General features: G+C 40.6%; 4 protein-coding genes across 25 annotated transcripts in view; 1 reads left to right on the forward strand and 3 right to left on the reverse strand.

Moving 5' to 3' along the window:
• The window catches only part of LOC125903308 (NACHT, LRR and PYD domains-containing protein 12-like), a 38,694-nt gene extending 28,250 nt beyond the window's left edge, over positions 1 to 10,444 (reverse strand). For 11 of the 19 annotated variants that reach the window (XM_049600164.1, XM_049600165.1, XM_049600147.1 and 8 more), the window contains exons 1-9: positions 10,287 to 10,444; positions 6,842 to 6,897; positions 6,659 to 6,688; positions 6,009 to 6,134; positions 5,450 to 5,563; positions 4,469 to 4,582; positions 1,671 to 1,784; positions 1,352 to 1,430; positions 980 to 1,208 (exon numbers count right to left, since the gene is read on the reverse strand). In XM_049600164.1, coding sequence (XP_049456121.1) covers positions 980 to 1,208; positions 1,352 to 1,430; positions 1,671 to 1,784; positions 4,469 to 4,582; positions 5,450 to 5,563; positions 6,009 to 6,134; positions 6,659 to 6,666 — 784 coding nt within the window. In that variant the 5' untranslated portion in view covers positions 6,667 to 6,688; positions 6,842 to 6,897; positions 10,287 to 10,444. The remainder of the gene's footprint in view (positions 1 to 979; positions 1,209 to 1,351; positions 1,431 to 1,670; positions 1,785 to 4,468; positions 4,583 to 5,449; positions 5,564 to 6,008; positions 6,135 to 6,658; positions 6,689 to 6,841; positions 6,898 to 10,286) is intronic. The other 8 variants (XM_049600162.1, XM_049600163.1, XM_049600154.1 and 5 more) reach the window with 1 other exon arrangement.
• An 8,988-nt stretch (positions 10,445 to 19,432) lies between these two features.
• On the forward strand, positions 19,433 to 38,045 carry atl2 (atlastin GTPase 2). Of its 2 annotated transcripts, XM_049600167.1 has the most exons (15): positions 19,433 to 19,549; positions 24,959 to 25,125; positions 25,513 to 25,725; positions 29,073 to 29,204; positions 29,332 to 29,436; positions 29,527 to 29,577; positions 29,675 to 29,731; positions 29,948 to 30,040; positions 30,304 to 30,442; positions 30,539 to 30,666; positions 31,817 to 31,873; positions 31,998 to 32,069; positions 32,329 to 32,760; positions 34,394 to 34,408; positions 34,722 to 35,289. In XM_049600167.1, exons 1-15 carry the CDS (start codon positions 19,477 to 19,479, stop codon positions 34,857 to 34,859), a joined length of 1,872 nt encoding a protein of 623 aa, XP_049456124.1. In that variant the 5' UTR covers positions 19,433 to 19,476; the 3' UTR covers positions 34,860 to 35,289. The 2 variants fall into 2 exon arrangements, with proteins under 2 accessions (XP_049456124.1, XP_049456123.1); XM_049600166.1 differs by lacking the exons at positions 34,394 to 34,408; positions 34,722 to 35,289 and adding an exon at positions 35,337 to 38,045.
• Positions 38,046 to 40,399: 2,354 nt separating this feature from the next.
• LOC125903315 (equilibrative nucleoside transporter 1-like) lies at positions 40,400 to 91,794 on the reverse strand. Of its 3 annotated transcripts, none has more exons than XM_049600174.1 (13): positions 91,661 to 91,794; positions 58,823 to 58,913; positions 58,552 to 58,633; positions 56,227 to 56,405; positions 55,143 to 55,282; positions 52,688 to 52,822; positions 51,000 to 51,097; positions 50,591 to 50,672; positions 48,320 to 48,405; positions 48,004 to 48,112; positions 44,893 to 44,978; positions 43,485 to 43,684; positions 40,400 to 42,180 (listed from the first exon to the last, which is right to left on the reverse strand). In XM_049600174.1, exons 2-13 carry the CDS (start codon positions 58,849 to 58,851, stop codon positions 42,069 to 42,071), a joined length of 1,338 nt encoding a protein of 445 aa, XP_049456131.1. In that variant the 5' UTR covers positions 58,852 to 58,913; positions 91,661 to 91,794; the 3' UTR covers positions 40,400 to 42,068. The 3 variants fall into 3 exon arrangements, with proteins under 3 accessions (XP_049456131.1, XP_049456128.1, XP_049456129.1); XM_049600171.1 differs by lacking the exon at positions 91,661 to 91,794 and adding an exon at positions 68,077 to 68,203; XM_049600172.1 differs by lacking the exon at positions 91,661 to 91,794 and adding an exon at positions 59,497 to 59,615.
• A 3,879-nt stretch (positions 91,795 to 95,673) lies between these two features.
• LOC125903316 (zinc finger protein 135-like) lies at positions 95,674 to 103,313 on the reverse strand. The gene is made up of 2 exons (XM_049600175.1): positions 103,055 to 103,313; positions 95,674 to 100,929 (listed from the first exon to the last, which is right to left on the reverse strand). Exons 1-2 carry the CDS (start codon positions 103,233 to 103,235, stop codon positions 99,923 to 99,925), a joined length of 1,188 nt encoding a protein of 395 aa, XP_049456132.1. The 5' UTR covers positions 103,236 to 103,313; the 3' UTR covers positions 95,674 to 99,922.
• Positions 103,314 to 107,903: the final 4,590 nt, after the last annotated feature.

The raw sequence follows: 107,903 nt of genomic DNA on the forward strand, positions 1-107,903 counted from the left end.
TACGGTCCGGGAGGCAGACACCGTCTCCACATTTAAAACTAGACTTAAGACTTTCCTCTTTGATAAAGCTTATAGTTAGGGCCGGCTCAGGCTTGCCCTGTACCAGCCCCTAGTTAGGCTGACTTAGGCCTAGTCTGCCGGGGGGACCCCCTATAATACACCAGGCACCTTCTCTCCTTCTCTCTCTCTCTCATGTCCTATAACTCCATCTTGCTAACTCGGCCATTCTGGATGTCACTAACTCGGCTTCTTCTCCGGAGCCTTTGTGCTCCACTGTCTCTCAGGTTAACTCATATCGCAGCGGTGCCTGGACAGTGTGACGTGTGTGGTTGTGCTGCTGCCGTGGTCCTGCCAGATGCCTCCTGCTGCTGCTGCCATCATTAGTCATTAGTCATACCTCTACTGTTATTATACACATATGACTATTGTCACATATGTACACTATCAGTTATTAATATATACTTTCAACATATTGTACCACAATAGTCATAATTATAATTATAATATTATTACTTTCATTAATGTTGTTGTAAGCTACTGTCATTACTGTCTGTCCTGCATCTCTCTGTCTCTCTCTCTCTCTCTCTCTTTCTGTCTCATTGTGACATACGGATTACCGTTAATTTATCATGCTGATCTGTTCTGTACGACATCTATTGCACGTCTGTCCGTCCTGGAAGAGGGATCCCTCCTCTGTTGCTCTTTCTGAGGTTTCTACCGTTTTTTTCCCCCGTTAAGGGTTTTTTTGGGGAGTTTTTCCTTATCTGCTGCGAGGGTCCAAAGGACAGAGGGATGTCGTATGCTGTAAAGCCCTGTGAGGCAAATTGTGATTTGTGATATTGGGCTTTATGAATAAAATTGATTGATTGATTGATTTCCTCAAAGAATGAGTATATGAATATATTTTGGTCCGTCTCTTGAGACATTAGTAAACGTGCCGTTTATCCATCATGTTAAATCTTTATAGAAATCCTCTTACTGCTCTGCAGACAGTCAGCCAGCTCCTCCTGCTTCATTCTCCTCAGGAAGTTCAGTGTGATCTTCAGAAATGCCTCTCTGCTCATCCTCCTCTGCTCTTCATCCTCACCATCCAACACCTCCTCATCCTCCCTCTGACTCTCTGAGCATTCTGGGTAATCTGAACTCAGAACCTTCTGGATCTTCTTCAGCTCGTTCTTCACAAAAGTGACGATGTTCTCCTCCAGCAGCTGGAACAGAATATTATATGAATGACACAATCAAACATCAAATCCATGTTGGACACACTGACAATCCACTGGTGTAAAAAGTGCAGCATGGAGATGATTGTGAACAGAATAGATGTTAAAGTAGTTGTTGTACATGTACAGACCATAAATATGGAGTCCAGGTGTGTTTGATGCTGCTGGGCAGACTGACCACTGGGAACCTCTGAGCTCTCCTGGTCCACTCTGTGGAGGAATCATCAACAATGAGCTCACGTGATGTTTGCACCAGGAGACTGTAGAACTTAAATGATTTACAAAAACACACACACACTAGTTAGTTAAAGACGTGTTCTGTCATGATTGATCAGAATGAAAACCAGATGTAAACAACACTGTAAATGATGGACACCTGATTCTGTGTCTCATGACTGAGGATCAGAACAGTTAGTTCATCTGTTTCAATCAACAGTTTTATTTACTTACAGCAGGTCAGAAGAAGGGAGTGCATCTTTGAAGTCAATCCAACGGCCCATAGATCGATCACTCTTCATGGACACACAGCTGGGTACAGGGGACTTTTCTCTCTGCTGCTGGAAACTGATAGAAACACTGAAATTAACTGAACATACAAGATTTCTGCCTCTGATTTCACTGGTTTTATTTGGCAGTGAAAGTTATTTTATTACAGTTGAAGCATGTGTTTGAAACATGTTTTTTACGGTGCTTGTTGGTTGCTTCTTCACCCATCTAAGCAACATCAGCATTTTAAAAAAAGATGTCACAATGAGAAGTAATAACTTAAACCATTAGAGTCACATTTTAGCAGTTTGACTTGGAGCCCAGGTACCAGTCAGAGTTCAGGTCAGACAAAGATAATGTTTCTTAGTTAGGTACCAATCACCTCCAGAAAGGACCCATGTCTTTCAGTATATGACCCTTGGAATAAGAATCAACCAAACAAGGCACCAGCCGACAACAAAAAATAAAACACACACAAGAATTTGAAGTTCACCACAGTGTATTACACATTCAGTGCCCAATATAAAACCTACAGGTCAACTATGGGGTGCCGTTTGTAAAGTGTCTCACGCTGAAAATAACATCAACATTTTGCCACATTTAGCTTCAAACAATGTTTAAAAAAGTATTGTGATTTTTTTAACGTCACCTTTTACCACATTTACAGCAATATTTGTTAACTTAGAAATATATTAAATAGTTAAATCTAAATATTAAATGTGGCACCTAAATGTTAAATGTTAAATCTAAATGTTAAATCTAAATCTAAATCTAAATGTTAAATCTAAATGCTAAATATAAATATAAATATAAATGTTAAATCTAAATATTAAATCTAAATCTAAATCTAAATGTTAAATCTAAATGTTCTGGGTGAAACTAAATATTTAGCTAATATGCAAATTCACACTGCCGGTCACCGGAAGTACCAAAATAAAAGCTTGAGATGGTCAGACTGTTTATAGAATCAAATAACGAATTAAAACCAACGTATCGGGGGAAATGGACACTTGAACATACATTAGCGTGATAATAACTACCTAAAATAACAAGAAACGTGTTTGGAGAAATTTTATTTGATGTGTACTTTGAGCTGTTAGCGTCCCTTCTGAGGGAATCACCTTGTTGTTTACAAATACTTCCGGGTAGAAAACCAGCGGAGTTTAGCAACATATATATATGCACATCTCACGTTTTTCACGTCACTGTATCACCGTTTAGACTAATCTGGTGTTTGTAAAGCCTATAAACACTATGACTGAACAAACATTACTATCACGGTCTGAAATTAATAACATGGTTATCGTAGATTAGCGGGGCTAACTGTTTGCTGTTAGCCCCGTTAGCGGTGTCTGTAATGACTCACTAACTCTAAACGGTCCGTGAAAAAAATATTTTTTCCAGCGGATGTCTTAGTTACAACATGATTGAGCTAACTGGAGTAGTTTAATGTCGTATCCGACAACGGGAGACATTTAACAGATGACGTCCTGATAGCTTTGCTGCTGCTGCAGCCGCTGATGCTTTCTAGACATCGTGATTTCCCAAAACTGAATAAATACCACACATCGCAACACAAAACTGCTTTGCTAGCTCAATCATGTTGTAACTAAGACATCCGCTGGAAAAAATATTTTTTTCACGGACCGTTTAAGAGTTAATGAGTCATTACAGACACTGCTAACGGGGCTAAGAGCTGACGGTTGTTAGCTTAGCTTAGGTTGTTAATCCCTCCGAAGGGACACTGACAACTCAAAGTACACGTCAAATAAAATTTCTCCAAACACGTTTCTTGTTATTTTAGGTAGTTATTATCACGCTAATGTATGTTCAAGTGTCCATTTCCCCCGATAAGTTGGTTTTAATTCGTTATTTGATTCTATAAACAGTCTGACCATCTCGAGCTTTTATTTTGGTACTTCCGGTGACCGGCAGTGTGAATTTGCATATTAGCTAAATATTTAGTTTCACCCAGAACATTTAGATTTAACATTTAGATTTAGATTTAGATTTAATATTTAGATTTAACATTTATATTTATATTTATATTTAGCATTTAGATTTAACATTTAGATTTAGATTTAGATTTAATATTTAGATTTAGATTTAATATTTAGATTTAACATTTAGATTTAGATTTAGATTTAGCATTTAGATTTAACATTTAACATTTAGGTGCCACATTTAATATTTAGATTTAACTATTTAATATATTTCTAAGTTAACAAATATTGCTGTAAATGTGGTAAAAGGTGACGTTAAAAAAATCACAATACTTTTTTAAACATTGTTTGAAGCTAAATGTGGCAAAATGTTGATGTTATTTTCAGCGTGAGACACTTTACAAACGGCACCCCATAGTCAACCACCAACAAAATAAGTCTTTATCTCCATTCAAATCTCAGCAAGAGTCCACGTCTCAACAAAAAATCTCTTCAGGATCCCAACAAGCCAAAATGAAAAACAAACAAACAAGCAAAAAAACAACTCAGTTTTAGGCTTCAAACAAAAGCTGGCCAATGAAAACAAAACCAATTATGACCAGTTATGACTCAAGCTCAGTGATTCTCTATAAACACCAGAATGACCTCCTGTAGTCCAGCCAGTGTGCTGCAGTCAGCTGCAGGGGATGGACATCCTTGGAGACGGGCAGTTGGATGGTAAATATCCAGAGTTAATGATGGACACCTGATTCTGTGTCTCATGACTGAGGATCAGAACAGTTAGTTCATCTGTTTCAATCAACAGTTTTATTTACTTACAGCAGGTCAGAAGAAGGGAGTCCATCTTTGAAGTCAATCCAACGACCCATAGATCGATCACTCTTCATGGACACACAGCTGGGTACAGGGGACTTTTCTCTCTGCTGCTGGAAACTGATAGAAACACTGAAATTAACTGAACATACAAGATTTCTGTCTCTGATTTCACTGGTTTTATTTGGCAGTGAAAGTTATTTTATTACAGTTAAAGCATGTTTTTAACAGCAAAGAAGACTCTGCATTTTTATGGTGCTTGTTGGTTGCTTCTTCACCCATCTAAGCAACATCAGCATTTTAAAAAAAGACGTCACAATGAGAAGTAATAACTTAAACCATTAGAGTCACATTTTAGCAGTTTGACTTGGAGCCCAGGTACCAGTCAGAGTTCAGGTCAGACAAAGATAATGTTTCTTAGGTACCAATCACCTCCAGAAAGGACCCATGTCTTTCAGTATATGACCCTTGGAATAAGAATCAACCAAACAAGACACCAGCCGACAACATAAAATAAAACACACACAAGAATGTGAAGTTCACCACAGTGTATTACACATTCAGTGCCCAATATAAAACCTACAGGTCAACCACCAACAAAATAAGTCTTTATCTCCATTCAAATCTCAGCAAGAGTCCACGTCTCAACAAAAAATCTCTTCAGGATCCCAACAAGCCAAAATGAAAAACAAACAAATAAGCAAAAAAACAACTCAGTTTTAGGCTTCAAACAAAAGTTGGCCAATGAAAACAAAACCAATTATGACCAGTTATGACTCAAGCTCAGTGATTCTCTATAAACACCAGAATGACCTCCTGTAGTCCAGCCAGTGTGCTGCAGTCAGCTGCAGGGGATGGACATCCTTGGAGATGGGCAGTTGGATGGTAAATATCCAGAGTTAATGATGGACACCTGATTCTGTGTCTCATGACTGAGGATCAGAACAGTTAGTTCATCTGTTTCAATCAACAGTTTTATTTACTTACAGCAGGTCAGAAGAAGGGAGTCCATCTTTGAAGTCAATCCAACGACCCATAGACCGATCACTCTTCATGGACACACAGCTGGGTACAGGGGACTTTTCTCTCTGCTGCTGGAAACTGATAGAAACACTGAAATTAACTGAACATACAAGATTTCTGTCTCTGATTTCACTGGTTTTATTTGGCACTGGAAGTTATTTTATTACAGTTAAAGCATGTGTTTGAAACACGTCTTGTTTATAATGCTTATTTAACCAACATTACAATGGGATACAATAACTAAACAACTTGAGTCACAGCTGATGTGATACTTGTTTGTATTTGGTGTATGATTGTTTAAGCAGTGTGTTGTTAGTCTGATGTGTTCAGACTTTACACTGTTGACCTGCCACATCACTTCAAACTGAGGTTTGGTTTAGGCCACAGCACACCTGAGGAGACCTCCTCAACTAGTCCCCAGAGAGTTGGGGTTAGATTCAGAAGGAGAACTTAAATATCAGCAGCAGAAGACCAGTTATACTGGGAAGCTGTCAGCTTCATTTGACATTTAATGTCAGCTTACTGTGCAGCAGAGACTTTTTGTCCTTTAACATCGATGCCATGTTCATGTGACTGGTCGGTCTCAGGAGACACACAGCTGGGCTCAGGTTCAGGTTCAGGTCCAGGTGAGTCTGGTCTCTGATGGATCCTAGCACACAGAGAGGAAGACCAGCAGGGAGGGAAATTCAGTATTTAGTCTTCGGCCTCAGCAGCTGCTGGAGAAACTATCAGCTATCAACAGGAAAAGGATCAACACAGCAACGTTTAACTAGAACTGAATTTACTGAAGAAAATGTGTGTGAGTGCTGACAGCTGAAGATTATGGTTTAACAAGATGTAGTTATGTGTCACATAAGGGGAACTCAACACTTTATATGTTCTTGTACAGCTGGGATTTAAATTGATGACATTTAATCAAAGAGGTGCACACTGCAACAAGGAAGTTAATGTCTGACATACACATACATGTATACATGCCTTTATGCTGCAGCAAATGATTATTTCATTGTCAATGAATCATCTGTTTATATTCTCCAATAACAGTTTAATGTACAAATGCCCCAAAAAACGTCTTCAAACTGTCCAAAACAAAAAGATATTCAGTTAAAGAGTTGATGAACATGTTGAAGGTGAAACAGGATCAAATGTGATGTCAAGTGTTGAGTGTGATACCTTTTCATGTTGGTGATAACCTGCAGCCTCCTGATGAAGACAGACAGACAGACAGACAGACAGACAGGTTCATCATTAGACTTAAAGTATTTGTTGTCAGATAAACTCTATCAAAGACAGGAGGTGAACACATGAACCAACAGGGACACATTAGAGACTGGAATCAATCAAAGGTCCACTTACTCAGTTTCTTCTCGTGGACTTCATCACTCTGCAGCTCTCTGCTGTCTGGACCAGGTCTGTGGACACAAAGAGTTTTGTGTTGACCTGAGTGGGACCATGTGCTCCATCAGGACTCAGACTGGAGCCAGACTGGGTCTTCTTCAGACAGTAAATATGTGACACTGCTGCCGTCATGGATTTGTTAAAGTGATATTTGCTCATTGAGACAGAGGAGACTGTTATGTTGATGTTTCTTACAGCTTCATTCAGACATGACAGCACATTTATGGACAGACTCCATGAGAGAGAGAGAACAACAGTGAGTTCAATGATCTGAAGGAAGAAGAAGGTTTTCTCAGCCTCTGTTAGAGTTCATAATGTGTCCTCTTCTACACCAGAGAAACACACTTCATGTTGTTTTGTCTTTGCCTTCCTTTGGGGATGACGTCACTTTTCACTTCTGTTTGACTGACTCTGAAAAGCTCTTCAACATTTCAAATGTTCCAATGTGCTCGTCACATCATCCAAAATGAATCATTCACATCTACACCAGCTCCCAGAGACTTTCTACCTTCATCTGTAGAGGAAACGCTGAGAGCATCAGTCCAACCATTGATCAGCACGCCATCACTCATTCATCCTTTACATCATTTCTTCTGGACTCAAACTCCTGATTATCACTGATGGACTCTGAGTCACGTGATGTCCACCACTAATGTCTCCTCTCAGTCAGGCTGTTGGTGGATTTGTCGCCCTCTGGTGGCACAAAGGGAAACTGCACCATGTCACTTTGAGCTGACACACTCAGTTCACCCAGAATAATAACAGCCATCATTACTTCTGGGCTGATTGAATATGGCTGATGTGCTTTGAACTCTCCATTTGTATTATTTCTATTTATTTATTTAATTATTTGGGACTACGGATGCAAATTAGCAGCTTTGCTACAATCAGGCATGTTTACAGAGATGTTTGATCAATGTTCATTAATGTGCACTGTCCCTATCCAAATAAAGTAAACTAACTAACTAACTAACTAACACCTTCTTTATGCAGACGGTCACTTACAAACATAAAACCAGTTTCTCTCTAAATGTCATCGACCAGTAAAAACTTTCATGTGTTGATGGATCATCACCAGGATCACGTTTCTGTCTCAACATGAAGATTAAAGAGGAAAATTATTTATTTTAAAACTGAACTCAAATTAAAAATAAAGTCAGAAACACCAACATGATAAAAACTAGATCACATATTAAATTCTTCTGTCGGATGTTCAACGGGTCCAGAAAAGTGAGTTGAAGTTAAAAAGAGTGGTCATGTGATCAGTGCAGGATGTTTGTGTTCACATGTGAAACTCTGCAGACAACAAACTGTGTGTTCCAGTCCCCATACTACCATACTGTTTAGTACGCCAGAAAAAGATTTAGTGTGTCCCAATACACAGTATGTCATAAATACCAGGATGTTCTACTACATCTGGTCGTATTGTACAGTTTACAATCCAGCACGCTTTTCTGTTTATTCTGACCCACAATCCTCTGCACAGCGGACGATACGTCACATCGACTGAGCCGCAGACAGATGACAGCTTTACAGCTATAAGGGAAGTGTCCTTTAAAATGACACACAGATATTACCCAGCTGATCATTATCTTGTCAAGTTGATAAAGGACATCAGTGTAAACTGATCATTCTGTGCAGAACTCCCACAAACACTTCTTCACCTGTTTTGGCACTGTGCCCATACTAAAACGCTGTGGAAGGACGTGAGTAGATTTGTTATTGATAATATTGACTCTGATGTCACTTTATGCCTGGAGAATGGCAGTAAAATCAAAGAAGATTATATCATTAGCTGAATCAATATTTTGGCTAAATATCATATCCACAAAGATAAAAATCAACGACTGTCCAGCTCACTCAGTGTAAAAGTCATGGTACAGGCAGGCAGTCCAAAAATGCATCCGAGGCTCTCTGACTGTAGTTAAAAATCCTTTATTAATAATACATGGATAAACCAACACATTTCCACAAGAGTCTTCATCAGGGGGTAAAATGCACTGGAAAGAGGTGTGCAGTTTAAGAGCTCATGTAGGGGTCATATGACACAGGTCACATGATATACTGGTGTAGCCCTACTAGACAAAAACAACACTGAAAGAAAGTGCAACTGAAAATGAAGTAAATCTACTGTATACTATGAGTAATTTACATATCTAGTAACAAGAAAAAAGGTTCAATGCCAAATAAAAAGAAACAACAGTGAGATGAAGTAAGAATTGTTCTATATTGTGACAAACCTGCACATTAAGTGACAGAAAATGAAAAATATGCATTTTTGGACTGCCTGCCTGTACCATGGACTTTTACACTGAGTGAGCTGGACAGACTTTGCTTTTTATCTGTATGTGACTTTGTTTTTGTTGACGTGTTTCATTGTGTGTTTTGTATTCGACTGTTTAATAAAGAACTTCACAGCTCATTGACAGAAGTCGCACTGACGGATGACAGCACATTCAAATGACTGATGACCAGTCGAATAGTAATAACAGGAATATTAATTGTTAAAATGAACAAAAGAATCATAAAGATAACCAACAACAAAAGGACAGAACTATGAAAATAACAATGGCAGAGAAATGTAAATGTCATTTTACTGTGGTGAATATAATATGTTAGAATCTACAGTGTTTGCAGTTATAACTTTAAACATGGCAAAGTAACAACAGCAGAGCTCTCCGGGTTGACCTCCGTCTCTAGTGAGCCGCGTGAACGGCGTTTTGCTTTGTCTCCATGGGAACGAGTATAAAAGCAGGAGGGTCAAAGTTCAGGGCGTCATGTTATGAGACAGTAGTCTGTCCTGATTGTCCTGATCGGAACGCTCCCAAAGTTTCCTCTGAACAAAAATGATCCAAAGTGTCCGTGCGTCATGACGCGGAGAGCTGTGAGTGTAAAGGGGATGAAAAGACTGAATGTGATTGGCCATGATCGTCTCAGCCTCAATAATAGAATCTTTCGGATGCCAGCACGCGCCCAAGTGCGCCACAGGTGCGTAAAACGAAGCGAATGAACCTGAAGTGCGTTTTGCGCGCTCCCGACAAACAAGAAAATATCTTACTGCGACATGCGCGCGCTCTCATCGGTTGATCAAAACAAACACTAAAACGCGCGTGCATAACCAGCCCAGCCCTTCTCACTGTCGAGAAAACGTGAACCTCTAACTTTTTATAGAGTTTAAATTCTTGGTTACAAACTGTGAGAGGAGAAAGTGAAGAGTGATTAAGTCCGGACTGAAGAGTCTCTGTTCCTCTTCAGAGGGTCTAGAGGGACGTGTCTGTCCGGTCCTCACTGATCCTCCTCTCATGGTGGAAACTGAACTGCACTTCAACAAGTTTCTACAGGAACTGAACTAACAAAGAGTCATTCAAGAGTCACACAGTGAAAAGTGTCAAAGCTTACAAACCTTTAGATGGAGAGAAGAAACTGCGACACGACGACGAGCACACAAAGTGAAACTAAAGATTTTTGTTGTTGTTGTTGTTTTAAAGTGAAACGAAAGTTCCAACAGGAAGGGGCGGTGACGGTCAGCTGCTCTCAGATCAGTCTCATTCTTCACCTCCACCTAGTGCCGCCTCCACACTGCAGGTGGCGCCCTCGGCCCAAATATACAGCAGCTCCAATATGAATGGACAGCAGCAGAATCTTCATATAGTCAATGAGACTTATTCAAACACAGCTGGCCAAATGTCTCTTACAGCCCATCTGTCAGTTAGTTCAGATAGACTAAAGCCAGATGTCAGGTGTTAGTATACTGACTGCTGCTGGTAAACAGCGGTTTGTTAGGCATGAGAAGTGACACCAAAAAGTTAGCTCTGAATATAATACAGAGCTGGACCACAGACCAACATCACAAAACACAAACATGTTTGGAAGTGTTGTGCGCCACCCCACAAAGGCTCTGTAGGCCACAGTGTCGATCAGTAAGATCTGCCTCTAACTGACACAAACTCAACCAGCCCTACACTACCACCGTGTGGTAGCAGTGGAAAATGGAAATCTTTTTAAATGTTTTTATTTCGTTCCAGAAGAAAGAAGACAAAACAGAAAGTAACTGGCAAAATTTGACTTGCGTTCTTGATAGTGATTGATAGCACCCCCTGTATAGCTCATTGTTGATGTCTGCACCTCAGCAGTGGTAGAACAGATATTCATATTCTTTACTTCTCATAGTTTGACTCAATGTAAAAGTGACATTCAGACAAATTGATTGCAGGTAAAAGTCCTGTATTTAATAGTACATTTGAGTAAAGGTATTTTAGTATTATCAGCAAAATTCACTTTAAGTAGCCTATCAAAAGTAAAAGACAAAGAAGAATGGTTAAAAAGTGGAGTTGAAGTGTCTTAAGTGCAGTGCTTGCGAGAATCTTACTACTTTCCGTCACTGCAACTGAACTTCGAAAACATTAAATTTTGGACTTTTGGACAATGCAAAATCAGGGACACTATTTCTAAAATAGCTATCTGAAATACATATATAAAACAGATAACCAAATAACATGTAACTATAGACATAGATCAATATTTGCAAAATATTTTTGTGGGTTCATTTTTTTTTTAATTTGTGGACGGTGTTATTAATAATGTTGATACAAATCTATCGCCATAAAAGTTCATATAACACAAAAAAATACTCCAGTTACATCAAAAACTAATCTATAAAGACTCATGGCCTGGTCATGAAATATTAAAATAGATAATGTTGAAGTCGTGGCTTAAGTCAACCAATTTCTCATCTGGTGTCCTTAAATATAATATAATACAGCCTCGGCCTTGCTGATCAAAAAGAGATGTCTAAAAGGTTTTACTTGGTTGTAAATATTCCTCCAAAGCCTTTTATTTGTTGAATCAGTCATTTTTGTCATATCTGTAATTGCTGCTTTCTTACTCTATTCTTACCCTTACTATATTATATTATATTATATTATATTATGTTAGATAAAAAATCAACACACTGACACACCACTATGCTGGTGGAGAAGGTCCGATAGGTACGGTGGAGCGAGGTTGTGGAGCGATTTGTATGCAAGCAGACGAAGTTTGTAGGTTATGCGGAACTTAACTGGAAGCCAGTGCAGGTGAACGACGGTGGGAGTGATGTGCTGCCAAGGCTCAGCCACACAATCTGAGAGTGAAAGGCGGAGTCTGTAAATGTTTTTAAGGTGAAAAAAGGCAGATTTGGTGACAGATTTGATGTGTGACTCGAATGAGAGAGTAGAGTCCAGGATGATACCCAGGTTGCGTGCTTCTGGCACAGGAGAGACGGAGCAGCCGTCCACATGGAGGAGAAGATCTCCAACCTTCCGGAACAGTGCTTTGGGAGCCACGACCATGAGCTCTGTTTTTTTGCTGTTGAGTTTGAGGAGGTTAGTGATCATCTGGGTTTTTATTTCTTGGAGGCAGCTGACAAGGGAGGGAGCTGGGTGGATGGTGATGTGCTTAAGTACAGTCGGGTGTCATCGGCATAACAGTGCAATTCTAAACCATGGCGGCGGATGATTGAACCAAGGCGGAGCATGTAGATGGTGAAGCCTATATGGGGAACATGTTATTATTGTTGAACTGTTTTATTTTCAGTTTGATTTTTAGATGTATTTCTTTTGTTTGCCTCTTTTTGTCCTCAATTGTTGTGAGGGAAATGCTTTACCAATTAAAATATAAAATCTCACATGACCGGCCCACTAGAGCATTGTATTTTATGTTGCAGGCACTAGAGGGAGCCCTTTACTTAGTCTATACCATCTCCTGAGCCCAAATAAACATCCAGTAGATTCCATCTAAACTGACCGCAACATGAGGCCAGGGAACCAGTGTCCTAAAATGACATTACTTTTGATGGGAGAGGGGAAATGTGAAGTATAATATAGAATGCAGAGGAATTACAATCCCTTAGAAGATTTCCTAGACAGCTCCTCCATATCAGACACCCATACTGTATGGTCCACACATCTGGAGTTCAGTACTGGTCTGTTGGTTCTGTCACTGTTCTCTGACCCTCTCTCTAAATTTATCAGACTTGTGTCATCGCATGTGTCTCTCATATTTCGGCTGGCCGGTGGGACCGGCTAAGAATAGAAGAGCACTGACACAGATTAACACGGCTGGTCTCTCTCACTCTTTCTCAAAACCAATTATTTTCCATCCCCTCTTTCTATGTGTGTCTTAACTTCTGCATATGTTTTGAACACTGACCTCATCAATTGCAGTGTATGGAAGACGGGGGAACCTGTAGTAAAGATAAACAGTCAGAAGACAGGCCGAGATTTGATCTGTATTAGGAGGATATTGTTGTGTTGGCAGGTGAATAACTCCTCTCAATTTGGACTGCTGGACCCAGATTCTGTTGTCTTGGTTTCCCACCAAGACTTTAAAATATAGTTTACAACTGCCTGCAAAATATCAAGTTTACAGTCAGGAAATTTCCTTGACAAGAAGTTGTATCTATGACTCTGGAAGTGAAGCAGAACAGGAGAGACCAGAGAGTCCTTTTCTGACTCCTAAATGTCATCTTTAATCCTGGGATGGAGCAGGATCTCCGGGATATGTGGGGTTGTCCCTCAGAGAGAGAGTGTGTTGATCCAGCATTCATCAGGCATCCAATCACAGTTAGTCAACTAAAATCTGATTGGCTCATGTGCAGGGTTACTTAAGGTGAGCTTCAAATGCATCTTCAGTGTGCCTGTCCCTTTCCTCTTCCTGTCTTTGTCTCGTTAGCTGTATGTAAATGACATTAACTGATCCTGTTAATGTGTGTGTGTCCAGGTCATATCAGTTAGAGTTTAGAGCTGGAAAGTTGCAACAGTACCTTTGATAACTTTCTCCAAACAGCAGCTTTGTTAGGTAGCTTGGTGCAAATGAAAACACACCTCACTGCTGCAGCTAATGCAAACAGATCAAACCAAGGCTGCAGACTGAGGCCCTGTTTACGCCTGGTGTCAACATGCATCTGTGGTGATCGGGTCATAAGTGGATAGCTTTTAGTCTGTCTGTTCATACCCAGCATTAAAATGCATCTCCATATGCGTCTCGCATGACCACCTGTCATCAGATCTCACTTCGCCGCTCTATATGCAAAAAAAGACGTTCATCATTTCCGTATGCAAAGACCTAACGTGTTGTTGTTTCCAACAGGCTGGAGGCAGCAATGCACTTTCCAAACTTTGTCTGCCAGAAAGATAAAGAGGAAGACGTTTGCAAAGACCTTGGCGTGTGGGCAAAATCAAAATACAGACAGGGTCTGTTTCTTGGTATGTTCCAGGCAAAACAAATCGTCCAAGATGTGAGGCATTCATATAATAAAATGACGCTATTGGCTATGCAGAGGATGTCAGCTTAGTAGGCGGTTCTTCAGTGTGGTCCAATATGCAAGATTTTTTGCCTAGGATGGAGAAGGCATAACCTGTCTTATTGCCGTAACCTAACCCAACCAACAAAGGCAACAAGTACAGCCAATCAAAGGAGCGGTGGAGCGGGTCATGCCTACACATTAGTGTAAACACTGCTGAAGGAGTGTGGCCATTCAGACCACCTCTAAATGTGGTCTGAACGATCGAATCTCACCTGTACTTAGAGCTGTCCACTCGTGATCCAATCACCCAAGACACATGTTAATACCAGGTGTAAACAGGGCCTAAAACACTCCTATTAAAGACAGTCATTGAGAAACTAGTTGAGTCAAAACCATCTCACTGCAGGGTCCATTTAGAAGCTGTTACGAAGTTTTTGTTTGTATTGCATGATCGCAGAGCAATGGACTGTGTACACATGTCTGGAATTGTAGACGTTGAAATTTATACTTTTTATGATGACTTTCAGGTAGGTAAAAGAATAAATAATTGTTTCCCAAAATGTTAAAATAGTCCTCATTATAGTTACGTGTTGGGTCAAAAAAAGTGACACAGATCAACTCTGTAAAATAAAGTACTGAACATGAAAGAGAATCGAAACATTTATCCCCCATTAAAGGGTTTTTTGGGGGGAGTTTTTCCTTATCCGCTGTGAGGGTCCAAAGGACAGAGGGATGTCGTATGCTGTAAAGCCCTGTGAGGCAAATTGTGATTTGTGATATTGGGCTTTATAAATAAAATTGAATTGAACTGAAACATTTCTGATAAAAAGGAAAAAAGATTATTAAAAACAGAAGAAAAATAAATAGAATAGAATAAAATAAAATAAAATTCAGTTAAAACTTCAGGTTAAGGCAACATACAACAACCGGCTATCAGTTAAAAACACATTTCAGGGGAAAGCAATAGTAAAATGATGTGTCTTAAGAGTCCGTTTGAAAGTTTCAACATAGAGCCCCAATACCTTCAGGCAGACTATTCCTGAGTTTCCAGAGACTCTTAAGTTTTCACTTAGCAAATAACAAAGCATAAAAGCTGTTCATACTACATAGATAGGCTACTGAGTAGGGTTGGCTCTCAAAAACAATATTTGATGGACTGCCATTAAATTAGTATACAGACATTTGTGCTCCCCAGAGGATAAAGTCTACTGATTTAATGATTACCTGACTTTTCCTCTCGTGTCACAAATAGGTTCATATTTGTCTCAACTGTCTGAAAACTGTTACAGACAATTTAGTTCGCCAAGGCTACCCAGTAGCTCTGTGGGTGGAGTGGGCATCCCATGTGTAAGGGCGGTGTCCTCGCTGCAGCGGCCATGGGTTTGATTCCAGCCTTTGCCAATACATTTACGACGAAAACATCTGCAAAACGATTATCCTCAATTGCGCTTTAAGTTTAGCTCTATAGAGCTAATTAGCAAATGTTAACATGCAAACACGGCAAACTAAGATGATGAACATTATGTCTGCTAAACATCAGCATTGCATCATAGCATGCAATTGTTAGCATTTAGCTCAAAGCACAACTGTGCCTTTGGCAGGGAGACTATTGTTTATTTTAAATTAAAATCTACAGCCACATACTTGATTTTAATTAGTCTATGAAAACAAATCTATTGGTTTTAGACCCCTATCTTTCCCTGCAGCAAACTGAGAGTGGGCCTCCACAGCCAACTGTATCTGACAGGATTACAAGGCTTGAAGAAAAGCTGCCCTCCTATTTATGCATCTCTGTCAGCAGATAGTCTTTCCACAATGTCAGAACATAGTGCTGGACGTGAACAGCTGTGTAAATACATAGAGCCAGTTTACTCTCTGAGGTGAAGAGCTTCTATGACTTTTTGTTCAGCAGTAATCATCACTGAGGGCAGTTAAAACACCATGAAGTTAAAAAGCGGAGAACAATATATCTGCACAGTGTCAGAGATATCTGGCTAAACACAGGAGATAAGTCTTATCTTTACTGTAGGCAGTCTGCCTGTGAAAGCAAAATCAACAATTATAAAGGTACACAGAGGGAGGAAGCATAGTTCAGTGTGCAAACATTATACCATGCCTGCTAGTGGCCACAAGAGGTAGATAGGGTAACAGTGAGTGATGGAATAATCAGGTTTTATGTGTCAAATTTAAACAAACTAGCCTAGCGGATCTGTGAGAATAGACACAGCGGTGCTTTGAGCCTCTGTAGTTTAGCGTGTTAGCATGTCAGTATTAGGTAACTAGTGCACTAAACAAAGTACAGCCAGGGCTGATGGGAGTGCCATTAGTTTTGCAGGTATTTAATTATACACCAAAGTAGCCTATTACAGCTCATCCTGATGAGGACATCATGTCTGTCTCTAATTTCATAATAATCTATGCTAGTTGAGATATCTCACTCAAAATCACAAATGTCAACCTCATGATGGCGCCAGAAAAGTCTGAGTCATTAGGTATCACCCTCAGAAGAACATTTCTGTATAAAATGTCATGATTTGAAATGCATGCTGGCGTTGCTTGTGCCAGAACCCAAACAAGACCGAGCAAAGTGAGTGTGGGCAGTCCGAGATATGCTGAGGAAATGAATCTAATTTCCTCCAAGATCCCTGTCTCACATTCTTGGGATGGAAAACAATGTTGCTGATGACAATGACACGAGTGTATGGGGTACTATGAAGACAAAATGAACTATTAACATGATCTTATGGCCCAGTGGTATCAACAAAAGGACAAAATGGTGATGCTGTTGTCATAAAATGTAAAGTTGAAGCTACTGTGAATGAGTATCAGATTGTCAGTTATCTTCCAGCACTCAATAGAAAGGATGGTACACAATGACCTGTATTAGGTGGTCATTAAACAACACCAAAACCACATAAAAATAAACTCACCAAATACATCAAATGATACTGACAATGTTTTCTTATGCAAACTGGATCAAACCACATACACACAACCCTTATAATGACACAAACATGGATTCATTTATTTATTCTGAGTACAGGTTTGTATTGATGGATCAACAAGGCCTGTAAGGTGTAGGTGTAAGGTTTCTGTAAATTGTAAACAGTGATATCATAGTGCAAAGTGTGCTGGGATATTGATTACTTAATATGTTAGAGGCAGTGGTTGAGAGTAAGCACTTATATATAGTTCCTTGGCCATAATTAGTTACATGTAGTTGCGTGTAATTAAATTACAAAAAAAATGTAAATGTAATCAGTTACAATTACTGAAAAAAATGAAATTCAATCACTGTTACTGATCAAAAGTTGGTGATTACAAAGGGACGGTTGTGTAGCAGTTGTGTCGTAGCACTCCTAATGTCATTGTGTCTTTTAATGATATAGTGAAAGGTACGGAAGCACATTTCATTCACTGACTAAATAAAAAAAACAAAAAACGACACCTTCTATATAATTACTATTTCATTATTACAAGAAAAGATCTCGTAATTACCAGATAATATTTCGTAATTATGAGATATTTGCTCGTAATTCCGAAATATTATCTCATAATTACTTACATAATTATTATATTCAGTGAATGCAATGCGCTTCCGTAAAGTGAGTCCACCGAGAAACACAGGGACGGTACTTCCAGTTAACGTTTATCAGAATAAAAGCATTATATCTGTAGACTACGGAAGCACATTGCATTCATGGAATAAAATGCAAAATTACAAGATAATGTGTCAGTTTTTTTATTTATTCATTGAATGCAATTTGCTTCCGTAGAAATGCATTCTGAATCTGATATATTATTTGCATTAAAATAAATAAATAAATAATAATAAAAAAAAATGTATTCTGTTGCTTTACTTTATTTTGCCATGCAGGAATGCATTCTTCTGGCATAGCCTATTTCTGTCCGTTCTTAAAAAACTTTTTGCGTAGGTTAAAACATAAATGTACGGAAGCGTATTGCTGCCACACCTGGAAAAAATAATGGGTCAGTATTACATTATAATGTGAAAAGTTTATTGTTCTAAAAAGAAGTTTTTCACGTTCTAACAGTATATTTTCACGTTATAACGTGAAAATTTATATTGTAAGAACGCGAAAAGTTTCTTAAGTTTCATTATCGTTATAACTAGGACCCCACAATACCAGAGTGACAACACTTCCATTGACTCCTGTGGTATGCTGAAGTTAAGCCTCACCGCCCTCTAGTGGGGTATGAGGGCATTACCTTTCCGACCAGAGGACCCATTCACTTACAGTATGTCTGACGCGCACTTGCTTGTAAATGAATGAAAACGGCCTTGTTTTTACTTTTAGGTGTCTTGGTCATGTTAAGTCATGCTTGGAATTTGTTTATTTCAAAATGTAGAGAGTAACATAATGGCAGACAATTGTTTTTTTAACTTGTAAACGGGACACTGATGCTCCTATTACGGTAGATTATGGTTGATCATGCTTTTAGGTTTGCTTGACTTTGGAAACGCACAAGAATTCCTGGTCGGCAGCAATGCAGCAATACTGAAGTTCAGTCATTTCTTGGTTGGATATGCGCTATCCCGTCACTAGAGGGCACGTGACCAACTTTCCGCTTGACCAATGTGTGTCGCTACTCTGGTATTGTAGGGTCCTAGAAACTTTTCATGTTCTTACAATATAAATTATCATGTTACAACATGAAACTTCACGGTTTTACATCATAAGTTATCACGTTTAACATGAAACAATATTGTTTTAACATGAAAAGCTTCTCGTTAGAGCAATAAACTTCTCACGTTGTAACATAATATAACTTAGTACTGATCCATTGTTTTTTTCCTGATGTGGCAGCAATAGGCCTCCGTATAAACGTAATCAAATGTAATAAATTACTTTACTTTGATGAAGTCATTTTAAAAAGTTAGATTATTTATTACATTTTTAACAGGGTAACTGGTAATCTGCAACCTATCAGATTTTAAAGTTACATTCCCAACACTGGTAGCAGGTTACTTTATACTCCTGAGGTAGGTGGATATTAAAAACAGCGCAACTGTGCAACTAATGCATCACTTATGGTCTGTAGGTAAGATAGCCTGTGTTATTTCAGTGCACATGAAAGAATATGTGCTCTCGATACTTTAAAAAAAAAAACCTGAAAAGAGATGGTGTTTAGCTTCATGATATTTGCATTGAGGTGCGGTGTGGATGACCGGGTTGCAGCAGCAGCAGCCTCGGGGCGGTACCGTAGCATGAACTTCAGCAGACTGCGCGAGAAGAAAAAAAAAAGCTCCTTTGACGTCAGCCACGTTAGGTTTCAGTTGTCCAAGATGGCGGAGGTGAGCGGGTTGAGGAGCAGAAATCACTTCGAGCCCAACTGTAAAAGCCGAGTCGTTGACGAAGGTAAACTGTTGTTGTTTGTGTCGAGTAGATTTATGACAGTGAACCGATGAAGGAGTACAAAGCTGGGGAGCGGGAGGATTTAAATTTAAAGTGTTTTCGCTCCTGTCGTCTTTGTCTGTGAGAGTGAGTGAGTGAGTGGCAAACTCGCTTTTCCGTTAGCTTCTGTTTTCAGTTAGACACCAGCGGTGTCCTGAAAAATGTGGCACCCCCTGCCAGAGTGTGTCTGCTCTTACGTTAGCTCGCAAACATAATGTCCAAACTGTGAGGAAAATAAGCTAAAGGGAGGATCGTGTTGTCTGTGTGTGTTTTCTCTCCGTCAAAACATGTTTTCTCTGTAACTTAAGTTGAGAAGCTGCCGTGTGAAACTGATTCTGACCCGGATACAAAATTTAACCGCGACACCTGTCGGCTCGTCTGTCCGGCTCGTCACTTTCACCTGGCCCCACAGAGGACCAGTGAAGCCGCCTGTAGCTGAACAGTTTGGCTTCATCATTGCTGAAGTTTAAAACAGTCCGCTTTGTGCTTCACCAGTTTTCTGTAAGGGGGGTTTCAGCCTAACTACACACAACAAATAACAGTTAGGTTAATCTCCTCATCCCACTAATGACTGGGATATTTTTAAATGCCCTATTATTAGTCCGTTCACTTCGCCAGCAGACTTATCCACGTAATTGCGGGGCTAATTTTGTCCCCTGAATGCAAACCGATACCTGAGTGTGAGCGCATTTTACAAGTAATTATTAGCTTAATCACAACAAATGGAAATAAAGTAGAGTCATTAACACACTGTTGACTGATGCTGAAATGAAGACATGGCACACCTGATGCTGATGTGTTTTTTTTCTGGCATTGACATTGACTGACATTCACTCAGTGTGGTGTTAATGTTGGATATCATGATGGGTGTAAGTTACTCACAAATGTGGCAGCTATTAATGTCTATTGTAAACAGGTTACCCACTTCTTTGGCAAGGGTTTAGTGTTGAGATTGTTTCTTGAAATCAGGATCAAGGGTTTTTTTGTTACTAAACTGCATACAGTATTTACGGGTAAGTCTGCAAGGATTATTCTCTCCATCTGTGACAATGACGCTATTTTGAAAGTGGATTTAAAGCAGAATATGTGTCTGTTTTGGCAAGTTGGAGACAGAATGCTACAGCCAGTGCTCTGTTTATAATCGATCGTGTGGTTGATTGACAGAAAATTTGCAGCATCTTAAAATAACTTTGATAATCCAACAGTTATGTGAAGGAAAAATGGCAATGGTATGTAAATTCAAATTCTTTGGGGTTTTGGAGAGTTTTTAAAAAAGGTCAGTTTGGGCTCTCAAAACTTGTGACATGTATTTTTAACAGTAAGCATTTTGTTGATATTTTATACACCATAATTGAGAGATAAAAACAAAAAATAAACAGAGAGATTATGTTGTTTTACCATCTGTAAAGAGAAATACAATCTGATATTTTCCCCAGCAGAAAAAAAAAGATCAAAACAAGATTACTACAGCACATTCGCTGTTATTATAACCTTCCCCTGAACCTTGTAAAGACTGGTAAGCAAACCATAAACTGTCACTGTCCAAGGCTCATCACTGAGACATGGTCAGGAGGACGCCTTCATCTTGATAACCCTTATGTCTACTTTCAGACAGGCCAGCTGACTCTGTGGCAACAACACTCACTCACTGCGGCTGTTCTCAATCTGCACTTTGTCCTCACAGACTCCTGATAGGTCTGCTTGCTGCAATTGAACATTTGCCCTTCTTGACTCTTGTCCAGGGAGGCCGTGTCAGGTTGTCTGTTGGCGCTGGTGTGCAGGGAAGTCAGTGTACCGGCATCTTAATAGGCTACGGTGAATCCCTCCTCCTCTCTCATAAACTCAGTGTCTGCATTGTTAGTGTCTTGACACATAATGCCTGGTCACTCAAACAGTCATTTCCAAATAATTAAAAATGCATAGCCTGGATGTAGAAAGTGTTGAAACCTTGCTTGGGAAGCACAGACATTAATAATCAGTGTTGCAACAGTAGAGAGTTTTGCATGAATTTTCTACTTAAAATCCCAATGTTCTCTCTTAAAACTCAAACATTAAATGTTGGAACAAAGGTCATCAGCAAATAATTAACATAGTCTTGATAGCAGACCAGAGTATTTGTCGCTGCCTAAGTTGCAGTTGTTCGTATTCCTTGCATGTCTTACTCCCAGAGGTTTGGTTTCCTACACTAAAAGCCAGGGAAATTGCCTCTTTATGAAAGTATGAAAGCTCCCATATTTAGACGGCTGGTTAAGCTAAGTGGACCATGGCCTTATCAAAGTCTGCCTCAGATATAGTGCAGGAGTCCAGGGAAGGGAGAGCTGCTTTGGGAACGCAGGGCTGAGATGTAGGCTAGCTTGCGTAGACACACTATTCTTGCCGTACATAGTTAAAGATAGACCCCCACTTGTGTGCTCATGTGCAACGCTTTATGCTGCGATGTACTGTACAAACTTATCTCATCCCCTGATAACTTTGTGTGTGAGTGTTCCCTGTGCAAGGAACATGTAGGTCAGTTAACATCTGCTCAGTTCTTCCATAAGATAAGAAGTAATGTAGCTAATTTTAGTTCTGCCCTCGTTTTCTGCAAGCGGAGGACAGTGCATTTGCCTCTTTATCATGAAGTGTGAGTGCAGCTGTGTACGCACATATCAGCAGAGCTATTGGTTTTTCACTGGCCTTGCATGCTTATTGTGTTTTGTCTCTGACACACATTCTGCTGCAACACAGACTCCTTGCAGTCCCAGCAGAATAGTGTCTTTGTGTGGGTCCCCTCTGTGGCTGCAGCCTGTGCCACTTCATCCTGCTGAGTGCTGCTCTGGACTAGATGGGAACCTGCACTGCCACAGACTGATGAAATCTGCAGGGCTAATTTGTGTGCGGAGCAGATTACTGTAACTGCTCTGTGCTTACAGCAGCTCTTCCAACACTAGCACAGCATTGCTGCTGCCCCTTGGGAATTTGCTGCAACTTCAGGTTGATCTTTGAATGCCCCATTTACAGTTGTCCTATTGGGCAAGAATATAACCTAGTGTTCCCACTACTGCCCTCCCACAGTCCTGAAATGGTCTTAAGTCTGGGCTAGGGAGTCAAATGAGCCTGCATTCCCTGGCTTAAAAAGTACGTAAAAAACACACAGCACAACAACTAAGATGTGTAATGCACTTTGTGGTGTGCGGGAAAATCACACAGAGTTCAAAAAAGTTGCCCCAGTCTTGAACATCTCCCAGATCTTGGTTTCATAGTTGCAGCAGTCTTGTTAAGGATCCCATTTGACATTGACTGGTTCCTTTGCTAAGCCCATCAGATACAATAAACTAGTGTTGATCTTTCTGATAGAGGACCATTTACTTTCATTGGAAATGCTCATTGGAAATATATTATGTACTTAAGGAAAAGGTGTGTTCTCTGTCTGTCTAGGTACTGTGAAATCTAATTTGTGTGTTCCCTGCTAATGTAACTACCAGTCCCTCACTACCCGAGGCCATGCATGGGAGACACGTTTGTAATAAACTTGTTTGCATAGCATAAACTCTCTTCCTGTGTCAACCACATAAGACTCCTCTGTCACTGCTCCCTCCCTCAATTAAACACAGACTTGGAGACATTTGGTTTGGATGTCTAAACCAGCAGATTCAAGCTGCATGAAAAACAACAACAAAAGAGCCTAACTTATGACTTTCACTTGTAGTGTCGTCCTTAGACAGTTATCAACATTAGAGCTGAAATGAGTAGTTGATTTCTAAATTGTGCTGATGCTGCTGCCCTGGGTTTTAGGATGTGAATCAGTTAATCAAGAAAATAATCAGCAGTTTTATTGGTCATGAAAAGCAACATTCGTGTAGTGACAGCTTGATCATTGTCATGTGCTCATATGCCACCTGACAAGTAACACCTGTGTTCATGGCGGTTATTGTGTGCTGTCTTGATTTGCCTTCAGCATTTTACCTGCTTGATGTGAATAACATTACAGCAAAGTTGACTTCATGCTGTCTTAGTTTTCTTATTGTTGGATTCAGGTGTGTCTGTGAAGCTATAACAGGAGCTCTTTTGTACGCTCTTCAAATATTTTGGCTTCCTGATGACAATAGTGACTTTGCTGATGGTCCTGTGGTGATCAAGGGTGGCAATCAACTTGAAAGGGATGAGTCATGTTGGCTAGACAAAACCTAATTTTTATGTGGTGAGAGACATTTTGGTGCTACAGCTTGGTGCAGGAGAATGCCAAATCATTTGAAATATTGAATGAGCAATGCTTGATACTTGTTGTCCTACCTGTTGAGTGGACTGTGGCAAAGGGATTGCCACTTTCAATGTGTACTTCAGGGTGTGTCATCTTAATCCTGCACCAGGGATTATTTCTCTATCTGGCAAGATGGTGAAAAAAACTATTTACCTTTATGTCTGGAAAGCAAGTACAAAAATAAACAGTGATAATGTAATGCGCAACAGATTCTTTTTAAAGCAGCTTTGTGTGTACTAAAACTACTTAATTTAGAAAATGGGTTCAGTCATAAAAGGTCAGCAGCACTTTAAAGGTGTTTTACAGTATTTATCACTCCTTAAATCTTTTAAGTGCAGTTTAGTCAAAGAAAGTAGTGCTGCATCAATAGCTGATTAATTGATTGACGATTGACAGACAATAATAAGACAGTGATCGCATTACCAAATAATTGTTTTTTGTCTTTTTTTAAGAATAAGTCTTGTAAACATTTTGTGACAGTTTCACAAGATCAGACGTTTACAGGCCTGACAATAAATTGATTAAAAAATAAAACAATATGCAGATCAATCCATGATAAAAAGCCTAAACATAATGCTACCAAGACATGCTACTTGTCTCTGTGCATTACAGTTTGTGGGGCAGCACAGTTTGCTTATGCTGCAGTTGTGGTGCTGTGACAAGAGGAACCCTGCAGTTTTAGATTTAAAGGAAAGACGTTGTCAGAAACAACAAAACGGCTGAGAAAGAGAAAATGAAAACGCTGTCCTCCTAACTTCCTTTCCTTGTGTCCTTTTCACTGGCCCTTTGTGATTTTCAGCACAAGGCTATTTTTGAGCTTGACCTAGATGGGTAGACCAGAGTGGATAGCAGTATTTAGCCCAGCACAGAATGCTGGAAAGATATACAACTTGACCAGATATAGGGCATAGCGATCTCTCTTACGCTTCTCAGAACAATAGGCTCAGAAGTAAACAAACTTGACAATGAAACCTATTCCTTTTAGAAAAGTGGGTTTTGGTCTTGCTGCAACACCCGGCCTCCACTTTCTTCTTCCTCTCACTTTACAGCCATTGTCCACTAACATGCAGCATGATGTTATCTAACCAGTGTAATTTAATCTTTCGCTCTCTGCTTTGTGTGGTTATCTACAGGCTTGAGTGGAGTGGAAGATGTCCCTATTTTTCGGCATAAACCGAGGCCTCCTTTAGCCAGGCCTGAAGACCTGGAGGATGAATTTCTCCCCAGGACCACAGCCTCAAACTCGGGCAAAAATGCCAGCCTCACCCCCTCTACAGATGAAGAGACTCTGGAAGAAGAGGTAAGGTGTTGCTGTATTTCCTGACCTATTCCTCTCTGTTCACAAGCATGTTTTCCATATCAAACTTAGATTTGTTCAGGAGAAAAAGTTTTTTATTTGTGAGTACATGCTGTACATTTAAAGGAAGGGAAGAGGCAAGAATATGACACAAATCTTCTGCAGTTTTTTGCATTGTACATTTAATATTCTAGCCATGTCTTTGCTGTACATCAGGCTCCTGAATGTGTTCATCTTATTTTCCCCCAGGCGCTTTGTTCGCTGATCTCAGCTCTGTCATTTTCAGTTCCCTGTCTCCTCCAGAAACTTGCCTCATCATCAGTGTAATCACTTAAATGCTCTCTCGATGCCACACAAAGCCCCTGATTGATTGCAAACTCATGTCTTCAGGCTGCGGTAGAGGAGGAGAAGGCCAGACCCATCCAGGTTGTCCTGGCAAACGAGGATGAGCACAGCTTCGAGCTGGACGCCGCAGCGCTGGAGAGGATTCTGCTGCAGGATCACATTAAGGACCTGAATGTGGTGGTCGTGTCCGTGGCCGGGGCCTTCCGCAAGGGCAAGTCCTTCCTGCTGGACTTTATGCTGCGATACATGCACAGTCAGGTGAGATAAATGATGCGTGACTTTCTTTTTGCTTGTTGAAACACAAGAGTACATTATCCAGTGGAGATGGAAAGAGAAAGTTATTCATTCAAGTACTTAATACATGATGTCAGGTGTTGCCTGTGTGATGCTGCATATTGATTAGACACCATTTATGCGCTGATGCCAAGAGATATTTGTCTGTAATTTGTTTGTGTCTTTGCACAGGCTGGAACTGGGGGAGTGTGTGTTTCTCGTTTCACAGTGCACAATGTATTGTTTGGTTGTGAATAACTTGTGCAGGAAGGAAGGAGTGAAGGAGTTGCATTGTTGATATATATCATGTAAAATAGGGTCAAACAATATTAAAAAAGTCAGATACCATGGTCATTTTGGTAGAAATAAAACTGACTGCCACACAGCTCCATGTATAGTAGGGCTATAACAATTGATTTTCATTCATGATTGATCTTTAAGCTTTCATAATTATTTTCTTGATTAATAATTCAGTGAATAAAAGGACACAAAATAGTAAAAAATGAAAGATGTATTTAATTTTCAATCACAGAAGACTATATATTAAAATATTCACATTGGAGACGCAGTGAATTTTGGCATTTTGTTTTCTTAAAAAGTGACTCGACACAACTAATTAATTATCGAAATAGTTGCTGACTAATTTTCTGTCAGTTGACTAATCAGTTCATTGACCAGTCGTTGCACATCCAGTACATAGTTTCCTATTATACTGTTACTGTGATGCTTGGTGTGAATGCAGACGTCTTTAAAAAGCACTCATTTATTCACACTTGTTCTGATTTTATTACTAAATCCTTCGCTGTTTCTGAGTAGATAAGTTAATGTCGATGGAATATTTACTTCGGCATAACATTGTTGGTTTGGCATTTGTTGTGTAGCCAGTGAATCCTTTTTGAATTGATATTAAAAAAGAGTTATCTTGTTTGTTGAAGAATCACAGAAGTGTTTACAAAGGCACAGCATTTATATTTATATCTCATTTACACTGAGATGACAAAATAAGTTGTTCACACTTGTAGTAATTGTGAAAGGCCCCTGCTGACGGTGTGTTTACATGAGCTAAGTAAACGTTTAACAGCTCATCCGTCCTCTGGGGCTTAAATATTGTGTAACATTCGCAGTCAGTAGAGGTTGTGAAAACAGGTGGGCTCAATGAATATGTACAGCAGATGAGATTACAACCAGTACTGGCATGTGTACCAGAATGTGACAAGTAAAGACGAGTGCTTCCTGTTTGCTCTCATACTGAGATACTTACTCAACCAGGTGACGAAGACAAGCAGCATGGAACATGAATAAGACAGAGTTGTTGGACTGGTCTCAGACGTCTGGGAAAATCAATTTGATCATGATTAAGTTTCACTGTAAGAGTTTGGGAACTTATATATAATAATAAATCAGGTTTATCAATGGTTTTGGGTTAATACACAATTTGCTTGTGAGGTTACTGACCTTTTGAAATATTTCCTATAAATATGAATAACATAACGTGGTACATTACATACCCACACACACTTCTTCAGGCATGTCCATCCAACAACTGTGTGACTCACTCTGACACAAGTTTCAACAACTAGTCCTTCAGAAGCAGCCAGGATCACCTTACACACACACACACACACACACACACACTTTAACTCACACCAGGAGAGACGGAGGAATGTTTTTCCCACAGCTGTTGGGCAGCATGAACATGGGCATTCATGCAAGTCTGACCAGATCTGCACGTGTTCACATTTTTCCCCCAAACACTGACACTTATTGTTCAGACTGTGGTTCTTTATATAAAATTATATTCAGATATTAATGTCACAAAAAGTAACTTTTACAGTTGTGTATTTATTTATTGTCGCTGAACAGCACGTATTTGTTGTTGTCAAATAACAAATTATCATCTTGCTCGTGTCATATTATCACGCCGAGGCATTCAGCACAGATGTCACGTTGTAGAAACCAGGAATCAGTGTTCATGCATACTTTGCCTTGCAAATCAGGTATTTGTTTGAGGCTTGTTTACACGTTTCCTATTTGTGGTCTGTGGCTCTCCTCACTCGTCAGCCAGAAATACAAACATGGTCACAATTTGTTGCTTTAATTTGACTCTTTTTGTGTTGAACTGATCGGCTTTTTTTAGTAATGAAGAGCTGATAAGGTTTCATAAAACAAGAGATTGTGCCAGGATGAACATTAAATCCTTTGCTGTGGTCGTCAGTCTCAAATTGACGCCTTGTGCTGCAGCGCCACTCGTCCTGTTTCTGATGGAGACACATTTTTCAGTGTGTCCCAGATTGATCTGTTCAGACCTGTTACTGTGTACTATACACTGTAAGAATATGAGCAGAACCTTGTGCGTGACTAACAGGAAGTAAAAGGGTTTATATCTTATACTTAGGATTTTCTCAAATCATAGGGTGGGAAATGTTAGGAGTGAAACAGAAATGGGAAGGAGACCTTGAGAGTAATTTTGAAGAAGCGGAACTGGAAGCGCTGTGTGCTGGTAGTCAGTATTTCTCTTAAACATCAGACATTACAGAGTATAATCTCATCCATAGAATATACTGTACCCCTTACAGGCTGCACAAAATAACGCCTCAGTATTCCCAATTCTGCCCAAGATATAAAAGTGGTATAGGTATGCTGATACATATGTTCAGGGCCTGCCTGTGTCTACATTTCATTTATTGGTTGGGTGGGGTGTGTGAGGGTATCAAGGGGTGAGGGTTTGGACTCGGGGCTGTTTTGGCACCAAACCAATAAATATAATGTTGAAACACAACTGTTAAGTGTGATGCTAAAGTGTCCTGTGGACTACACAATAAAGATTGATTTATTACATTGTACATTGTACTGGTAGATGGCAGGTAAGTTATATGAGGGTAGTCAAAGTGTGGCCTGATGGTAGTGTCAGATTATTAACTACTCAGTCACTAGAGTCAAGGCTTTTTGTCTATTAGAAGTGTGAATGTGCAAATTAAATGGGTTTGGAAATACTGTGGCCACAGCCTAGTAAAATAAAAACTCTTGTGTCTAATGAAGGTTATGACTCTATAATATGATACTTAATTTCATCACAGCTGCTTTGGAAAAATCTTTTTTTCCTCAGGTGGTAATCTGAGTTTAACTTTGGTGAACCTCGGTGTATTGACCCCCTTTTTTCTCCTCCCTCTTTCTCTTGTACTGTTATCTTTCCACATCGGTCTCCTCATCCCCTCACACTTTACTCCTCACCTGTCCCTTTTAATCCATGTGGGTTTACCCCCTTTTCTTCTGTTTCTCCTTCCTCTCATCCTACACCCTCCCTTACTCCTCCCTCTTTCCCTCTGCAACAGAGTGAGTCATGGATAGGAGGTGATGATGAGCCCCTGACAGGGTTCACCTGGAGAGGAGGCTGCGAGAGGGAAACCACAGGAATTCAGATCTGGAGCGAAGTCTTTGTGGTTAACAAGCCTGATGGCAGCAAGGTAGACTGTTAACACAAAAACAATACCATGAGTCCTTATGAGCTTTATGAGAAAATGTTGTCACAAATACCCCGCTTGGTTTACAAGCTGAAGTTGGCAGTGCATTTGTTGCATCTCGCCCCGGCAGGTTGCTGTGCTCCTCGTTGACACTCAGGGAGCATTTGACAGCCAGTCCACCATAAAGGACTGTGCTACTGTGTTCGCCCTCAGCACAATGACCAGCTCTGTGCAGGTGAGACTAAACAGCACTTGAATTTATGTTGTTGTTTTGTTTCCTCTTACACTGTCAACATTTGTGCTGTGTTTCTTTCTTCATTTTCAGGTGTACAATCTCTCTCAGAACATACAAGAGGACGACCTGCAGCATCTGCAGGTTGGTGTCATTTCTTCTCCTGCCTGGAAAAGGTAGCACCAAACTGTCACAGTAACTCCTGTTTTCTGATCATAGTATATTTTTCTTTTAAATGTAGCTCTTCACAGAATACGGTCGGCTGGCAATGGAAGAGATCTATCTGAAACCTTTCCAGGTACTTACTGCTTTTGTTGACTCCTAATTCATGGATGTCATATACCATTGAACATGCACCTTATCCATTAAATCTAACTGTTCCATTACGTACATAGCTACACAGCAATAGACGTTGCATACTTTCAAAGATTAATATTAGCTGGCTGTAATTTTTCTTCCTAAAATCTAGCATCATGTCTCATTGTGTGTCTGTGATGTTGGCGGTGTGTTTCAGTCCCTGATGTTCCTGATTCGCGACTGGAGTTATCCTTATGAACACGACTATGGATTGAAAGGAGGCAACAACTTTCTGGACAAAAGACTGCAGGTAAGAATTGTCTTTCTGCATCAAGTTGAAAATGCGCATTTGTTTTTGAAGAAGATATTTGTGCAGCCGGTCACATGCTCACAGCTCCTGTCAGACACACCACACCCCTTTCTTTTTAAAAGCACCAACATACCTGTCACTGTCTGTTCAGAGGTGTGCAAATATGCTTAGCGCGTCATTTGTGTGTAAACATTCACAGTCAGTGCCAAGAAGTGAAAGCACACTCTTTCACTGTGAAAGTAAATTGTTGTTTGCTGACTCAGGTGAAACAGAACCAACATGAAGAGCTGCAGAATGTGAGAAAGCACATCCACTCCTGCTTCTCCAACATTGGCTGTTTCCTGCTGCCGCATCCCGGCCTCAAGGTGGCCACCAACCCGTACTTTGACGGCAGGCTGAAAGGTGAGGAAACGGGAACATACTGTAAACTCGAAATGAAGAGTGCCAGATAAAGCATGATGCAGAGAGCAATCAGTGTGTGTGTTTTGTGTGTTTCAGACATCGATGATGATTTTAAGCGGGAGCTGGCCAAGCTGGTGCCTCTCCTCCTGGCTCCAGAGCGACTGGTGGAGAAGGAGATCGGAGGCAACAAAGTCACCTGCAGAGATCTCCTGGAGTACTTCAAGGTCCTGCAGGATTTTATTTAAGCGGTCCAGTTGTCATAAAGCTTCAAATTCTAAACTCTTAATGAGTTGTAAACAGCAGTACTTAAAAATGGTTTGCGTTTTTTTTTCGTGACAGTAGACAAGTTATGAGTGGTGCCACGTCCATCCAACCCAAATCATCCAACTGACTGATCCTAGGTCCTGCCCCCCTTAGTTACTGTTGCTGAGTTAGACAAGCTTGGCAAAAAGAAAGATAGAAGTGCCAGTTCCATTCGCCAGGTGCTGCAGTGTTTGGGTTGTTTGGGTGTTTGCTCCTGGACTGCAGGGCATGTGCCCCCTTTTCCCTTTCTGGTGATCAGTAAATTACTGTATGTATTTATTACCTAATGTTAGTCTCTCTTTAAAGTAGAAAGTTACGTTAGTTACTTTGGGATGTCATGTCGCCTCACAGAAATAATATAAAAAAGGAATGTTAGCCTTCATCTTTTCTGGCTAAAGATAATTGATGTCATCTTAAAAATATGTCGGCAAACAATCTATCTGTCCTTTTCCAAACCTCTGACATTGACATAGAAATAAGGGGGATGTTGTTGATCTGACATGTAAGGTTTTAAGGTTTATTTGCACAAAGCAAAACAGAAAGACAACAACAAAAGAAGAAGGAGTTGTGCAGGTGAAATTTAGAAAACCGCTAGCGACTTATAAGGACTCTCACCTCAATAAGCATAATTTATACAATAGAAGACACGTCATCAATAAAAGTAAAGAAACAAGTAAACAGTAAGTTGATAAGCAAACATAAAATAAGCAACAAAAAATATAAATGAGACTAACCCCTCTTGATGTAGCTAAATGTTAGCTTGCTAGTTAGCGTAGTGTTCTGCTAACCCAAGATGTGACTGTAGACAATGTAATGTGTCCATGAAGGTTGTAAGCACATAGCCTATCTAAGGATAACAGAAAAGGGGAAAGGTGACCAAAGATCCAGGTTTTAAGCTTGCTTTACTGTGGGCAGTGTTAAATCCTGTTTTTTTAAAAGACACAACCCATGTGTAATATTTCCCCCATAACAAGTCTTTTGCCAGGCTGTTAACGTCCTGTGTTAGCTGCCAGAACATTAACATTGTACAGGAAACACTGTGATAACCTGTATTATTTTACATTCATGCAGGCTTACATAAAGATCTACCAAGGGGAGGAGCTGCCTCACCCAAAGTCCATGCTGCAGGTTAGTTACTGTCTCAAAGTGGAGGAATCTTGTTACGTATGGGTCACACATTTTAGGTTTTAACTCTCATATCCTGTGGTCGTCAAAGCTCTGTTGAATCTGATTGTGTTCTCTTGTTAATCAGGCGACAGCAGAAGCCAACAACTTGACTGCTGTGGCAGGAGCCAAAGACTTGTACAGCAAGAACATGGAGCTGGTAAGGACTTGTTTTCTTTTACAATCATAGTGAATCACAGTCAGTTCATGAGCCAAAGGTTGCCAACCGGGTGTCACTGAGGGCGAGCAGGGCGTAGTCATGGTCTGATTTTGATATGGTTTACAGGAAGCTAGCAGCTCACTAACTGAAGTGATTAAATAGTATAATGTCAAATGCTGCTGCAAATGTGGCCTAAATACTTTCTCAGTCTAGTCACTTTCTTCCTCCGTCTCTCATACCGACACGTCTTTCCTTTCAGGTCTGTGGTGGAGACAAGCCATACATTGCCCCAGCCGACCTGGAGCGCTGCCACGAGGAGTTTCGTGAGCACTCTGTGCGTTTCTTCCGCTCCGTGAAGAAAATGGGTGGCGAGGAGTTCTGCCAGCGCTACCAGAGCCAGCTGGAGTCCGAGCTGGACGAGGCCTTCACCAACTTCTCCCGGCATAACGACGGCAAAAACATCTTCTACGCAGCACGCACGCCTGCCACACTTTTCGCAGTCATGTTTGTCACCTACGTGGTCTCCGGGGTGACGGGCTTCATCGGTCTGAGCACCTTGGCAGTGCTGGCTAACCTGGTCATGGGCATTGCGCTGCTGTCACTCTGCGCCTGGGCATATGTGAAGTATTCTGGAGAGTTTCGGGAGGTGGGAACGCTGATAGATCTGATCGCCGAGACACTCTGGGAACAGGTGGGTTTGACAGTGTGAGAGCAGGGAGGAGTGTGTGTGTGTGTGTGTGTTAGTCCACGTTAATCTACGTGGTGAGAACCGAGATTGTTATTTTTTTAAGATATTTTTCCTCATATCTGTAGTGCTATTTATCAGTCAAGGTCTTTTGTTGTGAGTTGCTGAGTGTTGGAGATATCTGCTGTAGAAATGTCTGCCTTCTCTTGAATATAATGGAACTAGATGGCACTCGGTGCTCAAATTGTTCCAAAACATTTGTAAGATTCAACAGCAATGTCACTTTCCAGAAATCATTACCCAGTTACTCAAGATAATCCACAGACTTTCTAAACTCAAACTCAAATTTACTTATAAAGCACATTTAAAATCAGCTCACGTTGACCAAAGTGCTGTACAAAAGGAACAAGTCGCTAAAAACACATTCACGAGAGGCACCATAACTGTCAGGTACACAGCTCACACATGTAGAGACACACAGGCACACGTCAGAGAAAGCCACAACAGGGGGACTCGAACACTGATGAATAGAACTAGGTCTTGAGCCTGGACTTTACTGAGTCAATGGTGAGGGGCAGATCTGATTGGGAGGGTAGCAGTAGTTTGGTAGAAACTAAATCGTTCTAGATCTGGAAATTGGAAATGTGTCAGATATTGATGCAGATATATATCAAAGATAGTGAAGTATTGCGGTAAGAATAAAGACATTGCACTGGAGAAAAGGCAAAGATATGTCTGTTTATTATTAAACAAAGTTTAACAAAGTTGCTTAAAGTATAAGACCATATAATGACAGATAATAGTGACAAATGGCCCACCGCAGTTTTTAAAGCCTAAGGTGATGTCTTTAAATTTTATTATTTTAGTGCATGAAACATTTACTGCAGTGCATGACTGAGAAATTATCCCATTTGAGAAGCCGGAACCAGCAGCTCAATAAATAAATAATTTAAATGATCAATCAGTTAAAGAAATGGAAATTTACTGGAATTTTTTAGCTCTTGAGTGTTGATACCCAGGTCAAAGCTTATAAACGGGGTCAAGTTTTTAAATGGCTGACATTTCAATTGCATTTTTCTTTCAGTTTGTGTAAGTTTTATTTACTCTTGCTGCCATTGGTTTCTACTATTGTTTAATTTAAATTTTATTTTGCCTTAAAGGTCTAGATTCTTATTTTCAGGTGATTATAAACTAATGAAAACACAGTTATAATATTATGTACAATTTCTGCAAATAGATGCCCTAAATCCTACACACTGGACCTTTAAGTTCACCTGTTTGCATTTTTTAGGTGTCTAAAAAGCCCGAGAAACAAGAATCCTTCCATCAGTTTTGACTTTCTTTTGTCCACTGCATGTTTATGATTGTCCTCACATCCATCTCACAAACTCTAAATCACTTCCCAGTGCTCCCTCCACACTGAAGCTCCATCAGCACCTGCTTTCATCAGAATCTCTTCCATCAGATTTTGGCCTGCAGACTCAGCACCCAGGAGCACAAATATGAAGTTTCTGTGTTTCTTATCTGTGTGGAATTTCATGAATGTTTGAGATACACCACAAAGGCAGCCCTCGTGTCTCCTCTGACTTCTCCCTCCTTCCTCTGCTTTTGTGTCTCTTCCTCCCTCCCTGCTTTACAGAAGACGCTGAGAAAGGTGAGAGGTGTCGATTAGCATTTCTCTGATCTTCTGCCTGCCGTTACCCACATCCAGCCTCATTTCTTTCCTTTAACTTTCTCTACCTCCTGCTACCGGTCTCCTTTTATTCTTTTCATTTGTATGGTTCAACATGTATCCAGTTTTCTCAGTCTTTCATCTCTCTTCTTTTCTTTTTTTTACCTTTTTTATTTTTTCTTAATCTCTTCCCAAACGTCTGGAGCGATTTTTTTTTTCTCCTCTTCCTGCTCCATGTCTTTGTTCCTGTTGTTCCTTGTTCTAACTCTCCCGTTCCTCCCTGCTGTCCTCTCAGGTGTTTTCCAAACTTTTGGAGCCGGTCAGGAGCCGCCTGGCTTGGCCCATCTCTCTCCTCCCTTCATTTCCATCGAGAGCAACACTGGGACTCAGAGCTCTGTCTCCTCTCAACAACAACTACAAGAAGATGAACTAGCTGCTGGCTGGATTCACAGACTGTCTAACTTCCTTTTAATATTGAAACTTCTGCAGTTTGCTGGCTTCTTTATTGTTAATTTATCAGTCCAATGGTGCTGGATTCTTAGACTTTAACCCTGGACGCCCTTTGAGCTTCACTGAATGTATCTGAGCACCTGCAGGCCAGGCTCATCTCAGGATCTCATGGACATGACGCCTGCCCAAATGGTGTTTAATAAGCTCAGATATCTAATTTCTTTTTCTTTAATGTTTGTTTCAGTTGAAGAGATTTTGTTGTTGTGATTCTTGGGTTGTTTGTGTGGTTGTCATGTTGGAGACTACATTCTGTATTTCTTTATTTTACCTTGAACGTTTTTCTTCCCTAACCACCTTTCTTTCAGTTTCTTTGTCCCTTTTTATAGATGTGTTTCAGATTATTTAACTTGTTTTTGTTCTGACACCAAATCCTCTTTGTCCCGTCTCTCCTCTCCTGCAGGTTTTGAAGCCACTAAGTGAACATTATATGGAAGACAACGTCAGGCAGACGGTGGTTAACTCTATCAAAGCCAGCTTGACAGAACAGGCCTCGCAGCACACCAAGTTAAAGACTCACTGACGCGCTTCCTCCTTGTCATCTCCCCCGTCATGTTCCTCCTGCCCACTCGCTCATCGTGTTCAATCCTAGAACTGTGGAACTAGTTCAACACCAAAGCTGACCCTCTTTTATCCACCCCCCTCCCTCTAAACGTCCATCATCACATTGCTGCCCCATCTTTACTTGCTGTTGTGGACCTGTAGGGTCGCTCGTCTGCCCTGCTCTTCATCGCCCCCCAGTGCCTCAGAGCAGAAACTGCATGTTCATAAGAGGACCGAGCAGAGAAGGCGGCAGCGGCGGCGCCTCTTGCCAAAACAGGACCTGAAGGACTGTCATCTTCTCCAGTGTGCCATGCTGTGGTAGATGCATCTTGTGCTGTAATGCATACTGTAGGCTGACACACACACACTCGCACTTGCGCATACACACACACACACACACACACGTATTTGCTGGTAGTGGACTGCACCCGCTTCAGGATTGAGCTGTAATTCAGGGAAAACTGACACCGATGTGGGCAGCTGTTATCAACAATGGATGCAAACTGAAACACTTTTTCTGTGTGTTAAATCGTTTTGTCTGAGAGGCCAAAGCTCAGTTCACTTTCTCTTCAGCCTGTTGATTAACGTTTCCCACAAGCACAAGTGACTAATCGACTAATAACGAGGTGATTGTTGTGTTCATGTTTTTTGTTATTTCAGGAAACTGATTTGATTGAATCTGCTGAAGTGAAAGTAAATTGAAAAGCCTGTCATGGACAAGCTGGAGAGGCTTTTTGAATGGTCAAACTTGCAGCTGCTCCTGGTAAATGAATCTGTCTCCTACAATTCTGAACAAAAAAGAAATCAAGCAAAACTATATTTTTTCTTTTCACATACCACTAGTTCACCTGCCTGTCTCATTAATTAAGATTCTCACACCAAGTGTGGAAGGTGCGTTCACCAGGAAATATTATCAAACTCTGGGCTCAGGTTGCTTCTAGACGTCTGCACGTCCTTCCCTTTAATATTGTGTGATTGTAATCCTGGAGAGAACTGTAAGTGAGCCAGTTTTCAACGTGTTTTTAATTTAGGCCTGACATGTTTTTTAGTGTCTTGGTAGCAGACCTGCCAGTGTCTGGCCCTCTGCATGATAATAAGAGCTACTGTGTCATAGCATTTAAGCTAGCTAAGAGCTTTTAGAGCCCAGGCCTCGGTAATCAGGTAGCTTAGGAGGACTGTCTTTTTCAAGCATTTTCTCTTCCACTGCCTTTCATGAAAGCCACAGAAGCCCTGGAGGTTTTGCCTCACATTTTTAGGACCTCCATTATTGCTTTTGGGAACCCTCTTTGGTCAGAGATATCGCTCTTTTTTAAGCTGTTATTACACCTCTTTAAGGAATATTTTACATTTTGAAAAGTACGCTTTTTTGGTTTCTTGAGTCAGATATGAGGATTGATGATGGTCATAGCAGCTAGCAGCTAAGACTTATAGCTCAGCACAGAGACTTGAAGCAAGGTGACACTTGAGCCTATACCAACATCTCAAAAGCTCAATAATTAACCCTTTATATAGCTTGTTTGTTTAATTCATACACAAACCAGAGTGAAAAAAAACTTTTTAAGTACATGTGTTAATTAGTGTGCTTTATTAAACTGGTGGGCAGATTATTGACCTTTATGGACAAAGCCCAGTTTCCCAGGGCGAGCAAAATGCCACACTGGGCTAGTAAATCTAGCAACCCACTTTCCTGATGGTACAAAATTTAAAAAAATAAAATAAAATTCAAGAGCTGACAATGGAAATAGCTACAGTGAGCCATCTTTGTTGTAATTTAATAACTGCTAATGAATAAATCTATTTGTGTAGGAGCAAGTGAAAATTGACTTTGGGCAAATAGATTTTCCGACCTGGCCATTTCCTCCTTTGCCCAATCTTTATGCTGAGCTAACTGGCTGCTCCAACTTCATATTGAACTGATCGATCTTCTCTCTGCAACAACGTGAATAAGCGTATCTTCCAAAATGTTGAACTATTCCTTTAACTCAGAATAAAGGACTGTATCTGCTGCTGCCTCCTCCTCGAGAGCTGGATTTATCTATCTGGGTCTCCCAAAAGCAGCCTGATAAAATAACAGGAACAGAAACATGTCCTCCTCCTTTTCTGTTCAACAGCTGCATCACATCTGTCTGAGCTCATCTGCATTGATTCCATCCACATGATCTCTCACCTTAAGCGCCAGTCTTGTACTGTACAGTCTCTCCTGCTCTGTGTTCACATATTACAAATCGGGCATGTATGTTGGATTAAATATTTAAATAAACTTTGTATACATTTTATAGTGAATCAGTTGGCTGACAATGGCTGTTTTGTTTTTCTTGATCAACTTAACAACAGTCTGTGGTTTGTTTAAATGATAAGTTGCTGCTGTAGGGTTTACACTAGTTTATCTCTGTGTCCACGAGGACGGACGTTAATAGAAACGTGGTGTGAATATTTGGATTCTGATAGGGAATTGTTTTGATTGTGACGAGTGGGTCGGAGACTATGTCTGTCTGCCTTTTAAAGATATCGCCGGTAATTTATTTTTGAATAAAATGTTTACCTTAAGAATAAATCATAAATTCAAGTATTTTGGCTCTTTTTTTGTCTGTTCTGTTCAGTTTCAGTTTTGCTTTTTTTTTTTTTTTTTAAAAAGACCAGTTTATGTGAATGAAATTTCCAAAAGCAGTTAACCACTTGAGTTTTATATTTGTTTTCTTACTTGCACTTTTTTTTTTTTTTGCATATTATCACGATCCATGTGTCATGTCTCCAAACAAATTTTGTCTACTGCACACATCAAAAGCAGTTTGTCTAACAACGCATCACATTTCTTTGCACAATTATTTTAAAGGAGCAGTTTGTAGGATTAGCTAAGTTGTGTCTTGTGAGATTGCGGATCACAACCAGCTGTAATTTTATTGTATGTCATCAAAACTCACGAAAAAATGTCATAGTACAGTATGTCGTCAAAAATCATGAAAAAATGTCACCGTATAGTATGTGGGCGGCACGGTGGTATGGTGGTTAGCACTCTCGCCTCACAGCAAGAGGGTTGCCGGTTCGATCCCGAGCATGGGAGCCCTTCTGTGCGGAGTTTGCATGTTCTCCCTGTGTCAGCGTGGGTTCTCTCCGGGCACTCCGGCTTCCTCCCACAGTCCAAAGACATGCAGATTGGGGACTAGGTTAATTGATAACTCTAAATTGTCCATAGGTGTGAATGTGAGCATGAATGGTTGTTTGTCTCTATGTGTCAGCCCTGCGATAGTCTGGCGACCTGTCCAGGGTGTACCCTGCCTCTCGCCCGATGTCAGCTGGGATAGGCTCCAGCCCCCCCCGCGACCCTCAAGAGGATGAAGCGGTTAGAAGATGAATGAATGAATGAGTATAGTATGTCGTCAAAAATTCCTCTACAGAACAGACTGACCTCGTAATTCAAACCACTAAAACCACAGAATTAAGAGGTTTCACATTTTAAAATCATCAGGTTTTACTGTTGTTACTATGGCCGAGGCGAAAATATCCTGTCTAGAGCTTTGTGTTTAGTTTGTCCATTCTGGGCTACTATAGAAACATGGCCACTCCGTGGACAAGGACCCACTCCCTGTGTAGGCCAGAGGCCGGTACTATGAAGCCAGTTCAACTTACCCAGGATATCTTCTCGTTATCTGGTTTGACTAACCCTGACATTGTCTGTCTGGATAATCAGTACTACAAAGCTGGTTATCATCTAGTTCAGTCAACTCTGGGTTTTCCTATCCAGCCATGAGTGCATTCATGTTAAAGAGGTGGGGGCTGTAACTGGTGACATCATCAGATCCATGAATGAAGGAGGCTGCTTCATATCATATGAGATGAAACGGCACTGAAAGTGTCTGCGACATTAAAATGTCAGTGGTGCTGGATGTTAACAATAATCTGTAACATTAAAATGGAAAATCAGCCAAGACTCAAATGATGTGTAGGTATCACCAGGCTATAGGTGACATCAGTATATTTTGCTATTTAGTCGGAAGATGACAAAACCACTCTGAATATGTCACATAAGACATTTAGAGTAACACCAGACTGTTTCTGCTACTTAAGTAAAGAGTGGAAAAGTAGTTAATGACTGATGAGGTCTATCTGACCAACTTTATAATAAGGGGAGCTAATTAACAGTATGTGGGTGGTTTTTTTTTAGTTAACTGTTAAGTTACCTCGCTAACTTCAAATCCTGCTTCGTAGTGCAGGCCTCTGCTCATTCTAAAGTAACCACAACTCAATTATTTGTATTTTTAGGCGACAGTAAACTTAAGAAAATATACTTATTATATTCCATTTCTGCCCATATATCCCCCTAAATCCTACACACTGGACCTTTAATGTGAACCAAAGGACCAAAAGCAATTTAACATTTCAGTTTTATAGTTTTTTCTCTTACAATTTTTTCTTGTATTTAAATAAACACACATTCCTCTTGTGTCATATCTCTAAACACATTTCATCTGCAGCACAAATCAATACCACTGTTTGTCAAACACAAGCATCACACGTCTTGGCACAATTATTTATTGAGGTTTAAAGAAATGTGTAAGCATTTAGACTTTCATGGGAAATCTGTTTCACAATCTTATATTCTTACATTTCAGAGCAGTAACAGAAGTAGAGCTCTCCCTGAGCAGAGTTTAGAGTTGCTCAATCAGCAGCTAAACTGTTTCATAAAGGTCACTAAGAAGGTGCCAAGACAGGCTGCATTTTTCTGTGACTGAGGCGTTTTCATGTGAACGACACTCAGTCACATGCAGACGCAGCACAAGGGAAAGAGCAGCAGGTTATACTGTACATTCAGTAATTTAAGCTCTTTTTGTATCGTCAGTTTTACTAAAAAGTACTTCAGCTACATTTCTTCATTTCAGCTGTCGAGCAGTGTGTTTCCACAAATGACCAGCAGGTGGAGCCAGATTCTTAAAAATACAGTTTTATTTCATCACTGAAGAGTTTGAAGCTGAAATATAAGTAACATTTTAATGGTCCGTGACTCCCATACCAACCAATACACAAAGTGCGGAAGACAGGACCAACGCTGTGCTTTTAAACAAACAGGTAGTTAGGATGTGCACAGCTGGTGTTAATAATAACAATAATAATAACAATAATGATGTGTAAAGCACACTTAAAAAAACAAAAAAGGCCACAAAAATATAACACTGACAGGCACCGGGGCCTTTCATTAATCTCCTCCCCATTCATAAACAAGAAAAACATACTAAAAACTACCTGTGATATAAAACTAATCCTCCACGTTTAAATGAGAAATGTCACAGGCTCCACAGAGCCAATGATTAAAAAAAAGTCTCCTAATCTCACACACAAATGGCACATTTCTCGTCACCGATGGCTTCTTCTTTTTGCTGCGTTCAAAAAATACATTGTGATAAAATCTGCTTATCAGGAAGACACAGTAACTGTAAAAACTTCAACGTGTGGGCTGAAAATGAGACCTCGGTTTCTGTTTGCTGAAGTCAAGCTGAAGGACATTTTTAGATAAACCCAACAAACCCACGTCAGTACAACTTCATCTAAAACTACAAACAAACACCACTCTCTAAAACAACAAATATTCTGCGGTTAGTGGCCCAGAGTATTGATTAAAACCTTGTCTTTAGGATTCAGTCCATCCTTACATTATTTGAAAATTTACCGATTTGTCATGAGGACATTACAAAGTGACCAAGAGTCGACACTGAATGCAGGGCGAGGGAGCGAATCGGTTTACATACGGCACATTTATCGGCCATCTGATGGATCGTGACCTCCCTTAAAAGTTCATCAGTTTCCCATGTTGTCGTCAAGTATTTGGTTTGATCAGAGTTAAAGAGCTGCAGCAGTCCAGACTCAAGTCATTAAAAAAAACAAAACATGTCTATTTAACTGATGATTAAATTTAGTGGTTAATGTAGAGGAGCTGAACACCAGAGTCTAAGAGCCTCATTAATAAAAATGTGTTAAGACTTTATTTACACACCGTCATTAACTTATGATTTCCAAACAATGTGACTGTTTCAAATTAAGTGTAAGAACTTTACATAACATAAAAACAATTCTGCATTTTAGCATTTTATCATCTCTTTAGTATCATTTAGTAAAAAGAACGTTTTATAAGTGAGGCTCTGAGCTCCGGTGTGTTCGGCCGTCTTCATTAACACTGCCTGGATCAAAATTTGTGATATCTGGGGAAAAAATGCGCCTTGAAGAATTTCTGAAGTCCACTACAACTGATTTTAAACACTTTTGGTTTTGAGTTGCTCGTCCAGTTGCACTCTGCACCTTTCAATTCATCTCAGAGAAACAACCTGTTTGATCAATGGCATCGAGTTCAGACACTGCGCTGCTGCAGTTTGAAGGAAAACAAATATTCAGTAACATGTTTCAGCTTATATTGTTGCCGAGACGGCTAGATGAGACGAGTCTCGACTGTACATCTGAGAAGACTGAAGTCCTCTAGTCTTCTGTGCTGTCTCTGCTCAGTCAGAGATTGTTGTAGAGAAGCGAGGTTCTCCCATGACGGGTGAAGACAGGCAGAGTGTTGGAGGACTGGGTCATCTAGTCTACTGAAGGGTCTACTGGAGTTTTAGATCATGGCCCGGAAGGCAAATGAGACTGCGGCACCCAGCGCCAAGCCGAGGGACAAGAAGAAGGCCATGATGGCCCCCGCCGTCTCCGCCTCATGCGGTGCCACCTTCCTGTACAGAGACAACAGAGGGACAAAATTCATTAGGAAGGAGTGGTTTAACATTATGCACAATGGTGTTAGATAAGGCATCACTTCAAGGAACAGTTCAACATTATATGACGTCAGATTTTTGTCTCTCTTTCCAAGAGTTGGTTAAAATATAAGCGAGGGGGATTTTAACATTTCTTTTTCTTTTTTAATTAAAATTTTTCCCATTTACAAACTGTAACATTAGATAACAAGACTGGTCCAGAAAACACAATAACGTGAGGTTAACTAATTATTGTGTGTGTCGATCCGATTCATATCCACTGTCCCTAATACAGACATTTATCAAATTTTTATCCATGTAAGTCCACGGTATATTCAAGTCAAGTGATTCCAACTGTTCCTTCCACTCCTGCAGAAAAGGATGAGTCCTTCCATCAAAACAATGTCCCATTTTTTCCAGAGTCACAACCTTAGAGACAAAAGATTTCCACATAGAAACCGAAGGAGGGTCGTCTCTGACCCGTTTCACCATGATGGTTTTCCTCGCCCGCATTAAATGTGACTGAATTACTTCCTTATGTTGTTTAGTCAGGAATGTGTCCAAGCAGACATAAAAATGGATTTGCTGACACCTGTTGACCTGTTGCTGTACTGATGTTTGTGCACACCACCCTCCAGTAGCATAATGCTCATTTTATTTTTATTTAATGCACATTTTCATTTCTCTCTTCTTTTATAGGTTTAAATTTACATACTTCCATTTCATATTCTTATTCTTACTCATTATAATTCTCTATTCTTTACATCGGAGCGACTGTAACAAAACAAACACTGAGTTAATTTGAGTACAAAGGAGTTGATAGGAGTTATTTTGAGCTTTAAAGAGACTCAGCCTAATGTTTTTCTTTATGCTAAGCTAGGCTAATCTCCTCCAGGCTCCAGACCAACACTTAACAGAGTACAAATTCAGACTGTGCCTCTGCACTCAATATTTGTCCATCATGAACACAAAATGTTAACAGATGCAGTAGAACCAGAGAAAGAACAGCGATATCGTCTTTTTTATTCCACACATTTTTCTTCTCTTGTCAAAGCCCAGCGCCTACATTACCCACAAAGCAAATCCACAGCCAATAGCTCAGAGATTAGGGTGTGTGCCAAAAAAGTTTTTACACTACTTGTTCCCGAGTTCCCCTTTAATGCACAGACATAAAACAAATAGGCCTGAAGCTTCCACTGAGTCATCTGCCAAGTTAACATTCATCAGTCTTAGTGTTTCCTCACGGTGTGCGGTCTGTGTGTGTGTGTGTGTGCAGCTCTTACTTGGGTCCGAAGCACATGCAGAGACTGGCCAGGTATCCGTTGGAGAAGGAGAAGAAGATCATGAAGATGATGTACCAGGCGTCGTGGGCGAACAGCACAGGGAGGTAGTGACGAGGCTGAACGTTACACAGCATGAAGAGGGGGACGAAGACGACCCGCAGGCCCACCAGGACAGGAAGCCAAATACTGTCTTTACCCGGCTGGAGACAGAGATCACAGCAGCGACATCAGCCACAGAGACAGTAACGGTTCAGTAATGACACTGTAACATACTTATGGGTGTGGAAAACACTTGTTCAAAGGCACATCAGATCAAAGGACCTGTAGTCACAAAGCACCTCAGTGGAAACTGTCTGGATTCTGATCTGTGTCTTCTAATGACAGGAAACAAAGTTACATGATCCCGGAGCAGCTGACTGCTATTATCTGCACTCATGCCAAGAAGCTGCGTTCACAGTGCAGGTCAGGCCGGGGTAAGAAACTGTACTCAGTTTATACACAATGAATTGATTCAATTTGATTATTTCCGCTGGATCGCAGGAAATTAAACATCTGACAGAGGAAAAAACTTTCACACTGAAGCCAAATGGGGCATGGGTAACTATGTGGTGAATAAAACACCATATAGCCGGAGATGCAATGGATCTAAAATAATCGATTAAAGCTTGTAGCAGAGAAGAAATACCATCATGGCAGCAGACATGCTGCCCAGCTGTGGAGCAGCACTGAAGGTTTCTTAGCAGTTCAACAGCCTCCAAACTGCCTCATTCCTCCAGATGACCGTGTGAGAGAAGCGGGAGCAAACCTTTAAAAACACCGTCACCCTTCACTGACCCCCAAAACCACTTCCTTTACACAGCGTACACACACACACACACACACACACACACACACACACACACACACACACGCCTTTTTCCAAAATAAATGGATCTTAGCAACAAAACTCGTCTCCTTTATTTTCTCCCCAAACTCTGAGCAGCTGATGTTTTCCCCGTCATGACTCAGTGATTTATCCCTGTGTAAACATTTTATGCAGCCAAAGGCTTCCATTAAAGTGTCAACAAGGGTGTCTGTTGTCCACAGTGCCATTCGCACGCCAGACAACAGCAGATCACACTAAATATTTTGACGCGGTCATTTTAAATGGGCTCTGTGAGGCACCCACATTTATAAACTACAGCACTGTTTCTCAAGTGATTTGTTAAAGTATGAGGCAGCGAAGTTTAAGCACTGGTCACTGTCATTACTGCAGATGGGTACATTTTGAAATAAGCTCCAGCTAACTGTAGGTCTTGCTGAAACTACCAGACAGGTGTGAAACCTGAACAGAACCTCCAGAGAAGGTTAGAGAGGCCGAGCCCTGTCTGTAAAACATGTTATTTGTGTCCTAAGTGTTGTTACTGACCCACATACAGACGGCCGTCAGACTCCTGCCAGCCCAGTCCATCAAGTTGAAGAGGAGGAAACATGATACGGGGATGAAGTAAGTTTCTGAGAAGGGAGCAAAACAAACAAACTGCTGTTAACAACAACAAGACTGCAAATGTCTTTGCTTAACAAAAAAAACCCCTTAACTTCTGTGGGCTTTGTCCTTCATGGAGGTTTTTTGTTTGGACCCACAGCAGTGACGATGTATTCCAGAGTCACAGCACAGAAGGAATCAAATCATCATTACGAAACATCTCAAACTACTTTGGTGTTTTTTAATCCATTTGTTGCCGTGACTCGAGCTTTGTGAATCCGAGCAGACAACAGTTTCCTGTGCCCAATGACGCAGAACACTGCAAATCTTTCAGACAGGGTGTCTACAGGGATCAGACAGTTGAATTTAAAGCTTTTTAAGATCCATTTAAGACACCCTTTAACCACATTTAGGACAGATCTTGTCTGTCATGTTTTACTGTACTTATTTAAGCAACACAAGTAAGCATTGCAGGTAAGTAGTATTTATGTGGTCTTGGGCAGAGGTAAGTGTTATGTAGGAATATGGTTATCAGAGTGAGTTAGGGCGATGTTCATTTTGCCAACAGGTAAGTGCAAGTCTGAAGTGCAGTGACAGTACTACAGTTTTTTAAAGATTTGTAACATAGATAAGCTTCACTCATTTTCACAAAAAGAAATAAAAAAATAGATAAATGAAATTAGACAACATGTCTGTAGTAGTTAAAACCTCAGAATTTTAAATTTTAACACTATTTAAAGCTCCTACAAGGAACTTTCATTTTAAATTGATTTTGGCGACCCTGTGGACAAAAGCGGTAGTGTTTTGCCAGAATGAAGGCTACATTTCCCATGAGCTCTAGCACATATTGTCGTAAAGACGCTTACCTGGCTCGCGCACGTGCTTGTTTTGGGGATGAATGAAACAACAAGACGGGAAAACTTTGCCCCCGCTCCTATCGGGGATCCCAGCTCACCTCTGCCGCGCCCAAGCTCCACCTCTCCAGCGTAAGCGCCACTGCCGCCGGGGTAAACGCAGCGGTCGGCTGAAGGCCTGTTTGGCAAGCACTTCCACAGCTTCTTGGACTGAGTATGGAGTGGTGCCTTGCCTCTTTATTTCTCGGCACTCGCTGGACCCTGTCGACGCCTGGCTGGTACCTGTCGTCAGCCCGGATGACGTGTTCCAGCCCCGCGGCCCCTGCTCTTCTCATCCCCACTGGCGCGGGGTGAATCTGCACAACCGGCGGCCTCTGTGTGTGGCTCCCTGGACAGCTAAAGCCGTGGACCTGCCGGCTCCTGCCAGGATTGGGCGGGTAAATGCTAGATCGCTAGTGAACAAAACGTTTATCCTGAAGGATTTCCTGACTTACAGAGGATTGGATTTTCTTTGTGTGACTGAGACGTGGCTGACTGTTGGTGAGTCCAGTGCTTTCACAGAACTTTTAACCGATGATTGCTGCTATTTTAATTCCCCGCGGACGTCGGGTCGAAGAGGAGGAATAACGACTATTTGTAAGAGTCACTATAAATGTAAGCAGCTAGGTAAGATGACATATGCCGTCTGAGTGCCGTAAATCACTTCGTCCTGGAAGTGACCTGCAGCGGACCCGGACACAGTTTCCTAAAGGTATGGATATACACTATATAGAAATAACTTATCTTCACACCGATGGTCTCATTTGCTGTTGTAGGTCACGCACAGACATCAGCAGAAACGAGAGACTTTTGCATATCCAGTTAAAAGTTCCTTGTAGCAGCTTTAATGACTTTTAAGGCCTTATTCTTGTTATTGTTGTAACATTGAATTTAAGACATTTTAAGACATTTTATGGACCTGTAGACAACCTGAAATTTTTCTAAACATGTTCATTAAAGTCTCATAAAAAGGTCTAACTTTAACAGTCGAAATGTTACTATAATCACATGATGCATGTTGGTGCATGCAGCTAGTAGCAGCCAGAATGTCTACTACTCTACTACTTATCTTATCTTATCTACACATGCTTTAGCAGTGTGTGTTTAGTAATGTCTGACTTTCAAAAAAACTAATATAATGCATGACTCAGGAGAAGAATACTCGAGCAACGCTGGATGTAGACTCTGCAACAAAGCATTTGATGTTGGCAGCATGGGGGAGCGGGTCTGGTCAGTGACGCTAAAGGGAAGAAGTTGTCAAGACAGTCAAAAGGCCGCTCAACAGATTTCCAGTGTCGGCAGATATTTCACGCCTGCCGTTGCTCGGCCAGATAATGTTATAACACTCTATATTCTATGTCAAAGTTTTGCTGTAGTACTAGGGAAAAGCACCCTGGAATGAGAGGCTCATTACTGCACCCTGTTAGCTATACAGGCCTACCTATTTAAATCTGCTAAACTATAGTCACATAAATGGAGCAAAATATTATGGAAAAGTTCTAAAAAGTCATTGATAAAATCGTGTGGGAAAGTAAAAACAAAAAAGTCCGCACACCAAGTAGCTCCCGTTTAGAAGGATTTTAATGCTGAGTGATGTTTTGAGGCACATGGCCTTTCATCAGACTGTTTTTTACTTTGCCTGATGTCTCTTTGGTCCAGCACCCGCTCCGTTAGTTGTTTGGATGTGGGAGCGTTTTGTACCGTTTTTAAAAATGTGTGGGTACCCTGATTCTTGATACTAACACCAACTTCAGTTTTTCTACTGGCTGCTCTCATGTTCATAAATAGAGCGCTGTATTTTGCATTTTCAATTTAAACTACACAGATCTGCAGTGACAGCAACAGTAGAAGAGATGGTACAATATTCAGCATCAGGAACAGAAATAAATAGGAAAATTATGTGAATAAGTTTGAACTGTGTCTTTTGAAATAGGAAGATATTCCTGCCCTGTGAAGCACCCAATCTTGCGGTCTGATGTCAGGGGTTAAAATTTTCCCATCCTCTTGATGGGAAATGAAACAAAAACAAACAAGTTTTGGGAACAAAGCTTTAAACACGGACATAATTTGGCAGCCATTCCTCTTTCAGATGTCACATCATCAAAGTTATTGGCTCCCCAGCTGCTTTAACAGTGTATGCACTGTCAGAAATGAGACTCACTCCAGGCGCCTCCATCTGCTACTGTTGACTTGACCTCCACTGTTACGGCTGGGAATGTTCCAATGGTGACGGTGAAGATGAAGCACACTGACAGAGCCATCACCCAGATCTGATTAGATAACACAAGATGAACATAATCAATATTATGTAACCAGTATAATCTCTGTCATACAGGTAGAGGATGGAAAATGCACAAAGAGGTCACCAGAATGACGCTGGTTATCTCTGGCTCACAGCAGAGGTTTGCTGCCTCTTTATCTGCACATACAGCACTTGATTTGTGTTCATGTGTCACAATGTGAGAAAGTGATTTCACCTGTTTGAAGATGTTTAACACAGACACGGTGGGTTTGGCCTCGTCCTCCACCAGACTCACCACTGGCCGCTTCTCTCCCGCACCGTCTGAGAAACAAACAGCTCTCAGTCATTACGTTGGTCAAGTGACACATCGCGGTTAAGACCATCATTCCCACATTGGAGTGGATGTCCACACAAGATTTCAATTGTTATGTAACATCGGGTTCCCATTACGCTCTCACACACTAGTAATTAACGCCACACACTCACACTGGTCGAGTTGAAGCCAAAACACAAATATTTTCAGTGGGTTTGGCTTCCGTGGTCAGTGTGCATTAAAAAGAGAGACGCTAAGGCTACAGAGCAACCAGAAATACTCCACATGGCACGTCTGACACAAAGTGACCCGTTATGATAGTGTTATATTATAATGATAGCTTTTTTCCTGAGGTAACAGTCATAGTAATTTTCTGCATAGACAACATGAGCTGACTGTTGAAGCACTTTCAAGGCTCGGATGGACATGAAACTTTCATCCAGCTAAAGATTACTAACAACAGAAACCTGATAATGTTCAGCAGATAAAAATCATCAAAAACCATCAAACACACCAAAAAAAAAAAAAAAAAAAAAAAAGGTGAGAAAAAGGTGAAAAAACACACAACTGATGGCCGTAACATTAACCTGTGGTGTTATTAAGTTATCTGACCAACTTGCATCTTTGTTGAGGGTGTAATTCAAAGAATATCTGAGCAGGCTCGTCAGCCAACTGTATTAGGGCTGCTTGATTACATAATCAATTAATATGGTCAATAGTGAGATCACAGTAATTTAACACAATTAGTCACTGACCAGCTCTCTTTCCTGTGTTTTCGCTTGAGGGGAACTGAGAGCAGAGTCCTAATTGTGTCCGATTTTCAAGACCCGCTCCTGATCCGGAACTGTGACGTACAATACTGCACCCGACCTGCCACCCACACAATCGACCAATCAGTTCCGCAATCTGACCCAACCCTCTGACAAAAGATCTGCAGCCCAACCAAAAACCACAAATCCTATAATAACCATGTGCAGTTCAAATATGGGGGCTGCAGTAGCTCAGTCCATAGGGACTTGGGTTGTTCAAGTCCCCGTCCGGACCAAAATATGGAGCGTGGACTGGTAGCTGGAGAGGTGCCAGTTCACCTCCTGGACACTGCCGAGGTGCCCCTGAGCAAGGCACCGAACTCCCCAACCGCTCAGGGCGCCTGTCATGGGCAGCCCACTCTGACATCTCTCCACTTAGTGCATGTATCGGTCCAGTTTGTGCATGTGTGTGTTTGGACCTGTGTGTAATTGACAACAGAGTGAAAAATTGAATTTCCCCTCGGGGATTAATAAAGTATATAAAATTAAATTAAAATTAAATAACTTGGTTAGGCAGTGATTAATTTTTTGACATTTCATACATGTGAAACTAAGCTAATTATTGGCTTATTCTCATAATCATGCGCAGCACATGTCTACAGTTTACGTGCCTGTTAGTAACGCACCTGATTGAAGCAGCTGTCATATTCCAGCTGGTGTAGAAGAGAGCCGACACACAAAGTCACCAGTCATTACATGTAACATTAAATTACTCTCATTTTATTTTAGCATATTTATCATCTAACATCTGCAGTCTGTCGCATGTTCTTATTTTCATACAGAAACAAACCTAGGAATTAAAGTTAAATAATAAAAGACAAACCATCACCCGCTGGGTACCCGATCTGATGCAGGGCTCTACCTGAGAGTGAGTTTGGGCTTTTATTGCGGGGGCGGCGAATAGGTGCATAGGATTTATTTATCACACGACGAAACGTCGTGTGAAACAGAATTCGGAGCAATGACCCTTTTATCCAGATCTGTGATTAACATCCAGTGGGTCGTGGGTCCATTCTGATTGGACCACAGGTGACTCACAAATGTGTCAAGTTTGTAAAAACACACTTTATTTTTACGTGCAGTACATTTCCAGCAAAAAGCTTTTATTTTAAAGTCCTGTTTCCTGCTATAGAGTGAGTGACTTACGGACAGCTTCTTGACAGAAACCTTAAACTAGCTCAACAACATGGCCGAAAGCAAGTATGACGCTGATTGTATTAAACTCTGTGGACCTCGAACTAATGACTAAGGAGAAATTTGGACCCCGGGGCCGGACCAGTTGGGAACCACTGATCTGGATTATCTTGTTTTCATAATTGTTGGAAGTCAAAATCATGGCTGAAAATAAAATTTGATCAGTTACACAGCCCTGTACTGTTTGTACCTTTATTGAGTAAGTCCATCTTGTTCTCTGCGTCAGCAGAGGGTCTGGATCCATTACTCTCCATGTAGTACTGGAAAAACTCCTGTTGACAAAAAACACGTAATGAGGCATTTCCACTGAGCTGAGGAGAAAGGATACAGGAAGCACATCATGTTCTCTGAGGTGCTGTAAATTATCAGCTGTGTTATCGATCATCACAGACTGTAGAGTTTGGAGTAACAGCAAATAAAAAGACTGGGCTTTATTTAGGAATGACCTAAAAGCATTAAGCATTTACAAATCATCATCCAAAAAGGTGCAAAGTTATTGAGAGCAAATACATCTGAAAGTAGTTTTAAACAAACACCTCATGATGAAAACAAAAAAACTCTGTAAAACAATGTTTGTTTTAGCGAAGATAAGATCTTACCATCCTGGGCAGAGCAAGGTAGGACATGATGGCCAACAGAATAACAACACAGGCTGTGATGAAGTAACCAAAGGCGCTGTCCTGCAGGGCCGATCCACCTACGGACCAAGACGGGACACAGAGAATCATTAGTGTTGTTATCCTAAGTATTGATTTAAGTCAGCAGGTTTTCATAGCTTCAGGCAAATGTCCTGCACAGTGTCCTCCAGTCAGTATTCCTCTTTTCAAATTACATTTCAGACTCAGTTGTTGGATTATGTCGTTTCACTCTGGCCATAACTAATGATTATTTTCATTTATTAATATGAGAAGCTGGAACCAGGAAATGTTTGGCTTTTTTCCTTGGTAAATAACCTAAACACTAAGTGGTTATCAAAAATAGTTGCAAAGTATTTTTTGTTGCCCAACTAATCGATTAATTAACTAATAATGTGAGCTCTAAACTGCAGTGTATCTGAAGACTTCAAGGAACAAGCTACAGCCTCAAACATGACCATCAGTTGGGACAAAAAAACTCCTGCAGTCTAAACAATAACTAAACATTATAAGTATTTACTGTGGGAAACATCATCTGTGCAAATACAAACATGAACACTGCAGCACTCTTGGACGAGCTGCTTTTAAAAAAACTTGTCTCTGCATGTAAAGTATGTTGTAATTTTCTAATGGCAAACTAATGGTGAACCATTCTCACATCACATCCCATAATTCCCCCTCACAGCCTCATCAGTTAGTGTTAGTATGGTCAGATAGACTGAGAAGAAGAGCTTTGTCAAATTCACTGCAGCTTGCTGTAGCTGGAAAGCAAAGCAAAGAAACGGTATGGTGAGAGACTGATACAAAGCTTGATGTGATCTAACTGGTAACTGCTAACCTGCATTGTCAGGTCTGAGTCAGCACCAAGATTATTATGGGGATTATTATTATCATTACAGGGATGTCTACATGACTGTGAGTTAAAGGCCTTCACAAAGTGTTGTTTGTACTGTAATACCGATTCTTCTCAAATCTTGCCTCTGACAAATACTTCCCCATATTATAGTCACAAAAAAACTAAAACTAATACAGAAACCAATGAAAACTAAACATTTTTAAACAATAAAAACTGAAGTAAAACCCACTCAGGAAACTAAACTGCGGTGGAAGCAAAATTGAAAATGAAATAAAAATGTTAAGTAATGAAAAGAAAAACAATATTTCTGGTCAACACAGAGAAATCTGACAAGAAATGAGTGCCAAAAGGGTGTTCAAGCTGCTTCCTGTGTTCATAATTCTGTCTGGGAAATCAAACTCAAAGAGCAGCCAGCACAAGTTATCGTTAATGACCCAACACTTGGCTGACCTTTTACCAAAACTACATTCATCACGTAACACATTTAATATGGAGCGATATTTGGGTGTGAATGTGTGTTTCACACAGCTACAAAGTTTATCTTTTTGTCGCTTCTTTATTAAAAGCAAGGATTACAAATTGTGCAAAGTCTTGTCTCTAGAAAGGTTATTGCAAGTAGACAGGAAATGTGCAGTTTTGTGCAACAAACCTTTCAACTTGTGCACCAGAGTTACACCTCCTAAAGAGTTAATGCACAGCACTGGTACGTGTGTTGTGCTGTGATGTACTGTGTTGTTTTGTCTACCTCTTGTGTATCTTTATGTCGAATGACAGACAAAGTGTGTGTGAGACATACTGGCCAGTGCGCAGATCATGGAGAAAGCAGCGAAGGTGCCGGCCAGCCCCTGTCCGCTCATGATAGGAGTGGTGTAAGAGGCAGGCAGGATCCCTGCCAGCCCGAACAGACTGCCCTGAAGAATTGCCCCGAACGCTGGGAACAAGACAAGGATGTTTAAGAGTTAGTATGCTTTACAAAGTCACTGTGACAGAAGAGAAAAACACACAGCTACAAAAAAGACAGGCCCATAAAAACTGAAATGCTGTCACAAACAGAGAGATGATACCATTCTGAAAACAACATGGAGCAAATTAATTGTTTTGCGTAACTGTTATATAACTATTTTCTTCACCTCACTTTACATAAAGTTGTTGCCAACAAGGCGTTTCATACAAACTTGAATCACACTTATGGATTACAACCGCTTGTGCTGCAGCTTTGGGGCTTCATTAACTGCATCTTGTAATGTGTCAACTAAGAGGAATGTGTCGACATCGATATCAAAGCTTCACGGTCACAATGTCCTCCTCTCTAAATCAAACATGACGGGCTGTTCCTCAGGAGGATCTGGGGGTCAGGACTGGCCCAACGGGGATAAGGAGGCGGGTGAGCTTATCCCTGCTGCTCAGTGAGTCTTTGTAAATAAACAAATGCAGAGAGATTACAGACCGTGTTCTGAGGCTCAGTGTGGTAGGAGAGTGTGTGTGTGTGTGTGTGTGTGTGTGTGTGTGTGTGTACCCACCTATTGAAAGGGATTTTCCCAAAACAGTGGATGCAGATGATGTTACAACATGTGGAATTAATCATTTGCATGAGTTCAATCTCTGACATGAGCGTGGATAAAAGGTATTTGCATTTTGTTCTGTGACTGACTGTTGATTACTTTGTTATCGATTTGAGCTTTCTTTCTGAGTAAGAACAGAGACTTTCCCTGCAGTGACTAATGAAGGATGATGTAACAGTGTTCAACATTCCCCCCCCACTTGCATATTTTTACTGGCCCTGTAGCCAAAAAAGAAAATAACTCTTTTTTACCCAGAAATTCTGATGATTTATTTATTATTTAAATTTGGTTGATTTCTAAAACTGTGTTTAACATACCGCAGTTGCTGTTATACATGTTTACATTTGATTACTAATATAACTTATTTATTTTAGACAGAAAAAGGTGAGAATAAGAAGCGTGTGCTTCATTGTAAACCATATTAAAAGCCTTGTATTTACAAATGAAGGGATTTTGTTCAGAGGAGTGATAGAGGGCTGTTAATTTGAAACTAAAAAAGGAAGTGTTGAGTTAAAAAAACATTCATGTGTGATATATTCTACAAATATAGACATAACTGTTGTGAAAGCTGTAACGTTGCTGAGTCTGTAGGGTGATGACATGCAGGTGCTCTTTAGATACTTCAGGATTTCTGTGCATATTGCACCTTGTGAAGGGCTCGTTGTATGGGTGGAATATAGTCTCAGGAAAACATAAAGCGCAACACTCACTCGGGTTTGTGCAAAATTAAACAGTCTTTACTTAACATATTGCCATGTAAAATAAAAGAATTTTAATTTTGCACAGCTTAGATGATCTCTGAAGACAAATGACATCTTACATGTTTAACTGAGACCTTATTCCACCCGTGCAACAAGCCCTTCACAAAGTGTGTAATGTTTCTAGTATGACTTTCAACAGATCAGTTGCATTATCGACCCGCCAAATTGTAGATGCTGTTAACGTAGGCACTGAAATGAAAAACAAGAGGTTCACATCACGCACTGCTCAAGTGGCGATGTAGCCTGTTCACTGACATTTTTTTGAGTACCAGTAACAACGTTGCAAAGATGCTCCCTCTCCGTAACAGGCTAGCAGCTGAGAGGTCATTCCATACTGTTATTATCCATGTGTATTCCAGCAAATCACAATGCACTTTATTGGTCGCATGGATTGAAATGATCTCTAATTTCACTCTGATTTGCTGTCACTGGTCCAGACGTGCAAGCTTTAATGCCAGTTTTATTCATTTTACACAGTGGATGAATTAAAACTATCCGGTCTGTCATGTGATGCCACGGGCGTTTTCCCAAAAACTTAAACAGTGAGAGTCCTCTGTAAATCAGTGGATATTTTCTTTCAGTGTAACAACCCCCACAAAATGACTTGATTCACTGTCAGGTTTTCATCCATTTGGTGGGACAACTTTTTGAAAATCTAAAAGAATGATGATGAAATCATTTTTATCCACGTTCAACTTAGCTGCTCGCTCGGTCACTGTAAGTCTCCAGTGTGCTGCTCTATGAGCCCTGTGATACAATAGGTCCGAGTAATTTCTTACCCCGGAAACAGAGCTCTTAGTGGCTTCGTGCACCACTAAGCAACATTGGAATGAGCGGGGCCCTGCCTCCAACACCGTATACAGTTCTCTTTACACATCCATGGCTGAACCCTTTGTAATTACCACAAGTTATGAGTTTAGAAACTCACAGTTGATGCAGATGATTTTGATCATAGTGAGGGTGAAGAAGGGCAGTGGGGCCATATCCACCTTGACGAACACTGCCGTCAACAGGAAAACCACCAGGATGACCCCCAGGCTGCCAGTGATCCGAAGCTTCTGAGGAATCCTGAAAACAACAGAGAGAAATGAAATTTAAAACTACTTCAGTCATGTCCGCTTCTACACTGCCAGCCTGAGCCTCCAGCCGAGAACATTAGCCATACCCAATGTGGACACTTTGACTCAAATTTCAGTTAAACAAATATCCAACCACTTATATTCATTACATAATAGAGAAGTGTTCAAAAAAAGGAAAGGGGTGGCGGTAGAATAACAGGATATATTTTTAAATCTAACAGTAGAAAGAAGGGAGGGGCACACGGGAAAGTGGATTATGATTCATTGTTAAGCAGAAACATTTTGCAATTAAGGTGGTAAGAGCGTCATTTCTCTTCTGAGGAAGTTAAGGCCCGACTGAGTGTATTGTGATTCAGAATGAGCGGCCTCTTCGTTCATTGACTAAAGGAAACAAGTTGTGTGACTTTTGAAAGGAAAAAAAAAAAGAGAGAACAGACAAAAAAAAAGGTCAGCAGGAATAAAGTAAGTATAGTGAGGAAGCAGGGGATAGCAGGAGAAAGAGGAGGAGGAGAGATGCCAGGGGAGATGGGGGGAAGTAGAGAAGATAAAATAGCATTCCTGGGTGTGTTTGTGCAGGGAAGAGTCAGCCGTGGTCGGGGTCCACCCCAGATCTCTCTCTATCCGACTCTAATTAAAGCAAACATACTGGTGCCGTGCAGACATACATTCGCATAACAGGATCATATTACCTATAGTGGCATGTGGTGAGCAGAAGGGTCGGCAGAAAGAGAGGAAAAAGTAAAAGGTGTCGCCTCAAAAGAGTTCATCCTCTCAATTTACTATTTTCAGTTATCAAATTACATATTTTGCCCTTGAGGCTTTTACTCGGTGCTTCCTGTGGGTGGAGAAGTGTATGTTCTAGACTGCATGTTATATAAACCTAAAGGGTCAGGTTGTTTTGGTGTGAGCGTGTCAGTGTGGAGCAGGGTCTACCTCTGGTGCAGGAAGGAGTTGAGGCAGGTGAAAATAAGCAGAGGCACCATGGCGCAGAGCGTCATCACGTTGTTAAACTTAGACTCCAGCACATTGCGAGTATCTCCACCCTCCATGGTCTCATTTTGTGACTGAGCAGGCTCAGTGGGATCAGCATCCTTCAGCCTGCTCGTGAAGTACTAAAGAGAAAGGATGGAGGAATGCACATTTATTACAATGGTTAGTGGTTCTTGAAACTCAACTGTAACAATAAACGATAATCAAATCAACATGGAGTCACAAGTTTGTGTCTTATTATATCATTTGAGGAGCGCCGTATAGTTTCACAACCTTTATTTTCTATCAATAGTAGTTTCCCGAAGCCCAATGCTGAGAGGTGTTTCTTCTTTTACTTTGGCCCATTTCAACTGAGTGAATGTTAACCAATGACGAAGTAGAAGGTTGCTTAGATGGAAAATGTTAAGTGATTAAATGATGCACGAATTAATTTACATTACAGAACCCAAAAGTGGCTGAATTTACTCAATTTTGTCTACAAATGCTAATGTGATGCACTTCATGTTAGTCTGCCTGAGAAGCTTTTGCATTTATAGAGTGTGGCCACAGAGTCTGTTTATACCCGTTACTAACATGGCTCTTGGGTGATCTGATCATAAGTGGACGGCACTAAATACAAGTGTAAACGACCACCAAGTGGCATTGTAGTTGACCAAAAAGAAGAAAAGTCATTAGTCGGCAAGATTTCATTGGTTGCTTAGTCACAGGAAAAAAAACTCTATTAGGAGCTGCGCCTTGTCAAAATAAATCAAAACCTATATGACTGGACCATGTGGGAGTTTACTTTGAAAGGACAGACACAGGAAGTGTCCACGCTCAGCAGTCAGACAGGAGTCAGGTTAATTTCCAGGGCTGGTACCTGCGGTTATTCCACAGGCTAGTTAATAACATGTCGGGCAGGAAATCCAATGTGTGGGATCATTTTGAGAAGGTGAAGGACGAACCCAAGGTGATATGTAAACTCATCTTCATTGGTCGACTACAAACATGACGTATCATCTGAAACATGGAAGTAGCTACATGCCCATTAGCCCACAGCGTCATTAACAGGCGGCTCGCTCAGTGTGTGACGTGTACTTGGAGATAAAATATAGGCCTATATTAATGAAGGTTCATTAGTACGGTTTGTATTTCTCTGTAATGTAGCACAGTGTTAACAATGTTACTGATACTATTCTTTCTCACACCTTCAACTCAAACCACCAAAATATATCATTTAATCATCACATTAATATCATAAACATCCTGGCGACTAGTCGACTAATGGCCCTAAATGATGACTATTGGTCGACTGGGATCTAGATCGAGATCTGAGCCCTCAAACCACTTGCAGAGGTGGTCTAGGACGCATATGACCACATATCTTTTGTGGCGTAAACGCTAATGCGTCCCCAACAAGGACTACATCATCAGCACAGGACACTAGTTGTTTTGGTGAAAGCGACCTAATGCTCTATAACGTGCCCCTTTTACAACGAGTTGGACCAAGTGTTGTGTGACAGTCCATCATTTTCCCCCATGGAATAAGACGTGTTGAATTCAGCGATATCTCCTGCTGTAGTGACACAACTGCTAATGTAACTGTGCACAGGGCACACTGACCTTCAAGCATAAGTGGCATATGCAGTAATGAAATCTGAACACAAGCTGGAGACGCATGATAGACACAGGTGTGAACAGCGATTTGCCTTGCCTGTCCACTTGTGTTCGAATCACAGAAACACATGTTAATACCAGGTGTAAACAGGTTTATAGCACAGCCACATGTCTGGTCATGTCTTTAAAGCACATCATTATCACAGTGACATTCCAACTTTGTCAGAACATATAAACACTATAAGCGATCTGAGCTCCAACAAAAACATGCCCTAAGGGTGGGTCCAGATCAACTTTTAAGAACAATGGAAGTAAAATTCCACATTTTAAGAAGTTAACCCCTGAAAGCTCAAAAATAATGGCTGGGGATTAGAGAGGCTCTACCACTGCCATGGTAATCCATTCAGCTGAACTCAGGTCAGCCATCCTGAGTGAAACCAGGTGGTTGTAGAGGAAAAGGTAAACAAACAATCTTTGTTTTCTCCACGTTAGGTGACCCTTCCTCCAAATGGAGCCCAACCCTTTAATTAACTAATGACGGACCACACAGCCACCAACAAGGCTCTTCCTCTCACGTGCATCTGTCTGCTGATATCAGGATGAACTGCATTTGGCTGCAAATATTCTCACATTCACAAGATCACAATTGTCCTCAAATGTAGCTCTACTCACCATTGTTGCCGTCATGAAGAAATTCCACGGTAAGAGGGTTCCCAAGCCCAGGATGAAGAAAATGATCCATACTAATTTGTATCTGGGAAAGAGACAAAGGGACGTTAACATGATAGAAGTCAACAGTTTATTCACTGGGTCTCATCCAAATCTCAGTTTGGCACATACTGTAACTAAAACAGAAACTGAAAGCAGTTTATTGACTCTAAAAGGTCTCTATGAGAGTTGAATAAAGTCACAGTTTCCCTCCTTTTAGAAGAGTTTCTCTTACTTGTCCTGAGGTGCGTTGATGGCCGTCATGTTTCTTGTTAGGCAGTTAGAGGCACGTGCTCAGTCAGGGTTCGATCAGGGTAGCACCACGTCTGAAATACACAGATAACAAACATGTTTCCAACGGGGTAAACTTTTAGAGTGTGGCAGGCACCTACGTTTTTATCATCAGCAGCCATATGTGTCCTCTTTCCATATTTAGATATTCTAATGAGCTCGACGGCGTCTGGGCCAACATAACAATTAAATAATGGGCTGCATAATGTCATTCGAACAGTGAATAATACAATTAGAGTTAAGACTGTCAGGTTTAGTGTAAAGTCAGCTCTAAATCCTTTGGCAGTGTGCCAGCTCCAGTGATAAAAAACCTCAAACTTTGTGACAGATGCATCTCAGCCTCCTAATTTTTGTGCTGATGTCTAAGAAAAACCAGCCACAAGAGCAATGAGTGGTTAAATGCTCAGGCAAACATTATTCAAAGAAAACTTGCCACTCTTCAGTAAAGTTGCATAACAGTTGTGAAACTCACAACCTTCACATGGGTCAGAAACACATGCTTCTCCTCGCACAGCATTCCTCACAAATGTGCAACAAATTACAAAGTAAATGCGAAAAACGTGACAATTTTCTGCCCCCATTAACCTTTAAAAGAAAACCTTTTACAAACTTACTTACAGCAAAGTTTAATCAGGAACAAAAGACTCCTCTTTCCTCTGGTAAGATGCAAAGCAAAGGCCGAACAGGCTCTGCATGCTTCATTTTATACTATAGAGGTTTAGTAGGTTGACACCCCGCTGTCTGCTGCCCATTGGACCTCCCTCTCTTTGCATCTCAGTGTCCATCCCTCCCTGTTCCCTCTACCTCAAACTCCCATTTGTCCTCCACCTTTCCTACATACTTTCACATTTACATTCCAAGCATGCATGGCGCCCCTTGGCATATAGACATCAACTCCTATATTTCATTTATATTTCATCATTTGAAGTAAACAGTGGAATATTCCTGTGAGAATTGTGTGAAAAGTGCTCAGAAAAGGAGCAAATGTAACAGCTAAGAATAAATGATTGGGTTTTTTTTAATGATGTTGTTCCACAATGTCATTGAGTCTTTTGTCTTTACGTTCCCATCTGTTCCACTCTATTTTTTAATCTATCACGCTCACGTCCTCTTAATTTCTCACTTCATTTCATCCACTGTTCCTCTGCTGTGCCTCGATCATTATTATCCTCACATGATCTGTTGCTCCCCCGGCTTTTATTGTGCAACTCATATTTTCTTGTCCTACTTTCTCCCATCACTTCTCTTTCAGTTTTATTCTGCACACATCCCCACCCTTAACATATCAATCACCCTCACTCCCCTCTGTGCTAGCAACTTATCCCGGGACCTGATGGAAGACATGTGCTCAGATAGCTCTGTGACACCTTCTCCAAACAGAACTGTTTTTTTAAGGCATTTCCTCCTTCAAGAACACAGAGCAAATCTGGCATCAAATCAAGCTAAACAACACAAGGCAAAGTTTAGGTGTTCTCAGTAAATACTTAAATCATGAGCACTTACACTCAATAGCTTGCAACAAAATGCACTGATGGGTCAGCCACCCATTGTCATAGGATGATGAAAGTTTTAGACAGGCTCCTTGCAGAGTTTTTGACCGCAGGTATTGCTTTGGATAAATACTTTTATGACAGGGTTTCTGTTTCATTTAATCTCATGCATGGGGACGTACACAGGTGACGCGACACACACTATATCTATGATCAACAGGTGGTGATAATGCAACAAGTACAGCAATGTGTCGACAAAGGTAAGAGAAAAAGAAGACTGCTCACAACTAAACACGGATGTAAACAATGCAAGTCGCAAACTTCTAACAAAACTCAGATTTACAAGTGTTTTATGAGGAAGGAAATGCATTGGTCACATCTGTGAGACCTCAAGGATACACACACACACACAATGTGGTGGTGAGTAAGACTTAATATAACTTGTTTGTTGACAGAAAAACTCCACAGGGGGGCCTTTAAATAAGCTACAATATTGAGCAATTGAGCAATATCTATCTGCAACAGAAAACCTGACCCAGCTCTACCAGTGCACTCTTGCATCTTGTTGCTGACAGACATGACATGATGAGTCCCATGTGTAGCAGGTCATGAGACCGCTGTCAGTAAGGACAGAGACGGCTCTATATGAAGGAGGGTCTCTCTCTCTCACACACACACACACACACACACACTATAGCCCATTCAGTGGTATGCATCCAAACTATACTGATCGAGCAGAGTCCAACACTGAGAGGGAACAATCTATGAGAAAAGTCTGTACGGCAAGTCAGATGGGACGAATTCAAACCTTACAGCCTGCATTTGTTGAACAAGTCCACATGTGCTTGCTTACATGGAAATTTACCATGAGACCAGGCATACACGGTGTGAATACAAACTAGTGCCCAAACAATAAATTGGCAACTCTATCTGCTGATATTAGCCTGTCACTGATATACGGATATATTTCGGCCAACAGGCAACAAGAAGTTCAAACTCAAAAATGATCAAGATATGTTTAAGGTCATTTACATGTGATGTCCTTAAAAAAAAAAAAAAAAAAAAAGGTCAATATCGTATGGTTTGGGAGTTGGGCCGATGGAGGACAGCATTATCCACTGAGCTCGACACTAATTTAAAAGAAAGACAAAGTGGTTTCGACAAAGTTTGTCGTCACCATCGTGAAGATTTACCCTCGTCACTGATCTATATCCTCTCACATCTGCTGGGCAGACTGTTGTTATTTTACCTTTTTTACTCCACTGGCAATGTTATAAATATCACAAGTTCAAGCGTGTGGGTAAAAAGTGGCAAAACAGTGTTCAGAGTAAGTTATTAATAACTCTCTCTCTCAAACACATACACACCTTGAAGAGTGCCAGCAGTGTGTCCTGAGTTCTGACAGTTGTGCTACTACAATGCGTAAAGTTAGTGGTTCATGAGTTGAGTTGGATTCACGTGGTTGGTTAACACATTTTTGCGTTGCTCCTCCCCAACAACAATATCATCATCCAACATGTTTCACTGCAGAAACTGTCGTGCCAATTCAGTAGATACAGCCAAACCTTAATTGGACTCAAAATAAAAAAATTAAAGCATCCCAGCAATTCCAAATTAATCCATTTCTTTCAATGCATTCATTTTAATTCTAGGCAATACTTTGAGTCTAAACGTCAACGTAGGTGTCAGTATTGAACTTGTGCTGTGTGGCCTCTCCGATGGACTTTTGCCTTCACAATGTCTTGAACGGCTGTTTGAGAAACAACGGCCAAACTCTATCATGGCCAGTGAAATTACAAACACCAGTACAAGTCACATTTTAAAACACATTGGCTCAGCCATGTCCCAGATTCCTGTAAAGTACACCTCTCTCAACCTAACATGTCATCAAACCGAGCCAGCTGGCATGAGTTGCCTGCTTTTGAAAAGTTGCCCACCACATACACACACAGTCACACAGGCACTTTGCAGTCTGTAGAGTGGTACAAAACTCCAGTTTGGCACCGGTGTGACACTTTAACTAGCCGGCCTCTCAGCGACATCCAACTCCAACAATCAGCACTCCAATGGAAAAAAGATTCAACAGGAGTGGCAGTAATTTATTGTTTCCTCCTCTAATGTCATGGTAAAGAATATAGATCCAATCTCGCCAAAGAGGGGCCAGTTTGGACTAGTCCGTTTGCCATGGTCACAATTGTGTGCAAAATTTTAATTATGCAACTTGTAAACGTGGTCACATAATGTTATGATTCGCTAAATGTATATTCCCTGCTCCGGGCTTCTTCGTAGATGCTCTGATTTCCACAAGCATCTGCTGTTGGTCAGATGATTTTTGAACTCTAATCCACCCGTGTGTTACATAAAACCTCCGCACAAAGCTCCAAGTCTTTTTTTAAGTAAAGTGTGTGCATTTTATTATTAATAATAGGTTGGCTGTTCATTCTGTGATGATAAAAAATTAACCTGTTTCCTTTTTTTCTTTTCAAGGCACAAACTATATCCAGAATATAAGGAGGAGAAGGAATCTGTGCTCCTCTGTTTAAAACAGGACCAATGCTATTGCTACCAAGAAATAAATTAGCTGTGTTTCCCATATTCAGGCTTATTAGGGCAGCTTTTGACATCTAATATTTCAAAGCTCAACAGACATGGATGGATTTTGCTTTGTAGTGTTGGTGTCAGATGCTGGATCTCTCCATAAGCATGGGAATCTACACACTCATCACACTCACTGTGGACCTCATCCACATTACTCCCAGTGGAGCTCACTGCACCACTGGAAATTAAGTAAAAGAAGCGGCTGAAAACAACTCTTGTATCACTGATGACATCTATCTGTAGCTCTCCCCAGGCCACCAGTTGAGATATCAGTGACAGGAATTAGAGTGCAAAAGGAAGTGGACATAACAGTGGGAGAAAACCACAGAAAAAATCATTAAAGCTGAATGTTTTAAGTGTGACCTATATCTGACACACAGAGGTAAATCTTAATAGAAAAGGACAGGAGTGTATTTTTTTTTGTCTCACCAGCATACCTCTCTAACAGGGTCGGCTTTATTCCCAGGCTGACACGCAGAATAGTTTGATGCTGGTCATATGATGAGGCAAAGGAAGAATAACCCTTTGCTCGAGGTCATTTCCCAGCACTCATGGATGGGGAACACTCTTATTAGAGTCATAATGATTCCTCTGCCCTGTATCAAACTTGAATGCCATTCTTAGGAAGGCTTGTCATGGGTTATTGTATTAAGTATCAGTGAATCTCGTCAAGAGTTACAAAAATGTTCAAATCTTCATAATGTACACCTCTGAATGAAGCTTAAACTATCACCAAAGCCAGGCCTCCTCAACCTTAAGATCTGCTGGTTTCCATTTAAGCAATCTAATTAAAGATTATGTCACACATTGGATCCAAGTTGAATGCGGTTAACTTCATTTAACGAGATAGTAGCAGAAAAAAAAAAACAGAAAACTAAGCAGACAAAAAACTAAACTGAATGTTATGCAAGTATTGGTCTCAAATTCTGATGACTATTCCTTTAACATGTCTGTTGTGTGCAGCAGAAACAGGACAAACTGGGTAACGTCGCATCACAATATTCTGCACTCATCACGCCAAAACTTCAACACCATGCACTGCACACCCTTCAGTGTTTACATGCCACATGGGCCTGCTCTCTCACAATCGGGAGTCTCAAAATTAACAAAGGCAGGATACAATGCTACAGTGTAAACAACAACAAACAAGAGAATCATTATTCCCCTCCACTGGAAGCAATCAGTCTTTAGGGTACTGGGTTTCAGTGGCAACGGGTTACTGGGGACACGGTTCAGAATTAACCTGACTTTACTCTGGCTTCCTATCCACAACTCGTAAAACTGTTCACTGATGATTTACATGCCGTTCAGTGACAAACCAGGCTTCCAATTTCCCATCTGACCAGCCCACACAGCCACACGTACATAAAATGCAGCTTGTTTATACCCTGAGAACACAGAAGAATAGGCTGCATTACAGTTATGCTGCACTACATTGATTTTTACAGCTTTGATTCCCATTTCACACTGCGTTTCCTCCTGCGGTTCTCTCAAGGACAGCAGCAGCGACTCTGTCCTCCATCTGTCTGAGAGCAGATTAAAAATATCAGAGCCACTCAGAGTCAAACAGCAGACAGACAATACCTCATCTTAAAAAGAAAAGATGCAAGCTTCTCCAAAACATTACATCACTCAGAGAACCCTTTAAGAGAGATTAATGAGCGGCAGGATTAAAAATATCAAGCTGTCTGCCTCTCTGCTGAGGTGTTCGCGCTGTAGAGGCCTGTGGCGTCGTTACCAATTCATAGTTCAGCATCTGATTTACTCGCTTAATGTCACAGCACCCAGAAGTACTTTACTGTCAAATTCCCAAATTATCTTACAAAGTCCATACTATAGTCTGCACTGTAATTGATTTTATATGTTGAATTAACTCCAACAATCACTAATCTATATCACATTTTGTGGTCGCCTTTAAAATGTAAGTAGGCCATGGATGGTCAATTTGACTTGTGATAGCATTTGCAGCCCGTCACCCTGGCAGAAAATGCAAAGCTGCCTAAACATCTAACAACTTCCCACCCTTTCACGTCAGCTGCTGGCTTTTTATGAGCAGCCAAATGAAATCCTGTTGACTAAGAGAATAAGTAAAACTCAACAGAGTAAACAATTTGTGTCTGAACCAAAGCGCACATCAGGGAACATAGGCTGTGAAAAGAAGGACTGCGACAGTTGGCAAAACACATCATCATTTCGACATGGACATAGAAGCATTTGGGAATTCAGAGTCACACCAAACAGACGCAGCAGGCCTAGGTGACACTGTGGGATCCCCACTAATGACTGACAAAGACACATAGAGACCGATAAAATGAACTCAAACAAACCTCTTACAACACTGACTGGATCTTTATTTTCTGCAAAACTAGGGGTCAGAAACTCAGTCAACACACAATATTTAGTTTGGCACATGTTGCTGTTCTCAAATCACGTCTCTACCAGGTCGTTCATCACCAAGACACGACACTGCATTGATATTTCACCAGTTTCAAATCCCTCATGTTAATGCTCTTGCTTCAAATAATTAAAACATCAAAGCTTTTTTGGTGGATTAAATTACATCAAATCAGAGAATGTAAAATGAATAATTATCTTCTTGACTGTCAACAGGGAGTATCGCAGCACTAACACAGCTGCAAACATTTTTGAGGAAGCACAAACATCTAAATAACAGGGTGCAGCTTCATCCCAAACACCCTTTCTTACTCCTTTATTCCTATCATGAATAAAGGGTTCCCACACTTTATTAAACATCACATTCAGGTGCTTTTGCAGGACTTTCAAGGCCCAGGTCTCTCAAATTCAATGACCCAACACAGCATAGTTTGAAATACAGATCAAGGTTAACTACTGTTATGACACTGAGGATTCCTATCATGAGAAGGAAAGGCTTTACAGAAGGAAGAGAGGCTTAAATGTGTGAAGACTTGTGTTACAGTGACGGCAGACAGTTTTCATTCTTGCACAAATTATATAGACACATATAACACTTTCAAGGCCTTGATTTATTCCCTCAAATTAACAAACTTAAAAGAATTTCAAGGACCTGTGGGAGCCCTGAATGTAAAGAAAAATGCACCCACAGTTTGTGCTTTCTGCTTGTTACTCAATACAAACAAGTTATGTATATTACATGAATCACATCTGTGATTTGCACCAAAGCGACTTCCATCCAGACACAAGTCTGTGCAGGGGACTGAACCACCACGACTGTATAATCAGCATGACATAAAAAAAGGCAGGAAACAATGGCTCAGGGACAGGAAAAGAGACTTTCGTGACACACTAATGAGAGGTGCAAAAAGTAAATCCTGGGGTGAAAATAAAATCTCATCTGTGCCAAAAGAGCGGAGTGAGCATTAGAGGTCTCCAAATTCATTGTCTTCACACAGATCCGCCCCTTCACACCCCAAATCATTTCCCGCCACTCTCAGAGGGGGCACGAACAAAGCCCATCTCCAGCTGCCTGTCTTTTCAGTTGGTTCAAGTGGTCTAGATAAATAGCTGACTGATGAACTGGCAAAAGCAACTCCACTTATCACCATGACTACGCTACAGTCAGTGTTGATGGGTTTAAATGAGTAAGACTGGAGGGGCCATGGTCTCTAGTTTCTCTTTGATGAGTCAGTTTCACCTAATCTTATCTTCACAGGAAGAGCTGCCATCAGCCAGAAGTTATAAATGTTTTACTCTGCCAGCACAGACAATACTGAGCAGCATTTTGCTTTGTCATTCAACTCACAATACACAGATGGAAAAGCGTAAAGCACACGCTGATGTGCACCCAGTGGTGCCGGTGGGTCGATGCTGCTGTCCCATCTGCTGTTCAGTGGAAAACAAAGCCACCATTCTGGTGCGCTCTTCTTCTTGCTTCAGGGTCAGGGGAGTCACAAATAGTACAGACACGTGTGTCATGGAGCCAAGCCAGGAAACACTCACTCACAGTCGGAGAGATCCCTCGTCATTAAGAGGAGGTGTAGTAAACCTGTAATAAGTTTTAAAGAATACTACAAAACAATCCTCTGAGATCAGGTAGCCTAATAAAAACATATAACCAAGTGTCATCATGTAACTGAAGTCACCACTGAGCCTCAGAGACACATTAAAAGAGTCATCATGGTGACTTGTATTAGTGACCTTCATACAGAGCTGATACAGATTCATCTTGTTTTATGTACTCACCCTGAAGCAGGATGTTAGAGCCCGCTGTCAAAACCACAACCAGCTTACATGAGCATGAAGCTTACAGTGAGCTCGTTGCTAAACGTTTCCTTATTGTCAGATCCTGTGATGCAGCATCTCCCCACGTGCTCCCACTGAAGAGTTCATTAAAAGCTGCCTGCCAGTCACACACGTGCTCTCCCACAGAAAGCAAATGTCACTCACCGTGCCACTTATTACCACAGAGTACACTTCTTGGGGACTCTACTCATTTAATTTAGACCAAAAGTCCAACTTTTAGGACTCGATTTGAACCATTTAAATAATTCCCAGTGTCACAACCCAGCTGGCAGATTTATTTAAAGTTTTTTTAGGGCGGAAAATTAAATAAAATGAGGCAACAATATGAAGATTAAATTGAAGTCATTTCAGAAGCTGTTTGCCTGTGAGAATTCAGTATACAAACAATATTTTTGGTCCGCAAAGCAGCTATCTCGCCCTCAACACCGCTGCTAACTGTGGTGATGCTAATCAATAGGCGGTTAGCTAACCGGCCAAGCTAACGTTAATTGACTACACCGCTGGACCGGACGGAGCACGCTTGAAGTTGGCGGTAAATTTAATTCCCATCTGCAGTCAACAAAGAAAGCATGCTGGCGCCCAGCATAAAACCACCGGCACCATTTAACTCTCCATTTAAGTCCCTCAGAAACAGTTAAAGACCAAAAACGAGCCACGGGATCGTACAAATTAGCCAAACACACCCGGGATGAGGACAAAATCCAATCTGAAACGAGTAACCGTTACCGTTATTTTATAAGGTAATTCAGCTTTAAACGCCGGTTTTTAACTCAACCAGTCGCCTTTCTTAAGAGAAAACAGTTATAACCGCCTGCTGCTCACTGAGTTAGTGAACACATCTTTAATTAAACACACTGAGACGTCCTACCTTATCATTACAGTCTGTGCAGGCTTGTTGTGTCTGATCCACTCTGTGTCCTCACAGAGAGGGGCACCGCTCTACACTGGTGGTGCCTTCCCGTGCTGCTCGTACAGCTCACAATGACAACGCATGCACATTCTAAAAGGAAGATTGTTTCTCAACTAAAATGCAGTTTTAACGAGAAACATCTCTTTAGTAACTATCTAGTAACTAATGTTAAATTTATACATACATGTAGCAACCTTTTTAGGTGATTCAACGCTCCTAAAGTTGAAGTTTCTGATTGTTCATGAAGTCGTCAGCATGTCGTCACCAGAGGAGGCGGGGGAAAATTTAATTACTGTCGGGATTTATACTTAAATGTCATCATCTACATATGACTGTCTGAGTGTGTAGCAGTTTGCCAGTTCCATGTAACTCACTCTGATCCGCGTTAGGTGATGAATAATCTCTTTACTGGCACACCAACAGAAATACCCTCTGATGATGACTGTGACTTTCAGTTAGTTATCATAAGTCAACTGGCAATGGTAGAGAGAGAAACACCAAATGATAATAACTAATATTATATATCTTTTGTATATTTCAAATTTGAGCTGTTATGGGGCCATTGGCAAAGGTGGACTGTAATTAAGCACATTTAATCAAGTAACGTACCCAAGTACATATTTGAGGTGCTTTACTTGAGTCCTCTATTCATGCCACACTTACCCCACTACATTTCAGAGGGGCATGTTGCACTTTATACTTCATGACATTTATCTGACAGCTGCAGTTACTTTACAAATAAAAGCATTTTTGCATAAATAGATAATATTTGCATATTTGATGTTTGGTTTTAAATTTAACTCCCCAACAGTTTACACAGGTACACCTAAAACCAGTAGTCAAAATCAGTTGTCCAGTCGGCAGAAATTTTTTTGGAAACTATTTTGATGAAAATTGAAGTCATTTTCTTACCTATTTTTAATAATTTTATTTTTAAATTTTTTATTTATTTTTTTTAATTTATTTTTGTTTTGATTTTTTTGTGTAGACTTTATTGTCATTGCCCAAGGAGTACAGGGAAATTTGCTGTGCCATGACAGTAAGAAATACACAACACATACACATACACAATCATCCTAAATCAATAAATATATATATTTTTCTAATTCATTTGTTTTATTTTTGCTATGTTTTTTTGTTTGTTTTAGATTTTTCTCCAATGGGCACTTTTACTTTAAGAACATTTTCCTGATTATACTTGCTTTTCCTTGAGTAACATTTGTAATGCAGTACTTCTGTTTGTTTCTATTAGTATTGTCATAGTCTTCTCAAAGTACTTTTTACTTCAGTAGAGGAATAAGAGTACTTCCCCCACCACTGCCCACTAATTATCACTGAATGCAATTACAGGGTTGAGCGATAGGCCTATGTATTAAACCCTCTATCAAAATATAAGTAATTTCATATCATGATTTTGACATATATCTTGACATACTAAAAATTCTGGAAAATCTATAGAGAAGATATTTGTAGTGTAATATTTAATGGGAAACAACTTTATATCATCTCATGGTATATATGATATTGCCTAATCCTGTGCAGTCGTAATAATGATCACCGATTACAATGAATACAACCAGTCTCTTATCTGGGTGACACATTTGCTTGCTGCTGAGATCACAAACAGGAAAGAAGACTGCTGGAATTAATTTGCTGTTCTGAGATGGATTGTGCAGTTGAGAAGTCACTTCCTAAACTAGCAATCCATCTTTGTGAAGCAAGATAGAGGTTCAAAATAACCAAGAATACAAACGCTCTTTCAGCATAGCAGCTGGCATCAAATTGGCCTAAATAGCTTGCTAGAAAATTATGCTGATGAATGATTTACTGAAAATTACACAGTCAAACACTCTTCATATGTGTGAATGTATGGAAGGAATAGCGTGCATGGATGGAGCTGCTTTATAACTGTGCTATGAGCTGTGTCATTGCTGCATTATTCATATTTAACCACAGTATTTTTCCACATTCAAAGACAGCACATGTGTCCAGGCTGAAGGTCAATGCTGACACTGTTCAACAGTCCGAGACATTTAGTGAAGTAGAAAACAACACGGATAAGAAAGACAGAGCGTGTCTGAGAGAGCTTGTATTCATGTGACTGTGGTAAAACTGACATGAAAGCATTAAACTTCCCCCTCACAAATAGCATTTAGAAGAATTGAATTATTTTCCTTTGAATAAGATGAGAACAAATTACTTCCGTCAGAAAAAATGTGGAATAAATTGATGACATTGTGCAACACAGTGTCGTGCTGTAAGTCTGTCTGAAATGAATAGAAGTAAACACTCGTCTTTTGCTTTTTGACTGCAGCTTGTTTTCTCAAGTGTCTGCAAGAAATGACACCCATGTATAATTTCAGCACCTGGGTCTGTCTGAGCCGCCTTGCCGAGGCGTTGTTTACGGTCGTTTTTTGCGAGTCTGGACACACTAAGCATTGGTCTCTGCTGTTTGCTCATATAGTCGTGGTAGGTACACAGTCATCCACACCCTGTCTCCCCCCAGTCTAAAAAAAGCCTGCTGTGGTTATGGACAGAAACCATGTGTGAAGGAGTGTTAGTCTGGCTGCTTCCTCACTAACAAGAACCCAACGGGGAGGAACTGAGAAACTACTGTCTTTCTCTCTCTGCTGGTGTGAAGACACAGAACTTCACCTCTATCTTTACTTCATGTAGCTGAGCATGTCTTTCAAATGATCTCTCACTCGTCCTGCATTCCTCTGGCGTGTGCAGCTAAAGGGGGTCAAGTCAGTCAGTAGCATCTCAGTGCAGCAGCTTTGACTGTGTTTTTCCATGAAGAGAAAGACGGAGAGAAAAATAAGAGGAAAAAAAGGGGAAACAGTAAATCACAGACAAGCAAAAAGTGAGAGGATGGTTTCTGTGAGACACCTCCTTCATCAGACAAACACTGAAACATCATGCAGAGCAACGTGATCTCTACTAGTCATATTTTGATGCTTGGGCAGAAACTCCAGCGTCACTGTAATGATGTCAGGAGTAGCCTTTTGTGTTGTATCCAAGTCCCCAGGAACAGCACCAGGCTTTGAAGCCATTTTTACATAGTGTCCCAACATGAAATTACAACATCCGGGTCTGTGACGTGAGGCCATCGGCCCCAAAAATACTTTTTTTCCCATAGACTTCATTGTGAAAGAGAGGTCTGTATATCAGTTGATACATTTTTTTTGAGCGTCACAACCCCACCAAATTACTTGTTTCACTATCAGGATTTGATTAATTCGGTCAAAGTCTACAATTAAATCATTTCATTCCCATTAGCGGAGCACTAAATGGAAGTTTGCATTTCATCCCCCAACAGATTCTCTTACGTTTGCTCTATGGGCCCCACGATTCAGAAGATCTGAGTTATTTCATACCACAGAACTCAAGCTTTTTCAGCTTCATGCACCATTGAGCAATTTATAGTAGTATATATGAATACAGCTCCAGCTCCAGCACTGTATCCAGGTCTCTTTATACATCCAGGGTTCTATCTTGATGCAGAATGGAGTTCTCAATGGGTCAAAAAACATTACAACCAGCACCGGGCCCGGCCCATCCGAGATCATCTCATAAAATACTGAGCTCAAGCCTGACCAAGCCCAACCTCCCCAAAAAGCACTAGTCAACATCTAACACCCAGGACACGCCGGCTGTGTGGTGGCGCAAGACATGCGTGTCTCCAATGGAAAATGGACCAGCTCAGTGGATCAACAACTCTCCACACCGTATCTTGCCATCAGAGAAGGTCTATGCTCAGACAGCCCGGCACAGAGCCTGGCTGCTCCCTCTCCTTCTCGCCCTTAGGGCAGGGCGAGAAGGAGGGGGAGCTGCTCGCAGAGTGCTCACTTATTTGTTTTTTATCTATCTATTTTAAAAAAAAGTTTTAATCCCTCCACAGCCCAAGCCCTCCTCAACTCGGCCCATCAGTGCACATTTTCAGCAGTTCAACCTGTTGGGCTTTTCAGGACCTGTCACACTCAGGTTGAGATTGAGATCTATAAAGCAGAAGGGGTCGGCGGACCTTGACAGAGAAGGGGGTTGGTGGTAAGAAGGGGTTCTCAGTTAGGTTTAGGCAACAAAACTACTTGGTCAGGTTTAGGATTAACTCGCGGCTGACATTAGACAGGTAACTAACGACTCAAGTGACTAATGGCGCATGTCCACATGGATGTCTTTTGACATGAGGGGTCGCATCGCTTCCCAGCACTGAACGCTTGATGGGTGTGCCACTCAGCTCCTGAGCTGTCTTCACCCAGATTTCAGACTGGACCAACATGGTGGCTCGTTTGAAAACCTACTCTTATATATTGTAAAATCAGCTCACTGAATTGTGTTTCTGAAAACATTTGAGGTGAGAAATAAAGCCATGCAGTTGTTGAATCTGTTTTCATTTTAGATTGACACCAGTTAGTTTGAAAGTATTTCAAAGATTTCCAGAGGCAGCGAGTCATACTGGACGGCCCTGATTTGCATTATGTAACCTAGATTGAGCTCGATACAAATGAGGAGTAGATGCCTCGTCTCTTGAAACACAAAGCTCTGCCACCACAATGCATCGCATGGCTGCTCACATAGACAATAAATGGTAAGCTTGGAAATGATGGAAGCTGTGGACACATATCATAATGACTGATGTGACAAGTTTTATACAGGACACGGACAACAGTTTGAGTCAAAGTCCTGTTCATGTTAGACCCATCAACCAACTCTCCCACCCACCCTGAATGGATTTTCGCTCTCTTAATACAACATCCATTGCTGTAAATGTCTAATAATGATGCACATGGGTTTGGAGTGGGTTGAAAATCTGGTGTGTCTCATACAGACACCAAACTGTGCCCCTCCCTGTCACTATAATGATGTTGCAGTAAACTGTCCAAGCAGTGCATTTTGACACCCTGGAAATGAGTACAGGCTGTGCAGAAATAGGACATTTGAATGGAAACTTAAGAAAGATGCCCGCAGATGATTTAGAGCGAACTGCCAACAGTGAAGACAGTCTCAACTGTAGCTCAACAGGTGCGTGTGTGGTTGAGGCCACTAACTGACTTCTATGAGGCACCTGCGTAACAAATATCTTTGCCAGTAACCAGTGGAGCCATTTTAAGTCAACCTGATAGGAGTCTCATGCAGCCCCACAGCAGCTTGTACATAAACTGTAGAAACATTCAGTGGCTTCCTTTTTGTTGCATAGTTGTGTGAATTTCTATTGTCAACAGAAAATATTATGTCATGAACTCCTTCACTTCCTGCTGACCCCACACTGTTCCTTCTCATGCCATTTTTAGAACACACATTTATGAGCAAATAAACATCATACATGTCTAATTCAAGAATATCCTGGAAGTGGCTTTCTGACCACATACTGAGATTTAAGAGGACAGCGGTGGAAAAAGGAATTCCAGTGGATGGCCTCTTCAACCTTTGAATGGCTCAGGAGACACAGAGGGAGTAAAGTAAATCCCATCTGGGATTAAGAACTTCGAGGCCTGGCTCCGTTTTCGGAGGATTAAGGTTTGGGACTGAAACGGCGAAGACTGGCAAACAAAGAAAAAACTCCTCAGGGAGGTCTGTGAGAGTGAAATCCCTCCTCATCTCTACCTTCAGATTCCCATCAGAGTGTGAGTGGTCTGCAAGGGTCATGCTCTATGAAATCCCTGTCACGATGGATGACCCACTAACCTGCAGCCGCTCAGGCAATGAATTCCTCTTAATCCAGGGGTGCGTTTAGGAACAAGAGCTAAGTTTGAGACAGTCCATTATAGGACTCACCTCTTTAGTTGAAGTCAAGCAACTTTAAAAACAGCATTAGACCCAAAATTCTGCACTTGTGGTGGTTTGCAACCATAAATCACCCAAAAACATCAGACTTTTATCAGTTAAACTAACTCTGTTCACCCCTTCAACCTTTCTGTCCTCATTCATCAGTAAATTGGTATGTGCTTAATGTTGACATAGGCTTAAATTTTGAGTGCACACTTATCTAAAAAATGAAGCCATGTTGCCAAATACATTTAAGATACAGTAGCCTATAATTCGCAGCTGAAATGTTCTCGCTCCATGAGCGTAAGATGCATTGCTCACTACTTTTTTAGGTTCTTGCTTTGGTGAACGAAGCTTATAAACATCTATTGTCTTTCCCCATCCATCAGTAACATCATTATTCATCTCAACAAGGACAAACAAGAGTGATCATTCATATGATGCAAATGAGAGAAAATGAAACAGGCCTCGGAGCGAAGTAGGAGTTCACATCAATTATTTTGGCAGTGAGGTCTTAATCTTCCTCCAGTGAATGCTTATAAAATACGGAAATTATGCAAAGTTCAGATTCTGTTGTGAGGAGGAGGATTGTGTGAGCGTACATTCCTCTCATTTCTAAATTCCTGCACTTGTTGTGCTTGAATTTGACGTGTTATTGTGATGACCGGGTCGAATACTGAGATGTTAAAGGTTAAATCCACATTCACATGGGTGGATATGGGGTGCCGTTTGTAAAGTGTCTCACGCTGAAAATAACATCAACATTTTGCAACATTTAGCTTCAAACAATGTTTAAAAAAGTATTGTGATTTTTTTAACGTCACCTTTTACCACATTTACAGCAATATTTGTTAACTTAGAAATATATTAAATAGTTAAATCTAAATATTAAATGTGGCACCTAAATGTTAAATGTTAAATCTAAATATTAAATCTAAATCTAAATGCTAAATCTAAATCTAAATCTAAATGTTAAATCTAAATATTAAATCTAAATCTAAATGCTAAATCTAAATCTAAATATTAAATCTAAATCTAAATCTAAATGTTAAATCTAAATGCTAAATATAAATATAAATATAACTTTTAAATCTAAATCTAAATCTAAATGTTAAATCTAAATGTTCTGGGTGAAACTAAATATTTAGCTAATATGCAAATTCACACTGCCGGTCACCGGAAGTACCAAAATAAAAGCTCGAGATGGTCAGACTGTTTATAGAATCAAATAACGAATTAAAACCAACTTATCGGGGGAAATGGACACTTGAACATACATTAGTGTGATAATAACTATCTAAAATAACAAGAGACGTGTTTGGAGAAATTTTATTTGATGTGTACTTTGAGCTGTTAGCGTCCCTTCTGAGGGAATCACCTTGTTGTTTACAAATACTTCCGGGTAGAAAACCAGCGGAGTTTAGCAACATATATATATGCACATCTCACGTTTTTCACGTCACTGTATCACCGTTTAGACTAATCTGGTGTTTGTAAAGCCTATAAACACTATGACTGAACAAACATTACTATCACGGTCTGAAATTAATAACATGGTTATCGAGATTAGCGAGGCTAACTGTTAGCTGTTAGCCCGTTAGCGGTGTCTGTAATGACTCACTAACTCTAAACGGTCCGTGCAGAAAATATTTTTTCCAGCGGATGTCTTAGTTACAACATGATTGAGCTAACTGGAGTAGTTTAATGTCGTATCCGACAATAGGAGACATTTAACAGATGACGTCCTGATAGCTTTGCTGCTGCTGCAGCCGCTGATGCTTTCTAGACATCGTGATTTCCCAAAACTGAATAAATACCACACATCGCAACACAAAACTGCTTTGCTAGCTCAATCATGTTGTAACTAAGACATCCGCTGGAAAAAATATTTTTTTCACGGACCGTTTAAGAGTTAATGAGTCATTACAGACACTGCTAACGGGCTAAGAACTGACGGTTGTTAGCTTAGCTTAGGTTGTTAATCCCTCCGAAGGGACACTAACAACTCAAAGTACACGTGAAATAAAATTTCTCCAAACACGTTTCTTGTTATTTTAGGTAGTTATTATCACGCTAATGTATGTTCAAGTGTCCATTTCCCCCGATAAGTTGGTTTTAATTCGTTATTTGATTCTATAAACAGTCTGACCATCTCGAGCTTTTATTTTGGTACTTCCGGTGACCGGCAGTGTGAATTTGCATATTAGCTAAATATTTAGTTTCACCCAAAACATTTAGATTTAACATTTAGATTTAGATTTAGATTTAATATTTAGATTTAACATTTATATTTATATTTAGCATTTAGATTTAGATTTAGATTTAATATTTAGATTTAGATTTAGCATTTAAATTTAACATTTAACATTTAGGTGCCACATAAATGTGGTAAAAGGTGACGTTAAAAAAATCACAATACTTTTTTAAACATTGTTTGAAGCTAAATGTGGCAAAATGTTGATGTTATTTTCAGCGTGACACACTTTACAAATGGCACCCCATAGGTGGAGACCCGCTGCAGCCTATAGGCGGTGAAGCTTTGAGGGTGTTTAATCTCTGGGCCACACCGCAATCAGTGATATCAAGTGTTTTTCATCATTAATCAAGAAGTCAGGGTCTCTGATTTTTAATTTAACTTCTTTTAATGCGTGCCCTGTTAGCAATTTTGAGACACATTATCAAACAAGTCTTCATGCTGAGGTTTACCTTGAACTACCACAACCAACCTGCTGCTCCTATGAAATACCTATTAAACTTAATATTGAAACATCATCTTTCAGCCTGTCACTTCCCCCACACCGCTGTTTGTAAAGAACAATTATGTCACTTCTAATATGCAGTGGTAACCCCATGGGGTGGCTGGGTGGGGGATCTCCCTAAGAGGCTGTGGTGCGCTAATTTTCAAAGCTAAGTGTATCAGTAGTAGTATCTTATGAAACTAGACAACCTAAGGCGGTGGTTCCCAACTGGTGGGTTGTGGATTCTGAATGGACCACAAGTGACTTGCGAATATGTAAAGTTTGTAAAAAACACACCTTATTTTAAGTATGGTGAATTTCTAGCATTTAGCTTTTAATTTAAAGTGCCACAACCTGCTGTAGAATGAGTGAGACAATCGACAGCTGTTTGTCAGAGACAGCAAACCAGCTCAATGATATGGCCAAACCTGAGTATGACGCTGAATGTATTAAACTGTGTGGACCTGTAGCAAATGACTTAGGAAGAATCTGGACGCTGTGGCCGGAACAGTTGGGAACCACTGACCTAAGGCATCTATTGATATCAACTATGTCATGCTAGCTTGTTGGGAAGGGAAATAAATAAATATAATAATAATAATTAAATAATAATCTAAATTTAGGCTACATTTTAGCAAGGGAAAAAATGGTATGGCCATTTTCACCTGTACTCAGTTATTGTTGGAGTCATATGTTTGAGTCATATGTAGATCACACATCCAAACAATTCAGCCAATTAGCAACCAGTAGCAGCCAAACTATAGGGGTAGTCACTACAGATGTGGTTCTTGGTTTTGGTGCACCACCCACAGATTTTCATTGGCCCAATCTTGCCACCCAGAAAACCCCCTGGCGCCTCTGCAGATATGGACTTAGTTTGGGTAATATGTTGGTGGATCCTTTAATGATGTAAGTGAGATTAATTATAACACTTTACTTAATTCTTTCTTTCTGCTTGTGTACTGGTTTGGTTTGTGGTGCATCCTTGACTACCACTGATATAATGTTGGAACTGCTTTGTTGGCTCCTGTGTTAAAACATCTTCAAGTTGAAATTCAGGCTTTTGTTACACACTTAAATGGTGAATTAAAAGCTGTTTACACAGAGGAGAGCAGGTCTGATACACTGATTAAATTTTGTTTTTTAGAGTGCACTAAAGCAGCACTGAGCCTTTGTTGCATACTGTTGTGGTTAACCAAAAAGTGGCTGCATACACAGTTTTAATGATCATTTTCAGTTGTTATTCAGTTAATGGGCAGTTCTTTATGCCACTGTGATTTCACCTTGTGGCCCTTGTGGCACTGCTCTTGAGTGCAGGATTTTCTGTTCAAAAACTCAAGTGATATTTCACAAAACATCTACATCTGGGACAGTTGGATGTGCAAACATCTTGTGGCCTTTAAAATTGTTTCCACAGTTTTTGAAATGCACTGTAAAGCACTTTTTAATTAAAAAAAGTCATAAAGTGCATTGCAGTTTTACAGATACTCTGCTGCACAATATGTTTTCACATGCATGGTTATTACTGGGAGTACTGGACTGTGTGATGCCAACCGATACTACAGTCAAACTAGTCAAACTTCCCTCTTCTCATTTTAAAAGTTATTATAGTTCATGTTTTTGCTGAAAGCGTCAGTTTTCTAAGTCCCTTTAAAGTACCTTTGTCCTTTCCCTCATAAGAAAAGTGGAAGCAGTCTTAACTTGAGAATAACTTGGTATAAAGTAATTCCATAATCATGCGGTCATTCCCAGCAGGTACACGTGTGGCGTTCAGGGGTTTCACGTGTTTATTCCTCTGCCGTACACACAATGTGTGCCCTACAAATTTGCCATACAGCTAAAGTGTGTGAGTGTGTGAACGTATATGTGTGTAGATGCAATCAGATATGTTTTCTTTGTGCATGTACAGTATGTTCCCCACATGTATAAGGTCACCTGTTGAATCTGTTAGGAAATCTGAATTCCCCGCTGACATTCTCAGCTGCTGACATACTTATGCTCCTGTGTGTGTTTTGCAGTCAGCTCATGACCATCTATAGATCTACTCTTCTTCTCAGCGATGTCTCCCTGTTTGACTCCTTGCAAAGATCATCCTTATCAGTCCTCATCCTGGCCCATCGTTTTATCTTATCAGGGGCTGTCAGCCATCCTGTCGGTCTGTCCTGACATGGTAAATAATCAAACAGAGGTAATTGAGGGCAAGGTCTCCTTATTTTTTTAAGATTTTGGAGCGCTGCCATTACCATTTTTTTCTATGATGTGGTTATCCTGTTTGCCCGTAATCCCCTACTCAATTGTTCTCTCTCTATTGTTGCGTGAGACGGCACCAGCCGTATTTTCCAGTCTTAGTGATACCAACCCATTAGTCCTGCACTTTCCTTTTGTTTGCTTGTCTCTCTGGACCCTGGGGGCCATCTGTTAAAGCCATCAGATCCTCAAAGACAAACTAAAGGTTATTATTGTTGAGGACAACGTATACAGAAATTGCGTGATATCTACAATTCTCTGGAGGTGACCTTAATTATCACCAGATGACTATCAGTAATTTTTATAGGGATTATTCTTCGATGCTCCAATGAAAACTAATGTGTATTCTGTGGATTACCTAGAGTGAGGGGGAAACTGTTAATGCAAAACCTGCTGAATTTCTATTGTAATTTCACGACAACAATGTAAGCACCACAATGGAAACAGAGCGAAGACAGAAGACAAATTTTTTGTCTTTTGGATGAACCAACCTGTTAAAGAGTAACTTAAGTTTGTGCTTCTCCACAATGCACCAACACAGCCTGCAGTACACTTCTGCATCACTGCAGCAAGAAGAAGAACAAAAAGAAGAAGAAGTTAAACTGCTGGAGGTCAGCAAAAGCAAGATTTCAGCTGCTCTTAAGTAAACACATTCACACCAGAGCATGTGATACAACGGGAAGAATTTCCTCTCCTTTCTCACAGAGCTGTTAGTTCCCTCTGCTCCTCCGGTCAAAGCAGAGACGTGAGGTAGGTACAATGGGCCCCAGTGCATGCTATTCTGAGGAGCCCTAAAGTGGGACTTATACTTCTGTGTGGAATCGATGCCGTACCTGCTGCGTAGGCTCTGTGTCGACGTAGAGCCTATGCCGTAGCCTGACATGCACCTCCCTAGAAAGACGCAAACCTCCTGTCTATGTTTGTAAGCTGAAACCATTTCCCTCAGTGGAAACAAAGCTTTTATTTGCTTCACTTTCACAAATAAGAAAATAAATTGTGAAGACAATAAAGCCTCCACTAAAATAGCACAATAAGTCTTGTGTGTGATTTATCCTGGCTTCATAAAAGTAGAGAGAATCTCCGCTATTCCCTAGGCTAATTTATACAATGTAAAATGCCATAGGCTTGTGCTAATAATGTTAGCATGTTGTATTTGTTTGGAAAACGTGTTTAGTATAAGACAGTTGTTTTGACGGTGAATCTTGTGAGTTGTAATAGAGCCGAATTTTGTGCCGTTACCTTTGTTAAATGCTGCTGTTGTCCCTGGTTTCATATGAGTAGAGGTTAAATCAGCTAGCCATTTGTTAACTGCTCTCAAATTGATCCCAATGATATTGTTCATCACTGCTGTCGTTATAGCTGTGGTGTGGACTCCGCTATCCACTTGAGTCAGAAAGAATTTTAAAGTAATATCTATGGTTATGGTCATAATCATCGTTCTTGGTGTGGACAGCCCTTTACTCTTCCTATTGCTGTTTAAAGAAGCTCGAGTAGGCTTCCTTAATTCACTTAAGTAAAATACATTCTTTAATTAATAGGCGTTGGATTATTTCCCATTGCTTTAATAAAATCTAATAATCTAACGAAAACTTTAAAGCCACAGATGTTTTCACTCATTCTGATTGAGCCTTGTGAGAAATGGCATTAGGAGACCAAAGTCCATGTACTAATCAAAGTAGTAGAGGTGTACGGTGTCCTTCTCTGACAGGTGCAGCTCCACTAAAGGAGAGTGAAGGATACGTCAGTCAATCACAGTGTGTACACACCGTCCTGAGTGCCAACATATATGAAAACACCTGCGTGTGTGTGTGTGTGTGTGTGTGTGTGTGCAGGACTTAACATATATTTAAGTGCCCTCATTACAACAAATCCTGTATCTAAAGGTCCATGTGTGTGTTTTTTAATATGCTGAGATAGAGTAATTTCAGAAGCTGTCACCAGATCCCTTCACTGCACGTAGACTGCTGTGACACAGATATGATGCATCTGCCACATGCGTGACCCGACAACTGACAGGACACAAGACCAAACACACAGATCAGTAGAGGGTTCAGTTCCAGACCCAATAGTTCAGCCTGTATTACCATATTACTATAAAAGATATTTTACTATTGCATATTTTTAAATTCTTGTACACAAAGAGTTCACATGTGTATTTAAAGTCATGTATCTGCAATAGTTTTATTTTCACAGAGCTGTTTTTAGTTGCGTGTTGTGTCCTCACGTGGCTCGGGGGGTCGTTATACGACACAATAGAAGGTGAAACCTCAGTTTACACATCGACCTGAAGCGTTTGGCATTTACTGATAACACTAAACAGGATAGCTAAGTAGCCTGACTTTAGGCAGCCTCCTTAAATGTATTTCTGTTTAGTTTACATGACATTTCTTAGAGTGACACCTGTCAGTTTAGATTAAAGGCCCACTGTGGAGATTCCAAACACTGGTGGAGCTGTAGAGCAAACATATTGTGTGCACTCTCATGTTTAACCAGCACAAAGACACACGTGCACTCCACAAGTGTGAGGGTGGTGTCATACGTAGTACAGCAGATTGCATTTATAGTGATATATTAACATATACCAAGGGTTGTGCAGTGAGCAGCTAGAGTCTAAGAATAAAGAAAGCAGCGAACTGATTTAACAATGTATGTGAGCATTTTAAAAAAGGCTTTTTATAAAGTAGTTAGTGAATTCAACACGTTTGTAATGCCTTAAGGTTACACAACATGCACTTAGGATTATAGTGAGACACATTCTCTTACCAGTAAAAACTCCACCAAGCATCATTAAAGACCTGGCTTCTTGTAAACGACTAGTGACTCAATTTATCCCTAATTCAGTCAGTGTGCTTTTGATTAAATCAAAGATAATTACAAGTTACCAGAGACTAAAGTAAGTCTTTAAGTTTCATATTTGTCTGACAATCCAAAAACCAGAAAATGAATGATGTATGTTTGAGTTAATTTTCTGTCTTTTTGGGTTTTTTTGTGTGTCTCTTCCTGGTTGATATGCATTAATATGTGTGGCATTTTGCAGCTGATGACCAGGGCAGACCCTGACCCTTTGGCCCCTCTGGGCCCTGGGTTGAGTAATCCATCCATGTTGTGTCCAAAGCCAAACTATCTTGCATGTACCCACATAGGTATCCCTGCTGAGACAAATGTAAAACAGGTGAGGCCTCCCTTATCTACATGTTGTGTTTGTGTAAAATACTGGAGGGATATTTTCCAAACACTATCCCTCATCCTCTCATCCTAAATGTTGACTTCGACCTCTGGCCCTGACCTTTGGCACCACTGGAGAGGAAGACGTGCACCTGGACGCTGCACACTGTCCTTTGCCTCTCCTTGGGCCAGACGTGCAGTGTTACTAAAGGCCCTGACACACGAAGCCGAGTCACTGCCATTGGTAAGTGTCTGCTGCCCTCATCAGATCAGTGTGTCCCACATTGTTGGCCTTTGTCGGTGCTAGCTGGTCTTTTTTCCACCAATTCATCATGTTGAATTGGCGTCGGCACATAGGAGCCCGTCAGTGAATGAAATCACTCTGATTGGCAGTTCAGCTCAGCGTATGAGAAGAGAAACGGAAGTGAGGAAAGTAAACAAAAAGCTAAAATCAAAGAGTGAGGTCGAAACAAACTTATGAGGTAAGACCGTTTTCTCTAGCCATTGACCTCTTTAATAATTGTTTTTATTCAGTTGGCAGGCAAAAGTGAATACAATGGCAAATAAGGACTTTTTCCTTTTTCCAATTGGAAAAGCCATTGACCTCTTTATCAGAAAAGACTGTGATGGTTTGGGTTACTGTTCACTGGCACACAGTAAATATGCTCAGTTCTTTCAACACTGGATTGTGTTGTTAATACGCTAACTAGCTAACTAGCATCAAGACGGTTTTCCGGTTTCCCTTTTTAGATAATGATTATGTACTATCACCATCTGCTCATGTGGAGGCATATGTCCTCTCATGCAGGCCCAGAGCATGCTTGTCGGCCATTGGTTTGGTGTGCACATGTGCAACTTTTAGGCTGAGACACGTTGACGAGAGGTGGTTTGGTGTGTCTGGGCCTAAAGATGGAAAGATGCTGCCCCGTCCACCCACGCTCAGTGGCTGAGGGACATTATGCCCTGTCTAAACCTTGACAATATTTGCCATTTAAAGTCTCAAAAGCAACAACAGGTGTGGGGACCTTCCCTGAAATATTTTCAGGACCTTCAGTCAAACTAAGGACAATGTTGTTGTTTTCTCACTCTCTTTTTGTCTTTCTGTGAATCTCACTTTATCAATTTCTGACATCCCTTCCTCTTATCTATTTATGTATTTACCCACTTCTTCTTTCTTTCTTCTCTTGCACTGTGTGAAACAAAGACTAAACAAAACTGTTAGACAATAATTAAATGGCATGTGTTAAATATAGCAGAGACTGAAGTCTGTTCTGTCCTCCAACAACTGAGTTATAGCTGACTAAAATGTGCCGATGTTAAATTGTGGTATAAAGCTGTCTAGCCAGGTTGAGTAAGAATCAACAAAACCACAAACCTCAAAGAAAATGTCTGAATGTGTGCCTGTGTTTTTAAGACAGATTCCCTCTCTGGGATATAAACCAGCTCAACCAGCTGACTCTGTATACACCAAGGACTGCAGCAATATTCTTCCTTCAGTATCTAGGCCATGCTCACCTGAATCACTTACTGTGCCTCCAACCATGACTGGAAAATTAGTTTTATAAAATCACTTTTTAAAATCAGTCTTAGCATTGTTTATTTTTCTGATCCAAATCCTAGAGTTTGCAAAATATTCCCTAACCCTTGTTTTCTTTTTTTTGGAAAACCCCTCCAAAGTCAGCGGCACGTAGTCCGAGCTGCCCAAAAGGCAACACCACAAACCTCTGTCAACACGCGCAATATTAGTTAGAAAATCACAATTATATATTGCTCCATATCTCAAACTCTGACCTCGACTCAAATATACTCAGCAGCAAATGTCTCCAACGCACATCGAGATCACAGGTTGGTGAAGTTACATATACAACAATATCTTCCCCAAACAAGACCTCGGCAGCACCATGACAACAATATTAGCCAGGAGAAGGAACACAGAGAATCATATCTTGTTGACTTATGCCAAAAATGTTACCACAGCTGCAGCCCTGGGAATAGTGTGACCTTTATGTGGCGAGATGGAAAGTAAGTGTTGAGGTCAGGGTGGTGGATGCATGGGCAGGTAGTGCGTCAGAGTTTCCTGCAGGAGACTTGAGTTTGTCTTTTTAATCAACTTCAACCAAGATCTTTCCCTATAACTGTAACCATACAGTATGCAATACACGGATAGTCTCACCCTAAAACTCCAGTAACAGAAATCTCAGTAGACTTATTTGAGATTTGTGACCACACCAGTCACAGATATGAAGCATCTGAAAACCAGTTGTTGCTTTAACAATTCAGAAGTAATGCATCATTTTCTGAGCAGACTTCATGTCTTCAGCTCAAAATAATTTTCATAAGCAGCAACTCTCATAAAATAAGGAAAAGTCATGAAGTATCTTGGTGACAAAATGTGACCTCCATGGCCTCAAACAGAACATACAGTCTTAAAACACAAGCAATAAACTGTTGAATATGGATGTTCTTGTCCATCAGTGACTGTGTCGCACAACATATTCAAAATATTAAAGATATAATATGCAGAATTTTCTCAAAACGATGTACAGACTCGTAAAAAAGTAATGAGCCGCTAGAAACGTGTGGCAGTGTATTTATCTGCAGAGACTGCTTGTGTCTTCGTATCTTCTCTGTATGCAGGACGTTTATGGGTGTGTACCCCCACAGAGCTCGGTGAGGTCAGGGCTTTATAAAAAGGCAGCAACCAGGTGCCAAACTATAAGCAGTGTGCATTCAAGAGAAACACCACCAAAAAAAAAAAAAAATGCAAATATAGCAAGGCGAAACACCAAACGAGTGAATCTGAGACTGGCTTCTACTTTTGCTAGCGAGTGTCTTTACAATCAGTAACTAAAAATCCTGCAATAAAGGCAAAAAATTATTCCTAACAGCTTAGTATGAACATTGTCTTTTTCCATGCACAAAATATTCAGTTTTTTGTCCTTATTCTGAAAAAACAATATTCCTACTAAGCTCTTTACATGCCTTATGAAAATGAAAATTCCGTTAATACTCCTGTTTACATGCAGTCATGCATACTCCGGTCAAGGTGCTCTCACACGTCGTCTATCCCTTCAAAATAACGGAAAAGTGGCAGCTGGAGCCACTCGTGAAATTTTGCTTGTTTGCATCAAAACAGGATTTTTCCTGTTCCAAGTTTCCATCAGTGGCATAGTTGTCTGACCACGTGAACACCACCTTCCTCTTTAATTCCTTCAACTACCTCCTTGGTGTTGTGATGTTCAAACACATCCAAAAGCATGCATCTTTACTCCACAGCCTTGCAAACCATTGGCGAGTTGGTTTATTGCACAGAGCTGCCCTTAAACAGGGAAGAGGTCCTGTGTCATAAACATACAAATCCCAGTTGAGATGCTTATTGTGAATGTCATGTATAGATGTGAAAAGAATGCTCCCAAAACCAGAATCATCAGCATATCCCACACGTTAATCGGGAAATGCTATATTTAGACACATATTAAGGTCTGAATAGTGTCATGTTAGAAGAGTATTAGTGTGCATGTAAACATAGTCAACCAGGACCAAACATCAGTGACCCTAAACCACCATTTTCCCACAGAAGCTCAACACATACACAGCAACACATTTTAAAGATGCATGCAGACAGAATCAGATGTTCATCTTTCAGTCAGAGACTCTTTTTTTTTAAACACTTTGGTATGTGGTCGACTTGGATTAGCAGAGATCTCGGTTGTTTTCGTCTGTGTTTTTGTTCCTAAGTGTTTAAAAAGCTCTTTACTTAATTGTGTATGGGCAGTTCCCTTTGTGGACATGAACAGGAATAAGCCACTGGCAGAAAGTGGCGATCCTCCAAAGTTCTGTGAAATTTTAAATAGCTAACATGTGTTTTAAATTGTTCCTAGGAGTTTCCTCAAACCAACGTGGTGCAGTTATGTAATCTCATCCCCTGATGAAAAATGGTTTTCTAAGCTTCTCGATCTTGAAGCAGAAACATAATGACGCCACCACGGTCTTTTATTGTGAAATATTAAGTTAACCAGTGTAAGAATGTGTTGATAAAAGCCAACTGAACTCAAGTTGTCTCCTCTCTGTCTGTGTGTGTGTGTGTGTATACAAGATGTTTTACTCAAGATGTAAAAACAATCCTGAGCTAATGGAAAGTTAATGAAGGCACATTCCAACGTCTTTAAACTAAACTGACCGGTGGGATGACCTATTTTCTCAGCAGATAGGCCCAAAGTATTTTATCTGGGAGATTTTTTTTAACTCAGCATTTTCTTTCAGAGCTCTGTTAACCCTTTGAAATGTGAGCAAATTGGCTTGGTTTCTTTTTAAGACATGGTAAGAAGGCAATGAGCAACAAAAGAAGAAATGACCCCAAAAATTAGCAAGAAATCAATGAAAACAGAAAATTAAAAAAAAAGCAAATTAGATGATTCTGTGACATAAGTAAGAAAATAATTTTAATAATTATATATACAGTTTTTCCCTAGATTTTTCACCCCTATTTTAAAACAAAATAATTTTTTTAATCATCATTTTTTGCAGTTTTGGAGACATTTCTTATTCAATACCTTTTTTCCAATGTTTTTGAAAGAAATCCCACCAATTTTGATCAAAGTTCAAAGGTTTGAACACTAACGAAAGGCATCTGAAAAACTGAAAATATGATCCCATGGAAACGTTAATGGATCACCAGCATTATCACAAGTACTTTTCAGGATGTGTCTGTAACACATTTCACATCCAACCATTCAACAGCTGCTGAGATATTTTTATCAAAACCACAAATGTCAACCTCCTGTTGGTGTTGGAGGAAAAATCCGGCAATCACTTGAGTCTTTGAGATACATCATCTGGGAACCATGAATATTTGTGCAAAGGTATTTAGTGAGATATTTCAGTCTGGAACTACGGCCCAATCCCTTTCTACCCCTTAAATCTTCCACTTGGTATGAGTGCCCTTGTTTGCGAGATAACCCCTGATAAGGGAAGTGAGAAATATTAGGGTAGAGATCTTTCCCTAAGAAATGAGACACTACTTCATGCAAATTGGTGTGGCCGATGTGCAGGCATACGTCACGCATAGTAGCGTTGCAAGATAGTGGTAGTCATTCAGGTTTGAAAATGCCGGCTCCAATGCTTGTGTTGTGGCATGTGCTATGTTTATTCTTCTGTCTGATGAATCAACAGAGAAGAAATGCTGAAAACAGGAGGCGCCTACAACGTCTTCTAGTTCTGATTGATTTTGTTCGGGTAAGTCGATTTGTTTAAATATTTTGATGCTGTGTTCAACTGAGTTGCTGATGAGTTTATGCTAGCCCAACCCTCTGTTGTTTGTATAACCTACATCCCGATCGTACAGTAACAAATTGTTTTCCAAAACTTGCTGAGGTTGCTGACTTCGCAAGGTGTTTCGGGAAATTTCATCTTCCACTTCGTTGAAAGTGTGGGTCGGGGTTCCCTTGGAATCTAGGGCGGGTTTTAAGTGTTGGAAACCACTTCCACTACCTCAATTCTGTTTTGGGACACCACTAGCCTAAACGTGGACGCGTATAACCGAGTGCAAGTGGGTATTTTTAGGGTAAGCGTGGGTATTGGGACAGGCCAGTGATGGACCAACAGACCAACATAAAGCTTTGATGCGAGCATGACTGAAAGAAAAGCCAAATGCTTGCTTGTTCCAGACGCTAACATGTGATGATTTTCTACTTCTTTCTCTTATGTATCATTGTTAATTACATATTTATGGATTTTTGGTCCGACAAAACAAGCACTCTGAAGGCATCCTCTTGAGCTCTACGATCCTGCATAGGGCATTTTCCAGTTTCTGCTCTTGTCTACTTTCTTGCCTTGCCCTCAGTTTATCACCCTGACTCATCAGTATTCATGACCTTGTGCGCCAGAGGGCATCTGGTTTTGAACACAATGACGCTTTTGATGATCCAGTCTCGGTCACCTGGTTTCACTCGACTGCATCATATTACTCCGCAGCATACTCATATGCTGTTTCCCCGTCTGGTTTTTCAGATGGACCTTTCTAATTATAGTCGACTCGTTGTCTCGGGACACAGGTCCTGGCAGGACATCAGGTGATTGAGAGAGCTGCAAAAAGGGACAGTACGACTGGTTTAATGTTGAGGTGGAGCTGAAGGATGATTAAAAGGATGAGAGCAGATTCAGTGTCTTGATCTTGTTCAATCAGGAAACATGGCGGTGACTACTCTCTAGATTGAGACCTTTATGCTTCTGATGATCAATTAAAGGGGAGTTCTACTAATTTTAAACATAAAGGCCAGTTCACTAGTAACAAGGAGAGCCAATCAGCCTGTGAAAACATTTGTGTCATGTCTTCATGCTTCTGGAGGAGCTTTGTCAAGTCTGAGAAAATAACCCTTGATTATGTCATAGTGATGTCATTAGGCTGGATATGGGTTTTGGGCTTGACACTTTAAATGTATAACAAAAATCTCAACACAAATTAGAGGTTTAGAGGTTGTAAGATGTGGACACTCACTCGTCAGGAGGGACCTAATAAAAAGATGCTAGTTTGTTGCATTATGGGAAATGTAGGTCAATATAGGGGTCTAAAAACTGGACTGGCCTTGCTCTCTACCAAACGCCTGGTTCTCCAACAAACCTTTCTTCTTTTTCAGAAAGAAACGTAAATAAGAGGCACACCTCAGGGTCTGTACATGGCGCCTCGCTCTCGTTATGACTATCTTTACCTGTTTTTATTTGGTTTATATTGCTATACTGCTATACCATTCATCTGCTGGTATTTCTTGTCTATTTGCACTATTGCTTTGTGATGTATGGTGGGAAGTGTCTTGTGACTTTGTTTGTAATGTAACTTAATGTTGGAGGAGCCGAAGACAATATTCCACTCAGGTGGACAATAAAATTAATCTAATCTAATCTCATCTGAAATCAGGATGCACTGGCCTCTGCTGCTTCAGCTTTGACCATTTTTCTCTTATGAGTCTCCCCACCTACTTCATCGATGTGCAAACAAAATTGCTGAAGTGCATCTTTGATTATTTAGTCAATAAAGTGTCAGAAAATTTAAACAAATGCTCATCACAAATTTCTAAAGCCCAAGCTTGTCTTGCAGTTTTCCTTCAACAAAAAGTTAGGTAACTTGCAAGGTACCCTGGGTGCGTTGGCTGTTGACGTTCTGGGACGCCATGCCAACTTCTGCCTGTTACATACATTGTCTTCTTCCAAAATACACTTCTGTTTTCACAGGAAATACTTGCATACAGTCTCTTTTAAAATAAAATCACCACGTCAATACAACAGCGCAAATCTACTTTTTTTTTTTTCCTTCAACAACAAATGCACGTGGTTACATTTTGCCAACACATGCACGTGGTTGGGTTTAGGAATAAAGAGCAGGGTTTGGCTTTACAATCTTACAGGAAGTGAACACCAGCCTCCCGGGTAAAAGTTGGTGGTTGTTGGACCCATCCACCACCCCTGCTGCCCACCATTAAAATATGGCAACCAGTTGTGTCTCATGCTGATGTGAAAGTACAGTTATTTTAGTCAATGTGTGATGCTGGAAGTCACTGCCCAAGCTCCAGATTTCAACGACTTTGGAGTGAGACCAGGATGCCTATCTGGAGCCAGTGTCTGGTTTGTGCATCTGTATAATAATAACTAGATACCCGATGCCAAGATGGTGTCTATTCACTCCACTGGAATTGCTCACCTGGCGCGTATGCCAAAAAAAAGCTTCTAGCTTCCAGGTTTAATTTCACGGTATGAAGTCCACTGAACATGCACAGTGTTGCTCATGCTGGGCCTGCCTGTGAGTTTCCGCCCAGCCAACACTTGAGGAAAGATATAAAACCTTCATGAATCAAAAACTCATAATAGAAAGAATTGTCAGCAAAACAAGGTCAACAGTTTTACAGACATCTCTTTTATAATGGTGGTCAATGGAGAAAATGCTTTTGGGCCAGGGGGGATTTTCTCTCTGCAATACAATGAGTGGCCACTGGAAAAATTGGAAGCAAGGCTGAGCAGCATTCCTGGGGGCCTGGTTCGGGGGTACTGTAGAACAACATGGCGAACTCAGTGGGCCAGGACCCGCTGCATATGAAGATATAAATGGTTCTCTGAAGTCATGAAAACCTGGTTCTCATTTTAAGATGATTATGAACTAATGAATACATCCATCCATCCCTCCATCCATCCATCCATTTTCATTTGCTTATGCGGGGCCCCAAGGTGTTCCCAGGCCAGATGAGATATGTAATCCCTCCAGCATGTTCTGGGTCTGCCCCTGGGCCTCCTACCAGTGGCACATCACCTCTAACGGGAGGCGCCCAGGGGGATCCTGATCAGCTGCCCGAACCACCTCAACCAGCCCCTTTCGACCAGAAGGAGCAGCGGCTCTACTCCGAGCTCCCTCCGGATGTCCGAGCTCCTTCCCGTATCTCCAAGGCTGAGCCCAGACACCCCACGGAGGAAACTCATTTCAGCCACTTGTATCCGCGATCTCATTCTTCAGGCCACCACCTAGTGCCCATGACCACAGGTGAGGGGTTGGGAAATCAAAAGCTTTGCCCTCCGGCTCAGCTCTCTCTTCACTGATGAAAACATAGTTATGAATATAATATAGGCTACCATTTTTGCCATTAGATGCTCCTAAATCCTACATACTGGACCTTTAACCAGTAATTAAAATCATCCTCTTTCCTCTAACAATGTTTCAGTAACCTGAGCTGAGCATCTTGAACTTTCTCCTCTTTACGTGCCCAGCGCTGCTCGCAGCATGTGAAGACTGACATCAACAGAACACCTTATCACTGTGAGAATAGCAGCTTTCTCAAAGCCCCAGGAGACGCTGATAAGCAAACAGCTTCAAAGTTATCAAACACACTCCACCAAAATTGTATCAAGCACACTGAGGAGAGAGGGGTTTGAAACTGTGCATGTTTGTGTGTGTATCTTGGTACAACATAGTACCAAGTGTTTACATGGTACAGTAGTGGTTTTTAGCTCAATGGGGTCTATTCTCGGAGCTCTTTCATGCTGCCCCCCGCTGTGAAGTGTGTGTGAGTGTGTGTGTGAGGAGGATCCATTTTCTCACACTGTCACCTGCTGTGATGCCTCAACTCAGACTGTGCACAAGTCTCAACCTCTGTCCTACAACAACTTTGAGTCCAAAGCGAGGTCGGCTTTCAACTTCCTCTGCAGCTATCACAACATGCAGGCTGGATTATTGACAGAGAGATAGATATTCCAGGTCTTAATATAGACCATAAAAGCTGCAGCGTACATGCATGTAGACTGTCTGATATCACGTATCAGGTGAAGCTATCAGCTGATGCCCTTGGTCTCACATCAGCTGGTGCACCTTCAGCACTACGCGCTGTTGGAGACGTGATGCGCTCGTCACGTCCAAGCAGCGCACTGCGACTTTGTGACCATTTGACCTTGTCATCGTGTCAGAATCGGCTCTAAACTAAACATCTGCATTAGCTCAGCAGAGAACAGCAACGTGCACTTTGTGGACGTCCCATACACTCCCCCCTCCCCGCCTCCCCCACCGGGCTCAGTATTTTTGGCAGGTGGTGTCAGCAGTCTGAACACCGTCCTTTACTTTCTATCCCGACCCATGGCAAGCACACACTTACCCTCATGCAACTGGCTTGTGAGCAGCACGTCGCTTCGTAGGCAACAACCTTCATGCATTCATTGGTCTGTTTTTGTCGCGTCTCATTCAGCGCTCAACTCAACGCTCCGCAGTCATGCAGCTGGCACACAGAGACGGGCTGCAGGGGGGAGGCAGGGGGGTCTCTGACTGGTCCGACAAATAGCAGGCCAGCTGGTTACTTTGGGATTTTTACAAATGAACTGACAGATTATGATCCCTTTACAACATACGTCAGAATCCGGAGCCAGATGCTGGGTCAGAGAGAGTTAATGGCTTTGTAACACCACCTCTACTGCTGTGCTGCTGTTACAGCCTAAGTAAACAAAACAGGGGCGTAGCTATAAGGGTCCTAATACAGGGTGCCACCACCCAATCCTTTATTTATGAATCAAGTATCTTGGATTTATAACCAGTCAGAGCAACTGAGCGTGATTTCACACCTGCCCTGAAGATCCTAAAATGCATCAAATTTAAGTATCTGATATCTTGTATTTCTCTTTTATGAGACATATGAGAGAACTGCTGTATCTCACAATCTCATATCCCATTTCTCATTCATGTTCCCGGCTAAAATCACTCAGTGAACCACTCTGTATAAATAAGGCAACAGATGAGAAGTTAGATCAAGTCAGCAGATTTGTAAAGGGGAGTACGTGAGGAAACAACTCTGCTGGAAACCTTCCCACAGCAACAACTGCAACAGCAGCGTCAGTTATTCCCAATGCTTTTAATAGCAGAGCTGCTCCATGCATGAAATGTCCAGCATGTGATTTATATATACTGGGATTAGCAATAGAAGGTAAACAATAAGGCAAATGTATCATCTGGTCTTCTTCATGGGTTTCCACAAAACAAACTGTCTGTGAATTTACACCATGGATCTAAAACTTCTCCCACAGGGACGTGATCAGACGAGCTGCAAAACTTAGTGACTAACACTTTCTGGTCTGTACGGGGCAAGATGACCTCTATATATATACTGAACAAAGATTTAAACATGACACTTTTGTTTTTGCTCCTGTTTTTCGCAGGTTTAAGTTAAAGATCTAAGACTTTTTTCATGCACTCATAGATACATTTCTCTATTTTGATTATGGATCATTACAGATATGCTAACTGAATGTCCACTTTACTATAATATGCTGTCCCAAATGTTGTTTCCATTAATTCTGCAGTACATTCAACTGGCCTCACAACTGCAGACCATGTGTAAGCAGCTCAAGACCTCCACATCCAGCGTCTTCACCTGCAGGATCATCTGAGACCAGCCACATGATGCACCAAATAATTTCTGTACAAAGTGTCAGAAACTGTCTCAGTGAAGCTCATCTGCATGCTTGTCGTCCTCACCAGGGTCTTGACCTGACAGCAGTTCCTCATCGTAACCAATGACTGGTTAGATGTGCTGCCAAATTCAGGGAAACGAAACTGGAGACAGCTTATGGTAGTGAAATTAATATTCAGTACACGGACAACAGGTGTGGTGGACATTCCTGCTGTCAGCACGCAGAAGGCACGCTCCCTCAAAACCTGGGACATCTGTGGCATCGTGTTGTGAGATCAAACTGCACATTTTTGTGACCACCATTGTGACCATCCCAAGGTACAGCTGTGTAGTAATGATGCTGTTTAACGCTTTGAAACCGGAGCAAACTGGCTTGAGCAATAATAACAGAAATGACCCAAAAACTAGCAAGAAATTAGTAAAAAAAAAAAAAAAAAAAAAAAAAAGTTAAAAACAAACAAGGAAATGACCTGAAAGGAGTGCTTAAAATTATAATTCTGTAACATAATATTAAAATGTAATAATAAAAAATATTAATATAGTTTTTCCCCTAGCTTCTTTCTTTTTTTCCACTAGTTTTCTTTTTTAATAATTTTCTAAATCTACCACCAATCTGCTCAAGGTTCAAAGACGTCTGAAAGCAGCACAAGAAAAGTGATGACTTGAGAGACTTGAGAGAAATAAATCTATTAAGTGCATGAAAAAAGTCTTATCTTTGACTTAAACCTACGAAATATAGGAATAAAGTGTTGCATGTAAGTTTTTGTTGCAGATGTTCTGGTGCGTCAAGAGAATATAGTGTCTCTGATAAAAATCTATAAAAAATGATTATGTAAATAACACAATGTCCTTCTGCACTTATCCAATAAACTCAAAGAATTCAATCAAGTTCATGTTCCTGCACTTTTTCTGACAGCGTCTCCTCTCATCAACTCCCACATTAAACAGATGTGCGTGAAATAATAAAACAGCAGCAATGCTCAGTTTAACCGACAGCTTATTTCCATTGCTCATGCTTGTTGGTGTGTTTGAGCACGTATGCCTCCGTCTCGAGAGGATGTCCACCAGATGTTTGCTGTCCGCCTCCACATCAAAACCAACCCATGAGGATGATCCTGTCAGATCTCCTCTGCACCAGAAACTCCTCTGGATCGCCTCCATCCACACCTGGGAGTATAATATTTGGATTCCCCTTAAATACTTGGCTCCCTTGCAGAGACTTCCCTGGGCAGTACTGTAACTCACTGACCCAGTTATGTAACGGAGGGTCGGAGGAACTCCTGGTGACTGCTGGGTGCCAGAGGAATTCTTCATAACAGCTTGTGGGAGCAAATTGTCACCTTTCACACACCTTTGCACACGTACACGCAGAAAAACTGCCAACGTAACCCTGCTACTCATGTGCTCAGCTACGAGACACAGCCTGACCCACATAGAGGAAAATCCCTTAAATTCCCTTGAGTAAGTTTCTCATAATTTAACTTTGCAGAAGATTAACCTCTTGCCCTCTTTTCTCCAGAAAAGGATTTTCCAAATTGCCACAGCCTGAGTCAGATACACACAGAACATACAAGAGCATATACAGCACAGTAGTCTAACATGTAATTTAATCAGTAGTTTAGTCAGCTGACTAGATTTAACTGATTGGATCCCCATGAAGGCGAGACATGAGCTAACATGTGGGAAACTGTTCCCAAGGATCCAGGGGTGTTTGCTGGTGATCCCGTGTCTTTACCGGGATTGCATAACCAGATTAGGGTAGTTGGTTTTAGGTTTGAGGGTCAGTGAGATCTGATTAAATCTTTAGCTTTACAATCTGGAATCTGAATCGCCTAAAGCAGCTTCCCAAACACACAGATTCCTGAATGAGCTCCTGTTCTGTGTGAGATTGTGAGGCCACCTGGGAGCGATCCAAGTGGAGCTATTTTTTTTTTTTTGTTTTAGGTCTTTATGGTCCTTTGATTTGTCCAAAAAGTCATGGATGAATGGCTGAAAGGGTGGGGACCATGTGAATGTGATTTCTGCTTTTCTGTGGAAGTGAGAAGTGACCAGCAGGTCGAATAAAACCTTTGAACAACACTGGACCTGCTCGCTGAGGGAATACAGAGTGTGTGGTTTAATGAGTTTAACGAGATAAGACTTTGACTTGTCTTGGCTGCCCTTGAACTGAATTTGCACTGTTAATAACCAACAAATACTTTTTAACAGTTTGGTTTTGTGATTAAATAAATACAGTCAAATGGCAACTAGTGTTTCTTCTTTCTTTTTTCCAAATAATTTAACCTCAAGTAAAAACAAAACTGTATTAGTTTTGTAAACTCTGAGGAGCCCTCACTCACCTGCTGGTTTAATAAAGGCTGCAGCGCCACCTACTGGTAGACCCTGGTCCTCTCAGACCAGAAACAGGCAAATATAAGTATTGATTTATGTTATTTTTCAACAGCTTTAACTCATGAGTGGAGTCTGGTTTATAAACAGGTAATAAATGCACATTTGTTATAATATAAAATGTGTCTTTGTGGGAGGAGTTGTAAATGTTGACAAATACTAATAAAACTTTCCTCATAGCTGCACACATTATGTCCTCTAAACCTTTTATTAAATATTAATATAGTTCTCTGAGGGCGAGTAAAGAAGGGGAAACCCATGCAATTTCATTTAACTTTAATTTTATTGAAATAAATTTAGAGAGGATGACAGAGGGGGAGTGAGGGCTGGGAGAGAAAGATTTTATTTTATTTACTTTTCTGTCTCATTTTTTCCAAAGTTAAATTTGCTTAATCTCTCTGCACCCATGACTCTTCTCCTTTTGGCTGTTCCTCTTGTTCCAGCTGCAGCCTTGTTATTTAAGTGCATGTAAACACACCGATTGGGGTGATAGTGCAGGATGAAGAGCTGGTCCTCACAAACAAAACCATGAAAATGTAGCGTAAAGTAAAAAATGCACAAACAAAATATATATATATTGGTGAAATATATTATTAATGAAAAATACAGGGCATTTAAATAAAATATCTATTGTAAAGTGTGCATTTATTTCATTTATATTTTGTATATTGTTACTGTGTATTGTGATTTTTTTCATGACGTATTGTGCCAACAGTTTTGCACTTTTAATAGTGTGGCTCGGATAGTCGCTTTATCTTCTATTTTTATTCCTGTATGTTGTATATTGCCCTTGTAAATCACTTTGTGGTCTATGACTGTGAACAACACTACATGAGTAAATTCAATGTAACTTTTTTTTCACTACATGTTGCTCAGACTTCTGGCTAATCTACTAGTGCTATTTTTGTTCCCATTTACACCCATAAGTGGTGAAAGAAGTATTCAGATCTCTTATTTAAGAAAAAGTAGCAATACTATGTTGTAAAAATACTCTGATACAAGTAAAAGTCCCGTATCAGATCTTTGTATATAATGACGAAAACTCTGTGTGTGTGTGTGTGTGTGTGTGTCTGTTCCACGTTTTTCTCCTCACTGACTTGGTCAATCCATGTGAAATTTGGCACAGTGGTAGAGGGTCATGGGAGGATGGCAATGAAGCAATATTACATCAATTGGCCAAAGGGGGGCGCTATAGCAACCGATTGAAATTGCAAACTTTGAATGGGCATATCTCATGCCCGTATGTGGTAGAGACATGAAACTTCGCACAGAGATGCCTCTCCTCATGAGGAACACATTTGCCTCAAGAACCCATAACTTCCGCTTATATAGATTTTCTGCCATTTTGAATTTTTTGAAAAACACTTCAAATGGATCTCTTCCTAGGAAGTTTGAGCGATCTGCATGAAACTGGGTGAACATAATCTAGGGACCAATATCTAAAGTTCCCTCTTGGCAAAAGTTGGAAAACTTCCTAAAACTGAGCTTCTATAAGGCAATGAATATTACGGAGGGCGTGGCTCATCACATAAAGGTGTATAACATCTCAAGGGTTTCACCCATCACCACGCAACTTTGTAGGCATATGAGCACACATAATCTGAGGGGACCCCTCCATTATTGACCCCATCAAACAAAATGGGGGCGCTAGAGAGCTCATTTCTTATCTAGGCCTAACCGCCATATGGATTTTTACTAAACTTGGTAGATATGTAGAACAGGACGCCTCAAGGTGACTGGAGAAATTTAACTCTAATTGGCAACTGGGTGGCGCTATAACAACAGAAAAATGCTTCAAAATGGCTAAAATGCGACCGATCGCTGTGGCTCCCCCTGTGGACCAGTGTTTGTTTTTTTCTAATGTTTGGTATGACTAAGTCATGGTATGGTATGCTGTACATAATCACGGAAACTGTCAGTGTGTCATTCTGTCTGTCCCATGTTTTTCTACTCACTGACGTGGTCAATCTATGTGAAACTGCACATAGGCATTGAGGATTGGCATAGGTAGAAGGTGACAAAGCTACCAATGGACTAGTATGTTATATTACTGAATTATAATTGTTTATAATGTTGTACCTGGTAAACGTGGGGATAATTTCAGTAATTTTAAATACTGCTGGGATGGTAAACCTATATTACATTTTAATTTATAACTTGAGTTATATTTTATATTAATAACTTAAATTTGCAAAGTAACTCGTAGGCAAATGTAAACTGTCAAATAAGGGAGTAAAAAGTGCAACATTTGCCTCCAAAATGCAGAAGAAGTTTAAAGCAGCATTAAATGGAAAGACTCACGTAAAATAGATTTTGAAACTAAAAAGAAAAGAGTTTGGGGTCAGTTTGACCAGAGTCATAAAATGTCCGCAAACATGTTTACATTGTTTGTAACCACACTCATGAGGTTGTTTGCCCACAAGTTCATGTTGTGCAACCACTGCAACTTCTTGTCCCACCACTCGGCTTATATCAGCACCAAAATGCATTGTGGGTGATCCAGGCCAAAACAGTCAGCTCTAAATAGTGAATAGTGAATTAAAGCCAGTGTGTTGAGGGATTTCATCACTTGTAGAGTTAAATTTAGGGACACACATTAGCTCATCTGCAGCATGAATAACAAACTGCCTGAGCAGGACGGTTTACTGATGTCAAACAACTCTGTTAGCACACCTAAAATAACGAACTGGTGGATATTAAAGCTAATACATAAATAGTTTCTCATATTACAGTAACAATCCACTCCTTAACTCCTTCAGAAATTATTATATGCACATTACTGACCTGTTAAATTAACACAGAGTAGAAAAGAGCTCTAGCTGGTTATTTTTTAACTAACCTGGTTTTATTGTGCACAGAAAGTCTGAGCTAAAACAACAAAACAGATTTAACACACAGATTTAACATTCAAATTAAGTTACATTAAAATGAATTATAATAATGATAGAGACAGTTTATTTTCTTGATGTGAACATCAGTGTTATTACTCAGAAATAGTGACTCTTTCTGTTTGTTGTTGATGAGTAATGAGTTCCCATCAGAACACAGGTCATGTCAACGGTGAAGGCAAACACACCGTAAACCTCTGGACTCGTATTTATCAAACTGCTGAGGTGAAGGTTTGTACTTAGGTGACAGATTAAAGTAAAAAATAAAAAATACTTGGCTTTTACTCTTATTTGCAGACTTTAGTCGCTAAAACCGACTGCAGGATTTGTTTCCCGCTCCGGTTTGGTTTTGGTTGTTGCCATTTCAGCCATTTTTAAAGATTTCTTCTTTTAAATTTAAAACATATCTCTCCGTAAACGCTGTGATAAAAGCTGGGGTGGGCAGTTTCTAGAAAAGCAACAACAAGAACAAACAGAATTTGAAAATACACCCTCCTCCTGCAGCTCTCTCCTCTCTGTCCTAACCATAGACTGTAACCCCCTTCCACCAGATGAGCACGGGCACATGCACACGCTCCATGCAGTAACCTTTACGAATACTAATGACACATTTTGATTAGATTCAAATCGTGCTGATCGTGATTATGAAAGTGATCCAATCGTTTTATACAGCAGCTATTCTGTGAGAATCGCCGTCCTGTGAGCCTGTGCAGCTCTTTGAAATTACAAACAGCGATTCGAGGCGCAAACTAACATTAGCTACATAAGCTTGAATATGTGCAGCTGTGAGCCTTTGAGTCTGGTGTACGGCTGCAGCGGTAGACCAGATCCAGCAACTGGATGGAGAATCTCAGCCTTATTTTAGTTATTTTCAAAGGGGAGACCAATTATTGTAATAAAACTTGTGTTCGACCAAAAGAAACCCTTTCATTTTCAGTTCTTTTAGGTGTCATTCTGATTAATGATAATATAAATTCTGTAATACCCTAATATTGTTCGTGATATCATGAACTTCTGAGACGCTTATCGTACGGTGAAAATCTCATACTGTTGCAACCCTACTCTAGTTAGCAAAGGGCTAAAGCATTAGCAACATTTTCTCTCCATCTTTGAAACACTGATATTACGCGTCAGACTCTCTTTTCCAACCAAAACACGTGACACGTTCAGGGTGCGACACGTCAGCTGCAACCATTCCAATCAACTGAAGCTGCTACACTGACCACAGAAGCCAGGCTTGCCCACGCGGGCGCCACAGTGCTAAACGTTATGCCTAAACACTGTAAGTATGACTAAACGTCATACCTACAGCAGGTAAAACCTACATAGGAATGTGTAAAAAAAAATGCAAACAATCTGTTTAAAAATTATAAGAATAAAAACGTCATAGTAAGAGAGGAAACGTGACGGACCAGAGCAACCTTGTGGGTGATTTCACATCTCACATTTAAATAAATCAACCAAATCAGTGCATCCTGTAGTTAAAACAAACCGGGTATTTACTTTAGTGTCAGTTAATCTAGTGCCGAAAGTGTCCTGTCACTAGATTTTCTAAGGCCTGAAACAGAGCCAAGAGGAGGTGCAGACATCTAGTGTTCCCTGCCTACCTGAGCTTTAATCACCTGAGAGCTGCTCTTACATCTTACTTTTTGATAAACACGGGCCCAGGTGGATGAACATGTTAATATTTCTGAGTGTGTGTTCCTAAGTGGTATTTCAGGTGTGCACTCTGTAGAAACCCTCTGCCGCAGATGTCACAGCGGTGCGGCCTCTCTCCTGTGTGGCTTCTCATGTGCTTCCTCAGATGTCCGCTGTGGGTGAAACTTTTATGACAGAAGGAGCAGCAGAAAGGCTTCTCCCCCGTGTGGATCCTCATGTGTATCTTTAAATCTCCTTTGCGGCTACACTCCTTCCCACAAATGTGACAGCGATGCAGTTTCACCCCAGCGTGGCCGGCCATGTGTTCAGTCAGAGCGGTGGTACTGTTGCAGAGTTTGCCACACACGTGACAACACTTTGAGCCCTTGTGTGATTTAAGGTGAATGTTAAGGCTTTCGGTGGACTCCAGATTCTTTCCACACACCGCACAGAGGACGTCTGCATCCTTTGTATGCATGCGAAAAGCATGATTTGTCAAGAACTGACTGGACGTAAAAAATTTATCACACAAACAGCAACGATAGTCAGGTCCAACTGAATTTAAATGAGACAACTCAGTGGATTCTCGGGAAGTGATAAAGGAACTCTGACTTTGTTCTGTCTGTGTTTGGTTTGACAATAAACTTGCAGCAGGTCTCTCGTTTTCCGTACCGTCTCGGACCCTTTCACTGTGAATCAGAGTTTGTGAAGACGGAGTTGAGGCGAGAGGTAGCATGAACTGTACAGTTTTAGTTTCCTCCTGAAACTGCTCCTCACTTTCACTGTTTTGAGTCTGAGGTTGCAAAGGCGGCTTTGTGTCCATCTGCTCGTTCTCCTCCCAGACAGAAGAATGAGGTAGGTACGAGACATCGGCGTCCTTGAACTCATGAACCCCGTGTTCTTCTTCTTCTTGCTGACTGGTCCAGACTTCATCATCCTCCTCTTTAATGTGTCGAGGCTCTGGGTCGCTCTGACAGTCTCTCAGCTGCTGCTCACAGTGTTGCTGCTCAGGGGGAGTTTCCTCTTTAGAGATGGAGGACTGGGAAAAGTCTATAAAAAAAAGAGTATATGATTTAAACCTCTTTATCACCAAAGCAGTGATTAAGTTGTTTATGCTGCCACCTAACTAGAAGTCAGCAATATTAGCAATAAGTCTGTTAGGGCCACAGCTAGTAATTGTTTTGAGTATCCTTAATCTGCTCATTACTTTGTCAAAAATGTCAGGAAATAATGAAAATTGCCCGTTTTATTTCCCACAGCTGAAGGTGACAGCTTTAAGTCTCCTGGTTTATTTGGCTAGCTATCTAAATCCAAAGTAGTCACGTAGGTGTCATGTGCGACAGAGAAAAGCATCAAATCCACACATCTGAGAAGCTGGAAGCAGCAAATGTGAAATGACCAAGGACTATTTAAACCTCAAAAAAGATGCCGATTAGCCTGATTTTCTGTTGAACTGATTTGTCGACTAGTTGCTGCACCTCAAAGTAGCCAAGCTCTCGGGGTAAAATACTGAACTTGTGTTTATTTAGTTGAGACACACTGTTAAACATTGCCTGTAGTTAGGTTTGGGTAAATTTCTTCACCTTGTCTTGCTGATTAAAGTCACAATAGTTTTGAAAATAAAGTAAAACAAAACTGCATGAGCTGTTTGTCAAACTAAATAATCTAAACACATTGTTTTGGTTTTGATATTGTATCATATTATGGAGACCCTTAAGTCCCAAAGAGTGATATTTTTTTATTTTACATACACTTTAATTATCTTGTGGGAACAAGTAATTAACTTGTACACAAAGATAATGAAACGTGCCCACATGATGATGACGACTTGTATCCCCTGGATAATGACTTGCTCATGCAATATAATAACTAGTGCACACAAGCTACTGACTAATACTCACTAGATAATGACTTGTTCCCTCAAGGTAATTAACTTGTGTGCATGAGATAATTACTCATTCCCAAAAGATAATGACCTGAAGTTGTTCCCACAGGATAATAACTTGGGCTTTCCAGATAATTAATTGTTCCCACAAAATGACTTGTTACCACAAGATATTTTGTGTGCATAAGATAATTATTCGTACCCACTAGATAATGATTGTTCCTGCAAGATAATTAACTCATGCATGCAAGATAATGACTTGTTCCAAAAAGATAATTAACTTGTATGCACAAGATCATCAGTTGTTCCCATAAAGTGACCTGTTCCCACGAGATAATGACTTGTGCCTAACCCCAAAGCTACTTGCTTATTTTTTATTTTATGAACACGTTAATTATCTTGCGCACAATATAATTACTTGTTCCCACTAAATGACTTGTTCCCACAAGGTACTTAACTTGTGCACACAAGATAATGACTTGTGCTACAAGATAATGACTTGTTCCCACAAGATAACTAACCTGTGTGCACAAGATAACTACTCATTCCCACAAAGTGACTTGTTCCCACAAGATAATGACTTGTGCCTAACCCCAAAGCTACTTGCTTATTTTTTATTTTATGTACATGTTAATTAACTTGCGCACAATATAATTACTCGTTCCCACTAAATGACTTGTTCCCACAAGGTACTCAACTTGTGCTACAAGATAATGACTTGTTCCCGCAAGATAACTAACTTGTGCGCACAAGCCACTGACTCATATTCACTAGATGTTCCTATTACTTGTTCCCACTAAATGACTTGTTCCCACAAGGTACTTAACTTGTGCACACAAGATAATGACTTGTGCTACAAGATAATGACTTGTTCCCACAAGATAACTAACTTGTGCGCACAAGATAACTACTCGTTCCCACAAAGTGACTTGTTCCCACAAGATAATGACTTGTGCCTAACCCCTAAGCTATTTGCCTTTTGGGACTCCGTATGATTTCTTGTATTCTATCTTTAATTTTCAAGTCATTTTAATAGCTTTGTATTTATACAATCAAATGATGCATCAATTGGTAAAAACATCTGAATTATATATAAAAACAAAGACAAGCTTCAGCACAAACATGAAGAGTAAACACCGTTATTGACGACAAACAAGCCACAACGTTTAACGGTAACGGTACAGAAAATAAAGACACAAGTGAGATGACACTTTGTCAAACTATTAAAATAATTGTTTTAGTCTAGTCCGACACTGACAGATGTAAAACTGAATAAACAAATAAACAGACCTGTCTTGTTGTTTGACACAAAGTCGAGCAGCAGACCTCTGAGCCGCTCAATCTCCTGTTTGGAGCTGGACGCTTCTTCTTCATATCTTTCTATTGTTCGCTCAAACACCTGAAATATTTCCTCTGCAGCAGCCGTCAGCCGCTCGTTGATGAAAGCCCTGAGGAGCAGCGGAGCCGACATTTTACAGTTATCTGTTTAATATGAAGGTGAATGACACCGAGGGCAGGTTTCACTGAGGCGACTTCCTGTCGCGTTAGCTTACAGGCTACGGAAGTAACAATACAAACAAACCACAGAGCAAGAGTGTTGACGCAGGACGGATCACTGCTGCCCCCCGCAGGACAACAGTGTCATTACATCTACTTTAACAGTGGTGGAAGTGGAGAAGTGCAACTGTGTTTGAGTACAAATTTTAAGTGTTTATACTATAGTTATGTCTTAAAAACCTATGCTACTTTATAGTTCTACTTGACTAAATTTCAGAGTGAAATATTACACTTTTTAATCCACTACATTTATTTGACAGATAAATATTTTACAAACGAAACCTGTGATGAGTATATACTGATCAGCCAAAACATTCAAACCACTGACAGGTGAAGTGAATAACTTTGATTATTTTGTTCCAATGCATTGTTCTGATAGGAAACCTTTGGTTCTGGCATTCATGTGGATACCACCTGACATGTTCCACCCACTCAAACACCGTTGCAGACCAAGTACCCCCCCTCATGGCAACAGTACTCACCAATCGCAGTGGCCCCCCAGCAGGATAACGCACCATGCCACACTGCAAACATGGCTCAGGAATGGCTCAAGGAATGTGACAAAGACCTCAAAGTGTCAACCTGGCCTCCAAAGTCCCCAGATCCCAATCTGAATGAGCATCTGTGGCACGTGTCATTAACCCACCTCAACCTCAACCCACTGGACAAAATGGATCTGCCGCCAACGCACTGGTGCCAGACACCGAAGGACACTCCCAGAGATCCTGTGTCCATGCCTCTTCAGGCCAGATCAAAGTATGATCCAGAGAGGCCCCACTTTGGATTAGGGATACATCTGGGGTACCGGCACATCACAAGAATCCTTGAGCACATTGGGACCTGGGAAATTTCAAAGCCAGGTTGATACCTTGAGCTTTTTGTCATGCTCCACAGGCCATTTCTAAACAGTTTTTGCAGTGTGGCATGCTGCTCTTTTTCTGCTGGGGGGTCTGCAACGGTGTTTGAGTGGGTGGAACATGTCAGGTGGTATCCACATGAATGCCAGAACCAAAGGTTTCCCAGCAGAACAATGCATTGGAACAAAATAATCAAAGTTATTCACTTCACCTGTCAGTGGGTTTAATGTTTTGGCTGATTGGTGTATATGATGCTAAACTACCCAAAATACACAAAGTATTCAAATTTTTCTCCAAGACAACCAGCTACAACATCAAAGAACTGTTCAGATGTTACTGCATTGGTAATAATGTTCAGTATTTAATAATAAAACACTGACAGGGCCTGTTCTGACAAACCTTTGATACTTTGAGTACACTTTAATGATAATACGTTCATTTTTAAATGCAGGACTTTTACTTGTAATTGAGTATTTTCAACGTGAGGTATCAATATTTTTATTCAGACTCAGTAAATGATTTGAGTACATCTCCCACCCCTGAGCACATGTGCTTTTTTAGGAGGGCAGCCAAAATAAAATTGGGAAATCCGGGGCAAATATGGAATCTCAGCTGTTAGACAACAACAAATTAAACAACTGTTGCCAACTACCTGATAAACAAACTGAGGAAATAATAAGAGATTTATCAGAGATGGAAGGAAGAAAGTAAATAAGTGATGTCAAAGCAAACATGGTGCTAACATTTCCTTTGACAATTCTGGGCCAACCAGATGAGGAGTGAGCAAACACCCAGCGCTGAGGCAGCTTGCAGGTGCTGCAGTAATCGGTTTCACCTGATATGACTATGATTTGTAAATGACACACTGTTTTCATAAAATGATTTTGACACACCTGAAGGAATAACAACAGTGTGTCAATAAGAGGAGCCTGAGTCGTGACCTGTGCCCACTGCTCCCAGTGATCCCACTGCTCCGTCTTGCTCAGTCTCTTGACCATCTGTCCCACACTGAGCTCAAAGGAGATAAAAGAACAGTCGTGATGTGAGCTGTACCTGGCACTGTGCGTCTCCATCTGCAGCAGGAACAAACAAGAACAAGTCTGCAAAAAGAGAAAGAAAATAAGTTTGAGGATGACTGAGAGTTAATAGATTATCCATAGGCAGAGATCCCGGGGGGGGCGGGGGGTCCGGACTGCTGCATTCACACTTAAGATTCAACCGGTAATGAAGTGAACAAAACGCTTTCTGGTTACAACTGGTAACGTGTTTTATTCTGTTGAAAAGTAGAAGTAAATAAAAGTGTCCGACATGTCTCTTGTTTTAAGTGAACTTTTGCAAAGTAGTTACTTACTGGAGCTCAGTTTCCTCTACTCTGACCCACAGTCAGTCCTGCCGAGTGCTGCGTGTGCCGGTGTATGCAGACACTAGTTGAGCCCTGAAATATGATTCAGACTTTAGGCTTGTTGTTTTAAAGGAATTAAACAGATTTGATTGAAGGTACACATAACATCTCAAAAACATAAAGAAGTGCAGTACTGCAGATGTTTACCTGCAGAGTTTAACTCCACCGTTATCACAAACTCATGCTCTGCAGCCAGACATTGTTCAAACCCACAGAACTTTATTTTAAATTCTAGTGGAGATCCCAAAGTTTCCAAAGACACCAAACATCATGTCAGGATACATTTTCAGGACATGTGATCACATTTTTTTCAACCTGAAAACGACTGGAAATAAAAGTGTAAAAACTGCATGAAAATGGGGTGAAACGAAACACGATGACCGATGTGTTGAGGGTGTTTGTGTGTGTGTGTGTATTGTGCGTACGTAGCCTAAAACATTCACCTAGTCTTCACCAGATGTCAAGGTAGGACTCTGCCCTAAAAGTACAGTCAATGGGCTAAACTTTACGAGAAGGAAGGAGGAAAAGGAAAGAAAAGAAAGACAAAAAACGTGCAGATTTTCAGGTTGTAAAAGGGGATTCAGTGAAACGTTGGCAGTGTGAGCACGTAAAGGGATAAACATTCATTGTAACACAGACAAAGAGAAAGAAAATGTGCTGTCCTGTTAGGAAACAAGGAGATACAGAGAGCAGACAGAGAGATGAATGAGTGAATCATCCTGGCAGACAGAGCGCAGGTACACACAATCTCAAGACACGACGAGCATCAAGTTAATACAGATCTTAAAAAAACAAACAACATCTCCTTGGATCAATCTCCTGAGAAAAATCATGTTGTGTTTTGGTCACCAGAAAAAAGGTGAAATACTGAAAGCAAAATGTCTCCTATCAAACCCATCCATGTTTATACTTAATTATGTGTTGGAATAAAACCTCCCAAATAAAACCTGTAACTAATTTGTCGCCTCTGGAAAACAGGTTGAGTTTCTCTCATGTGACGTATAAAACAAAAAGACAACACATCTGCAAATAGTTACTGTTGTAATATGAAATTAGAATAGAAGTTTATATGACAGCTGTGTGGCTTTGAAATGTCTGAGACAATCTTTCAACCTGAACTTCCAGTTCTCCGCCTCTGATCACGTCGTTCATTAAAGGAGCGTTCAACAAATTTAACTCATCACAAGGAGCCTGTGAACATTCGAATGTCTTCTGAGGCTCTGGAGGAGTTTTCAAAAGTCTTATGTCATATCAAAGTTATTGTAATTATTTCTGGCTTGTAAATAATGTTCATGTCAACAGTTCTGACCTCCAGTGTGATGCCTCATCATGCAGAAGTGTTAAATTGTAAATGAACAGTATTTTTATGCTGTTTACGCATCATTGTCTTAAGTTATCGGAAAACGTGAATGCTCACAAGTCCCTAACATTCGCATTTTTTTCCATCTCTTCCATCCCTCTCATGCGACATGAACATGGAAGACACAGATGAGTGGTATTATGGGAAGTGTAGGCTCCAGTACTAAAGGAGCTTGACCCCAAACTAGGGATCAAGGGTCTCATTCATAAAACAGGGCAAAGGATCCACACTGAAAATGTACGTACGGACAAAAGGCAAAAAATAATTGATAGTTTCTACAATCAGGCTTCCACCTCATAGTCTGCGTCACTAATTTCCCATCTCCAAAATATTTGTAAGCATGGGTCAAAGTTTCTCCCAACAAGTCTGTTCTTATAGATCACAACTTTTGCATGGGAAGTGGCGTACGCCTCTTTCAGGCCTCATTTTGTGTGTACGCAATGTTTAGAAAAGAGACCTCAGCAGCTTCAATTTTGACAATTTAAAAAAAAAAAAAAATCTGTCTCTTCTTTGTGGAAGTGCAATACTTTCTCACTGCTGCGCCTCTTTAACACAATCCAAGCTCAACACCACATGTAGCGGGAAAGAGAAAGTGAAGGGACATGTGGGATGGGGGCGCCATGTTGTGAGACACGCTGTTACTTCTGTTACCCAGGTGTATGCACTCAGTCCAAAAAGGACGTAGCTTACAATGTCCGGATAAGGGTCTGTAATCCAGCCTTGAGCTGCTGAGTCATATGGATCTATATTATTTATTGCGGTAAGTGTCTAAACATTATTTCTGACCATTGTAGCAGGCACAGGTAACACAGCGCGAAACAACCTGAATATTGTTAAGACTGTAATTAATCAGCAATCAAGCCAGAAAAACAAACGTCGATCTCTTTTAGTCGCAATTCTGAGTCGGATAGCACCAATATAACATCAGTGCGACGACTGGAAAGCCAGAATCACCAAAATCAA

Source organism: Epinephelus fuscoguttatus, linkage group LG16 (genome assembly GCF_011397635.1).
Source record: "Epinephelus fuscoguttatus linkage group LG16, E.fuscoguttatus.final_Chr_v1".
Lineage (NCBI taxonomy): Eukaryota > Metazoa > Chordata > Actinopteri > Perciformes > Serranidae > Epinephelus > Epinephelus fuscoguttatus.

Coding starts and splice junctions, on each gene's coding strand:
- atl2 (XM_049600167.1), top strand. CDS start 19,477: ATGGCGGAGGTGAGCGGGTTGAGGAGCAGAAATCACTTCGAGCCCAAC. Junction 29,437..29,526: donor CAATGACCAGCTCTGTGCAG/GTGAGACTAAAC, acceptor CTTCATTTTCAG/GTGTACAATCTCTCTCAGAA. Junction 29,732..29,947: donor TCTATCTGAAACCTTTCCAG/GTACTTACTGCT, acceptor GGTGTGTTTCAG/TCCCTGATGTTCCTGATTCG.
- LOC125903315 (XM_049600174.1), bottom strand. CDS start 58,851: ATGACGGCCATCAACGCACCTCAGGACAA. Junction 58,634..58,822: donor ATCAACGCACCTCAGGACAA/GTAAGAGAAACT, acceptor TCTCTTTCCCAG/ATACAAATTAGTATGGATCA. Junction 51,098..52,687: donor CATGATCTGCGCACTGGCCA/GTATGTCTCACA, acceptor CTTGGTCCGTAG/GTGGATCGGCCCTGCAGGAC.
- LOC125903316 (XM_049600175.1), bottom strand. CDS start 103,235: ATGTCGGCTCCGCTGCTCCTCAGGGCTTTCATCAACGAGCGGCTGACG. Junction 100,930..103,054: donor TGTGTCAAACAACAAGACAG/GTCTGTTTATTT, acceptor TTTTTTTTATAG/ACTTTTCCCAGTCCTCCATC.